Raw genomic sequence first — 134,819 nt, forward strand, 5'->3', positions numbered from 1 at the left:
TAATCCGAAAACGTTTTGTATTGTGACCCTTATTTAGGGTATTTTAATATATACCTTTTACAAGAAACTTGGTATTTTTGTAATTTATGGTATACAGCCAGCTACAGGAAGTTTATTTTCCTCGTGGATTTTAAAATAAAATTAAATTTTGTTTTGCATCAAATGAAAATCCATTTTCGCGCCACGTAACATTCATATCAGATCTTTTGTAGCTGGAATATTTTATGCGCCACTTATTTTTACGGCGTTTAGCGGTTTTTTATTCTTGTGGAGATATACAAGATTATAATGGGTGATATGAATGCCAAAATAGGCAAGGAGCCGCCGTTCTATGAAACAACAGGAAAACACTTAAGTACTGCACAATGAAACAAACGAGAATGGGGAGTTCTTAATAAATTTTGCCACCAGTAAAAACATGGTTATAAGTTCCATATGCTTCCCACATAAAGACATACAAAAAATGACATGGATTTCACCAGATGGAACCACAACCAATCAAATCAATTATGTGCTGATAGACGAAAGGGCAGCCAGTAGTATCTCCGATGTGGGAACACGACGAGGAGCATGCTGTGGATCAGACCATCTTTTACTACAAACCAAATTTAGGTGTAGAAAAAGAACAAACAAACTGGACATGGGAAACTGAAGGCTTAGGAGTGTAAAGAGAAATTCGAACAAGAAGTTGCAAATGAGTTAAGGACGCTAGAACTGCACACCATAGAGGGCAAATGGAGTAATATCAAAACAGCATTACTGACAGCAGCAGCGTTCAACCTGGGAAATAAGAAAAAAAGAGAGAAGAGGAACATGGTTTGATGACGAGAGCAGACAAGCGATAGATGAAAGAAATGAAACACACAAAATTTACATAACAAGAAGAACACAGGAAAGACGAACATCATTTGAAAGCAAGCAAGATATGTAGAAATAAAAAGAGAGCTTATGAAATAGGCAAATAGACAAAATGGAAGAGAATTTAAAAATCAACGAAATTAAAGGGGCTTACTAATACCTAAAAAATATACAAAGTGGATATAAACCTAAAACAAGTCTATGCAAAGATGAAGTGGGCAAATAATGAGTGATCAACACAAAGTCAAAGAAACCTAGAGGCATTATTTTCAGACCCTACTTGGAACACAAGTATATATGGAAGATGAAATGGGTAAGAACCACGTAGATGAGCATGAAGTAGAAGCTCCAAACATAGAGGAAGTTCTCGAAATAAAACCCACAATATAGTTTTTGTAGTACTCCATGTTTGGTGCCTACAAACAACGGCGTAACCAGGATGATCCTAAGGGGGGTTATTACCCCCCAACCCCCCTTGTTACGCCTATGCGTACAAACAATGTTCTTGAACGATTTGTACCATTTGAATAATATATTTCTAACTATACAAGCACCGTGCATTCTTCAATCTGACAACGGTAGGGAATTTGTAAATAAAAGTGAGTCTAGAGATTCCGTGAAAATTGTGCACGGAAGGCTCGGGCACAATCAAAGCCAGAGCTCCGTTCAACATGCCAATCAAAATATTAAGAGTATGGTAAGTTCTTGGATGGAAGACAGATTCAACGAAAAGGTCAGAGGGCTTGCGATATGACCAGTTCATAAAAAACCGCGCCTACAATTCAGGGATAAAACAATCGCCATACAAGAAATAATTTGGAATAGAGCCCAGATTAGGAATTTCGACATTCCTTTCCTTCGTAAGAAATCACAACTGAAATTCAGGATGAAGATAACTTAAAGAAGATATTAAAGCACACTTGCAATATTAATGTAAGAGAAGACAATGATGGTAACGTTGGAGAAGTTAATAACCAAGAAAAAGTTTCTTTCCTTGACTATGATATTCAAAAATATAAAAGAAATGTAACAGAAAATCATGTGAAACAAAATGAAAGCAACTTTTGACAAATCTCATCCACCAGCCAACATTGGAGATAATTTGACTATACCTCTTTCAGACGTTGACAACGGCAAGGTGATCTCAGAAACATCATTGGAGTTATTCTTCCGATAAATGACGAAGGATTTTGCAAAGTTGGCACCAAACTTGGTGTACTCCAGAAACTATATTCTGACTTTTATTTTTTCTTACTTAATAATTTATACATATAACTTTTTGGGGTATTAAGGTCTATAATGTGCCCCAAAATGAGGAAACAGTGGAAGAAATATAGAAGAACTTTAAGGACATGTCAAAAACTGCAAACGAAACGATTGTGATGAAAAAAAGTGAAAACAAAAAATGGATAACCAGAGACACATATTACAACTAATAGAAGAAAGAAAGAAACTTAAAAGAAGAAATGTTACAAAAGGAAGCAACCGAAGAAGGAAAAGCGCTAGAAAGAGAATAACAAGAAAAAATATAGCAGTTAAAACAAGCCAGAAAAGACAAAAGATATTATGTAAGTGATATGTTAAAAATGTCAGAGAAAGCTGCACAAGGTAACGATCTGAGAACATAAATACACCATTATCCGAAATTTGGCAGAGAAAACACTAAAGAGTAATAAACAAATCAAACATAAAAAAGGGAATACAATTAAAGCAGAACATGAAATAATACAAAGATGGAAAGAACACTTCGAGGAAATATACTCCAAACACGAAGCAACACCAGATATAGACGAAGAAAATGTATATACAGGAGTTAAACAGCACAGATGAAATTACGAAAGAAAAAATACAAAACACACCGAAACAACTAACAAATGGCAAAGCTGCTGGAAGTGACAACCTACCTATAGATTTAATAAAGAAGATTTAGATTTAGATATTTAATATAGAATAGAGAAGAATGGTTGATCCATTCATTTTATAAGTTGAATCTACTTTGAAGTTGATTGGTTTTATAGTTTCAGTATTTTTATTTTATGGCATGAGTTAATAAACTTCTGAATTGATATAAACAAACCTTTCTTGACCAATAATAGATGTGGGTGGAGTCAAAGTATTATCAGAATGATACTCTATCCAAGGTCTTTTGATTAAATATTTAGGTACACTGTTATTATGTGGTTTTAGCTAATATTAAAGGTTGTTTATATTATTATTAGAAAACTAGAACACTTATGGGAAAGAATATGGTAAAAAATTTCTCATGTTAATAATGATGATAAAACATATTGTTTAATAAAAACTGGCTATTACTCAATATGACTACTTAACTATCAGTGAGCGTTACAGAAATGCAGTAAAGTCTGTTCTATCCTCGCGCCGATGTTCCATCTAATCACAATATATTGTGAGCTGAAATAAAATTAAAACTTAAACGGATAAAACAACAACGATCCTCTGACAAACTGGATATGGATTTTATTAGAAACAACAGTCAGGGGATTGCAAACAGTTTAGAGAGCAATTTTGAGAATAGCGAACAACAAGAATCCATCGAGGGACATGGGAACCAAATCAAAACGATTATAAGCAACTCACTCCAAACTTCAAAGACACAAAATCAACAGAAGCAACAGTGAATGAACGATGAGATTTTGAATTTGATGGGAAAAAGACGCAAATTTAAGAACCAAAACATCGAAATGTATAAACGAATTACTAGAGAGATGCGGACTAAAATACGAGCTGTAAAAGAAACATTATTTTGAAAACAAATGTTTAGAAATTGAAACTTTAGAGAGAAAACATGATTCATTTAACATGTATAAAAAAACAAAAGAAATCATAGGTCAGAACATGCAAATAACATCGTTGATACAGACGGAAAACAGATTATCTCTGACTTGGATAAAATAGACAGATGGAAAGACTACATTGAGGAATTGTTTAATGATATAAAGCCTGAGCTAGAAATTAACGAAGTATAGTTACAGGACTTGACAAAACTATGGACGAAATTGAACAAGCAATAAGATTAGCAAAGACCAGAAAAGCGACGGGACCACATGAAATACCGAGTGAAATAATAAAGCTCTTCGAGAGTTCAGGTAAAAGATCTCTTCTTTATCTTTTTAATAAAGTTTATCAAACTGGCTATATCTGTACCAACGAATTGGCTGCTGTCAACTTTTGTGACGATACCTAAAAAAGCAAATGCGAAAAGATGTAGTGACTACCGAACCATCATCTTGATGAGTCACGTTTTAAAGATATTTCTACGAATTTTGCATTCTACGATATACCAAAAAATAGAAGAACGACTTAGGCAAGTGATACACAGTTTGGATTCCGCAATAATCTTGGAACCAAAGAAGCACTATTTAATATTCAGGTTATAGTACAGAGCTGCAGAGGTGTCGATATCCATTTTAAATGTGTTTCATTAACTTTAAGAAGGCCTTTAAATAAAAGGCTTGCCATTTTTCAGCCGGTGCGTGGGTATTGATAATAAAGACCTACGCATTATTAAAAATCTTTATTGCCATCAACCTGAAAACATCAGGATTAGCCGGGACACTTCTGAAAAAGTTCAAATACGAAGAGGAGTAAGGCAGGGCTGAATTTTGTCTCTACTAACATTTAACATCTATTCTGAGTTTGTTTTCAATAAAGCAGTGGATAATGTTCAATGTGGTATCAAAATGAATGGCGTCAATATTAATAATTTTGAGATACGCTAATGACACGGTGTTAATTGCAAGCAATTACGAAGAACTTCAATACCTGATTAATAGGATTACCACAACCTGTGATGAATATGAACTGAAGCTAAACACCGCAAAGACCAAGGTGATGGTTGTCAGTAAGACGCCAATACAACAAGAAGTAGTAACAGCTTATGTCCACTTTACATCAACAATAAATGGAACAAGAAATTGACAAAGTTATTCAAGGCCAAATTTAACGTGTACAAAATGTATGGTTTGTAAAAGAAAATGAAGGAATTTGATGAAATAGAACAATTGGATATGTTTTATTTTGTCAAATTTCTTTATTTTCTTTTTATTCACGGCAAAATTGGGTGTTTTGTATAAGTCAAATTTGACCTAGAATATCTTTGTCAATTTCTTGTTCAATTTATTGTTGATGTAAAGTGCACTTTAAGGTGAACAACTGGAGAGAACTAATAAAATCCCCTACCTTGATTGTAATCTAAATGAGAACTGGGGCATAACCAAAGAAATTAGAATACGTATAGAAAAGGCTAAAGCTGCATTCTTTAGGATAAAGAAACTCCTATGTGGAAATAAGATTACTTTGAATCTGAAAATTAGATTAGTGGGATGTTATGTGTTTTCTACTCTTTTTTACGGTGTTGAAGGTTGGACTTTAACAGATACACTTCTCAAGAAACTGGGAGCCTTTGAAATCTGGCTGTGAAGTCCTACGAATAAGTTAGGTGGATATAGTTCGTAACGAAGTTGTTTTGCATCGGATGGAAAAAGTTACAGAAGTCATCAGAACAGTTGAAAATCGTAAACTTGTATATTTTGGCCATGTTATGCGACACCCAGAGAGATATAATATACTCCATTTAATAATACAAAGCAAGGTAGACGCAAGAAGAGGGGCATTTCGCAGAAGAACGTTATGGCTTAAAATCCTGAGAGAATGGTTTAACAGATCCTCTACATTCCTTTTCCGATCTGCCGTCAACAAAACTACTATAGCCAATTTGATAGTCAACGTTCGATAATCGAGACCGGCACATGAAGAAGAAGAAGAAGAAGAAGGTTATCAGTCAGAAATAATGTACCTTCTTATAGTTGCATATTCCATGCAATTATGAGAAACTCATTCTTTAGAAGTAGTGCAGTCACTGAAGGTTTTCACCTCCGATTTCGTTGAACCTCCATTGATTTTCATGAAAATTGGTGAGTAATTAGAGGATACCTCAAGGAACAAAGGTGACATGATGCCAACTTGCGCTTTTACCCTGGGGGTTGATGCCACCCCTTCTCGGTGGTGAAAATTATTTTATTGAAAATAATACCATAAGTTGATAGAGGGACAAATTATAAGCAAAATTTGTTATATAAAGTTATTAAAATAAATCAACACTTTTTGAGTTACTAAAGACCAAAGATTTTATTTTTTCGTAAAATAATGCATGTTTTAAATCGGTTTTTCGCGTATAAATCAAAAACTATAAGCTTTCTCAAAAAAGTTATTATTACTGAAATTGAAGATAATAAAAAATTAAATACATTCCTCACATAAATAACTAAACTAATGTTAGTTCAAAGTGAGTTATTGGCAATTGAATGTGTATTTTTTTCGACGAGTACTCAGAACAAATGAGATTCAGAACAGTAATAGCGTCAAAATTAAGCAAGTTATAATAAAAATAAAAGAACCGATTCGAATTTTTTAGGAAAAGGTGAAAAAAAACATACGCCATTTCCACAAAAATTAAAATTTATAGTAATCCTTACAAGAACTTCTTTATATTAGCATAGTTAATGTTTTAGATAATTTTGACCGGTTTAGAATGCATATTTTTAAAATTATTGTAATTCTCATATTCTTTTGATAATAACTCCAAAAAAATACTTAATATACGTAAAAAATTATAGATAACCAAATTTTAGTTTTTTTCTGTGCCAAATATTTTACCTGTTGTACTATTTCTATAGGGTAAAAAATAACCGAGATAGAAACGTTTAAATCTTAAATTTTGCTGTGGGAGCTATGCAACCGGGGTCATTAAACCTTTTATTTTTAAAAAAGTAAGGGGTTTAAAAGACTAGGTTCAACGTGCTAACATAACACTTAGAATTAATTTTCAAACAGTTTTTAGATGAACCTAATATCGTAAACACGAACGGAGTTAATAAAAAAAACAATAACATTTTTTTGGAAAAATTTTAAAAAGATAAATTTTGAAAACATTTTGGAGCATCAATTTTAACGTTATCAACATGTTCTGGGGCTCATTTGATAGATATTTTTAAGTACTTTGACAAATGTTTAATAAGTTTATGTTATAAAATGCATCAATTTCCAGTTATTTCAGCTTGAATACTTAGAGTTTTTTACTTGCCGAAAAAAATATACATTCAATTACGTATAACTCACTTTTAGTTAACATTAAAAGGTTTTTCTAGTAAGGGGTTTATTTCATTTTTTATTCTCTTTAATTTTGATAATAATAACGTTTTTGTAAAAGCTTACAATTTTTGAGTTAATGATGAAAAATTGGTTAAAAACATGCATTTTTCTCAAGAAAAATTAAAATCTTTGATCTTTAATAACTCAAAAAGTTTTGATTTATTTTAATAACTTTATATAACAAATTTTGCTTGATATTTGTCCCTCTATCGAATTATGGAGTTAATTTAAAAAAATAATTTTCACCCCCGAGAAGGGGTGGCATCCACCCCCAGCGTAAAAGCGCAAGTTGACACCATGTCACCTTTGTTCCTTGAGATATCCTATAACCACTCACCAATCTTCATGCAAATCGATGGAGGTTCAACGAAATCGGAGGTAATAGCTCATATCCACCTTCAGTGACTCCACTAAAAGTCTTCTTAGATTATGCTTTTTAGTCCATTGAAATGTTACATTTAGGGTTGCATTTCTTAGAGGAGTCAATTTTATTTTTTTAATGTGTAGGGGGTTCAGTAAAAGCTTAAGTTCAAGTTTTTGGGGTCGCCACCCTTGTCCCCCGGCCGCCATATTGGAAAAAGGGGTGCAAAAGGCTTTCGCGCTGTATATCCTAAACTAGCAATCCCACAAAAAATGTAATTACACATAAAATGTAGCAAATTAAATTTTCTACAATTTTATATCTATTACTTTTTATCGTCAAGTGACCAACAAAAAAGTTATAAACAAAAATAAGAGAAAATTTTGTAAGAAGTTTCCTTTTGGAGGTTATAACTTTTTTTCCGGTTATTTCACAATAAAATAACATCATACCGATTTTGTAGAGGATTTTCCAATGAACAATTTTCACTATAAAGTTGTTTAATTTTGTTTATTATCTAGGTTTTGATACCAAACTTGACCAGATTGTCGAATTCTCATAGGAATACAATACTTTTCTATCTATACAGGGTGAGTCACCGCTAACGCGACGGAAGATTACAGCGAAATGGTAAAAGATTTTAAAAAAATTTTAATTGAGTAATTTGTAAGTTGATAGAAGCTACATTTTAAAACTATTTTAAAATATACAGGGTATCCCAATAAATGGCGGCGTATCAAAGTTATATTTTTTCTTATGGAACACCCTGTATTTTATTGAATTTTTTAATTGTACGCAAAAGATAAGGTATAGTTTTATAAGGCTTCGCCATACCTATGTACAGAGTGTTTTGAGTTATGTTGACTTTTCTTAAAATGTAAAGTTTTAAAAGAAGGCTTATTCTCCAGTTATTTACGAAATTATAAAAACATTACTTTTACATCTAAATAGTTGGATATTGGTTGAATGTATTCCATGATTAATTATTACACATTTGTCTACAGGGTGTTCAAAATTTACAGTTTCATTAGTGGAGTATTCAATGTGTCATATGGTGCTTATTTTAAATGGAACACCATGTATATTAATAAATAATTATACTAAACAAATTTACCTCTTTCGAATGGTATATGGATGTCCTATACCTATATAGGTGTCAAAGTTCTTGCGTAATTTACAATTATTTAAATTCTTAATCTGTAAATCGATTTTAAAACAAAAGATGTAGTTAATTAATGTTATTGTATGACATTGTCAGTTTATGACAGTACGGTCTGGTAATTATCAAAAATATAAATATATCAGTGTATGATATTCAATTTTTTTTACTTAAAAATGGCTTTGGCACATTCAAATTTAATTGTTCCTAAAAATGAATAATCACGATATCTATGAAAGAGTAGACATGCTACTTTTCATTGGGGAATATTTTAAAATTATCTCTTAGCTTCTAAAGTTTACGCTTAAAGGGATCCTGATAGAAGACACCCAAAAAAGGACGTTTTTGAGAGATTTCTCGATAGATTCCGTGCTACTGGTAATGTTGCATAGGTAGGAAAAGTTAAATTAAAATAAACCATTTATTTTTAATGACGTCAACGAACTTGATGTCCTGCTTTCTGTTACGGAAAACCCAAATACTAGTACGTGAAACATTTCGAATCAATTGGAAATCAGTCAAACGAGTGTAGGTATGTAGAATGTAGAATACTTATATAAAATATTAGCAAGAATATTGAGAAATAGACTAAATCGCTATACTAATGTAGGAAACAGAGGTTGAACGTCACAAAATGAACACAAGTCCGGTTTTATTTTTTTCTAGTATATCAAGAGGTGCTTATTATGAGACTAACATTTTCTTAAAAAATTTCGCCCGGAACCCCCCTTTTCATCCCTTTAAAGGGGGTAATTTGTGGTTTTTGCAAAACGTAGCCATTCCTGTACGTTTTGTAAAAAATTTACTTACTAGCAAAATGAAGAGGACTAGGTATATTTTCTACTATTTATTTCCCGGAACCCCCATTTTTTTTCCGGAACCACCCCAAAAAAGCAGACTTAATAAAGAAAGTGATTTTCTTGGAATCCTTCTCACATCATGCCCTTTATTAAAATGCTTCATATATCATTTTGTGCACGTTCTTACTACTCATGCATGGACACCAAAAGCGATTTCTTGATGCAACCCATGTAGCCAAAAAAAAAGTATATAAAGGGGGGTTGAAATTTTTTTTTGAAGTTATATACTTCTTTAGGCGCGATTGAGAGTAAAAATTTTCATAAATCAGCGCGCATGCGCACACATACAGTATGACGTTTAGTTGCTAATCTTTCAAATTATGTATCAGCGCAAATAAGCCATTAAAATAATATATTAGTGTTTTTTAGTAAATGTATTATTTATTATAATTTTGTGTCTTTGGATTTGCCTTCCTTGTGCGTAAAATAATAAAACATCTATTTTTATATTTCGCTTGTCACCGTGATGTGTAATTATGTATATCTGAAACGTCAGTAACATGCGCCTTGATGGCCTGGTTGGTAGAGCATTGGACCAGAGATCGAGAAATCGCGAGATTGCGGGTTCAAATCCCGGACGATTCATACTTTTTTCTTTTTTTTTTTTTTAATATTTGGCATTGTTAAGTTTTGGTTAATTTTTGGTAATTATTGTTAATTTTTTGTATTGTAACTGTTAAGTATATTTATTTCGTTGAAATTATACAGGGTGTTTCATTGGGAAACGGAAATACTTTAATGGTGAATAGAGGTCACCGAGTCGGTTCTAGATATACTACATTTTTTGCCCTACCGACTTTTATAACCGAGTTACAGGGTGTTTTATCGATTTTGCCCATTTCTTTACTAAGCCATAACCTTAGAACCACCCCGTATATTTTTTTGGTATTTGGTACACATATGTCTCATTTAAAACCCAAAGACCGACATACTAACCATGAGAAAAATCCAGGTCCGGATTAACAAAAAATTATAAAGTAATTGTGACCTTAAAACAACACCCTGTATATTCAAATTTTGAAAATATGTTTGCATATTTGAAAAGAGCACAAAAAAGTAAGTTTAATGGTTCGCTCTAATTTTTCGGCCAGACAATTTTCTGACTTTAATTTTGAAATTATATTGAATTTTTTAAGAATTCTGACATTAAAAAGCAGATATTATTAACTTTTAGTTCTAAATTATTAAATTTAATGAATAAAGACTAAAGACAATTACTAATGACAAGTAAAATCCAGGTCCGGATTAACAAACAAATATAAAGTAATTGTTACCTTGAAACAACACCCTGTATATTGAAATTTTGAAAATTTGTTTGCGTATTTTAAAAGAGCATAAGAAACTGCGTTAAAAGGTGCATGTCAAATTTTTGCGCAGATAATTTAATTACGGCAATTTTGAAATCATATTGATTAATTCTGTCAAGGTCACAAGAAGCTGCCAGAAAAATGAAGAAAAATCCCAATGTAATTAGAAAATCGATTTGAAATCTTTTAAAACGAGCACGGAAATGCATCGAACAAAATGGCGGACATTTTGAGCAACTGTTATAGTTCAAATATTTTTAATTTATGTTAAATTGTTGAATTGTTTAAACGAATTTTTTTGATTAAATATAGCTGTTTTTTTAATTCTTTACTAAATCATTAAAATACCCCAATTCTTGCAATTCTAATTTTTAATGATGTGCATACAGCTACAAATCCAGAGAATCCATGAAGCCAGCGTAGTAAATAAGTAGTAAGTATTTTTAAAATAAGTATTGATTCATTAACATCAAATTATTAAAAGTTATATAATAAGTTAAATAATACATACCTGGTTTTTAATCTCAGAGTTCTTTAAAATTTCAATACACTTTCAAAATTGATGTAATTAAATCAACGGCGAAAAAATTAAAATGAACCTTTAATCACAGTTTTTTATGCTCTTTTAGAATGCGCTGACAAATTTTCAAAATTTCAATATACAGGGTGTTGGTTCAAAGTCACAATTCCTTTATATTTTTTTGTTAATCCGGACTTGACTTTTTCTTGTCATTAGTAATTGGGTCGTTCCAATGTGGTAAATAATTATTGATTATTTTTAAAATAAGTATTTATTCATTAACTTTAATAATTTGTAACTAAAAGTTAATAATACCTGCTTTTTAATGTCAAGAGTTCTTAAAAAATTCAATATAATGTCAAAATTAAAGTCATAAAATTGTCTGGCCGAAAAATTAAAGCGAACCAATAAACTTACTTTTTTGTGCTCTTTTCAAATATGCAAACAGATTTTCAAAATTTGAATTTACAGGGTGTTGTTTTAAGGTCACAATTACTTTATAATTTTTTGTTAATCCGGACCTGGATTTTTCATATGGTTAGTATGTCGGTCGTTTGGGTTTTGAATGAGATATATGTGTACCAAATATAAAAAAATATACAGGGTGGTTCTTAATTTATGGCTTAGGAAAGAAATGGGCAAAATCGATAAAACACCCTGTAACTCGGTTATAAAAGTCGACAGGGCAAAAAATGTAGTATATCTAGAACCGGCTCGGTGACCTGTGTTCACCGTTAAAGTATTTCCGTTTCCCAATGAAACACCCTGTATAGGGTGATTCGCCAAAATAGACGGGAATTTCGAGGTAGAGAAATTTAATTAAAACATGGTTTAGAATTAGTTCATTTTTAATTTTTTTTTATAAAATGAGCTATTCAACTTACCCATGATACCAGCAGACATAATTTTTAAATATTTTCCGAGAAACGGAAATGTTGTGACTTCGGAGTTGACTAAGTGTCCACGGTGTTGACGTAATTCTCTGTTAATTAAAATTTATGATCGTAACAATTAAATAAAAATTGGTATGTAATAAAACTATACAAAACACTTCCATTTTGATAAAAGCTACTACAGAAAAACATGAAAAATAGGCAAAATATCAATTGCGTTGGAGTTGATTTAGACCGGCCTTCGTGTTGACAAAACTTTCCAATATGTAGCCGTGTCTTCTCCGTTAAACTTCAAAAATCTAATCTGCTTTTGAACACAATCTTGGCATTTCGTTTCTATACATTCTTCTGTGTTTTCTCCATTTTCTCCATGTCAACATAATGATTTGTTATCCGCTTCCACACAGTCATGAGCTCCATGTTTTCACATATTGTGCCTACATAGACAGATGTCTCTTTTATCAACATTAGAGAAGACTACCCAATATGGTATATTCTTACAGAAATAAGCAGAGCTGCATAAAATATTACTTTCTTTCATAAAATCTTTATTTAACAATTTTGGGGGCTTTCGCCTTCATTTTTTCCGTCGTATTCCAGTGTATACGAGACATTTTCTATAAAAAGAAGATAATTACCAAACCGACCGAAACATCTTGAGAGCTTACCCAGTAATCCTTTTCCTATATCAGACTAAATTTAAATTGTATTTTTTTAGTTTAAGAATGACCACTCACACACTTTCAACAACTCCGAGGCACGTTCGTCAACTCCGAGGCACGACTGGGTTCGGAGTTGATTGCTTCGGTGTTGATGATTTCATACATTTTTAATTCTACTTTCTACAAATATTAAAAATAATCCTGCTTTATTCATCGTGTGTCAAAAAAACTTTATAGTGAAGAAAAACATAGAAGAAAAACATATTAAAAAATTAGCAAAATTAAGCTTTTACGAAGGCTTCGGTGTTGACTGTATAAAAACATAAGCTTAGCTTAAGACACCTTGAAAATTTTTCTATCGCTTAACGATATTATGTTCGTCCACTTTGTTCCACAATTTGGGTTAGATTGAAGCGTTCCTCTCTTGTCAAGCTGCCTGCCATACAGTATAGTGCAGTTTTAGTATAGTATAGTTGATCCAAAAGATGGCATAACCCAGACATCCAAAGTGAAAGTTATCCTTCAACACCAAATTGTTCTATATGGTCCACACAATGTCCAGAAAAAAGTCACACCATTTTGAGTGTCGGGTTTGGGGGGAGAGGGGGGAGAAATCGGTAAATTCGTAGGTTTTTAAATTTTTCGCCAATATTTCTAAAACTATGCGGTTTAGCATGAACAACCCTCTATACAAAATTGTTCTACATTAAATTTGAAATAAAAAAGGTCCTATGCATAATCTTTCTAAAATGAATGGTTCCAAAGTTACGGTGGTAGTTTAGTATAACTGGGTCCAAAAAAAGGCCTAACCAAAACATCCAAAGTAAAAGTTTTCCTCCAACACTAAAATGTTCTATATGGTCCACATATTGTTCAGTAAAAAGTTACACCATTTTGAGCTTCCGGTTTGGGGGGGAGATGGGAGAGAAGTCGGTAAATTAGTAGTTTTTTTACCTTTTTCGTCAATATTTCTAAAACTATGCTTTATCGTAAACAATGTTATATACAAAAATGTTCTACATAAAATTTAAAACAAAACATGTTCTATACATAATTGTTATAAAATCAACGGTTCCAGAGTTACAGAGGGTGAAACGTCGAAGTTTTCGATACTTTTTATATTTTTTGGGCAATATTTATGCTATAACTATACCAAAAACCCAGACATCCAAAGTGAAAGTTATCCTCCAACACCAAATTATTCTATATGGTCCACATAATGTTCAGAAAAAAGTCACACCATTTTGAGCGTCGGGTTTGGGGGGAGAGGGGAGAGAAATCGGTAAATATAAAAAGAATCGAAAATCTCCACTTTTCACCCTCCGTAACTCTGGAACCGTTGATTTTATAACAATTATGTATAGAACCTTTTTTGTTTTAAATTTCATGTAAAATATTTTTCTATAGAACATTCCTTACGTTAAAGCACAGTTTTAGAAATATTGACGAAAAACTTAAAAAAACTACTAATTTACCGGCTTCTCTCCCATCTCCCTCCCAAACCAGACGCTCAAAATGGTGTAACTTTTTACTGAACAATATGTGGACCATATAGAACAATTTGGTGTTGAAGGAAAACTTTTACTTTGGATGTCTGGGTTAGGCATTTTTTTGGACCAATTATACTATACTACCTCCGTAACTTTGGAACCGTTCATTTTAGAAGGGTTATGCATAGGGCCTTTTTTATTTTAAATTTAATGTAGAACAATTTTGTGTAGAAGGTTGTTCATGCTAAGCCGATTAGTTTTAGAAATATTGACGAAAAACCTAAAAAACTACGAATTTGCAGATTTCTCCCCCTCTCCCCCCCAAACCCGACGCTCAAAATGGTGTGACTTTTTTCTGAACATTATGTGGACCATATAGAACAATTTGGTGTTATAGAATAACTTTCACTTTGGATGTCTGGGTTTGGGTCTAACTATACCATACTATTTTGCCTAAATTTTCATATATTTTCATGAGGCCTCGGTGTTGATGCACAAAGTTGGTTATAGTTTTTAGTAGTAGATTTTTATGGTTTAATTTTAAAAATGAAAGTTATTCATTGGACAGTTTTAAAGTACATTGGGTTTTTAATTAACTATTGATAAAATAATCTGCACTTTTGTAACTTTTCAGTGTGTAATACTATAAAACAAATCAAAAAACAAGGTGGGTTACAGCCTCGGAGTTGATATTTTGACATTAAAATTCCATAAAATGCTTGTGAAAATACTTTTTTTTTTTAATTAATGTTAAGTGGCGTACATTCATCTATTGTATAACTTAACTTTGGCAACAAAATTTGAAACACAGTATGTAATGGACTTAAGAAAAAAGCGAGTTACACAATATGCCGCTTATTTTGGTGAACCACCCATAATAGAAGTATAACTTCTTACGTGCGTACAAAGTACACACACATTCTTTTTTTTTTGCTTCTTGACCCATATGAACATATGCTCTATCAATAGGGTTTTTCATAAATATATATGATTATTGCAACATCCCTGCGGAAACTACCCCCATCCTTGAAAATCAACTGCAGAAACTACCCCTATCCCTTGGAGAGCAGATTTTTACGATTTTCTCATTACCTATTCATTTTTTTGAAACAAAACTTATACAGAATCGTTACGGCATAGTGGCGCCGTGAACCTCAGAAATGCTTTGGTGGGCTCCAGTTTTTGTTTTTTTCTCGTCACCTATTCATTTTATTGATAACGTACTTATGGAAAATAAAAGAACACACTGTCTGCTACACATTATGACCTATGCATATTTTATTTTATTTGTCCCCTAAAGCCACAGTGGTGGCCCAAAATCAATTTTCGATAAATTTCTTTATTAATTCTTCTTTTTTTGGGTGGTTCCGGGGAAAATATGGGGGTGTATTATACAAATTTGTAAATAACACCCAGTGCCGGCGCTAGGGTATAAGGCGCCCGCCTGCAAAACTAGCACGGGCGCCCTTCGTTTTTTTAATTTAATTAGGTTTAGGTATTTCATTTTTTGGCAATGGTACAAAATTTAAATGAGATGTAAATAGGTACAAAATATATTCTCCTTGTTTCGATGTTTACAAAATTATCAATAAGATTAATATCTAATTTATTACCAAACACCATTTACTACAGTGAATGACCGTAAAAATCAATAATTTGTTACCTCCGATTTCGGTGAACCTTCATAAAATTTCATGAAAATTGGTGAGTGGTTAGAGGATACCTAAAGAAACAAAAGTGACATGGTCCCAACTTGCGATTTTACGCTGGGGATGAATGCCACCCCTTCTCTTAGGTTAAAATTGTTTTTATTAAAATTAACGCCAGAAATCGATATAGAGACAAATTCTAATCAAAATTTGGCTAGGTATATAGCTATTAAAATAAATAAATACTATTTAAGCGGTTTTTCATAAATACCTCAAAAACTATAAATCTTCAAGCTAATAAAAGGAATTAATTTCTTACTTGAAAATCCTTTTACTATTGAAGCTATCAACTTCTTCTGAAGCTCATTTCATAGGTATTTCTGAGTACTTTGATAAGTGTTTAGTAAGTATATTTTATAAAATGTATCGTTTTCCGTTATTTAAACTTGAACACTTAAAATTTCAAGTAATTAATTTTTTCGATTTTTCATTACACTCAATTTGGGAATGGGTAATGATACTTACTGTGTAAAAACTTTTGAGTTATTTATGAAAAACCGCTTTAAAACATGCAACTTTTTCACGAAAAATTAAAATCTTAAATAACTCAAAAAATATTGATTTATTTTAATAAATTTATATGACAAATTTTACTTAGAATTTATCCCTCTATCGATTTATGTGGCTATTTCTAATAAAATAAATTTTATCCCCGAGAAGGGGTGGCATCCACCCCCAGGGTAAAAGTGCAAGTTGGCACCAACTCACTTTTCTTGAGGTATCCTCTAACTACTCATCAATTTCAATGAAAATCGATCGAGGTTCAACGAAATCGAAGGTGAAAACCTTCAGTGACTCAACTAATTTTGTATTGAAATTAATGCTAAACTATTAAGTCTAAACCAGATTTTCTTTTCCATTTCTTCTTTTTCGGCTCTTATTTTTCGATTTTGCACCCCGGATAACTTTTTTTGAATCCATTTTTATTTAACTACACACTACTTAAATTAGATAGGCCACAGGGGACAGAAACAGCTTCAGAACCATGTTTATTTTACCACAAATCATTAATAACTGCTGATACAAAGATTATAAACAACTTGAAACAAATTTGAAGAAAATAAACAAAATATTCCCAATACCTAAGCGCAAAGATGTTTGGTTTTTAGAATCATAATATCTTGACCAATAAATTTTATTACGACACCGTAGGAATACAATTCTATGCGTTGTATACGTTTATATATGTTACGTGTGTGAGGTGCAAAAATAACAAACAAGGTTAGCGATATCTGGAACTTCAACCATATTTAAAAAATTAATTTTTTTATTTTAGTATATTATATTATATGATACCAGCAGAAAAAAGCTCATTTTGGCGCCCCCAAACAGTGGCGCCCGCCTGCAGTGCATCCATTGCAGGCCCGCTATCGCCGGCCCTGGCGCCACCCCCGCTAAGCGGTGGGTGATAGACATATGCTGTCGGGAAATATATAGTAGAAAATATAATCCTCTTCATTTTGTGAAATTGCTTGCCAGGGTCACATTTCAGATCAATTTACGGTTGCAAAAGGCTTGAGACAGGGAGATTCTTTATCTACTACATTATTCAACTTATTGTTATAAATTGTTATCAGGAAATGCAGCAAAGCTGGAAAAAACAATCATGAAAAATGAGCATCAGTGCTTGGCGTTTGCTGATGGCCTAACGATCCTAACAAGAACCGCCAAATATTTGAGAACAGTTGTGAAGAAAATTATTGAAAAAGCACGGAAATTCGTATTGGAGCTTAATGAAGGCAAAACCAAATATATGATCATGGGAGCGACAGAAGAAAAATAGAAGAAGAAAACTTTAATGTGAGGTCTGTAGGTGGCTAAAGATATAGTTTTAAAAGGGTGAACCATTTTGAATACCTGGGGGTAGTATTCGATGAAAATGGAAAAGAGAAAAATTGGAGCTCGATGCCAGAATAGTAAAATCGAATAAAAAATTCGGTAGTTTAAGAGTCCTAATGAGCTCAAAATACGTTTCTGAACAAGGCAAACTCCGAATATATAAAACAATAATTAAACCCAGAGTAATATACCTACCCATGCTATGCCTAAGAGGCTGGACATTAAATAAGTAGGGGAGTGCAATTAGAACGAGAAGATACAATGTTTCGGAAAAAATCAAACAAGGTTATATTTTTCTAAAACTTTTTTTGTTAGTTTATAAATATGTTAAAGTAAAAAGTTCTACTCACAAATTTCGCCGCTAATTGTTTATTAATTGTTTAAACAATAACAATTGTTTTGTATAAATAATGTTAAGAATATGGGTGAATTCAACATTTTATTTTGATAAAAAAATGTTTTTATTTTAGTTTTGATTATGCTGAAACCGAATCAGACATTACAATTTGCAAATTCAAAATGGCGGATTCAAAATGGCGGATTTTTTCCTAAAATTCCTTAAAAAGCAGTTGTAAAATCCGAATTTTTTTTATAAAACGTGTTTGTTTACATATATGTGGATATTTTTGAGAGGTTGCTGAACCTGAATCAAATTTTGATAATTTAAATTATAAAATGGCAGATCCAAAATAGCGGATAACTTAAAAAATAGTTGTAAAATCATAATTTCTTTACAAAATGTATTTATTTCTACATATATTTATTTTTGAGAGCTTTGATAAACCTAACTTAAATGTTAACATTATAAACTATAAAATGGCGGATCCAAAATGCGGATTTTCTAAAAAGAACATAAAAAAGAACATTTTTCTAAAACATTTATTGTCTTTATTTTTAACAGTTTGTTGAATCTGAATTAAAGATTAAAAATTTAAATTTCAAAATGGCGGATCCAAACTGGCGGATATTTAAATGAAAAACAAGTAGAATCCAATCAAACAAATATGGAATTTCATTCTTAAAAAAAAGATAAACAAATAATTTTCACAAAAATATTAAAAATTAAAATGTATTAGAAAGAAAGAACCAATTATTCAAAATCTATCTCTTCAATATTCAAAAAATTGTTGCAATGGAATCATAAATAAAAAGTTATTCTTAGTAAAAAGCTCTGCATATTCTAAAACTTTAAATGCAATCATAAAATATCAATTTTGTACAAGATATGTCAATAAATAAAAATTTCAGTTAGGAGTAAAATACCTGTATTTTTCATAATACTGAAAATTGTTATTATGGAAAGTTGTTCAGAATTAAAAACGATGTGTCAATATGTAATTACACTTTTATGCAATTTTTTTACATAATACCCCGTATAGTATTGATAAAATATAATATTTTATATTTGCATATTAAGTGTTAGACCATGCACAGCTATTTATGACGAATAGCTTTCTTCATAAAATTAATAATAAATCAGTTATCATAAATAATAAGTGAAAATTTAATGATGTTTGGTATAATTAATTTGAAACAATATTAAAAAAAAAACAAATTTTCGATTAGAAGGATATAATTACATATTGGAACATAGTTTTTAATTCCAAACAACTTTTCTTTATAAACATTTTCGATATTGTGAAATATAAAGGTACTTTACTCTTGAGTGAAATTCATATTTTTTTACATACCTCGTACAAAATTAACAAAATTTGATATTTAATGGTTGCATCTTATGTTATATACGATGCAGAGTATTTTATAAAGAATAACTTTTTTCGTAAAACTGATATTAAAAAAGTTATCAATAGGTTCCAAGTTACGCAGACATACTGTATAAGAGCTAAAGAAAAATTTTTTTGTTGAACATTTATTATTTTTGAAGCTTATTATTAAATTAATTTTAGGTAAGTTTTACAGAAAAAAGTTTTGATCACTCTGTATATACATTTTTTCAGCTGGTAATTTTCGGTTTTTGTATTACATTTTTTTTATCTTTCTTAGTTTTCTCAAAAAGAAATTGTTTATTTCATTTTTAATCTAAAATAATTCAGTTTTTTTTAAAGATTACATCCTAGGCTTTAAAAAAATATTAAAAAATTTGTATTAGATTTATTCAAACTTGAGTAATACCGTCTTAAAGTGGTGGGAATTCTGTAGAACTACTAAGTTTTCAAAAATTACATTTTTTGAGACAGCGTATTATTTGAATTACATTTTTGAGATTTTTTTTTAATGAAAATCGTTTAGTAAGATGATTGAGAGGTAAGTTGTGCAAATTTGAGAGCTTTGTAAGTAAAATTGTATTAGTTACACATTTTTAAATCATTTTTAAACAAAATTCATGTAAGTCTCACTTTCCGCCCACACCGTACTTATGTCCATACATTTTATTTATTTTTATTACAACCATAAGATAGCTTATTTTATCATCTTTCATGTCCAATTTGTAAAATTTCTTTTGATCCATTAGTTAAAGAATTACATTTAAAAAACTCAACCGTGCCCTTCTTCCAACGCTAGTTTACATTGCGCCAATGTGTGTGAGAAGGGTGACTTTAGCGTTATAAATAAAAAATTACAGAAGCTAGAGATTTAATTTTAGAAAAATCTTTATATAAGGTTTTTTTTGTAAAATTTTCTGAATTTTTCAATGGTCAAGTCAGTTTTTTTCCAAAAATTATATTTTCGGAGTTATTTAAAAAACATCTAACTTCGCTGTTCATTTGTTTAATAAAAAATGAAGCACCCACTTCTCGAGTAGAACTTTTTGATATGTTGTTTATTAAACATTTCTTAACGAAATTACAAAAAGTTTTATCTTGTTTGATTTTTTCCGAAGTGAAAATCTAAATGTACTCCCCTAAAGAAGGAAGATGATATTCTGGAAAGATGGCAATGAAAAATATTGAGACGCGTATTTGAAGGAAGGACGGAAGACAGAAGATGGGAGGAGAAGAACCAAACACGAATTAATTAATGGCTTTGTACAAAGAATCAACCATCACCAGGTTTGTCAAGTCACAAAGGATCAGATAGTTGGAACATGTAGAAAGAATGGCAGTGAACAGAATGCGTAAACTAGTAATGACCAGAAAGCTAGTCGGTCCCAAAAGAAGAGGTATACCCAGAAAGAGGTGGATTTATAAAGTGGAGAAAAACCTTAAACACGTAGAGGTAAGGGATTGGAAAAGAAAATCACAAAATAGAAGGGAACGGGGAACTATTATTCATCAGGTCCTACAGAGTAGTTAAGAATTTTGTATACAGGGTGTAACGAAAATACAGGTCATAAATTTAATCACATATTCTGGGACCAAAAATAGTTTGATTGAACCTAACTTACCTTAGTACAAATGTGCATATAAAAAAAGTTACAACCCTTTGAAGTTATAAAATGAAAATCGATTTTTTCCAATATATCGAAAACTATTAAAGATTTTTTATTGAAAATGGATATATGGCATTTTTATGACAGTAGCATCTTAAGAAAAAATTATAGTGAAATTTGGACACTCTATAAAAATTTTATGGGGGTTTAGTTCCTTTAAACCCCCCCCCCCCAAACTTTTGTCTACGTTCCAAATAAATTGTTATTGTAGTACCATTACTTAAACACATTATTTTTAAAACTTTTTTCGCTCTTAGTACTTTTTCGAAAATTCAGTTTTTATCGAGATATTTTAAATATTTGTCAAATCCACCACATATTTGTATATGGTTAAGTACGATTATGGAGACTTGGTAAAAATATGAAAATTTATGTATGATTTACATTTTTAGGTATATTTTGAACCGCATTAAAAGAGAAGCCATATCTCGATAAAAGTTGCCTTCTTGAAAAAATACAGAGGCAAAAAAGTTTTAAAAACATTTTGTTTAACTAATGGTATCGCAGTAATAGTTTAATTGGAGCGTACACAAACATTTGGGGGGTTTAAAGGAACAAAACCCTCATAAAATTTTTATGTAAACATATTAAAAAAGAAGCCCCAACTCGATAAAAATTGCCATATCGAAAAAATACTAAGAGCCAAAAAAGTTTTAAAAATATTGAATTTAACTAATGGTACCACAATAATAATTTAATTTGAACGTACAGAAAAGTTTGGGGGGGTTTAAGGGAACAAAACCCCCACAAAATTTTTATGGGGAGCACAAATTATACTATAATTTTTCTTTAAGATGCTCCTGCCGTAAGAATGCCACATATCTATTTTCAATAGAAAATCTCTAATAGTTTTCGATATATTCGAAAAAATCTATTTTCATTTTGTAACTTCAAAGGGCTATAACTTTTTTTATGTGCATATTTGTACTAAGGTAAGTTAGGTTCATTCGAACTATTTTTGGTCCCAGAATATGTGATTTAATTTATGACCTGTATTTTTGTTACACCCTGTATAAGATGTACTTAAGTTTGAGTTTTGTTTAAAATAATTTTATTGGTTAATCTTATGACAATGTTTCATAAAAATGCCCTAGGTCTTAACAGTCCGTTGTGGGTATAAATAAAATACATAAAAAAAGAAATTTCCCCTTATTTTTTAAAAAGATTATCTTTATTCGGTATTTTTTTAGCCAACTTGCATGTAACATACCAAAGTACCAGAAGATAAAACTTCTACGTAATTTTGCGGTACGCCATAGCTGCCAGCAGTTTCGTTCGTTACTGAGATATTATCCCTTATCTCTATAACCACATTTCCTCTTCCACGCCCCATGTCACTAGTTATAAATTAAAAATTCTCAATAATCATGAGTATTCCAATTTGAAAGTTCAGTGTTAAAAGTAACTAGCAAAAGAAATAGTAATTTTCATAAGACACGTCACTACAGTGTGCCCACGTGGTTGAAGAAAATTTTGCGAAGTGGTAAGTTTCAACCATTATTTTTTTTAATTCCAAAATTATAAAAAGTAGTTTTTGGTGTTGTTCATTACCTATTTCTATGTTTTTTGGCAAAATGTCTATTTTACCAAATTTCCGTATTTTCATGAATTGGTGAATAATTCAGTTAATTATTAATAGTTTGGAAAAAATTCGGAAAAGTTTTATATTTTTTCTGGTAAAAAATCGTAATTTTTGGAATTATATTTTATTTATGTTTGATACAGTTATTTTGGGTGTTGCCCAAAATGTATTCTGTTAACTAAATTTCCGAACAATATTTTTTTTAATTAAATATTTTATTAAAACTTTTCATATTTTAATAGTCTCCCAACCAGTTTGAATAAAATCAACTATTATAGGGATTTTCTATTTTGAGACTTTCTGTTTTTTATACTTTTTTAATATAATTAGGTACAATGAATATCAGTTAAACTACTGTGTCAACTGTTGAATATAGGCCTACCCAAAAGTTATCTATTCTGAGCTGCTTTAATTCAGGTTGTTATTACCCTTATTTGTTCATCTGTATTGCTTAGATGTGTTCTTTATTTAGCGCATTTAATATTTCTTGGACTTCTTCTTCTTTATGTATCATGTCCTTTCATGACGTTGGTTATTATCACAGCTTTCTTAATTTTATTCACTGCCACAGTAAATAGCATAATTGTATCAATACCATACCAATATCGCAAGTTCTTCAACCATGAAGTCCTTCTTCGTCCTTCGACTGCGTTTGCCTGCTATTTTCCTTGCATAATACTTTGTAGCAACCTTTTGGAACCTCTCATTATATGTCCGAAATACTCCAGCTTTCTCATCTTGATGCATTTTATAATCTCAGTAGTCTTGCTGAGACATTCTAGAATTGTGGAGTTTCGAATCTTCTCCACCCAAGAAACTTATAAAAGTCATCTATAGCACCACATTTCGAAAGCCGCGATTTAGATCAATTATATGCCCAGTCCAAGACTCGACACCATAAAGTAAGACCGAGTACACGGGGCAGCGAAGTACGCGGATCCTCAATGCCAATTTTAAGTCTCTGTTACATAATACCTTGGACATTGGACATCCTTCTAAAAACGGCTCTGGCCTGCTCTATTCTGGACCTAATTATTGGTCGCCATTTCAATATCTTCGTCACTACCTAATTCTCGCCACGTGGTGAGCCTAGATTCATTTTAGTTTGAAAATTGCCACGGTGTCACATATTTGGGTTCTTTGGCCTATTACCTCGTTTTGGTGTTTGATGGTAAGAGTTTCAGCTACCTATGTCGTGATTGGTAACACAAATCTCTTCATTTTCTATATGTGGAGGAATAGGCCACGGTAATAAGACAAAAATATACCCTGTTCGTGACACTTCAGCAGCCAGGGTACTGAAGCGTTTTTTCGACAAGTAATACCTATAGGAACAAATTGTAACTATTTCCTGCGTAGGATCTTGCGGCCATTTTTATTTATAAACAACTAACTGTCAAAAAATGGCATTTTCCCATTTTTTTTCAAATCAATGGAAAACAGTGAAACTTATGATTTTTTAGTACAAATATCTTTGAGATTATGGAAAAAGCTTTAAAATGACATATTACAAAGTTTGATATACTTATTTATTGTTAATATAATTGCGAAAAAAGGTCGGAAATGCAAAAAAACTTATTTTCGCAATAACTTGCAAAAATTAGTGTACAGGTTTGAAATTTTTGTCAAATGAGGGTTTTTTGGTGCTTAATATGTGATCAAAATTTCAAAGCGATTCATTCAATTGTTTAAATTTTATTCGAATTGTTTATCTCAGAGAGCATTTTTTTGCAATAATATAATCAGAAAAAAATTACGTTAGAACCATTCCACAGGTATCAAATGGAAAAGCATGAGCTATATTATCAACTTGGTTTAAAAAAAGCGAATAAAATATGCATTTATTAGTAATAAATAATTATGCAAAAGTATCGTAAATCTTTCCTTATAAACTTTTTCAATAACTTTTTTACCCTGTTTTAAGTGCACAACTACCAAGTAATGTTATTTATATCATAAAAAAATTGTAATAAATATATATATATATATAATTTCTTATATAACAAAATAAAAAGTTTATAAGGAAAGATTTACGATACTTTTGCATAATTATTTATTACTAATAAATGCATTTTTTATTCGATTTTTTTAAACCAAGTTGAAAATATAGCTCATGCTCATTCATTTGACACTTGTGGAATGGTTCTAACGTCGTTTTTTTCTGACTTAGGTTATTGTAAAAGAAGTGCTCTCTGGGAAAAACAATTTGAATTAAATTTAAACAATTGAATGAATCGCTTTGAAATTTTTATCACGTATTAAGCACCAAAGAACCCTTATATGACAAAAATTTCAAAGCTGTACACTAATTTTTACAATAAATATTGCGAAATTAATTTTTTTGCAATTCCGACCTTTTTTCGCAATTATATTAATAATTAATGAGTATATCAAACTTTGTAATACGCCATTTTAAAGCTTTTTCCATAATCTCAAAGATATTTGTACTAAAAAAACCATAAGTTTCACTGTTTTCCACTGATTAGAAAAATAAAGGGAAAAAATGCCATTTTTGACACTTAATTGTTTATAAATAAAAATGGCCGCCAGATCCTACGCAGGAAATAGTTACAATTTGCTCTTATATGTACTACCTGTCAAAAAAACGCTTCAGTACCCTGGCTGCTCGAGTGTCATGGAAAAAACCTTATTACCCTGGACTAGAATATCTTTCCTTTAATTTAGCACGTTTGATTGTGTCTTCATAATTTTTATCCAGGTATTCGATACTGGGCGTACAAGACACAATACACAATATATTTACATTAAGGGCGTCGGCGCAAAATTTCTCGCCAATGTGTTTTAAATGCATTCATTTTTTTCGAATCCTGAGAAAACTAATAAATATTTTGGAAAAATTTAAACGCAGAATGAGAGATTGCAATATTACCAAGGGTCGAAAGTCCCTAAAAACTTAACTATGTTTATTTTAATAAGGGGTGATATAATAATCACACCTGTATAATAATACACGGGCAAAAAAAGAGAAAATTTAGTGTCATGTTTAATTTCAACCATCCCATTCAAAAGAAACGTTTTGGTTATTCTGTGGGACTTTCGGCCCTCGGCAATAATGTAATCTTTCATTCTGCGTTTAAATTTAAAAAATACTTATTAGTTTTCTCAGGATTTGAAAAAAATTAATGCATTTAAAACATATTGGCGCGAAATCTTGTGCCTACGCCCTTAAACACATTTTTAACTATAGTACATTATTATTACATTGTACACTGCCTGGAACTATTTCTTCCTAACTTTTCGACCACGACATACAGTTGAGTCCCTGAATCTTTACTCGTGCGTCATCATTTAAAGCATACGAAATAAGTCGATGATAAGTCGGAAATTGAAATTTACTAAACGCAACAACAAGTGACAGTAAGTGACTTGCTGCTGCGTTTATTAAATTTCAATTTCCGACTTATCATCGACTTATTTCGTATGAAAAAAATACAGGATCCTTTGTAAAAGGTATATTTAAAAGACCCTAATAAGGGTTACATCACAAAACAAAACGTTTTCGGATTAACAAGTAATCCATCATCAGTGTTAAGCCATTAGCATGCTAGCATGCGTGAGCCACCAAAAATTATGGGTAAGAACCCTTTAAAAGCTATAAGATCTTATATTATACTACATATTAAGTTTGAAATGGTTTGATGTTGCAAATATTCCTGGATATTTCCCAGGGCAACACAGGACTCTAATCCACGTGGATGTGATGTGAGAGGGATGAACCTCACATATTGAAAATTAAGTGTCAACTCTTCAGTATGTGAGGTTCATCCCTCTCACATCACATCCACGTGGGTTAGAGTCCTGTGTTGCCCTGGCAATATCCAGGAATATTTGCAACATCCAACCATTTCAAACATAATATGTAGTATAATATAAGATCTTATAGCTTTTAAAGGGTTTTTACCCATAACTTTTTGGTGGCTCACGCATGCATGCTATTGGCTTAACACTGATGATGGATTACTTGTTAATCCGAAAACGTTTTGTTTTGTGATGTAACCCTTATTAGGGTCTTTTAAATATACCTTTTACAAAGGATCCTGTATTTTTTGTGATTTATGGTATACAGCCAGCTACAGGAATTTTATTTTCCTCGTGGATTTTTATTTCGTATGCTTTTAATGATGACGCACGGGTAAAGATTCAGGGACTGAACTGTATATTATTATCAAATGCGATGTAACAAAATTCGTAACATTATTCTCTTTTTTTCCGATGTATGGTATCCTATAAGACTGACTTCATTTCAGTTGATACCCTTGAACTTTAGTTACTACAGATTCGTTTGTAATTTTTCTATATAAATTTGTTCTTTGTAACTTGCTTTTTTACCTTAATTTCTTATAAACCTCTTTACAACGCTTCTAATTAACAATTTATCATTTTTTGTTCTTTTCTTCTCACTATCATATTTCTTTCGTCCTGCGTTCCTCATCTCGCAATGAGAGCAGGTCGAAGGTGGAAGAATTGAGCAAATGAAATGGAACTGGGTAGGACATGTGGCACGACAAAACAACGAAGGGTTGACAGGGAAATATTGTACATTGAAGACCACGCGAACTCAGTCGTAGTAGAGAAAGACCACAAAAACGATAGCTAGACGACATCAAAGTAAAAGTGGGGAGAAACTGGCGTCTTTGTGGTGTCCTGCGTTTTATAAAAAAAAAATGTAGATTTAAGTCGCAATTATCAAATAAAGTCTTCATTATACAGAATTTCAAATACAGAATTTTTGTTGGTAGTTTTCAACCCTACTATATCTTTCCTTCTTTCGTTATTAAAAAAATTTTAGATTATTTTTTCTCGTGCCCTTTTGTCGATTTTCTATTTTTACTGTTCGTTATGGTAAGGTGTTAACTTTGATCTGCTTCTTTAACAAATCGTTCTGTTTTTGACTTTATATTTACTTTAAAAGTTTGTTTTTAATTTTAGCTTTTATTTTGTGCTTTCATTTATTATACTATATGTGTTAACCATTGTTAATTTTTTTTAGGATACTCGAAAAAAAGTGAGAAGCTGAACACTACTGAACAGCCCTAGTTGAACTTTTTGCTGTAGGGCTCGTCAAAGGGTAACTGGCGTATCAATAAACAGCTAGCTGCCTTTTGAAGGGCAATATTGCAAGGGTTAATTTCTTCAATCTGTTGACCGTATGCGCATATAAAAACTACTGTGGAAAAGAAAAATTGTGTTTTTTTTACTGGCTTTAGGATTAGACCATGCGGCCAGAAACAAAGTAAATAGTACATACATAAACATAATATATCTTATCTAAACTATCTAATTAGTAATCTAAGTTAAGGTTATCTAAGTCTGACCGACCTTTTTGTTAAGAATAGATATAATAAACATTTTATTTTCAAAGTGAATTTTTGCTAAATTCATCTTAATACAAATTTTGGGATAAGGACAAGGGTCACACTTTTCTCATTCAAGGGTTTTTCTTTTTTCTTAATAATTATTGATTACCTACATACCCACCCCACAAGGTAAGGCAGGCATGTAGGAAATCAAAAGGAAAGACATTTAAGGTTACAAGCCTAATCTAGGCATTCTATAACTTAATTTTACAGTCATATAGGAAAAACAAAATAAAATCAAAAATACGTTTATCACTCAGTGCCAAAAGATACATAACATTATAGGGACCGTAAACGTTTAAACTTCTTAAACTTTTTGTATGAATGTCCGACTGATGTGTGTACTTCTTACAATTAAAAATATATGATCCAAGTCCGCCGTTTCATTGCAAATATCACAAAGATTGTTATCAATTATTTTTATTTTGTATAAATGGGCCGGATAGCAAGCATGTCCAAATTTCATCCGAGATATGGTTGTTATGGAACTTCTCGGATAATCGTAATTTTTAAACCAGTAATTTTTTCGAATATCGGGTTCTAGCAATGTATATCTTGTGACTTTTGTCAAAATAAAATGTTTGTATTGTTTAGACCATTTTTTATATAAATTATCCTTAGCAATATTTATTCTCTCATCTAATGTTAATAAGGGTGTTACATCTTCTCCCAACTGTATGCTTTCTTTAGCCGCTTTATCAACTTGTTTATTGAATGTGATATCTGAGTGTGCTTTCACCCACACAAAAATAAATTTTCTAGTTTTTTTTGCATTTGAGAGAGCAAAGTTTTTATTTTGGCTATGTAAGGATGGCTATATGCGGAGTTGATTTGTAAATGTGATTGTAAACTATTTAAAACCGAAAGTGAATCAGAAAAAATGATGGAGTATGAAATGTTATTTTCCATTATAAATTCTATAGCTTTCAAAATAGCAAACGCTTCTGCTGTAAAAATGCATGTTTTTCTACTCAATTTAAATCTGCGTTGTACTTGCAGTGGGACAATAAACGCCGCACCTGTGCCATAAGAATCTTTTGATGCATCTGTGTAAATAGCAGCATACATTTGATATTTGTTTAATAGCTGATTGATTATTTCATTATTAAGATATCTTAATTCAGAATATCTAGGTATAATTACCTGAATGTTCAACAATAAAATATCTAAGTTAAATTAACAAAAATTGTGTTAAATCACTGGAAACTGGTATATTTGAATAATACTAATTTTGTAGGAGAAATATGTTTATATGATTATTTTATGAAATATACTTGAATATGTTTATGGTTTATGTTAGGTACATACACAGTATTGTTAAAATGTTTCGTCCAGATTTTAAATATCTATTATTTCATAATACACTAAGCACCATCTTAAAAATTGTATTTCCTAAACCTGTTGTCCACTTTTAGTGATTTTTTTAATATGTTATAGCTTTATTCTTCAAGAATATCGATGTAATAATATTGTTGCTAAACAGATAAGTGTCATTGTATACCGGGTGTAACAATAATAGTGTGTTTTTCTTCAAAGTTTGGAACATCCTGTGGAATATTCTGGCGAATATATAATATTTAAATTAAAACTTAACTGTAGCCTTATGGTTTCTTAATATTATGCTTTTTGATTCATTAGCTTATGTTGGATAATAAAAAAGTTAGGTACTTTAACAACTAGCAACGTTCTTTATCAATACAGGGTGTTTCTAAATAAGTGCGACAAACTTTAAGGAGTAATTCTGCATGAAAAAATAATGACCGTTTGCTTTATAAACATATGTCCGCAAATGCTTCGTTTCCTAGATACGGGATGTTGAATTTTTTCTTACAAACTGACGATTTATTTATTGCTCTAAAACCGGTTGCGATATGCAAACGAAATTTGGTAGGTTTTAAGAGGTAGTTTATTGCGCATTTTTTGGCAAACAATTAAGAATTTTATATTCACCATTGGCATGCATACGGGTAATATGACGGGGTAATATGACCCGTATGCACGCCAGTGGTGAATATAAAATTCTTAATTGTATGCCAAAAATGCGCAATAACTACCTCTTAAAACCAACCAAATTTCATTTGTATATCTCATCCGGTTTTAGAGCAATAAATAAATCGTCAGTTTGTAAGAAAAAATTCAACATCCCGTATCTCGGAAATGAAGCATTTGCGGAGATATTATATTATATCTAAAACTCCTAAATAAGTGGTACAAGATGGTTGAGTAGGGTAGAAGCTATAAACCCATTCAAATTTCTTATAATTAAAATTTGTGAGAATCTTACAATAATATAGCAGATAATGATACCTTTAACATAGAAATTGGACAGCATTGGACTAATTGATCAAGTCCTAAGTTCGTTAAGTAGTAGATTTGATCTGATGTTTGGTTATGATCATGTTTTGGTTTTTTAGTGATATTTTTACATTAAGTGACAATGATATTTGAAAAAAACTGTCTTGCTCTTCAACAAAAGCTAACTAATCCAGTAAAAACTGTACTTCCTAAGTACTAAAAACTCTTAATAATCAATATACCTATATTTGAAAATATCTAACTACATCTCTACCAAATATCACTATTTCATTAAAAATCCTCCTCACTTTAACTGTGTCTGTTGCTGCTGTGGTGAGACATCATTTTCAAAGTTAAAGTTATTAAAAATTATTTGAGTTCTACTTTGGTAGAGGAAAGATTATATTCTTCTTCTTGATGTGCCTATCCGTGACGAATGTTGGCGATCATCATGGCAATCTTCACTTTATCTGCAGCAACGCGAAAAAGCTGCACTGAACCAGGTTCTGAGGTTCTTTAACCAGGATGTTCTTCTTCTTCCTGGACCTCGCTTTCGAAATATTTTTCCTTGCAGGATGGCTTGTAGGAGGGCATATCTGGATTCGTTTCGCATAATGTGTCCAAAGTATTCCAATTTTCGAGATTTGATGGTGGTTAGTACTTCTCGGTTCTTCCCCATTCTTCTAAGAACCTCCTCATTGGTGACCCGATCAGTCCATGGGATTTTAAGAATTCTCCGATATAGCCACATCTCAAATGCTTCCAATTTTCGGCACATATCCTCGTTCAAGGTCCATGATTCAACACCATAAAAAGGACAGAGAAGATTATATGGTTTGACAATATTAGCTATATAGCAAGAGCTCGTCAATAAAATTGACTTTGAAGGTAGTATAAAAGAATTTTCTGCAGTCAAATCTAGAAAAACACTCATTTAATTCAATTTAGATTTAAGGTAATGCTTTCTAGATTTAGGAGCGTAGGAGTAGGCGCAAAATTTCGGACCAATGTTTTTTAAATGTAATAATTTTTTTCGAATACTGAGAAAACTAATATTTTGAAAAAATTTAAACGCGGTGTGATAGATTACATTATTACATATCAAGGGCCCAAAGTCAATTAGAATAAACAAACAGTTTTTTTAACGAAATATTTAAAAATAAAAATCATACGTAATTTTTTTCACCCCTGTAATATATTAAAATAAACATTATAGAAGTCTTCAGGGACTTTTGGCCCTCGGTAATAATGTAATCTTTCATTCTGCCTTTAAATTTTTCAAAGATGTTTAAATATTAGTTTTCTTAGGATTCGAAAAAAAATTAATGCATTTAAAAAGCATTGGCCCGGAATTTTGCTACTACGCTCTTAACCAATATATTAATGTTTTATATGTTTTTGCCATCATCAGCAAATCAGTTTCAAGAAAAAAAATTAGTTCTTGCAATTTTTGTGGTTTTATTACATATAAGTAAAAAAATAAAGAAATATTGATTTATTTTAGAAGGGAATATAGTAGATTTAAGGGAGCTAAAATTATATATCGCACGCGGGCGCCGCTCAGCCTCGCGGGGGCCCTGCCGACCGCAGTATGTTTCTCTACACAATCACAGCAATCAACTGTGAAATAACTAGCTTTAGTGAATTCAGAGAAATTTTTTCATATATTTACATACATATATTTACATACAAAAATCAAAAATATTCGCGGTGTGCAAGTACTTGGAAGGGATTCGTGAAACGATCGTGCGCGAATAGCGGAGAAATATTGCAACTTTCTTAAATCATTCATATTGTCAATTGAAATTGTCAAACTGACGTACATTTCATATCTACTGGCACTGAAAAAGAAAAATTATATGTTGATCCACAATATTGATATGATATGCAATTATTATATAAAGGTAAATTTAATTAATTGTATTTTGCTTGCAGTACTGCATTTTAATAACTTATTTTATTTACTACATACAATTGTTTACGTTTTAATAACATAACCTGAAACTTATTTTTTCTTCTTATTATTTTTTTGAGCTATGGCCTTGACAATTATCCAGTAACCAGGCTAATATAATTGGCCAATATAATTAAAAGTGCGAATAAGTTACAGAGCGTAGAAATAGGTGTCGCTTTGCCGAACTTGCACTGTCCCAATACATTAAATCCATATTATTTAGACCAAAACTAACACGGGAACAAATTATTTAAAAATTGTTTAAAACAAATTTCACACTTATTACCTATTGGCTGTGAGTTTCGACGGTAGCGCTATCTCGCGGTTTGAAACTTATACTTTTCTGATAAAATTTATGTATGTGAAAACGAGAAAAATAGATACTTATCTAGAAAGACACAAATTATGAACTGAAATATTATTGTAACCTGATTACTAAATGAATACACACAATTAATAGTAAAATTAATTATGTTTTTTTATTTTATTCATTATAATTTTAATATTAATATATAAGTTCGTGCGACTGGATGACTACTTACGCAAGAGACCATTGAGAAAAAGAATAAGTTTAAATGAATTAACATGTTTAATGTTACCTCTGTTTATTTTTGTGTGCTTACTGATTTGCTTATTAAAATTATTTGTAATTTGTATGAATTGTAATTTGTTTGAATTGTAATTTGTTTGAATTCTATCAAAATGGATATTAAACATTATACTGGATTCAAGTCTTATTTACCATGATATCCAATTTCAATCAGCAACACCAAAAAAGGAAAGGATTTAGTTGATGCGGGACATGTACGCAATGTTTCCGAATATAATAAATGCATCCAGTACTGTTATATTCAGTATTTTTACATGAATCAATACAACAACTGCAATATCTTGTTTTCTTTTTTGAAAAATCCATATTATCCGCCATTTCAGTTTATGAAGTTTATCAAATGCACAAAACAAAACTGCCAACTGCCACTAACACAGCGTTGCCACATTTTATTTAGAAAATCTACTGTAAAGTCGACTTTACATTACATGATTTATCATGTGATTTGTCATATGATTTGGTCATGGAGTGAAATTTACATGTTTACACTGTGTGATCTGTCATATGATTTTGCATTGTTTATACGGCTCGTTTTGTCATAAGCATTGTCATGCGGCTCGTCATGGGAAAAATCATATGACAAATCACATGATAAATCATGTAGTGTAAAGTCGACTTAAGTTTAGCTTACTAAAATCTACTTATCAAAAACTAAAATATACTATAAAACTTTATTAATATATTTGTATACAATTTAGGACTTTTTATAATAAAAATAACAGGTGACTAACTAGAAATTTTTTTTATTTAGCTAATGCCTCGACAGCTAATGGGCATTGGCATCGTGATGGTACAGTGGATTTTACCAATTAGGTAGCTAGTGATATGTGTAGTGTGTGTGTTGAGTAAGTGTCTTGTTACTTTGCAAAGTCGATGTCATTGTCTTTGCAGAGACGCTAATTGTATCCGAACGTCTGCGGTCCCTCCGGTAGGTACCGATCCCACAAGGATAGAAACTATTTTCATTTATTAATTTATAATTAACGAAAAATTCTCTACCCTGGTGAGATTCGAACTCACGACCATTCGGTCCTTTCGATCCAAAGGTAGGCGCTCTTACCACTAAGCCACAGAGTGAGTTTAACTAGAAATGAATATGACTGTTTGTAAACAAAAACCAAACTTTTTTATATTTTAACTGGGGAACAAAATGACCAACTAATATTATTAATTTTTATCAGTTTTATATTTAATATTTGTATATAATATTTTGTCATCCACTGATTTTAACATCTGCATGTCTGGATCATATTCTTCAAACAATTATTTCGCATTTTACATTAGAAACACGCAAACACAACATTTGTTGTTTTGCAAAGTTACATATATTATAGATATTTTAGTTTTCCATCGTTAGCTTCTAACAGGCACACCGAATGCCAGAACGCTTCAATAATACCTGAAATAGGTACTGATTGCACTGCTACTTGAAATCTGCAAGTTGGTTACACCAAAATCTAGTTTCATTTCTGTTTAATATTCGCATCATCTACGTCCTGGGGCTAGATTCCGTGCACTGTAGATATCTACACTTCGCTTTCTATCGATGTCAATTGTCGTGAAAATATTTGAATTTTTAGCTGTAATTGAATTATTTTCTAGTTTTGCTAGTTGATGCTGAAGTGACACTTAGTAAAACAAGATAATATTTGAATTAAAACTAAAAATTCAAATATATTGACATTGATAGAAAGCGGTCGGCGGTGTTAGCGATTTGTACACAGAATCCCACCCCTGAATCTTATTTTCGGTAATGACATTGGGAAATTATAACAAAATGTCTAAAAATTAATTTAGAAATGGGGTAAATACTATTAAAAAGCAAATTTTATTTTTGTCATAAGAAAATGTTGAAATATACCACAAATATACTAAAAAATATTGCCTACTAGAATTTTTTAAAAAATATCAAAAATCTACCAAAAAAGTAGAAATCTACTAAATGTGGCAACGCTGCACTAACAGCGCTGACGAACACCGTCAAATCCCCTCTCCTCTACCCATGGCGCGCCATTTAAATTTATCAGATAAATGCACAAAACTGCCACTAACAGCGCTGGCGAAAGCTGTCAAATCCCCTCTACCCATCGGCTCATGGCCAATACTGCATAGGGATTACGTACACTCGATACGCATCGTATCCGCCATGTTTTCCCGTAAGGCGCTATGGGAAAACATGGCGGATACGATGCGTATCGAGTGTACGTAATCCGGGCCCTGTTTTCTCAAGTGAATCGCCCAGTTGCAAAACTTTGAGTTAAGACCGCCATTTTGTAGCGTTTTTTCTCCTGCATCCAAAAACATATACCTATGTCGTGTTACAAAAGTCGTTATAAATCTGTTTAAAACTTATCAGAAAATCAATAAATGCTGCAAAACAAGTTACGTCCATTTTCATAATCCAGCAAAATTCGTTTTGTCCAACATAATAAAACTGTTTCAAAACTCGTCATGTCTCATAATAAACTGGATTACCATTATTAAAATGTTGCAAAATTCGTTATGTCCATTCTGAAGTATGTATGATTTTACTTATACAATTTTTCGTTGTACGTTGTTTTTATTAAATTCTGAGACATTATAAGGTCTAAAAGTTAAGTATGATTATTTCCGAAACATTTTCGACAACGATTATAATTTAGGCTTCGGCTCTCCTGCCACAGATGTCATGTTCATGCCTGTCCCCAATACCCAAAACTCTTGACCAAGCCTCGTGTAGTACTTACGCCAATTGTACATTTACAACTTCACTGTCTGTGAGGGTTCCTCATCAAAAGATCCTTAGACGAAGAAAAAAATCGCATATGTTTGGTTAGAAAACGAGTATAAAAAAGGCTCTAACCAAATCTCTTCTGCACTATATATACCACCCTTTGCTAAACACAGATCTGACGGGAGTGCACAATATCAAAGTGGCCGCTGATAGGTGCGCCGGTCAAAACAAGAATAATATCGTTATTGATATGTTCAGCAAGTTTCTTGCACAAGATGATCCTCCATCTGTGAAAAAAATTATCTTGCTCTTCTCAGTAGTCGACCATTCCTTCGTCCCCCCCGATTGGTTTTTTGGGGCGAATGGAGGCTAAAATTAAAAAACATACTGCCCTTTTGTCTGCCAAAGCCTACGTTTGTCTGTAGCTGTGTAAGCTGACATTTTAAGGTCGTGTGCCACAGTTATCCGCTTGGGACACGAGTGTGCTCTTAGACTGGAAAAAAGCAGTGTCAGCCACACTAAAAGAACCCAAAGAGTGGCATTTCAGGTTACGCCCTACTAAACGTATCCTCACAGTCAAAACAAAACTAGGAAATTCTAAGGTAAGAGGTGAAACTAACTACAATGTTGATTTAGGAGTAGAGAAAAGTATTATTAAGCCTGGAAAACAGTTGTTAATTTTGAATCCAAAACGTGTGAAGAAAGGTGTACCTATAAAAAATTGAAATTAAAGGACTTGAAGACACTTCTGACAAAACGGGCGATACGAATCTGGTCACATCAGTCAGGTAATGAGGATTTTGATGTACGAAACTGGTCACACTGGCCAAAAAAGAGCGCTACGAATCTGGTCACATCAGTCAGGTAATAAAAATTGTAAGGAAACTGGAAACATTTTTTTTAGAAATGTATTTCTATCGTAGTAGGTACAAGTATAATATTAAAATACAAAAAATATATCTTATTTTATTGTAGCACAATATATGTGAGAAACACTTTTTACAAAATGCATGGTTGTAATTTGATTGTCCTTAAGATCTTGTAAAAGATTCTCCAAAAAGCGCTTTCTTCGTAAAGTATGCGAATTCCTCGATTTTATAGGAGTACTTATACTGTTACATTTGATATAAACCTCATTTTGAAATTTAGTCAAAACTGTCATGAAATCAAAAATTGATGGCGAACAGTAATGAAATGAATTGTTAAAGTGTGAATGGAAAGATTCACAGGCGTTTGTTGTTTGATTTAATTCGGCACTAGCATCCGCCCAAATGTTTGGGGGAAATTTAGATTCTTCGGAAATATAATGATCAGTTAGATAGTCCGCAAACTGTATAACTCGCGTATCATTTGGCATCACCCAAATCTAAGTAAGTTTTCAATCGAGCCCATTGTGTAAATAAACACTTTTGAACATTTTCGATTAGCACATCTCCACACTATTTCATTAATCATTTCAGTTTTAATTGTTCGATGTATAGAAAATTTATAATGTTCATATAAAATTTGGCTCTGCCATCGCTGACTCGACATAACTTCAACATTAGAAAACATATTCGCTAACAAAATTTTTTCACTTGTTTGCACTTCAACCTCTATATTGGAACTGATGGATCGCCCGAAAATATTAAATAAAGTTATTAAATATGTACGAAAGTCATTAAATTTAGATTAAAAGGTACTTAGTGCCTACCTAATTAGGGTCGTACGTAGTACCTGCGCTTGTTGTGACCACTTTCTTACATATTTATTTGTTACCTGCACTTACCGGAGGGTAAAAGTATTAAAATGTGACCAGATTCATTACGCCAGACAAAACATTTTACCAAGGAATGAGAACATAACCAGGGGCCTGATTCTAATTCATTTCGACAGTCGCAATTTCATTTCGACACCGCCATGACAGCAACTAAGGATATTAACCTTATCATGTTGAGACTGCTCAGAATTTGGGTTGGCGCTTCGGTTTCTTGGATTTTGTTGATAGTCTGGGAAAATTATCGAAAAAATACCATTTTTGGGAAAAATTATTTACCAGCTATTTTATTGCTAAAATCGAATCTTAAGATTGCATATATTAGTAATAAGGGGTATGACAAGTCCGCAGAAAGTGTGTTATTTTATTTATAAACAAATTAGCACTCCTAAATCTTCTTTTTTTTTTCAATTAGTGGTCTGTAACTCCTATAATTTTTCCTTTGAGCCAAAAACACTCAAATAAAAATTCACCGTAATTTAGTTCTGCACAAAGTTATTTTTTTTTCCGATTTCCTTCAACAAAAATTTTACTCAGAAAATCCGAGTTTTTCCAAAAAATCTGCCATTTTCAATTAAAATTTTAGGGAAGTAAATAATTATTTATCAATAATTAAATAATTGAAGACATGAAAGATTTATTATAGTAGATTATACAGAGGGGCTAAATTATGGAATAAATTCATTTCTTTAAAACGGACGATTTTGGAGCAAAATCCCGAAAGAGGTCGATTTTTATTTTTCAATTACAATTTTTGGCATATATTTCATACTAGTGACGTCATCCATCTGAGCGTGATGACGTAATCGATAATTTTGTTAATGGGAATAGGGGTCGTGTGGTAGGTCATTTGAAAGGGCGTTTAATTCTCTATTCAGTAATATAAACATTAATATCATTAGGTATTTATACAGGGTTGCCAAAAAAAATTTTGAATTAAATTAATTGGCGCAAAAAGAAGAATGTATGTATTTTATTTAACTCAAAATACATTGTACTGCTGTCAGAAAATAGAAAAAAAGGTTTATTTCACCAATAAACATTTCTTTTCGCTTAAATTAAATCATAAACAGCCTCCCTCCTACCTATTGGCAGTTTGAACTTTTAATTTAAGCTAAAAGCAATGTTTATTTGCAAAATAAACATTTTTTTCTATTTTCTGACAGCAATAGAATGTATTTTGAGTTAAATAAATTACATGCATTCTTCTTCTTGCGTCAATTAATTTAATTCAAAATTTTTTTTGGCCTCCCTGTATAAATATTGATATTAATGTTTATAATACTGAATAGAGAATTGAACGCCTTTGTAAATGAGCTACAACACGAACCCATATTCCTATTTAAAAAATAATTACGTCATCACGCTCGGATGGATGACGTCACTAGTTTGAAATATATGCCAAGAAATTTAATTTAAAAATAAAAATCGACCTGTTTCGGGATTTTTCTCTAAAATCGTCCATTTTAGAGAAAATGAATTTATTCCATAATTTAGCCCCTCTCTGTATATCAGGAGACCGGCGACAATCTAACCAATAGCTTAGCAATAATTAAAATGTTAATTAAAAAATTTCGGTCGAAATAATAACCAGAAAGATTATGATACACCAGAATAACTATGATTTTCATATAAAAAAAGCACTATACCTATTCAACGTACCTTACAGGATTGAAATTGGACCATTTGAGCGGTCTCAGGAATGTTATAAAGAAACAATTTTTTGGCTTATAAACAAATAGAACCCCTCAGAAAATATTAGATTAAATTAAATTAAGTTAACGCTGTTGAAAAGAGCACGGCTTCTGTGTCCTTTTCGAAGAAAAACAAATTGAATTGCGAGGAGTGATTCCAGGTATAACCGGTCAAATTTGACCGGCATTTGCGACAGAGTTATAAACAACAGGATTTTAATCTTTGAACCATTAGATACCTTTTAATTCCGGTCCTCTTTGTACATACAAATTTTCATATCTTCAAGACACTCATAACAAAAAAGATTTATGTCACTGTCACCAAATTATTTAATTATTGATAAATAATTACTTCCCTCAAATTTTAGTTGAAAATTAAAGATTTTGTTTGGAAAACCCGAATTTTCCGAAGAAAATTTCCGTCGAAGGAAATTGGAATAAATTATCAATGTGCAGAATTAAATTACTGTCAATTTTTATGTGAGTGTATTGGTTTAAAGTTAAAATTTTCGGAGTTATAGAGCAATAATAAAAAAAAAGATTTCGGATCGCTAATTTGTTTATAAACAAAATAGCACACTTTCTGTGGACTTTGCACAGCTATATTACTAATATAGGAAATCTTAAGATTTGATTTCAGCATGTCCAGCAATAAAATAGCTGGTAATTAATTTTCCTTGTTTTTTACTAATTTTCCCAGATTATTACCTCACATCTTTCATTGAGTTGATGATTCATGTTGTGGACATTCTCAATTATTATATTTCTAATTTAATACTATTCTATCTAATTCCTCAAAACAAGCAAATTTCAATTAAACCCAGCTATATTATAATACCTTTTGATTTAGTTTTCCTTGCAAGAAATAAACAAAACACATCTAAACTAAACCTAACCTCGCTTTTGGCCATTCATTCATCTCCGTGTCAAATAATTTCGACAGTCGCCATATTGAAAGCGACTTGTTTTTGGTCGAAATTTGATTTAGAATCAGGGCCCAGGATCTCACTTTCTTTAAAAAACTTTTTGATCAACAGAAAGCTCTTTCTGATCCTCAAGACAACGAATCAGATATTGCTGAGATCGATGATGCTGGAGAAGAGTTAGCTATATGAACATGCATATTAATTAATAGATTTAAAATGAAATAATTTACATATTTTATTTGTATATAATATTTCTGAAACATTTTTGCTAATACATAATATGGGTACGTATTTTCGGCTGCAATGCTATTCAAATGGGGATTCATTTTTTTCGAATCCTGAGAAAACTAATAAGTATTTTTGAAAAATTTAAACGCAGAATGAAAGATTACGTTATTAGCGAGGGCCGAAAGTCCCTGAGAACTTCTATAATGTTTATTTTAATAAGTTACAGGAGTGAAACACTAAGAGAAAATTTAGTGTGATTTTTAATTTCAAATATCTCATTCAAAATAAACTTTCTATTTATTCTAAAGGATTTTCAGCCCTCGGTAATAATTTGATCTTCCATTCTGCGTTTAAATTTTCCAAAAATATTTATTGGTTTTTTCAGGATTCGAATAAAATAAACACAATGTCCGTGATAATTACTTTCCAAATATATCTTTGTCTTACAACGCACTCAGTCGAATAGAATATTGTCAGCATATTGTCAGTCGGACAGTGACAATTTTAAATATTTGACATGGCATGGGAATATTTTGAGTTGTTGATTAAATAAATATAGTGTATTTGATAAATAATTGATTTAAGATGTGAACTTAATAAAAAGTTATTTATTGTGTATTATTTGTGGAAGATCCAAAAGCAGAGAATATATCAGGATAATATATTCTCTGATTCAAGTATTTTGTTGTGAAAGATGTTCAAAATTGTAAGCGTTCCATAGTAACAATATATTATTAAAAAATCACTTTATGTAACACTTTTCCTCTTTTCTCGATTGAGTATTAGTTTTTGTTGTACATATAAATTATTATAATCACTGAATACATAGTTAGTGAAAAACATATCACATTTATTAACTGAATTAATAATTTGCAATTATACAAATAACAGTTATCCAAGAACATTCAAAAGCCATCTCTTTAAGTTAATGATGACATTTTCAAGTAGAATGACATTCTAGTAATGTTTACATATCCATACCAGCGTGAATTATTGTACTACACGTAATTTGACGTGTAAAGACAGAAAAAGTATGGATAGCCGTATAATATTTGCGAATTATGTACCGATGGCCTTAAACATAAGTTCTTAAAATGATCTCTAATTTTGTATGAACGAATAATCTCTTTATTTTTATATTTCTCTCCAATATAGTACAGCAAAACTCATTGTATCCAATATACTGTAGCAAAACTCGTTATGTCCAAAATAAACCCCCCTAAATATTATCATATATTTATTAGGAAACTGAACATACATTATAATGTACAACCCTTTAGTAAAAATGTGAAAGGAGCTTTCTATACAGGGTGAGGCAAATAAAGGACCTATTAGAAATATCTCGAGAACTAAAGGCAACAGAATCATGAACATTGGAATAAAGGGGTTTTGACGGATGATCTATTAAATGAAAATATTTTCATCTCTTTGCAACTTCCGGTTATACCGGAAGTTGCTTATAACTTCGTTTTTTTTAATAGGACACCCTGTATATTTTTACATTTTTGGATTCTCTTCGATGTCTTCTTTCTTAAAATATGAGGTTTTGTAATATTATACAGGGTATTTTAAAAGATAATTACGTTTTTTTATTAATTTCGTAGCAAAATTAACACCCTGTAGAATTGTAGTAGTTTGACATCTAAAACTCTACTTACGTTCAAATGATTTTTAATATACTCTACTATTGTTAAGAATGATTAGTATAGCTAAATTTTTAATTTTAGTAGACAGGGTTGGTCGAAACTCGGAATGAGTATTTTCTGAGTTTTCTTAAATGGAACACCCTGTATTTTAGTATTTAGTATTATTGGTCATTTTAAGGACCAGTCTGGATTATATGTATTTATTTCTGAAAAATTATTTGGGATTGAGTATTTTCACGGCCAACCTAATAAAATTTTACGTATTTTTTGTTGTAATTAATGTTTAGCTTGAATCACCAATAACTCACAAATTAAAGCAGTTAGGTATAGGGAATGCTTAAGAAATAAAAAAGTACTATAAAATATCATTTCACTACAATACAAAAATACAGGGTGTTCCATTTAAGAAAACTCAGATAATACTCATTCCGAGTTTCGACCAACCCTGTATACTAAAATTAAAAATTTAGCTATACTAATGATTCTTAACAATAGTAGAGTATATTAAAAATCATTTGAACGTAAGTAGAGTTTTAGATGTCAAACTACTACAATTCTACAGGGTGTGAATGTTGCTACGAAATTAATAAAAAAACGTAATTATCTTTTTAAATACCCTGTATAATATTACAAAACCTTATATTTTAATAAAGAAGACATCGAAGAGAATCCAAAAATGTTAAAATATACAGGGTGTCCCTTAAAAAAAACGAAGTTATAAGCAACTTCCGGTATAACCGGAAGTTGCAAAGAGATGAAAATATTTTCATTTAATAGATCATCCTTCAAAACCCCTTTATTCCAATTTTCATGATTCTGTTGCCTTTAGTTCTCGAGATATTTCTAATAGGCCAGTTATCTGCCTCACCCTATATACAGGGGGTAACAAAAATACAGGTCATAAATTAAATCACATATTCTGGGACCAAAAATAGTTCGAATGAACCTAACTTACCTTAGTACAAATATGCACACAAAAAAAGTTATAGCCCTTTGAAGTTACAAAATGAAAATCGATTTTTTCGAATATATCGAAAACTATTAGAGATTTTTTATTGAAAATGGATGTGTGGCATTCTTATGGCAGGAGCATCTTAAAGAAAAATTATAGTGAAATTTGTGCTCCCCATAAAAATTTTATGGGGGTTTTGTTCCCTTAAACCCCCCAAACTTTTCTGTACGTTCCAATTAAATTATTATTGTGGTACCATTGGTTAAATTCAATATTTTTAAAACTTTTTTGACTCTTAGTATTTTTTCGATAAGGCAGTTTTTATCGAGTTGCGGCTTCTTTTTTAATATGTTTACATAAAAATTTTATGGGGGTTTTGTTCCTTTAAACCCCCCAAATGTTTGTGTACGCTCCAATTAAACTATTACTGCGATACCATTAGTTAAACAAAATGTTTTTAAAACTTTTTTGCCTCTTTGTATTTTTTCGAGAAGTCAACTTTTATCGAGATATGACTTATTTTTTAATACGGTTCAAAATATACCTAAAAATGTAAATCATACATAAATTTTTATATTATTACCAAGTCTCCATAATCGCACTTAACCATATACAAATATGTGGTGGATTTGACAAATATTCAAAATATCTCGATAAAACTGACTTTTCGAAAAAGTACTAAAAGCCAAAAAAGTTTTAAAAATATATTGTTTAAGTAATGGTACTACAATAATAATTTAATTGGAACGTACACAAAAGTCTGGGGGGGCTTAAAGGAACTAAACCCCCATAAAATTTTTATAGGCTGTCCAAATTTCAATATAATTTTTTCTTAAGATGCTACTGTCATAAGAATGCCATATGTGCATTTTCAATAAAAAATCTTTAATAGTTTTCGATATATTGGAAAAAATCGATTTTCATTTTGTAACTTCAAAGGGTTGTAACTTTTTTTATATACACATTTGTACTAAGGTAAGTTAGGTTCAATTAAACTATTTTTGGTCCCAGAATATGTGATTAAATTTATGACCTGTATTTTCGTTACACCCTGTACATTAGGTACTTTTTATTCTACAGTTTTTTGATGTTCCTGAAAATTTTGAAAAACGGACATAACGAGTTTTGCAACTGGGCGACTCAAGTATGAAATTTCATAATATTACGTTGTTTTAAATTATCTGTCAGAGAACCCTGCTTAAAACAAATTTCACACTGGTGAGGTTTTTCTCCCGTGTGCACTCTAAAATGTTTTTTTTTTCAAATTACTTGCCTGCGAAAATACCTTAAAACACATTTCACACTTGTGAGGTTTTTCTCCAGTGTGTGTTCTCAAATGTTTTTCTAAGCACTTGCGTGACAAAATAGCTTAAAGCAAATTTCGCACTGGTAAGGTTTTTCTCTAGTGTGCACTGTAGCGATCACGCTACTAATTAAATTACTTTAATTAAAATTGGATTAAAATATACCCCTCTACAAAATCCTTGGGTGACGCCCGCGAAGATCCAACTACGATTTTTCGGTGCACAGGCGCGCCAATAGAAAGAAAATCGATGATTGTCGATTTCTAGCAGGGTTGTTAACTCTACGGATTTTTCCGTAGATCTACGGATTTTCGAAATTATTTCGGATTTTCGGATATCGACCACATTTCTACGGATTTTTCAGCTGCAGCCATCAAGAAGCTAAAATGAGGATTTTTTACTCTTAAGGTGTCATTCTTCTTCTTTTTTGGTCTATCAAGTAACATTCTTCTTCTTTTTTGGTCTGTCAAGTGCCATTCTTCTTCTTTTTTGGTCTATCAAGTGTCACCATTCTTCTTTTTGGTCTGTCAAGTGTCATTCTTCTTCTTTTTTTGGTCTGTCAAGCATCATTCTTCTTCTTTTTTGTCTGTCAAGTGTCATTCTTCTTCTTTTTTTGGTCTGCCAAGTGTCATTTTCTGTCAGATTTCTGCACTACGGATTTCTACGGATTTTTGAAGCGCCATCTACGGAAATATTCAGTTGCGTTGTTAACAACCCTGATTTCTAGTTTAGTTGGTCACGAACTCAGAAAGAGGCAACACATCGTCATTACTTAGGTGACGGAGTTTGGGCAAAATTGGGAAAATATATAACTAAAAGACCTCGAACATCAGCCAATAACCCATACTAATAATAATCAAGCAGTAGTTATATCTGGAGACTTATTTACAAGAAAGGAAAAAGGTTATAATACCGCCGATGTGTTGCTTTGCTCAAGTGAGTATATTGATATATTTCTCTTTATTTCTTCATTATAAAATCAAATTCACCATCCTAGATATCTCGTTCGTTATCTGTAGATATTAATTTCAGTTAAGAAATAATTTAAATGTCACATTATAATTTCTATTACGGTAAGGATATTCATTTCCATTTGCAAAGGAACAGTCAAGGCCATATGTTTTAGTGCTAAAGTTAAATTCCAATTTCTCATTAGACTTTTTGCTCTAGGTTTTTTTTTGAGGTAATAATATAAAAAAGTTTTAACGAATATCAGACATGTCATGCGCATGTCCCTGCCATGTCTGATTTGATGATTTGAATTAGTTTCAGTTTGACATGACATATGTATACCTAACCTGAGTTTTTTTGTTTTGGTTTCCAGTGCAGTGACCCTGTGCTGTCTACACATAGTGTTATAAATAATGTAATTAAATTGATAAAATTTATTTTAGATTCCGTCCCTTAGCTACTTGTCACACAGACACTTAGCCTAGTCAATTTATATAGATTGTATCATCATTTAATGTGCCATCATATAAATATGTGCCAGTTACTGTAAGCAGCTAGGGTATGGGTTACCCCTAGAGTTACTTTTGATTGGATTGGATAGTACCTATTTCACAACATCCAGGATTGGATTTATCACCACAGCAGCCCACTAGTTTTTGCCGTGCCAAGAGGAAATTCATTCCTATCTGGACCTTTTTAAATAGGACTTGTGGTTAAGATAAGTTGTTTAATCTTATTATTTACATATTTTGGGTACTCTATAGTTGCTTGCACTGTAAACTTCTTGTATGCATACAATTGAGGTAAACTAGGTACATATTTCTTGATAGATAGGGTTTTAGGTCGTTGGTTTTTTTTTTGATTTAATATAAGTAGTTTCCAATAAATAAAATTAGGTCTTGTTCAATAATCATTATAAATAATAATTGTAGCTTAAAAATTTGATAGGAAAGGGGTCGTTAAAGATTTGTCGCGGATTTCAAATAGGGAATATGTCTTGTAGGTTTTTACATTGTATATAAAGAGTAACTGACCAACTCATTTATACAACTCATTTATATCACTCATTTATATAACTCATTTATATAACTCATTATATATTTACTTATTAGTGTTTTTGCTAGGTGAGATCTTTATTATTTTTGGTAACCGTAGCGTTCTTGTTGTGGATCTCACTCTAGCGTAGTTCAATTTAGGAAATAATTACTAACTTTTTAGTTGTAAGGACTTAGTGCTATTCTGACGGACTTTTGCTTTGGATTTTGATTTTAATACCTTTGCTTGGCCAGTGATAGTGGATAATTGCTTGTTAAGTGGCCTTTGCGGTCCTATTTGATCTTCTCCCCATCCACTATCACTGTTATCACGTTGCGTTATATGTAAATTGTTAGTATTTAACATTTATTATTAATATATTTGTATGTATTAAGGTTGGTGTTTTATTTCAGTCTGTATTACCAGTATATAACATAGCAAGACAAGATCAGTATTTAGTATTTTGTATTTCAGGTGGTTGTAACCAGTGTCATAGAGTTCCCATTGTTCGTTACTTCAAAATCTCGAACCTGTCCAACTTCTTGGTTCTGAGAGCCGAGTTGTTCGTTCGAGTTGGCGCCCTTTTTTCTTCTTCTTTCTTTGTTGTAACTCGATATTATTTTATCTCTAGCATTCTTATCTATTTTCCTTCCATTTTTGTATTAACAGTCTCATTTCCTTCCTAGTTACTATCATTTCATTACCAAATTTTCTTCTCATATCTCTAAAGCCAATATTCGGTGTATGGAAGCTAGTCCGAATACTCATACTTGAGATTTAGTGTCTCTCTGCCCTTTTGATTTTTTTTTCCTTCTGAGCTAAGCCCCTCTTCTTTTGTCTTAAATCTCTTATCATTTATTTTACCCATCTTTATTCAGTTCTTCTCTTCAAAAATCTCTATACCCAGAGTATAGAGGTTTCAGCACACAAGTGTTTTTTCAAATCAATTGCCTTAGAACAGTATTTCCCAACATTTTTTGTACCATGCCCCACCTTAGCCTTTCTAAAATTCTCATGGCTCCCTATGTAACATACATAATTTTTAATATTATAAAATTGAATTGTGCACTTACGAAAATTAATTATTAATGAAACACAGTAACTTTTCAAAACGTATAATGAAAAACTCAAATTCAAATAATAATACAGATTTTTCTACATATTAATTTATTATTTTAATTTATTAAGATTCTTGTGCTTGATTCTTGGTGCACAAAGATTTTATACCTATTGGGTTCCAATTTAGTTAGCTTTAGTCTTAAGTCTTCACGTCATAGGCGTAACCAGGGGGGGGTTTTGGGGGTTGTAACCCCCCCCATTGGGATGTACTTTGAGCTCTATACGCTTAACACCATATCCCTCAGAGACCTTTCAGTAGTTGTAACCCCCCCCCTTTCAGGTAGTTGTAACCCCCCCCTTAGGATCATCCTGGTTACGCCTATGCTTCACGTTGTGTTATATCCAGCGGATTTCTTTTACCAGTAAATAATTTACAGCACTAAATGTACATTAGCTACATATGAAACGGTAGTAATAGTTTTGTTGCACATTTGGTTGAATCTGGGTACTTGATTTCTGCGTTTCCTCACAAAGCCATGACATCGCTCCTTTTATATTTAGTCCATTAAAATGTTACATGTAGGTTGCATTTCTTAGAGGAGTCAATTTTATTTTTTTAATGTGTAGAGGGGTTCAGTAGAAGCTTAAGTTCAAGTTTTTGGGGTCGCCACCCTTGTCCCCGGCCACCATATTAGAAAAAGGGGTGCAAAGGGCTTTCGCGCTGTATCTCCTAAACTAGCAATCCTACAGAAAATTTCATTATACATAAAATGTAGCAAGTTAAATTTTCTACAATTTTATGTGTATTACTTTTTATCGTCAAGTGACCAACAAAAAAGTTATACACAAAAATATGAGAAAATTTTGTAAGAAGTTTCGGTTTGGAGGTTATAACTTTTTTTCCGTTCATTTCACAATAAAATAACATCATAGCGATTTTGTAGAGGATTTTTCAATGAATAATTTTCACTATAAAGTTGTTTAATTTTATTTATTATCTAGGTTTTACAGCACTCCAATCTTGACCAGATTCTCGAATTCTCATAGTAATACAATAAAAAAAATACTTTTCTATCTATATATTAGTCGAGCGGCAGCAATCGTTATGCCCACCGCGAAAATCAAATTTAAGGTGAATGACCAATTTTGGTCTATTTTTATGTTTTCGAGGTCGCTGAATCTGAATATGAAGTTTATTTTTATCTAGATTTGGTGGAACATGTTCAAAAATTAAATTTTATACAAAAATGCCGAAAATCAGTTTTGATAATTTTTCAAATTTACCTCGCTGTATCCTTGGTCGCTGTAAGTAGTTCCTTTTGAAAATTTTACTGTGTCATCTTTGAAGTATGTAAATAATAATGAAATTTGTTCAAAATGTTTACACACATTAAAAAAGGAGTTGTTAGTTTTTATACGTTTTTTCATCATATTTCGTTAGTTTCATGTTTACTTAAAAAAGTTGAGTGACAAATTTTTTAGTTTATAATTTTAACCAACACAGCAATAAAATATAATTCATGACGAAGTTTTTGGGAGAATTTTAAGTCAAAATATACAATAGAAAAAAGTTATGTTACTTCATAGACAAGCGGCACACCCAAAAAAAACGCTTGTATCTCGAGATCCTGACCATGGTGTGGTGAATGGCTAATTTTTATCATACTTTATGATTTTGATATCAAAAATTCGTTTTTTGCTCTTAGGAATTTTGCATTTTGCGGTTGTATCATTCTTCTTTTGAACCGGCAAACAATTTCTTGGGACTTTTCTATCCTTAGGGTTATAAGTTTTATAGTGGGGAGAAAGGTCAAAAACAGATTAATAATAGCATAGGAATGTGAAAATCATAATAAATTGCATGAATAAAAAATATGTATAAATAGAAAAGTAAGCCTAAAACTTTTTTTATTGTATCCCTATGAGCATTCGAGAATCTGGTCAAGTTTGTAGCGCTGTAAAACCTATATAAATAAATATAATTAAACAACTTTATAGTGGAAATTGTTCACTGAAAAACGCTCTACAAAATTGCTATAACGTTATTTTATTTTAAAATGAACTGAAAAAAGTTATAACCTCCAAAAGGAAACTTGTTAAAATTTTTTTAAATATTTTTGTTTATATCTTTTTTGTTGGTAACTTGACGATAAAAAGTAATAGAAATAAAATTGTAGAAAATTTAATTTGCTAAATTTAATGATTTATTACATTTTCCGTAGGGTTAGTAGTTTACGGGATATAGCGCGAAACCCCTTTGCACCCCATTTCCAAGATGGCGGCCGGGGGACAAGGGTGGCGACCCCAAAAACTTGAACTTGAAGCTTCTACTGATCCCCCCTATACATTAAAGAAATAAAATTGACTCCTCTAACAAATGCAAGGTATGGTTTAAAAAATGTAACATTTTAATGGAGTGATTAGATAAAGTTTTAACTAACTCATCAATAATACTCTAACATTGGCTACATCATACTCGTTAGAAAATCAATTTGTTCTAAATCAGCAAACATTTCTTTTAAATCAGCCGACAGAATATTCACATAATAAGTAAAGCAGTATTATAGTAGTAGGTAGTTTTACGATCTTTTACAGAACAACATTTCTTCAGCAAAATGCCCTGTATCAATATATCTTACGTAAGTTAGCAATACTACATCACTCTCCCTCAAAGTTGTTTCATCCATTTGCACTGAGAAATTTATTGTTTTCAGCTTTTCAGCATTACTCATTTTCTCTATTCTTTTGCTGACAGTATTGCTACTTTTGGCATAGTTATTACATCTTTGTCAATAACTCTTTTAAGAAATGCTGATATTGACGGTTTTATTAAATTCTCTTCTATAGTATGATTTTTTTCCAGTATTTGTAATGAATAAAGAAATTTGATAACTAGCCTTAAGAACAAAAATCTAGCATTGCATTTAAATGTCCCGGGGTAAAAGGGTTTACCCCGGGACATTTGATCCTAGCTAAACTCATGTTTAGGGTCAAATTCGAACTGCCCTCAAATTGTCCCCAGTGGGACGTAGGCCCCACGTTGAGAAACACTACATTAGAACATAACTTAAAACAAAGGACATCGCACACATCTTATGGAAAATATAATGTCACTCAAATTCAATAAAATTTATACCAATAGATTCGTTTTAAATTAATGATCAAATGTTATCATTGCGCCAACTCTCTATTTTCAGAAATAAGAGCAGAAATTGATATAAATAAATCTGAAATCAAATGGGTAGGTACATAAGTTAGAGAGAGAAAAAATATTTTAAAATACCCAGATTTTCGGTACTCCATAAATCAGCGGATTAGTTTCACTAATCCGCTTAGGCCCAGCGGGATTTAAGCTGTTATGAATAGCACTCAGAGCAATAATGATTGTAAACTAACATTTTATGGACTCCAAAAATGTGATTTCGATAAACTTTAATTGCAATTTGCGCCGTAATTAATCATAATTAAGAGTTGGCGCAATGATAAGAATTGATCGTTATATTAAAACGAATCTAATCGTATAAATTTTATTGAATTTGAGTGACATTATATTTTCCATAAGATGTGTGCGATGTCCTTTCCCACTTGTAAGGCTTTTTCCCAGTTTGAAATCTCATATGCCTTTTCAAAGTACATTTTTGATTAAATTGATTCAAACAAATTTCACACTTATACGATTTTTCTCAAGTGTGAACTTTCATAATATGTCGTTTTAAATTATCTGCCCGAGAAAACTGCTTAAAATAAATTTCACACTGGTTTTTCTCTAGTGTGTTCTCAAATGCTGTTTTACATGACCTGGTTACTAAATTGCTTAAAACATATTTCACACTTGTGAGGTTTTTCTTCAATATGGACTCTCAAATGTTTTTTCAAATCATTTGCTCCAATAAATTGCTTAAAACAAATTTCACACTTGGTAAGGTTTTTCCTCACTGTGGAATTTCATATGATTTTTCCAATTGCTTGAAAACTAAACCGTTTAAAACAAATTTCACACTGGTAAGGTTTTTCTCCAGTGTACATTCTCAAATCTGTTTTTAAACTACCTGCTTGACTAAATTGCTTAAAACAAATTTCACACTTGTGGGGTGTTTCGCCAGTATGCAGTCTTAAATGTATTTTTAAACTTGCCATTGCTTTAAATTGTTTAAAACAAATTTCACCCTTGTAAGGTTTATCCTTCAATACATCAATAAGAAGGAAAATTAGAGAAGCGAAAGAAAAAGAAGCAATGGAGAAATGCCAAGAAATTGAGACTCCACACACTCCACAGTCAAAAAGCGATAGTCACAATGTACATAGGAAAGTTAAAGAACTCACAGGTGGACTAAGGAGGAGACAGAAAGGAAATCTAACTGATTCTGACGGAAACATAATATTAGACAAACGAGTAAAATTAGAACGTGGAAAGAATATCTAGAAAAACTATTTGAAGACCAAAGAGATACACCTTTGAGTTAGAAGAAGAGGTAAATGATGGACCAAGAATATTACAGCAGGAAGTGCCATTACATTCTGCCACAGCTAAAGGATGGCAAAGCAGCAGGTCCCGATAATATACAAGCAGAACTACTTAAACTGAAGTGTGAGTTTATTGCACTTTCAAAAAAACCAGGAACCAAAAAATGCGAAGAATACCGTACGGTAAGCTTGATGAGTCATCTTCTAAAATTGTTCCTAAAGGTAATCCATACGAGAATTTACAAGCTACGTGAAAGTCAAATTTCGCCCAACCAGTTCGGGTTCATAAATGCTGTTGGTACGAGAGAGGCTTTGTTTTCAATACAATTCTTATTCCAGAGATGCAGAGACGTCAATTGCGACGTATACGCATGCCTCGTTGATTACAAGAATGCGTTTGATCGAGTACAACACGCCAAGATAATGCAAATATTAAAAGAAGCAGGAATTAATAACCAAGATCTGAAAATAATTAGAAACTTTTACTGAAATCAGACTGCAAACCTCAGAGTTGACGGTGAACACACCGAATATGTGAAAATCATGCGTGGAGTGAGGCAAGGCTGCATTTTGTCCCCCCTAGTTTTCAATCATTACTCTGAAAGAATATTTATCGAAGCTTTGCACGAAACTGAAAAAGGTATTCTACTGAACGGGTAGGTACCGGCTAAATAAGATCAGGTATGCAGATGACATAGTATTTGCGAACAACCTAGAAGACCTACAAGTCCTCTTGAACAAAATCACGTATTACAGTCAACAATATGGACTCAATATAAATGTAAAGAAGACAAAGCTTTTATGATCGTCAGCAAGAAAAAGATAACAGAAAGTCAACTCTACATCAACCAAACCCCTGTAGATAGAGTGAGGCACTACAACTACCTCGGCACCCATAATAAATGAAGAATGGAACAACAACCAAGAGATAAGAGCGCGTATCGGAAAAGCTAGATCAGTCTTTAACCGTATGGGAGCCTTTTACAAGAGCTACAACCTCTTCGTTCTCTTGGTATAAAAGTAAGAATGCTGAGATGCTACGTCTTCTCTATCCTTTTTTATGATGTTGAATCATGGACCTTGAACGAAGATATGTGCCGAAAACTGGAAGCATTTGAGATGTGACTATATAGGAAAATTCTTAAAACCCCATGGACTGATCGGGTCACAAATGAGAAGGTCCTTAGAAGAATGAGGAAGAACCGAGAAGTACTAACCACCATCAAGTTTCGAAAGTTGGAATACTTTTGACACATTATTCGAAATGAATCCAGATATGCCCTCCTACAAGCTATTCTGTAAAGGAAAAATATTTGGAAAGCGAGGTCTATCAGGAAGAAGAAAACATCCTGGTTAAAGAACCTCAGAACCTGGTTCAACACAACATCTGTGCAGCTTTCCCGCGTTGCTACAGATAAGGTGAAGATTGCCATGATGATCGTCAACATTTGTCACGGATAGGCATATCAAGAAGAAGGTTTATCCTCAGTGCGAACATTCATGTGTTTTCAAACTAGTTGTTTGGTTAAACCGAATAAAACAAATTTCACACTGGTAGGGTTTTTCTCAAGTGTGCACTCTCAAATGCTTTTTCAAACTTGCCGTTTCACTAGATTGCTTAACCATTTTAGCTCCGGTGACGCATACGCGCGACGAAAGATGACTATTGACCAGTGCCGCATTTACCACTAGGCCGCGGCCTAGGGCCGCAAGCAAAAGGGGGCCGCAGCATTTAAAAAAAAATTTTTAGGAGGACGCATTTAGTCTGAGAGACAACTTTCATTCCTATGAAAAAAGAGGAAAAGAGTTGTCTAAGAATGAAACCTATATTCTTGAAATAAAAAGACGCCCTAAAAGAAAAGCTCTCCCTGCCGAAGACAAAAAAAGGATGAACCCACTGAACCCCACTATAATGGCAAAGAAGACTTAAAGATTAATACATTCAATGTTGTAATTGACAGGCTTTATTCAGAATTAAATGAAAGGTCCGAAGTTTATTTCAGTCTTAATAGGTGATAAAGTAGCGATCAACAGGTAGCCAAAACTCGTTCCAAGATTGCGGCTGTAATTTTGAATATTTTTTCGAGATATTTGGCACACGTATTCGCAATATAATAAAGAATGGCGGTACAGAGCCCAATTTGAAAAATATATTAATATGTGGAAATTACTATGTAATTAAATATAATATTAAAAAAACGAGCCTGTACCGCCATTAAGAAGAACAAAAAAATACAATTTTTTATCCGATGCCTAGATTTTGTGTCATTTTGGAACTACTAATGAAATAAAAAATTTTAGTAGTTCCAAAATGACACAAAATCTAGGCATCGGATAAAAAAGTTTATTTGAAGAAAGTGTATTTTTTTGTTCTTCTAAAGCCTGGGTTTCCTCGAAAGCGGCACCGACAAACAGCGATCGTAGCACTGCGATGAATTACGTCAGATTACGGTGAAAAATTCAAGGTTCTTCACTGGGGCAATGGAATGTGCAAGCTCAGCAAGCGGTGGCTTCCAACGCATCCTTGGAAACCAACGCTATTATTTTGCATGGTACAGTTTTTTATGATGTCATTCATCGCAGTGTAACGATCGGAGGTTGTCGGCACCGCTTTCGAGGAAACCAGCGCTTTAATGGCGGTACAGGCTGGTTTTTTTAATATTGTATTTAATTACATAGTAATTTCCACATATTGATATATTTTTCAAATTGGGCTCTGTATCGCTATTCTTTATTACGAATACGTGTGCCAAATATCTCGAAAAAATATTCAAAATTACAGCCGCAATCTTGGAACGCGTTTTCGCTACCTGTTGATCGCTACTGTTTCCTCTTAATGAAGAATTTGGATTTTTAAATAACTTATCGTCAATTTCCATTGAAAAAATCAGGGGAAAAGTTTATATTTCGGCTAAAAAGTATCGAATCGACATAGATGGTGACTTTGGAGAAGAGTGCGTACAGTTCAAAGGTTTTGTTGAAGGTATATTTGATGAAGAAAGACAACCTCCTGATAACAAGATTACCAAGTCTCCGAGGAATACACTTTTGGAGTATCTGACACTCATTCATGATAAACAGTTAACAACTTTATTTCTGAATATGGACACGGTTTTGCTCATTCTACTATGCATGACATCTAATGCACCTGGAGAAAGATCATTCAGCATGTTGAAAAGAATCAAAACTACTTGCGGAACTCGATTCTAGATTGTCTAGTTTGGCTAGTTTTGTTTCAAATGCTGAGCTTTTTCAAGCCTTAGGCTTTAACGATTTGATTAAGGATTTTGCAGCCAAAAAGCTAGAAATGTGAGTGTTTAGAGTTTAGATATGAGATTTATTATGAGCATGGAGTGGAGTGAGTGTTAATATTAATTACTAATCCAACTTTATCCAAGTTAAGAACATGACATTGACCTTTTTCAGTATAAAAGGATAATGTAAAAATTGAACGATCTAGAAGTTTATTTGTTGTATTCTTAATATTTTCATTTTTCAGAACCGTAGCCTATTACTAGTACAGTTCACATTATTTTGCTTGTTCTCTTACTTATACCGTCTGTTCAACTCTGCTTTTTTTAGTCTTTTGTTGTCATCTGTACTTTTCCCTCCGAATGAAGCAAATGATATTTAATTTTAACAATTAACTGCAATACTAATTTAAAATACTTATAATAATTTTAGCAATATTAATAATTTTACAAACAACTGCTGTGTGCTAACATTTTAAATTATATAATATTTTCTATCTTCTTAAGGTGCCTTCTCCATTACTGAAGATTAGCTATAACTACAGCAAATTGCTCTCTATCTTGAGCGGTTCTTAGTTTCGAATGTGTGTCCATGCCTATCCAGTCTCTTACGTTCTTCAGCCAGGAGCATTTTTTTCTTCCTGGACTTCTTCTTCCTTCCACTTTCCTTTCCATTATGAGTCGTAAAAAGTTATATTTTTCTCATTTGTAAATATGTCCTAGATAACTCGTTTTTCCGTTTTTTTACCATATTTAGGAGTTCTCTATCAGTCCCCATTCTTCTCAGCACCTCGACTTCGTTGTTGGTCACATGCCCTGTCCAAGAGATCTTCAGCATCCTTCGAAAAACCCACATCTCAAATTGTTGTTAGATCTGTTTTGGGGTTTTAGTTAGCCAAATTTTCAAACCAAGATTATTTAATTAGTGAATACATTTCAACCTATTTATGTAGGTACCGTATTCAAATAAAATATTAGTGGCATTCTTATTCATTTTTGTTATGCCTTGTACCTACGTTGTACCAGTTTTAAAAAGTAAAATTAAAATAAACGTTATGTATTAATATGAAATGTGTTTTATGCTTTAATTTCATAATCGTGAAGTTCTAGGGGGCCGCTCGGGGTAATTTGGCCTAGGGTCGCAAGTACCCTAAATCCGGCACTGCCTTTGACACGTAAGCGCGTGATGACTATTGACCAGTGCCTTTGACACGTAAGCGCGTCCACCGCACCTAAGTCTTCTTCTTGTAGTGCCTATCCGTTTCGGATGTTGGCTACCATCATAACAATCCGTACTTTGCACACTGCTGCTCTAAAAAGATTTGTGGTTGTTGAAATGCAGAAAATCCTTTGCCTTCCTGGTCCTCGCTTTCCTTCTACTTTTCCTTGCAAGATTAGTTGCAGCAGTCCATATTTTTCACTGTTCCTCATGATGTGACCGAGGTATTCCATTTTGGCTGTTTTTATTGTGATTAACAGCTCTTCTTCTTTTGGTTTTCTCAGCAGAACATCCCGATTAGTAATGTGGTCGGTATAAGATATCTTCAGAATTCGACGATAAAGCCACATTTCAAAAGCTTCAATTTTATTGCAGGTGGCGTCTGTGAGAGCCTACGACTCAACACTCAACTCCGTACAACAGTATTGGAAAGATTTAACATCGTAGTAACATGATTTTTATGGGTATCGACAAATCATGGGACCGAAGTATTTAAAGGAAATTATTCCTGCCGACACAGGAGATGAGGCTGGAAATATTACAGCGGAGCTGAAAGGGTTAAGAAAAATTTCAAACTTGTAAGGCTTTTTCCCAGTGTGAAATCTCATATGCCTTTTCAAAGTACACTTTGGGCTAAATTGATTCAAACAAATTTCACACTTATACGGTTTTTCTCAAATGGCCCAAGGAAAAACAAGCCATACTGGCTTTTCACAATGTGTGCACTCTCAAATTCTTTTTCAAACTTGCAGTTTCAGTAAATTGCTTAAAACAAATTTCGCACTCGTAAGGCGTTTCTCCAGTGTATATTCTCAAATGCCTTTTCAAAAAATGTCCTGCTTCACTAAACTGCTTAGAACAAATTTCACACTTATACGGTTTTTCTCAAATGTGAATTTTCATATGTTATCTGCCCGAGAAAACTGCTGAAAACAAAGGTCAAATGGCCAAAGGAAAACAAGCCATACTGGTTTTTCACAATGTGTACACTCTCAAATTTTTTTTCAAACTTGCAGTTTCAGTAGATTGCTTAAAACAAATTTCGCACTCGTAAGGCGTTTCTCCAGTGTGTATTCTCAAATGCCTTTTCAAAAAATGTCCTGCTTCACTAAACTGCTTAGAACAAATTTCACACTTATACGGTTTTTCTCAAATGTGAATTTTCATATGTTATCTGCCCGAGAAAACTGCTGAAAACAAAGGTCAAACGGCCAAAGAAAAAACAAGCCATACTGGTTTTTCACAATGTGTACACTCTCAAAATTCTTTTTCAAACTTTGCAGTTTCAGTAAATTGCTTAAAACAAATTTCGCACTCGTAAGGCGTTTCTCCAGTGTGTATTCTCAAATGCCTTTTCAAAAAATGTCCTGCTTCACTTAACTCCTTAGAACAAACTTGTAAGGCGTTTCTCCAGTGTGCACTCTCAAATGCTTTCTCAAAGTGGCCGTTTCACTAGATCAGCGGTTCCCAACCTTTTTTAGCTTGAGGCACACTAATTTAAAAACTCTTTCAGCCGTGGCACACTTGGGTAAATAATCTCTTTAATGAGTATAATCCTAATGTATTGCTATGTGATTTTTTACTAGGGTACTTTCTTTAAAAATACTATTATTGGAATTTGATTATAAAAACTAATTAGGAAAATTAAGAAAACAAAATTTTAATGCACTTACAAACATATATTTTGTGTTAAAAGCGACACGTTGATAATCAAAAATAATGGAGTAAAAAGCAGAATGTCCGTCTAAATAAAAATATTGACACCACATCTAATGCGATATTTGTGCTTGGTGACCTTTCATTATTAAATTCTTTCTAGGACGTATGGTAGACAAGCATACCCTCAAGTCGTCCAAAGATTTTAAGACATAAGAAGTTGAAAACGGTATTATTGCATTCATAGCTTTCTTTGTAATCAGTGGATATTCATTGAAGAGGGGAATCCAAAATGATGCAACATCCACATTAACTTTGATTTTCTTCAGTTTTGACTGAGCCTCCGCTTCTTCAAATAGTTTACTGTACTTAAATTTAAGTCCACGGTTGTTTTTATATCTATCAGTTCACCCTCTTCATCAGTAATGAACAAGGCCGCGTCATAAGCCGACTCGATATATAGATTTCGCACCCAGGCCATTGATGACGTATCGAATGGTACTGACGAATAATTCCCTTTACACAATCACTATTGGCAATCCGTTTACGTTTCGCAAGTATATACTCCGAAATGTTTTCATCATCAGTCAGATGTTCATTTCGTTCACTTGAACTGGTACTCGCACTAGCACTAGGTAATTCACTCCTAATTATAAATCGACCCATTTTAAAAGAGAGCAGTAGCCTAACTCTGACCAGTGCCGCGCCAGCACGTGTTAGCGCCTGTGTGCAAAACATTTAACGACGCCCAAAAATACGCATTTTTTTTAAATCGTCTAGTTAAATTAAATAATGTGAAAATGAACAATTATATTTATTGTAATGAAACAAAAGTAACTAAAAATTCTCATATTTATATGCAACAGGAAAATACACCAAGTTAAAATAATTACACTATAATTAAAATAATTGTACACTCTAATTTTCAATCTCTACTCTGAAAGAATATTTATCGAATCTTTAAACGAAACTCAAAAAGGAATTCTACTAAACGGGTTTTCTTCTTTTGGCTATCATCTAAACGGGTACCTGCTAAATAACATCAGGTATGCAGATGATACCATAATCTTTGCGGACAACCTAGAAGATCTACAAGTCCTTATGAACAAAATCACATATTACAGTCGATAATATGGACTCAATATAAACGCAATGAAGACAAAGCTTATGACCATTAGCAAGAAAAAGATAACAGAAGGGCAACTCTAAATCAACCAATCCCCTGTAGAAAGAGTGACGCACACAACTACCTCGACACCATCATAAATGAAGAATGAACTATCAACCAAGAAATAACAGCGCGCATTGGAAAAGCTAAATTCACCTTCAACCGTAGGTATGGGGGCTTTCTTCAAGAGTCACAACCTCTCTCTTGGTATAAAAGTAAGAATGCTGAGATGCTACGCCTTCTCTGTCCTTTTTTATGGTGTTGAATCGTGGACTTTGCGACGAAGATATATGCAGAAAATTGGAAGCTTTGAGATGTGGCTATACCGTAGAATTCTTAAAATCACGTGGACTGACCGGGTCACAAATGAGAAGGTCCTCAGAAAAATGAAGAAGAACCGAGAGGTGCTGACCACCATCAAATATCGAAGTTAGAATACTTTATACACAGTATGTGAAATCACTCCAGATATGCCCTACTACAGGCCATCGTACAAAGAAAAATATTTGGAAAGCGAGATCCAGGAAGAACATCCTGGTTAAAGAACCGCAGAACCTGGTTCAACACAACATCTGTGCAGCTTTTCCGCTCTGAACAGCGCGGATATAGCTAAGATAAAGATTGCCATGATGATCGACAACATTCATCACGGATAGGCACATCAAGAAGCATTGGCGTGCTGTACCTTTTCAAGCGGCCTCCCATCCCCATTTTTCCTTCTATTATAAGGAACACCTATTTGACCGGTCTCACGAGGCCGCAGCCTCTCGGTGATGGCACCGTTTCATTTATATGGCCAGCACGCCACTGTCAAGAAGAACAAACAGCTAATTACTTTAAAAATATATATTTTAAAATTTTACAAACATCATTATTTAATTCTTTTAACAACGGCTGAAGCTGTATAATTCATATAATTCTTTAAACAAATCGTCTCCCTCTATAATATATATCTGTGATCATTAAACCTCAGTTTTTGTTTCCAAATTTCTACACAAAAGTTTTAATTGTGAGTTTTCTGTACTGTCGTTAAAATTATATAAAAATTTGAAAGAATTAACATGATTTTCCAATATGAAAATCTTTCATTTACTGACATTAATGCTTGCTCGAGAACACAACGAGAGAAATAAACTTTGTATGACATTTTAATCGAACTGTCAGCTTTTTTTCCGAAGACGTAACTGTGTGGCTGGTTGATAACTGGGCTTCACATTCAGTTTCTCTGCAGTTTCATTTGCTGTAGTAATTACATCATTAAATTTGATATCTGTCCGAAACTCTAGCAATAATTATTGTTTTATCTCTTGTAAAGCATTTAGGGCCAGCTGCATATTCATTATTTTTGATTGAAAAATTTTGCTAACAAAGTTAACTTTTATCAGAACTTTATACCATAGAAACGTAGGCTGCACAACTGACCATATGAATGTAAAGGTTGATATTTTATCTCCTAAACATCTAGCTTGATAATTTCAATCACGATCTTATCCTAATGCGTTATATCACATAAAGCACAATCAATTTCTGACAAATTTTTGTATGTCTTTAAAAAATCAATTTTGCTGAACCAGCGTGAATTAGATAAATGCATAAAACCAGACTTGCAAAGTGTTGTTTTATGATATCCCAACGTTTGGTAGAAGCTGAAAAAAAATGGGTATGTGTTATTTTGATCCGTCTAAAATTTTTGTGAAAACTCTAGTGGCGCCCCTTAATTGCTGGCGCTTGTGTGCGCGGCACACATTGCACACGTGGACGGCGCGGCCCTGACTCTGACTAGAAGTACTACATGTCGGGAAGAAAAGAAGACAGTTCTGTGATTCTTTTCATAAATTTAGTGAAAGCTCGGCAGAGCATCTAGAACTATTCCCTTCCTGCTTGCAGTACTGTATGAATGGAAATGACATCAGAAATAAAAGATACCGGTCTTTGAACTTCTTTGAACTAATAATTCGTGTTGATACAGCTCTCTGGAAACAACAGCTGAGCTATGGTGCGCGTTGATAAGATTATAAGGATGTACCCAGAATTTTCTTCTCATTTTACGCATAAGCCACTACAACGTATTCCTCAATTGAGCTCATAATATTAACTGTAATGAATTGTGCTTCCATTATCATTGCATGGTCACGGCGATTTATCGTCCGTTCTGTTTGAACCTACCTAGCTAGCAATATATTGTGGCGATAAAATGTCGCTTATCGGGTATCGCCCGAGTATGAACGCCGCCTTAGGCTTTTATTCCAGAGTGAAATCTCATGCAATTTCAAAGTACATTTTTGGCTAAATTAATTAAGACAAATTTCACACTGGTTTTTCTCCAGTGTGTGTCCTCAAATGTATTTTTAAACTACCTGCTTGACTAAATTGCTTAAAACAAATCTGACACTTATGAGGTTTTTCTCCAGTATGCACCCTCAAATGTTTTTTCAAATCATTTGCTCCAATAAATTGCTTAAAACAAACTTCACACTGGTAAGGTTTTTCTCCACTGTGCACCCTCAAATGTGTTTTTAAACTAGCTGCTTGATTAAATCGCTTAAAACAAATTTCACACTTGTAAGGTGTTTCTCCAGTGTGAACTCTCAAATGTGGTTTCAAATTACATACTTTACTAAACTGCTTAAAACAAATTTCACACTGGTAAGGTTTTTCACCAGTGTGTACTCTCAAATGTTTTTTCAAATGACCTGCTTCACGAAATTGCTTAAAACAAATTTCACACTTGTAAGGTTTTTCTCCAGTGTGCACTCTCAAATGTTTTTTCAAGCTACCTGCTTGACTAAATTGTTTAAAACAAAGCTCACACTGGTAAGGTTTTTCTCCAGTGTGCACTCTCAAATGTTTTTTCAAACAACCTGCTTGACTAAATTGTTTAAAACAAATTTCACACTTGTAAGGTTTTTCTCCAGTGTGCACTCTCAAATGTTTTTTCAAACAACCTGCTTGACTAAATTGTTTAAAACAAATTTCACACTTGTAAGGTTTCTCTCCAGTGTGCACTCTCAAATGTTTTTTCAAAGAATTTGCATGAGAAAATAGCTTAAAACAAATTTCACAATGGTAAGGTTTTTCAGTGTGTACTCTCAAATGTTTTTTCAAATGACCTGCTTCAATAAATTGATTAAAACAAATTTCACACTCGTGAGGTTTTCCTCCAGTGTGAATTTTCATGTGACTATTTAATGATCTTCTATGGGTAAAGTGGGTAACACAAATTTCACATTTTAATGTATTTTCTTCAACTGGTTGACTAACATGTTGTTCTTTGGTACATGTGAGTACGGGTATTGTTTTCATAGTCTCCAATGTGTTCTCCTCTTGGGAAAAGCCTAAAATAAAAATTAACATATATATATTTTTGCCAAAAAATATAGGTAGCTGAAATATGTTAAATTTCACACAATATACACTGCGCGTAAGACAAAAAGGGCGGCCCACAAAATAGGTCATTTTTGATGTCTCGAATTTCCTAAACCTGTTGTCCGATTTAAGTGAATTTTTTAATATGTTATAGGCTTATTCTTTAACAATATCGATGTAATAATATTGTTGCTAAACAGGTAAATTGTCGTTGTATACCGGGTGGACCAATCAAACAGCAATAGCATTTATAAAATACTGAACGTAAATCTGGAGGCTCAGATTTTCTTAACATTCTGTTTTTTTATTCATTCGCTTATGTTGGATAATAAAAAAGTTAGATACTTTAACAACTAGCCATGTTCTTCATCAGTACAGGGTATTTCTAAATAAGTGCGACAAACTTTAAGCGGTAATTCTGCATGAAAGAATAATGACAGTTTCCTTTATAAACATATGTCCGCAAATGCTTCGTTTCCTAGATAGGGGATGTTGAATTTTTTCTTACAAACTGACGATTACAAACTGCATACGGGTAATATGACCGGTATGCGCGCCAATGGAGAAAATAAAATTATTAATTGCATGTTAGAAAATGCGTAATAACCATCCCTTAACACCTACCACATTTCATTTGCATATATCTGAACCGACTTTAGAGCAATAAATAAATCGTCAGTTTGTAAGAAAAAATTCAACATCCCGTATCTCGGAAACGAAGCATTTGCGGACATATGTTTATAAAGCAAAGGGTCATTATTTTTCATGCAGAATTACCCCTTAAAGTTTGTCTCACTTATTTAGAAACATCCTGTACTGATAAAGAACATGGCTAGTTGTTAAGGTACCTAACTTTTTTATTATCCAACATAAGCGAATGAATAAAAAAACAGACTTTTATGAAAACCTGAGGATATACTTGGGTGTTAATTTCAGTATTATATAAATGCTAGAATATTCCACAGGGTGTTGTGAACTTTGAGAAAAATACACATTTTGATTGACCCACCCGGTATACAACGAAAATTTACCTGTTTAGCAACAATATTATTACAGCGATATTGTTAAAGAACAAGGCTATAACATATTAAAAAATTCACTTTATTCCGACAACAGGGTTAGGAAATTCGAGACATCAAAAATGACCAATTTTGTGGGCCGCCCTTTTTGTCTGACGCACAGTGTAAAAAGTATTTAGTTTTTTACGAGCAAGCCTAATTTTTAAGTCATTTTTACTAAACTTTCGGTCATAATTGTTTAAACGGAAATGACTTCAAAACCGGAACTAAAGATTCAAGCTCGACTTTGCAATACGCTTCTATTGATATGTCACATATGTACTAATTTTGCTACTATTATATGGCACTTCCGGTTAAAACTTTTTAACCGGAAATGATATAAAAACCAAAAGTATACATTTTTTTTCTTATCTTTCTAAGACAGGGCGAGCACATTGAAGTAGCCTGGCAGTGGTGTGGCACCGGAATGGTGTGAACAATGGCATGGTGGAAAAGTGGTGTACAAACAACGCACTGAAATGACAAACATATGGTGCCATCAGTCATCAGTAGTGAAAATGTCATCATCGGAGGATAAGGAATACCTGATGCTACTATAGTATGCGGTCTACTTCGAGGGTGCGATGTACCTAAGGATTTGCATAAAATAACAAAACGCAAGAAAACTCTTACAGAAAAAATATTTATTCACAAGTAACAAGCATTTGGAGCAAAATAAAAAATGTAAAATGAAACAGGACTCTAATAATTAACATAATAAATGCCCTAAATATTTACAAAAAAATATATATATTTAACCTACCTATTTATAAAGCGATATAGCCTAACTATTTTAAGTATTATGTTTATAAAGAGGACAAAGATTATGTTATTTGTTAGTGTTATCTGCATAATAGTAAAGACACTAAATTTGCATAAAGTTTATTGTATACTCCTAAACAGTAGTGGTATAAATGGTATGGGAGCCCAAGCGGAGATTTTTGCAGTTACTCGAGCGTGTCAGCTTATTACATGGAGAGAAACCTTGTACCCTGAAAATGTACCTCTACCATATATTGGCTCTTAATGCAGGGGAGTTCGTAAGGGGGGCCGAAAAAAAATCTATCCTTAGAAAAACTTGAAATTGTCAGATTAAGGTAAAGTAAAGTGAAGATACTAAAAGAGAAAGCAAAGTTAAGGGGAAAGACATATTCATAGAGGCAGACCTTACAAAGAATGAACAAAAAATCCAGAAACATATGAGAGATGTTACTAGAGAAGAAAAGAAAAAAGGAAATGTGGTGAAAGTGGGTTATCAGAAGATGGATGTGAATGGGAGACAACTAAAATGGGATCACATGCAACAGAAGCTAGTAGAAATGAAGGAGAAAGATAGCAATGCAAAAAACTAACAGCAGGACACGAAACTGGAACCAAGATGACGACTAAGCAAAGCAAACGGACAAATGAGAAGGAAAATGAACAGAAAGTTAACATGCATAAAATAGACTTGAACGAAATGCAACGAAAAGAAAACAATGATAAAGAAAATCAAGAAACAGAAGTGGAAGAAGCAGAAGAAGAAGACGACGAAACGGACTCTCGGGTGCAGAGAGCTGATAACTCACTCACCTTAAATCTTAAAATCAAAGAAACTGAAACGAAGCAAACCAAGACCACAAAAACCTTCCATCCCAAAAACCGCTGTAGAATTGGAGCCTGAAATGTCAGGACAAATGCTCGAAGCGTCCAGACTGGCTCAAGTAGAAAAATAAATGACAGAGTTAACTTTACATATATTGGGCTTATCTGAAATACGATGGCCTGGACAAGGAGAGAAGACAACATCAAATGGCAGTGTACTACTATTCTCAGGAAATGACATAACCAATGATAGAAGAAATGGAGTCGGAATACTTGTAAGCAAGGAGGCCAAAAGAGGCCTAATTAAATGGTATCCAGTGTCAGATAGAATAATAGTGGCCCAGTTCAACTCGTTTATAAGGAAGGTAACCATCGTGCAATGCTATGCACCTACAGAAGTAAGTGAAGAAGAGGGTAAAGAAAAGTTTTATCAAGAATTAAATGAAGTTATGAGGAAGATAAACAAAGGAGATATTATCATAGTTATGGGGGATCTGAATGCGAAAGTAGGTCAGGATAATAATGGGGCAGAAGCAAGTATGGGAGTACACGGGCTGGGGGAAAGAAATAAAAATGGAGAAAAACTCATAGAATTTAGTTTAGAAAACAATATGGTAATTGGAGGAACGATATTTCCACATAAAAAGTGTCACAAGATAACCTGGGTATCACCTGATAAGAAAACAGAAAATCAAATAGACCACCTTCTGATTAGTAACAAATGGAGAAGCAGTCTACTGGATGTAAGGAATAAGCGATCAGCAGATGTAGGGAGTGACCACCACCTACTATTGGGGGAAATAAAAGTAAAAATAAGGGCGAAAAACAGCAATAAACAACTCAACAGACGCAAGAAATACAACATACAACAATTGAATGATAGCGAAACTCATAATGAATGGAGTAATAGAATAAAACTGAATGCAGAAACTATAAACCATATGCAGATAAGTGTAGAAGAGAAATGGGAATCGATTAAACTTGCCGTACATCAAAATGCTCAGGAAATCTTAGGATATCAAGAAGAAGAACGGAAAGAGTGGATAAGTGAAAATACCTGGCAACTTATTAGAAAAAGAAAGGACCTCAAAGCCACATTAAATAGAGCACAAAGAAGTGACGACAAAATTAAAATAGCCCAAGAATATGAAGCTGCAAATAAACAGGTAAAAAAGAGTGCTAGAGGAGACAAGAGAAAATGGGCTGAGGGAATGGCTCGAGCAGCAGAAGAAGCAGCAGCAACAAATAACCAAAGAGAATTATATAGAAACACCAAGCGTTTGGCAAACAGGAACACAAACAATAACAAACCACTAAAAGACAAAAGAGGGCAAGTTCTCACAACGACAGAAGAACAGACCCATAGATGGCAAGAGTATTACCAAGAACTCATAGCAGAGCAAGAAAACGAACCGTTTGCGCAAGAAGACCATGCAGCAGGACCAATTGAAAACTGTTTAAAAATAAATGCAGATAGCCCAACGAAGAAAGAATTAGGTGAAGCAATCCGTCACCCGAGGAATAACAAAGCAGCAGGAATTGACGGTATCCCATCCGAATTGTGGAAAGCTGACATTGAGGGAACAGTGGAGTTACTGACACCATTGCTGATAGAGATATGGAATGAAGAACACGTACCTACAGAGTGGAATAATGGAATCATAATAAATCTCCCAAAAAAAGGTGACGCGCAGCTATGCGAAAACTGGAGAGGAGTAACACTATTGTGTTCTATAAATAAAATACTAGCCTATATTGTACATCAAAGAATTAACGTCGAAATCGATAAAAATCTTCGCAATGAACAAGCGGGTTTTAGAAGGGGAAGATCCTGTATTGACCAGATTGCTACATCACGTATCATCATAGAAGAAATTAAAGAAAAGAATGCAGCACTGATAATGACGTTTGTAGACTTTGCCAAAGCGTTTGATAGTATAAAACACAAAGCTCTTTGGAACATTTTAAGCCACGCGAAAATTCCACCTAAGATCATTAGAATAATACAAATGATGTATAACCGAACAACATTCCAGGTATTACATAAGGGTCAAATGACGGACAAAATAGAAATAGAGAAGGGGGTAAAGCAAGGCTGTATACTCTCACCTCTACTCTTCAATATATGTCTCAACTACATTTTACAAAAAACCATAGACAGAAAAAACGGAATCCCCTGGAACTAAGAAACTGGCTGATATGGAATATGTAGATGATATATGCCTGGTATCCCATACAATAGATGATATGCAGAACATGCTAAGTAAACTGGAGAAAGAGGCGGCAGAAATTGGTCTCCGAATAAATGTCAATAAGACAGTTGAGATGAGAATAGGCCAACTCCGACAGGAAAAATTATATATATATATCAGTAAAGAAGAAGTAAAACAGGTACAAGAATTTTGCTACCTAGGAAGTATACTTGGCGTACATGGTGGAATCGAGGCGGACATTAAACATCGACTTAGAAAAGCACAACAAGTATTTGGAACACTCTCAAACATATGAAGGTCAACACAAATTAGTCAAAACACCAAAATAAGACTGTTTATAATAATGTTAAAACAGTATTACTGTATGGATGCGAGACCTGGGCAATAACAGACGGAACTGTCAAAAAAACTCCAAGTATTTGTAAACAGGTGCCTCCGAAAAATTTTAGTATTGGCCCAAGGAGGAAAGTATATTGGCCCAACATCATAACAAATCAAGAACTCTGGAAGAAAACCAAACAAGAGCAAATTGAAATTGCAATTAAAAGGAAAAGATGGAATTGGCTGGGACACACCCTGAGGAAGGACAACTCAGATATAACAAAGAAAGCTCTAAAATGGACAGTAGTAGGACGAAGAAAGCAAGGACGACCCGCAACGACCTGGAGAAGAACAATTGAAGCTGACTACAAAGGTATGAGAAAGAGCTGGGGAGAGGTAGCAGCTATGGCCAGAGACAGAGTCCAATGGAGAAGCTTCGTGGATGCCCTATGCTCCTTTACGGAGTAACAGGAAATAAGTAAGTAAGGTAAGGTAAGTTAAGTACATGCAAAACAGTATATATATATATATTTCAAAAATCTGACGATTTGAGCGGGAGCGGGATTTGAGTAAAAAATGGGTGAGTCCCAAAGTTTCACAAGAAAAAAGCGAATATTTTGCGAAAAACTAAAAAATACTTACTCAATTTTTTTCAAAAATCTATCGAATGATACCAAACACGACTTCCCACGGAGAGGGGTGGGGGTAAATTTAATATTTTTAATACGAATCCCGCGATATTTCGTGAAATGAACATCAGATCGAAAAACTGAAAAATACACTTATTCAACATTTTTGAAAAATCTATCGAATGGCACCAAACACGACCCCCCACGGAGGTGGGGTGGGGGGATACTTTAAAATCTTAAATGGGAGCCCCCATTTTTTATTGCAGATTTGGATTCCTTACGTAAAAATAAGTAACTTTTGTTCGAGACATTTTTTCGAATTATGGATAGATGGCGCTATAATCTAAAAAAAAACCATTGTTGGAAATGAAAAATTAAATTAAAAATGGAAAGTCCGACTAAAATGGAAAACTTTGCTTAACTTTTTTTGGTTTTAGGACCTACTCTTTATAACCCAATAGGTCCCCAAACGAGTGACTGCACATTTAGCATACTTTGCTCCCCTTTTTTATTAGTACAATGTTAGTACTTAGCAATAAACATTTCGCCTAAAAAGATGACTTTCATTATTGTGTGCAAACTCTTCTGAGAAAAAATTATGGTGATTGGCCCCACATTTATACAGTATCTACCGACAAAAACAATCTCAACAAAGTGAATAAACCGCATACGTCAGGATGGGAAAATTGGCTTATTTCCAACTAAAATAGCAGATTGATATGACAAATTAAATTATTACTATTATTAAGTATTAATTTGTAAAATTAAAATAATAACTCTTATGATTTATGCATCGTATTCACTTTGTAAAGATGTTTTGTCGGCGTTGTATAGCTTATAGTTATACAGCTATAAACTGCTTCTCTTGGTAGACCGCAAGCTGTAGTAGAAACGCGACGGTAAACTGCATACTATAGTAGCACTGATTACCACTTATTTCTTCAGTTTGCCAACCTCATTGTTAAAAACGCGAAGAAGGGAAAACATCATTATTAGGTGCACTCTCTCTGGCAGAAAAATAGAAAATTTGGAATTTTTAACGTTTTTAAAACTGCGACCTACCCTTCAAAAAAATTGATCGTCTTGCATGATTTTATATATTTCCTATGTACTACAACATAAACTGAACGTGGTCACCACTCGCTTACCACTTAAAAATTAAACTGGCTGTCGATTAGTGGCAAGGGACTGGTGCTACGTCACTTCCAAAATACCACCCCTCCCTTTCGATACGTGCGACTACATACAGTAAGGACGTTTGAATTGGAATAAATTCATTATCTCGAGAATAGGCGAATTTGAAAGAAATCCTGAGACAGGTCGATTTTTATTTTTAAATTATGAGTTTTTGGCATATATATCATACTAGTGACGTCATCCATCTGGGCGTGATGGCGTAATCGATGATTTTTTAAGTAAGAGTTATGTGGCAGCTCATTTGAAAGGTTATTTAATTATCTATTTAGTAATATAAACATTAACCTATAATTATTTATACAGGCCGAACAAAATTTTTTTTAATAAATTAATATACACAAAAAGAAGAATGTAAGCCATTTATTTAATTCAAAATTCATTTTACTGCTGTGAGAAAAACAGGTAATAATATTTATTTCACAAATAAACATTGCTTTTCGCCTAAATTCAATGTTCAAACTGCTAATGGACAGGTGGGTGGCAGTTATAACATTGAATTTAAGCGAAAAATAATGTTTATTTGTCAACTAAACATTTTTTTCTGTTTTCTGACAGCACTCAAATGTATTTCGAAATAAATGAATTACATTCATTCTTCTTTTTGTCTCAATTAATTGAATTCAAAAAAAATCTTTTTTGGACACCTTGTATAAATAATTATGTTAACGTATTTAAAAAATAATCGATTACGTCATCACGCCCAGATGGATGACGTCACTAGTATGATATGTATGCCAAATAATCATAATTTAAAAATAAAAATCGACCTGTCTCAGAATTGATCTCCAATTTCGCCCCTTCTCGAAATAATGAATTTATTCCAACTAAAACGTCCTCACTGTATTTATACACGTTTAGCAATTCCACCTGCCACTCGGTCATCACATAACTGCTAATATGTATGTCAACTGAGTCATTCCATTTCAAATCACTCAATTTTGGAGCAAAAAAAAATTTGGACCTCCGATTTGTCTGAAAATTGGTATATAGCTTCTGCGGGACGTAAAAATAAGATATTTAAGGTCAAAAAATCTTCTTCTTTTTTTCTCAAAATGTTATTTTATGCGATTTTACAGTGATTTGGTGTTTATTTATACAAATTTGCATTTTCTATCGTAAAGTATCAATGGAAAACATAATATTCTAATAGAAGGGACTCAAAAATGTCATTATATGGCATTACAACAAGTTACTTTGACTCAAAATAAGCTTTTGATCAAATTTTATAGTGTAGAAAACGTTAAAATACCGTTTTTTACATTTTCTTCCATTCCCAAAATACACCATAATCGATTTGGCTGAAAATTTGCCCACAGATAGACAAAACATAGGACTTTAAGTGGTAAGAAGGATTTGAATTATATTACAATACCAAAAAAGTTACATGCAATATTATAGTCAAAAATATAGGCGTCTACTGTAAGTACAATTAACTCGAAAATATCGACCTCACGACAAAAATTGTTAAAAAGAAATTGTACTAATTGTAAATACGATTTATTTGGAACAATTTCAGTTCCTACCATTTTTGTCGAAAAGTTAAAAAGGGCGGAGATATTGAGCAAAGCAAGTTCTCCTTTAAAATCAAGATGGCGGCTAACTTAACGGAGGAATTCATTCGTGATTTTCAATTTAGGCTACTACTAACAACCCTAAAGATCAGAAAAATAAAATTTTGGGCAGCTCGGCATTCAAGGTCAAATGCTATCCCGACTGGAATAATATATACTTTTGAGTCTGATATTACTGCATGTAACTTTTTTGATATTGTAATATACTTAATTCAAATCCTTCTAACCACTTAGTCCTATCTTTTGGCTATCTGTGGGCAAATTTTCAGCCAAATCGATGATGATGTATTTTGGGAATGGAGGAAAATGTAAAAAACGGTATTTTAACGTTTTTTACACTATAAAATTTGATCAAAAACTTGTTTTGATTCAAAATAACTTGTTATAATGCCATATAATGACATTTTTTAGTCCTTTCTATTAAAATATTATGTTTTTCATTGATACTTTACGACAGAAAATGCAAATTTATTTAAATAAACACCAAATCACTGTAAAAACGCATAAAATAACATTTTGAGAAAAAAGAAGATTTTTTGACCTTAAATATCTTATTTTTACGTCCCTTAGAAGCTATATACCAATTTTCAGACAAATCGGAGATGCAAAATTTTTGAAGATATTCTTCTTTAGCGGCGAATCGATTGAGGGTAAAATTTGATCGATCCGCGCGCATACGCACACCGACAGTATGGTATTAGTTGTTATACGGGCTCTGATTGGGTGCTGAAATTTTGAAATGATCTGTCAATAATTGTTCAATATGGAGGTTATCGGTAAACAAAAATATTGTATAATATTAGTTTTTATTGATGTGTGGACAGAAATAAAATCAAATTTATAATTATAGTGACTTTTTAAATAGTTTTGAAAAGCCGCAGGTACGTAATTCTAAATGTTTCAGTTGGAAATACCTAATAGTTTCAATACCTATATATTTGGAAAATGTAAACAAAATAATGTAGATACCTATTAGTAGGCAATGCTTTAATTTACATAATCTGATTACGAACAAACTTTCTACAAATCTTCATCTCATATATCGTTTTCTTACTCTATATTTTGTTGTATTTTATTTAGACAAAAATCAAACTAATAATTTTATTAAATTCATATATATTTATGGTGTAAACGTTTAGTTTGTGTATATTCCCACATGACGTATACGAGAGTTTGGTGCAGTTTGAAATGGCGTCAACTTTCGTACGGCGCGGTAGACGTGAAGTGGGTTCAAGCCCCAAGCAAGTTATTATTTTTTTATTTTTTTTTATAGATTTTATGATTGTAAGTATACTATTATATAATTTTTGAAGATATTCTTCTTTTTTGAAAGTGGTAGATAAGAAAGTTAGTTTGATTTTTAAATAAAATAAGTACAAATAACCTTTTAAGTATATTTACTTCGTTTAAATTACCTATTATATAATAGAAGAATATCTTCTTACGTGCGTACAAAGTACACATACATTCTTTTTTTGCCTGAGTGATTTGACATGGAATGTACCATATAGTTTATACTATTGCAGTGACTTTAAAACGGTACTTCCGGTTGCAACTCTAAAACCGTAAGTCCGAGTTCAAATTTCTCATCTCTAATACCATGCTTGGTTATAAGCATTCATTCGACACCTCACTTGTCACTCTATTTGTGTTAATAACGGATGAGTTATAAACCGGAAGTATATATTTTTGTTCTCGTAAAAATGGCAAACGCGCAATAAGATAAAGCCAAATCCCCGATTCGACAATAGGGAGTTTTTGTTGCTACGTAACGTAACGCATCTCCGTATACGTAAAGCAACTAACGTGTCGTAGAGGATGAATGTTACAATAGATAGTTTTTGTAACTGCCTTAACGTAACGTAAAGCAAATCGTAAAGTCATTTTTAAATTCCGTTTACATTAAAAAAATAAAACAATGTTCACACAATATACAATTAATATACAAATGTAAAAAAGATAAATGAATGATGAAATTGTATGGTTTTAATTGCTTCTATTTAAATATAAAACTATTATTTTTCCTTAGGTTAAAATTTTTTATTTTTGTTTATACCTACTTTTTAGTTGCAAATAATTGTACCTACATCAGGATTCCAGTATAATGTAAATATTTTGGTAATATTTATTTGAAAATTTTACTGAAACTAGGTCATTTGTTTATCTAGTTATTAATTGTGGTGATCACTGTATTTCTTAAATTAATACAAGATTTGTTTGTTTTGCTTTATTAATAGACAACTTAAAAACAATAAATTGTAAATCTATTATGAAGTTCTAATTTCCAATTACAAACACATAATAATTTTACTCAAATAGACTAATATAGACTATAAACCAATAACCAATATAACCTTAAAATGTTTATAAACGGGTCGTACGCTGATGAAATGTTCATTTGGTAGGTAATCGGGGAAGATCCTCGTGTGCATTCGGTGACTTTCGTCTCGATAGGGATGCGCTCTCACGTACGTATCAGAGCGTTACTTTAGGTAATACGTATCGAGATACGGGAGTTCAACCATTAATGCGCAAGCGTACATGTCAAAAAGATGCGTTACGTTTACGTATTTGTGTGCACAAAAATTCCCTAATAATGATGAAAATACAGCTCGACGTCTATTTGAGAATACGAATATATCAGCTTTTATAACCGGAATCGACGAAGGACTGATCCTGATCCATTGTTTTCATATTATTTTACCAACAATTTCGAGTGGTGAAGAAATTGATATAGAATAATTTCGGAAGTATATACTACAAAAACAACCAGGTACTTTATTCAACTATGTGTAAAACAAATTATACAGAATAAAGTTAAACGGAAAAAAATGGATAACGTCTGACATAATAAAAGCAACATACACAAAAAATAAATTATGTAAAGAGAACTCCCGACATACAATATCTGCTAGCTGTCAAGATTTTCTTCATTTAATTTTTTTTTATTTATTTATTTATTGCTAATTTACAATCTACTTCAATACAGTAATAAGTAAATATGATGTATGTTCTTGGCTTGTGACAGGTGTCGTCCACTGACGACTCTCTGGAATTTACCTAGCAGCTAGGTCTTCTGGTCAAAGTCTTTTCAGACGTCTGTCAACCAGTGGGGGGTTGAATAATTCGTCTATGAGATGGTTTGGATGGTCTGCGCTGCGATTCATGTATCTTCTGGAGTGGTCAGCAATCACATCGTTAATGAAGGGGATATTGAGGTCTGCATGAAGGGTTTGGTTTGACACATACCATGGGGCTTTAGCTAACATACGAATAGTTTTTGACTGGAATGTTTGTAGTATTTTGGTGTTGGATGGTTTACTACAGCCCCACAGCTTGATTCCATATGTCCACACTGGTTTGCGTATTGCTTTATAGATGGTCAGTTTGTTTTCTAATGAAGTTTCTAATGAGTTGCGATCTTCTGTTGATAACCCAGCTCATATTTTTAACTTTTAGCTAGAGGTGTCGTCGTTTGGCTGCAATATGTGATTTCCAAGTAAGTTTTTCGTTTAGATGAAGGCCCAGGTACTTTACTTCTGTTTTTATTGGTATAGGTGAATTATTTAGGTGTAGTTGTGGACATCTAATTCTTAGATTTGTGAAATTTACTTGACAAGACTTGTTTGTGTTGACGTTTATTTTCCAGCATTTAAGCCAGTCTTCTAGTTCATTGAGATGATTTTGCAATTTGTTAAATGCTAATATTTCGTTGATGTCTGATGCTAGTATACCAGTGTCATCCGCAAATGTTGCCATTAGTGTATTTACGCTAATAGAAATATCAGCAGTGAAGATTTGGTAAAGGAATCGGCCAAGTACACTGCCTTGAGGTACTCCGGATTTTATTTGGTGCTAATTGGATACAGTACCTTCGTATTTAACTTGGAAGTATCTGTCGGACAAGTATGATTTAAGGAGGAGGTAGATTTGGTCAGTTAGCTGAGTTTTTATTTTAAAGATAAGACCCTCGTGCCACACTATCAAATGCTTGCTGTATATCGAGGAATGCTGACAGACATATTTGTTTCCCTTCTAGGCTCTCTTTTATTTTGTTGACTAATCTATGGCACTGTTGTATGGTTGAGTGATTTGAGCGAAAACCAAACTGATGATCTGGGATAAGGTTTTCTATAGGTATTATTGTTTCTATTCTGTTAAGGATTAACCTTTCGATGACTTTGATAAAGTCGGAAGGAGACTTATTGGTCTGTACGAACTGGCTTCAGTTAGAAGTTTACCAGGTTTAGGTATCGTTATAATTTGTGCATACCTCCATTGCACTGGAAAATAGCATTACGACACTTTTTCTTGGAAGTTTTTTAAGATTTCGCCAGTTATAAGGTCAAATCCTGGAGCTTTATAAGGGTTAAGCAGGTTGATTTCGTTACGGACTTCGTTTGGTGAGAAGTATTTTAGTGGTAATCATAGCTGACAGGGTGCATTAAGGAAGTCTCTAATTTTCTCGTCGTTAATATCGTTGGCCTGTGGGGAGGAGAAGACGGTTGATAGATGTTCTGCAAATCTGTTGGATTTTTCTATTTCTGATCGAGCCCAGGTTCCATCATTTTTCCTAATTGGTGATTTCATTACTGCCGGCTTTTTGCATTTCTTTGTGGCTTTCCAAAGAGAGTTGTCATCAACAGAAAGGTTTGTGACATATCTTTCAAAGGATTCGTTTTTGGCTGTTTCCATAGCGGAATGAAATCTGTGTGTGAGCCTGTTTAGATTTGTTTTATCTATCGCGTTTCTTGTTCTTTGCCATTTGCGACGGGCTCTTCTTCTCTCTTCTACTAGTGTTCTAATGTGGAGGGGTATACTATATCTTTCATCAATGGTTTCTTCTTTTACAGGAGCAGCTTTCCAAGCGGCCTGTTGTATTTGTTCCGTTAAATATTTTACAGCTTCTTCAATATCGTTTTTATGTTCGAGTCGAATGTCAAGAGATATTTTTCATTGATTTCTTCTTTGAATTGAACCCAATTCGTGTTACTGGAACATAGCCTTCGTGCAAGAGTTTTCCAAATTATATCGGTACTTAAGGTAATCAAGATGGGATTGTGGTCTGAATGTAGATCAAAACTGGGGGTGATGTCGCTGTGTATTTCAGGTATTTCCTTAGTTATAGCAAAGTCTAATAGATCAGGAATTTTGTTGTTATCAGTGGGCCAGTATGTGAGGGTACCAGTTGTTAGGTATTTCAGGTTATTATCTTGTATGCTCTTTAATAGATTTCTGCCTTTTGGAGATATCAGTCTTGCTCCTCAGGTTGTATGTTTTGCATTCCAGTCCCCTGCCACTAGGAAATGTGAGCCAAGTTGTTCAAAAAACTCTCTGTATTCCTCCAGATTGATGGTGTGGCGTGGTTGGCTGTAGATAGAAGCTATTGTTAATGGAAAGGTGAGCGCATGTACTTTTATGATAGTACCCTGAATTTTGTTGGTGCTATATGGAGCAAGTTCGTAGTGTTTCATAGCTCTACGAATTATTACAACTGAACCAGAATGGGCTGTTCCATCTGGATGGTTTACGTAATAGACAGAGTAGTGTGGGATTTTTATAAAAGACCTCTCAGTTGTGTGACTCTCGGATATAAGTAGGATGTCTATTTTGTTTAATTTTAGAAATAGTATAATTTCTTGCACATGGTTTGTTAGACCATTTGCGTTCTGTTGTAAGCATGCTTAGTATCATGCTGTTTTGGTTTATCAATTATTGTGCGAACATATTTTTAAATTCGTAGAGGAATTCTGTAAGTTTATTTGAAAGGTCTGAATTATTGTTGTTGTCTTGTGAAGAAGTATTAGTTGCTGCAACTTGCGCATATGTTACATGTGATTGGTGTATGTGGTGAGCATTAGTGTTATTATTATTTAGGCTTGCAACTCTAGGTATAGGAATGCTGTTTGTTATATTTTTGTTTTTTGAATTTACTAGGTCTTTATATATAGCACATATATATAGTTTGCTGGATGATTGCCATTACATAAGGCACATGTTGCAGGTGTGTCGCATGCTTTTTTGCAAGTTTTTGTGTCATGTGATCCACCGCATTTAACACAGGCGAATGGCCGCAGGCAGTAACTTTTTGAGTGCCCGTATTTTTGACACCTTGTGCATTGTACTATTGAATTTTTTATTCTAGGTGGTTCTACTGTTATTATGCAGTTTCGTAGGACTTGCAGGTTAAATATGTTTTTGTTGTTTTCATTTGGCTCTATATCGACAAAGAATAAGGGCTATGGTTCTTTGGTAACTCTATGTCTAACATTAATTATGTTGCGAACTTTAAAACGCTTATTATTTAAAAGACGAAGCAAGTTTTCAATCCTAATAGTAAATTAATAATATTCAAAAATATTAAAAATCACTAAAAGATTTTTAAATTGAAAACTTATTGGTACATTTTCATGGTAACACCTCCAAGACTTCTATAATTTGCAAGTCATATGGATGCTGCAGTGAAGACGAAAGGGAAGGAATTCTACACTTTGCAATTCACATCCCCCGTCTGCAGCCGGCAAACTTCCAACTGAAAAATGCACGTGGTTACTCTACGGAGTAATACGAAAATAAAATAAAAATGTGTACCATTTTTATTCGGTTGCAATGCCAAGGCAAACCAATCTTACTTTTTAATTAGAATACGGAGTGCAGTCCAGTTCCTTTAACCGTGATTTTCTGCTCTTATTGGAGCTTCATCAGAAGGAACGTAGGCACTGTTCTCCATACTCCAACCAAATTGCATCGAGAGGTTTTCCCAAACATCGCAACCAAAGTGATGATAATAGGTGGCAAGCGCCATCTGGCAATTGAAAGACGAAGCAAGTTTTCAATCCTAATAGTAAATTAATAATATTGAAAAATATTAAAAATCACTAAAAGATTTTTAAATTGAAAACTTATTGGTACATTTTCATGGTAACACCTCCAAGACTTCTATAATTTGCAAGCCATATGGATGCTGCAGTGAAGACGAAAGGGAAGGAATTCTACACTTTGCAATTCACATCCCCGTCTGCAGCCGGCAAAGTTCCAACTGAAAAATGCACCTGGTTACTCTACGGAGTAATACGAAAATAAAATAAAAATGTGTACCATTTTTATTCGGTTGCAATGCGAAGGCAAACCAATCTTACTTTTTAATTAGAATACGGAGTGCAGTCCAGTTCCTTTAACCGTGATTTTCTGCTCTTATTGGAGCTTCATCAGAAGGAACGTAGGCACTGTTCTCCATACTCCAACCAAATTGCATCGAGAGGTTTTCCCAAACATCGCAACCAAAGTGATGATAATAGGTGGCAAGCGCCATCTGGCAATTGAAAGACGAAGCAAGTTTTCAATCCTAATAGTAAATTAATAATATTGAAAAATATTAAAAATCACTAAAAGATTTTTAAACTGAAAACTTATTGGTACATTTTCATGGTAACACCTCCAAGACTTCTATAATTTGCAAGTCATATGGATGCTGCAGTGAAGACGAAAGGGAAGGAATTCTACACTTTGCAATTCACATCCCCCGTCTGCAGCCGGCAAAGTTCCAACTGAAAAATGCACCTGGTTACTCTACGGAGTAATACGAAAATAATGTACCATTTTTATTCGGTTGCAATGCGAAGGCAAACCAATCTTACTTTTTAATTAGAATACGGAGTGCAGTCCAGTTCCTTTAACCGCGATTTTCTGCTCTTATTGGAGCTTCATCAGAAGGAACGTAGGCACTGTTCTCCATACTCCAACCAAATTGCATCGAGAGGTTTTCCCAAACATCGCAACCAAAGTGAGTTAATTTACTATTAGAATTGAAAACTTGCTTCGTCTTTCAATTGCCAGATGGCGCTTGCCACCTATTATCATCACTTTGGTTGCGATGTTTGGGAAAACCTCTCGATGCAATTTGGTTGGAGTATGGAGAACAGTGCCTACGTTCCTTCTGATGAAGCTCCAATAAGAGCAGAAAATCGCGGTTAAAGGAACTGGACTGCACTCCGTATTCTAATTAAAAAGTAAGATTGGTTTGCCTTCGCATTGCAACCGAATAAAAATGGTACACATTTTTATTTTATTTTCGTATTACTCCGTAGAGTAACCAGGTGCATTTTTCAGTTGGAACTTTGCCGGCTGCAGACGGGGGATGTGAATTGCAAAGTGTAGAATTCCTTCCCTTTCGTCTTCACTGCAGCATCCATATGACTTGCAAATTATAGAAGTCTTGGAGGTGTTACCATGAAAATGTACCAATAAGTTTTCAATTTAAAAATCTTTTAGTGATTTTTATTATTTTTCAATATTATTAATTTACTATTAGGATTGAAAACTTGCTTCGTCTTTCAATTGCCAGATGGCGCTTGCCACCTATTATCATCACTTTGGTTGCGATGTTTGGGAAAACCTCTCGATGCAATTCGGTTGGAGTATGGAGAACAGTGCCTACGTTCCTTCTGATGAAGCTCCAATAAGAGCAGAAAATCGCGGTTAAAGGAACTGGACTGCACTCCGTATTCTAATTAAAAAGTAAGATTGGCTTGCCTTCGCATTGCAACCGAATAAAAATGGTACACATTTTTATTTTATTTTCGTATTACTCCGTAGAGTAACCAGGTGCATTTTTCAGTTGGAACTTTGCCGGCTGCAGACGGGGGATGTGAATTGCAAAGTGTAGAATTCCTTCCCTTTCGTCTTCACTGCAGCATCCATATGACTTGCAAATTATAGAAGTCTTGGAGGTGTTACCATGAAAATGTACCGATAAGTTTTCAATTTAAAAATCTTTTAGTGATTTTTAATATTTTTCAATATTATTAATTTACTATTAGGATTGAAAACTTGCTTCGTCTTTCAATTGCCAGATGGCGCTTGCCACCTATTATCATCACTTTGGTTGCGATGTTTGGGAAAACCTCTCGATGCAATTTGGTTGGAGTATGGAGAACAGTGCCTACGTTCCTTCTGATGAAGCTCCAATAAGAGCAGAAAATCGCGGTTAAAGGAACTGGACTGCACTCCGTATTCTAATTAAAAAGTAAAATTGGTTTGCCTTCGCATTGCAACCGAATAAAAATGGTACACATTTTTATTTTATTTTCGTATTACTCCGTAGAGTAACCAGGTGCATTTTTCAGTTGGAACTTTGCCGGCTGCAGACGGGGGATGTGAATTGCAAAGTGTAGAATTCCTTCCCTTTCGTCTTCACTGCAGCATCCATATGACTTGCAAATTATAGAAGTCTTGGAGGTGTTACCATGAAAATGTACCGATAAGTTTTCAATTTAAAAATCTTTTAGTGATTTTTAATATTTTTCAATATTATTAATTTACTATTAGGATTGAAAACTTGCTTCGTCTTTCAATTGCCAGATGGCGCTTGCCACCTATTATCATCACTTTGGTTGCGATGTTTGGGAAAACCTCTCGATGCAATTTGGTTGGAGTATGGAGAACAGTGCCTACGTTCCTTCTGATGAAGCTCCAATAAGAGCAGAAAATTGCTGTTAAAGGAACTGGACTGCACTCCGTATTCTAATTAAAAAGTAAGATTGGTTTGCCTTCGCATTGCAACCGAATAAAAATGGTACACATTTTTATTTTATTTTCGTATTACTCCGTAGAGTAACCAGGTGCATTTTTCAGTTGGAACTTTGCCGGCTGCAGACGGGGGATGTGAATTGCAAAGTGTAGAATTTCTTCCCTTTCGTCTTCACTGCAGCATCCATATGACTTGCAAATTATAGAAGTCTTGGAGGTGTTACCATGAAAATGTACCAATAAGTTTTCAATTTAAAAATCTTTTAGTGATTTTTAATATTTTTCAATATTATTAATTTACTATTATGTGAATTGCAAAGTGTAGAATTCCTTCCCTTTCGTCTTCACTGCAGCATCCATATGACTTGCAAATTATAGAAGTCTTGGAGGTGTTACCATGAAACTGTACCAATAAGTTTTCAATTTAAAAATCTTTTAGTGATTTTTAATATTTTTCAATATTATTAATTTACTATTAGGATTGAAAACTTGCTTCGTCTTTCAATTGCCAGATGGCGCTTGCCACCTATTATCATCACTTTGGTTGCGATGTTTGGGAAAACCTCTCGATGCAATTTGGTTGGAGTATGGAGAACAGTGCCTACGTTCCTTCTGATGAAGCTCCAATAAGAGCAGAAAATCGCGGTTAAAGGAACTGGACTGCACTCCGTATTCTAATTAAAAAGTAAGATTGGTTTACCTTCGCATTGCAACCGAATAAAAATGGTACACATTTTTATTTTATTTTCGTATTACTCCGTAGAGTAACCAGGTGCATTTTTCAGTTGGAACTTTGCCGGCTGCAGACGGGGGGATGTGAATTGCAAAGTGTAGAATTCCTTCCCTTTCGTCTTCACTGCAGCATCCATATGACTTGCAAATTATAGAAGTCTTGGAGGTGTTATCATGAAAATGTACCAATAAGTTTTCAATTTAAAAATCTTTTAGTGATTTTTAATATTTTTCAATATTATTAATTTACTATTAGGATTGAAAACTTGCTTCGTCTTTCAATTGCCAGATGGCGCTTGCCACTTATTATCATCACTTTGGTTGCGATGTTTGGGAAAACCTCTCGATGCAATTTGGTTGAAGTATGGAGAACAGTGCCTACGTTCCTTCTGATGAAGCTCCAATAAGAGCAGAAAATCGCGGTTAAAGGAACTGGACTGCACTCCGTATAGTTGGAACTTTGCCGGCTGCAGACGGGGGATGTGAATTGCAAAGTGTAGAATTCCTTCCCTTTCGTCTTCACTGCAGCATCCATATGACTTGCAAATTATAGAAGTCTTGGAGGTGTTACCATGAAAATGTACCAATAAGTTTTCAATTTAAAAATCTTTTAGTGATTTTTAATATTTTTCAATATTATTAATTTACTATTAGGATTGAAAACTTGCTTCGTCTTTCAATTGCCAGATGGCGCTTGCCACCTATTATCATCACTTTGGTTGCGATGTTTGGGAAAACCTCTCGATGCAATTTGGTTGGAGTATGGAGAACAGTGCCTACGTTCCTTCTGATGAAGCTCCAATAAGAGCAGAAAATCGCGGTTAAAGGAACTGGACTGCACTCCGTATTCTAATTAAAAAGTAAGATTGGTTTGCCTTCGCATTGCAACCGAATAAAAATGGTACACATTTTTATTTTATTTTCGTATTACTCCTTAGAGTAACCAGGTGCATTTTTCAGTTGGAACTTTGCCGGCTGCAGACGGGGGATGTGAATTGCAAAGTGTAGAATTTCTTCCCTTTCGTCTTCACTGCAGCATCCATATGACTTGCAAATTATAGAAGTCTTGGAGGTGTTACCATGAAAATGTACCAATAAGTTTTCAATTTAAAAATCTTTTAGTGATTTTTAATATTTTTCAATATTATTAATTTACTATTAGGATTGAAAACTTGCTTCGTCTTTCAATTGCCAGATGGCGCTTGCCACCTATTATCATCACTTTGATTGCGATGTTTGGGAAAACCTCTCGATGCAATTTGGTTGGAGTATGGAGAACAGTGCCTACGTTCCTTCTGATGAAGCTCCAATAAGAGCAGAAAATCGCGGTTAAAGGAACTGGACTGCACTCCGTATTCTAATTAAAAAGTAAGATTGGTTTGCCTTCGCATTGCAACCGAATAAAAATGGTACACATTTTTATTTTATTTTCCTATTACTCCGTAGAGTAACCAGGTGCATTTTTCAGTTGGAACTTTGCCGGCTGCAGACGGGGGATGTGAATTGCAAAGTGTAGAATTCCTTCCCTTTCGTCTTCACTGCAGCATCCATATGACTTGCAAATTATAGAAGTCTTGGAGGTGTTACCATGAAAATGTACCGATAAGTTTTCAATTTAAAAATCTTTTAGTGATTTTTAATATTTTTCAATATTATTAATTTACTATTAGGATTGAAAACTTGCTTCGTCTTTCAATTGCCAGATGGCGCTTGCCACCTATTATCATCACTTTGGTTGCGATGTTTGGGAAAACCTCTCGATGCAATTTGGTTGGAGTATGGAGAACAGTGCCTACGTTCCTTCTGATGAAGCTCCAATAAGAGCAGAAAATTGCTGTTAAAGGAACTGGACTGCACTCCGTATTCTAATTAAAAAGTAAGATTGGTTTGCCTTCGCATTGCAACCGAATAAAAATGGTACACATTTTTATTTTATTTTCGTATTACTCCGTAGAGTAACCAGGTGCATTTTTCAGTTGGAACTTTGCCGGCTGCAGACGGGGGATGTGAATTGCAAAGTGTAGAATTTCTTCCCTTTCGTCTTCACTGCAGCATCCATATGACTTGCAAATTATAGAAGTCTTGGAGGTGTTACCATGAAAATGTACCAATAAGTTTTCAATTTAAAAATCTTTTAGTGATTTTTAATATTTTTCAATATTATTAATTTACTATTATGTGAATTGCAAAGTGTAGAATTCCTTCCCTTTCGTCTTCACTGCAGCATCCATATGACTTGCAAATTATAGAAGTCTTGGAGGTGTTACCATGAAACTGTACCAATAAGTTTTCAATTTAAAAATCTTTTAGTGATTTTTAATATTTTTCAATATTATTAATTTACTATTAGGATTGAAAACTTGCTTCGTCTTTCAATTGCCAGATGGCGCTTGCCACCTATTATCATCACTTTGGTTGCGATGTTTGGGAAAACCTCTCGATGCAATTTGGTTGGAGTATGGAGAACAGTGCCTACGTTCCTTCTGATGAAGCTCCAATAAGAGCAGAAAATCGCGGTTAAAGGAACTGGACTGCACTCCGTATTCTAATTAAAAAGTAAGATTGGTTTACCTTCGCATTGCAACCGAATAAAAATGGTACACATTTTTATTTTATTTTCGTATTACTCCGTAGAGTAACCAGGTGCATTTTTCAGTTGGAACTTTGCCGGCTGCAGACGGGGGGATGTGAATTGCAAAGTGTAGAATTCCTTCCCTTTCGTCTTCACTGCAGCATCCATATGACTTGCAAATTATAGAAGTCTTGGAGGTGTTATCATGAAAATGTACCAATAAGTTTTCAATTTAAAAATCTTTTAGTGATTTTTAATATTTTTCAATATTATTAATTTACTATTAGGATTGAAAACTTGCTTCGTCTTTCAATTGCCAGATGGCGCTTGCCACCTATTATCATCACTTTGGTTGCGATGTTTGGGAAAACCTCTCGATGCAATTTGGTTGAAGTATGGAGAACAGTGCCTACGTTCCTTCTGATGAAGCTCCAATAAGAGCAGAAAATCGCGGTTAAAGGAACTGGACTGCACTCCGTATAGTTGGAACTTTGCCGGCTGCAGACGGGGGATGTGAATTGCAAAGTGTAGAATTCCTTCCCTTTCGTCTTCACTGCAGCATCCATATGACTTGCAAATTATAGAAGTCTTGGAGGTGTTACCATGAAAATGTACCAATAAGTTTTCAATTTAAAAATCTTTTAGTGATTTTTAATATTTTTCAATATTATTAATTTACTATTAGGATTGAAAACTTGCTTCGTCTTTCAATTGCCAGATGGCGCTTGCCACCTATTATCATCACTTTGATTGCGATGTTTGGGAAAACCTCTCGATGCAATTTGGTTGGAGTATGGAGAACAGTGCCTACGTTCCTTCTGATGAAGCTCCAATAAGAGCAGAAAATCGCGGTTAAAGGAACTGGACTGCACTCCGTATTCTAATTAAAAAGTAAGATTGGTTTGCCTTCGCATTGCAACCGAATAAAAATGGTACACATTTTTATTTTATTTTCCTATTACTCCGTAGAGTAACCAGGTGCATTTTTCAGTTGGAACTTTGCCGGCTGCAGACGGGGGATGTGAATTGCAAAGTGTAGAATTCCTTCCCTTTCGTCTTCACTGCAGCATCCATATGACTTGCAAATTATAGAAGTCTTGGAGGTGTTACCATGAAAATGTACCGATAAGTTTTCAATTTAAAAATCTTTTAGTGATTTTTAATATTTTTCAATATTATTAATTTACTATTAGGATTGAAAACTTGCTTCGTCTTTCAATTGCCAGATGGCGCTTGCCACCTATTATCATCACTTTGGTTGCGATGTTTGGGAAAACCTCTCGATGCAATTTGGTTGGAGTATGGAGAACAGTGCCTACGTTCCTTCTGATGAAGCTCCAATAAGAGCAGAAAATTGCTGTTAAAGGAACTGGACTGCACTCCGTATTCTAATTAAAAAGTAAGATTGGTTTGCCTTCGCATTGCAACCGAATAAAAATGGTACACATTTTTATTTTATTTTCGTATTACTCCGTAGAGTAACCAGGTGCATTTTTCAGTTGGAACTTTGCCGGCTGCAGACGGGGGATGTGAATTGCAAAGTGTAGAATTTCTTCCCTTTCGTCTTCACTGCAGCATCCATATGACTTGCAAATTATAGAAGTCTTGGAGGTGTTACCATGAAAATGTACCAATAAGTTTTCAATTTAAAAATCTTTTAGTGATTTTTAATATTTTTCAATATTATTAATTTACTATTATGTGAATTGCAAAGTGTAGAATTCCTTCCCTTTCGTCTTCACTGCAGCATCCATATGACTTGCAAATTATAGAAGTCTTGGAGGTGTTACCATGAAACTGTACCAATAAGTTTTCAATTTAAAAATCTTTTAGTGATTTTTAATATTTTTCAATATTATTAATTTACTATTAGGATTGAAAACTTGCTTCGTCTTTCAATTGCCAGATGGCGCTTGCCACCTATTATCATCACTTTGGTTGCGATGTTTGGGAAAACCTCTCGATGCAATTTGGTTGGAGTATGGAGAACAGTGCCTACGTTCCTTCTGATGAAGCTCCAATAAGAGCAGAAAATCGCGGTTAAAGGAACTGGACTGCACTCCGTATTCTAATTAAAAAGTAAGATTGGTTTACCTTCGCATTGCAACCGAATAAAAATGGTACACATTTTTATTTTATTTTCGTATTACTCCGTAGAGTAACCAGGTGCATTTTTCAGTTGGAACTTTGCCGGCTGCAGACGGGGGGATGTGAATTGCAAAGTGTAGAATTCCTTCCCTTTCGTCTTCACTGCAGCATCCATATGACTTGCAAATTATAGAAGTCTTGGAGGTGTTATCATGAAAATGTACCAATAAGTTTTCAATTTAAAAATCTTTTAGTGATTTTTAATATTTTTCAATATTATTAATTTACTATTAGGATTGAAAACTTGCTTCGTCTTTCAATTGCCAGATGGCGCTTGCCACCTATTATCATCACTTTGGTTGCGATGTTTGGGAAAACCTCTCGATGCAATTTGGTTGAAGTATGGAGAACAGTGCCTACGTTCCTTCTGATGAAGCTCCAATAAGAGCAGAAAATCGCGGTTAAAGGAACTGGACTGCACTCCGTATAGTTGGAACTTTGCCGGCTGCAGACGGGGGATGTGAATTGCAAAGTGTAGAATTCCTTCCCTTTCGTCTTCACTGCAGCATCCATATGACTTGCAAATTATAGAAGTCTTGGAGGTGTTACCATGAAAATGTACCAATAAGTTTTCAATTTAAAAATCTTTTAGTGATTTTTAATATTTTTCAATATTATTAATTTACTATTAGGATTGAAAACTTGCTTCGTCTTTCAATTGCCAGATGGCGCTTGCCACCTATTATCATCACTTTGGTTGCGATGTTTGGGAAAACCTCTCGATGCAATTTGGTTGGAGTATGGAGAACAGTGCCTACGTTCCTTCTGATGAAGCTCCAATAAGAGCAGAAAATCGCGGTTAAAGGAACTGGACTGCACTCCGTATTCTAATTAAAAAGTAAGATTGGTTTGCCTTCGCATTGCAACCGAATAAAAATGGTACACATTTTTATTTTATTTTCGTATTACTCCTTAGAGTAACCAGGTGCATTTTTCAGTTGGAACTTTGCCGGCTGCAGACGGGGGATGTGAATTGCAAAGTGTAGAATTTCTTCCCTTTCGTCTTCACTGCAGCATCCATATGACTTGCAAATTATAGAAGTCTTGGAGGTGTTACCATGAAAATGTACCAATAAGTTTTCAATTTAAAAATCTTTTAGTGATTTTTAATATTTTTCAATATTATTAATTTACTATTAGGATTGAAAACTTGCTTCGTCTTTCAATTGCCAGATGGCGCTTGCCACCTATTATCATCACTTTGATTGCGATGTTTGGGAAAACCTCTCGATGCAATTTGGTTGGAGTATGGAGAACAGTGCCTACGTTCCTTCTGATGAAGCTCCAATAAGAGCAGAAAATCGCGGTTAAAGGAACTGGACTGCACTCCGTATTCTAATTAAAAAGTAAGATTGGTTTGCCTTCGCATTGCAACCGAATAAAAATGGTACACATTTTTATTTTATTTTCGTATTACTCCGTAGAGTAACCAGGTGCATTTTTCAGTTGGAACTTTGCCGGCTGCAGACGGGGGATGTGAATTGCAAAGTGTAGAATTTCTTCCCTTTCGTCTTCACTGCAGCATCCATATGACTTGCAAATTATAGAAGTCTTGGAGGTGTTACCATGAAAATGTACCAATAAGTTTTCAATTTAAAAATCTTTTAGTGATTTTTAATATTTTTCAATATTATTAATTTACTATTATGTGAATTGCAAAGTGTAGAATTCCTTCCCTTTCGTCTTCACTGCAGCATCCATATGACTTGCAAATTATAGAAGTCTTGGAGGTGTTACCATGAAAATGTACCAATAAGTTTTCAATTTAAAAATCTTTTAGTGATTTTTAATATTTTTCAATATTATTAATTTACTATTAGGATTGAAAACTTGCTTCGTCTTTCAATTGCCAGATGGCGCTTGCCACCTATTATCATCACTTTGGTTGCGATGTTTGGGAAAACCTCTCGATGCAATTTGGTTGGAGTATGGAGAACAGTGCCTACGTTCCTTCTGATGAAGCTCCAATAAGAGCAGAAAATCGCGGTTAAAGGAACTGGACTGCACTCCGTATTCTAATTAAAAAGTAAGATTGGTTTGCCTTCGCATTGCAACCGAATAAAAATGGTACACATTTTTATTTTATTTTCGTATTACTCCTTAGAGTAACCAGGTGCATTTTTCAGTTGGAACTTTGCCGGCTGCAGACGGGGGATGTGAATTGCAAAGTGTAGAATTTCTTCCCTTTCGTCTTCACTGCAGCATCCATATGACTTGCAAATTATAGAAGTCTTGGAGGTGTTACCATGAAAATGTACCAATAAGTTTTCAATTTAAAAATCTTTTAGTGATTTTTAATATTTTTCAATATTATTAATTTACTATTAGGATTGAAAACTTGCTTCGTCTTTCAATTGCCAGATGGCGCTTGCCACCTATTATCATCACTTTGATTGCGATGTTTGGGAAAACCTCTCGATGCAATTTGGTTGGAGTATGGAGAACAGTGCCTACGTTCCTTCTGATGAAGCTCCAATAAGAGCAGAAAATCGCGGTTAAAGGAACTGGACTGCACTCCGTATTCTAATTAAAAAGTAAGATTGGTTTGCCTTCGCATTGCAACCGAATAAAAATGGTACACATTTTTATTTTATTTTCGTATTACTCCGTAGAGTAACCAGGTGCATTTTTCAGTTGGAACTTTGCCGGCTGCAGACGGGGGATGTGAATTGCAAAGTGTAGAATTTCTTCCCTTTCGTCTTCACTGCAGCATCCATATGACTTGCAAATTATAGAAGTCTTGGAGGTGTTACCATGAAAATGTACCAATAAGTTTTCAATTTAAAAATCTTTTAGTGATTTTTAATATTTTTCAATATTATTAATTTACTATTATGTGAATTGCAAAGTGTAGAATTCCTTCCCTTTCGTCTTCACTGCAGCATCCATATGACTTGCAAATTATAGAAGTCTTGGAGGTGTTACCATGAAACTGTACCAATAAGTTTTCAATTTAAAAATCTTTTAGTGATTTTTAATATTTTTCAATATTATTAATTTACTATTAGGATTGAAAACTTGCTTCGTCTTTCAATTGCCAGATGGCGCTTGCCACCTATTATCATCACTTTGGTTGCGATGTTTGGGAAAACCTCTCGATGCAATTTGGTTGGAGTATGGAGAACAGTGCCTACGTTCCTTCTGATGAAGCTCCAATAAGAGCAGAAAATCGCGGTTAAAGGAACTGGACTGCACTCCGTATTCTAATTAAAAAGTAAGATTGGTTTACCTTCGCATTGCAACCGAATAAAAATGGTACACATTTTTATTTTATTTTCGTATTACTCCGTAGAGTAACCAGGTGCATTTTTCAGTTGGAACTTTGCCGGCTGCAGACGGGGGATGTGAATTGCAAAGTGTAGAATTTCTTCCCTTTCGTCTTCACTGCAGCATCCATATGACTTGCAAATTATAGAAGTCTTGGAGGTGTTACCATGAAAATGTACCAATAAGTTTTCAATTTAAAAATCTTTTAGTGATTTTTAATATTTTTCAATATTATTAATTTACTATTATGTGAATTGCAAAGTGTAGAATTCCTTCCCTTTCGTCTTCACTGCAGCATCCATATGACTTGCAAATTATAGAAGTCTTGGAGGTGTTATCATGAAAATGTACCAATAAGTTTTCAATTTAAAAATCTTTTAGTGATTTTTAATATTTTTCAATATTATTAATTTACTATTAGGATTGAAAACTTGCTTCGTCTTTCAATTGCCAGATGGCGCTTGCCACCTATTATCATCACTTTGGTTGCGATGTTTGGGAAAACCTCTCGATGCAATTTGGTTGAAGTATGGAGAACAGTGCCTACGTTCCTTCTGATGAAGCTCCAATAAGAGCAGAAAATCGCGGTTAAAGGAACTGGACTGCACTCCGTATAGTTGGAACTTTGCCGGCTGCAGACGGGGGATGTGAATTGCAAAGTGTAGAATTCCTTCCCTTTCGTCTTCACTGCAGCATCCATATGACTTGCAAATTATAGAAGTCTTGGAGGTGTTACCATGAAAATGTACCAATAAGTTTTCAATTTAAAAATCTTTTAGTGATTTTTAATATTTTTCAATATTATTAATTTACTATTAGGATTGAAAACTTGCTTCGTCTTTCAATTGCCAGATGGCGCTTGCCACCTATTATCATCACTTTGGTTGCGATGTTTGGGAAAACCTCTCGATGCAATTTGGTTGGAGTATGGAGAACAGTGCCTACGTTCCTTCTGATGAAGCTCCAATAAGAGCAGAAAATCGCGGTTAAAGGAACTGGACTGCACTCCGTATTCTAATTAAAAAGTAAGATTGGTTTGCCTTCGCATTGCAACCGAATAAAAATGGTACACATTTTTATTTTATTTTCGTATTACTCCTTAGAGTAACCAGGTGCATTTTTCAGTTGGAACTTTGCCGGCTGCAGACGGGGGATGTGAATTGCAAAGTGTAGAATTTCTTCCCTTTCGTCTTCACTGCAGCATCCATATGACTTGCAAATTATAGAAGTCTTGGAGGTGTTACCATGAAAATGTACCAATAAGTTTTCAATTTAAAAATCTTTTAGTGATTTTTAATATTTTTCAATATTATTAATTTACTATTAGGATTGAAAACTTGCTTCGTCTTTCAATTGCCAGATGGCGCTTGCCACCTATTATCATCACTTTGATTGCGATGTTTGGGAAAACCTCTCGATGCAATTTGGTTGGAGTATGGAGAACAGTGCCTACGTTCCTTCTGATGAAGCTCCAATAAGAGCAGAAAATCGCGGTTAAAGGAACTGGACTGCACTCCGTATTCTAATTAAAAAGTAAGATTGGTTTGCCTTCGCATTGCAACCGAATAAAAATGGTACACATTTTTATTTTATTTTCCTATTACTCCGTAGAGTAACCAGGTGCATTTTTCAGTTGGAACTTTGCCGGCTGCAGACGGGGGATGTGAATTGCAAAGTGTAGAATTCCTTCCCTTTCGTCTTCACTGCAGCATCCATATGACTTGCAAATTATAGAAGTCTTGGAGGTGTTACCATGAAAATGTACCAATAAGTTTTCAATTTAAAAATCTTTTAGTGATTTTTAATATTTTTCAATATTATTAATTTACTATTAGGATTGAAAACTTGCTTCGTCTTTCAATTGCCAGATGGCGCTTGCCACCTATTATCATCACTTTGGTTGCGATGTTTGGGAAAACCTCTCGATGCAATTTGGTTGGAGTATGGAGAACAGTGCCTACGTTCCTTCTGATGAAGCTCCAATAAGAGCAGAAAATCGCGGCTAAAGGAAATGGACTGCACTCCGTATTTTAATTAAAAAGTAAGATTGGTTTGCCTTCGCATTGCAACCGAATAAAAATGGTACACATTTTTATTTTAGCTTATTATTTAATTCATGCGAGATATCTCCTGGGGGTATTGAATGGTGTAATCCTCTTATAACAACTCTATAGGCCCTCTCTTGTTTCGGTTGGTAAGTGTGATGTACAATGTTTTCTTTTCTGAGATGCTGTATAAGTGTCCTGTAGGTGTCTGAGTTTGTAGGATTAATTTTTAAATCTTGAATGGGTTAATTTTTACTGTATTATTTGAAATGGTTTTGGTGTAATAGGTTTCTGCCGCAGTTGCAGTTGAAAGGTTTGCTATCATAACACTATAGTCAGTAACTCCATAAATAGAGATTGGTGGCGGTGAGGGATCTTTTTTGGTGATATTTGTGTTTTGTGTATTTGATAAATTGTGTGTTTGTTCATCTAGATTTTCTTTTGAGAGGGAATCAAATCTGTTTTGTGTTTGGATTTGGTTGGCAATTTCTGAAGTTGTTTGTCTTTTCATCCTTTTTCTCTTATTGGCAACTTCTTGCCAAGGATGTTTATTTTCGTTTTCCGTTTCGTTAAGTTCTATGTCGCTATCGCTATCCGTGTAGTTATTGGTGTTTTGTGATGATGAGAGTGAGCATTGAGGGTTTGTGAATAATGTTTTGTATTGTGACTGAATAGGGTGTTGAGTGTTTTGAATATTTTGTGCAGTTGATTGACTAGGAGATTGTACTTGGTTTGGTATAGCTATTTGGGTTGGAATAGGTATTTGGTTTGGGCATGACATTTGATTTGTTATCTGGTTAGATAGTGTTTGATTAAAATACAAAAATGGTACTTGCGGTTTTACTGCTGTTTGGTTTGACTGGTTCTGGTTATTTATTGTTGGGACATCCTGTATAGTATTCATTTGTTGATGAATTGGTTGGCCATTATCATCAAATCCTAATAGGTTCCCCGAAGGGAACATATTTCTTTTTGTTTGTTCCACTTTAACAATTTTTTGATGCTGATAAGATAATTACTAGTTAATTAGGTAGTTTTACGATAAGGAAGTTCTCTAGCGCTTTGAATGACGGTACATGTTCACGCTTCGAGAATCAGATTGCTACTACTAATTTAAATTTGAAGCAAGTAGCTGAGACACCAAGTAGCAAGATAAAGTAAAGTGACAGTGACAAAATATCATAAATGAACTTTCTTAAAATTAATGCCATAAATAATTAAGAATTTATTAACGTAGAATAATTAGCTTAAATTGTTGTTTCGTTGTATTTTCAGGTAGTATAATTTTAAGTTTGTAAATATTGTAAAATTAATAAACTTTGTATTTTCAGAGCAACATCAATTTAGTTTTAAAAAAGTCAAAAGTCCCAATTCCCAGTCTATAGTGGTGTAAAAAGTAATATATTACAAAACAACAATTTTGCTTACACTCAAAAATGGAAAAATTAAGGTTTGACTTTAAAATGGTAGGAGCACAAGATGGAAAAACAAATATAATGTGCATAACTTCAATTGGAACACCAGATGGAAAAACCTTTTTATTGCCAGATGAATTTCAGCTAGCAAATTTGCATAAAGAAGTGTGCAAAACGCAGGTATGTACAAAAATAAAAACTCTATAAAGAAAAGAAATCAATCTAGAAAAGTGTGGATAACCTTAACAGAAGAATTATCAAAAACATACCTAGATGAAGATGAAGAGTTATATTTTGAGAATCAATATTTAGAAGAACTGACAGAGAGTGATAGTGAACCCAAATCAGATGTTCAAGTTGACACAATACAAAAACTATTGGAAAAACTGATGGAAAATAAAGAACAAAAATCTGAAATTCAGAATTTAAGCAAGATAGCAAAAGATTTTATGATTGAAAAATTTGATGGAAAGAATATAAACGCAAACCAATGGTTCTCTGAATTTGAAAAAGATTGAAATTTTAAAATATTTTTCTTGAAAAAGCAAGTATGGACTGGCACAGCTGTATGATATTAAAATTTACAGCAGAATCAGATTGGGAAGACTGGAAAATGAATTTTTGTAAAACTTTTGGAAGTAAAGGGTGGTCTCAAATCCGATATGCTCACACATTTAAATACCAAACTGGTTCCTTATTAGAATATGCAACAAAAAAGGAAAAGCTACTACCGCAGGTGAGTAAATCCATTGACACAAGCACATTAATAGCTATTGGCCTACCAAATAATGTTGCAGATAAAATTGATAGAGGAACATTACAAGGTACCCAAGATTTGTACAATGAGATAGGTAAACTTGAACACCTTGCAACTAGAAGTCTAATAAAAAAGAAAACATATGCATAAAATAAATTTAAACAGAGGAAAAAATATACGAAAATGCAAATAAAGGAAAGCGGTTCCATTCTGAGGAGAATTGCTGGATAAAGCTAGTCAAGTGAGGACAATAAATAACAATGCAATGTTAGAAGTGGAATTGAGCAACGAGAATCCAAAAAACTTACAATAATACCATTAATTGTGTTTAACGTAAAAATAAACAACATACTGAATGTTAATGCACTGTATGATCCAGAGTCCAATAATGTGTCGTTGATAAAAAATTCAAAAATATTGAAAATAAAACAGAAGGACCGGGATAATAAACATTCAGTTAATCTAAACACAATTAATGGTAGTTCAAAAAAAAAGGTATGGTTACATTAAAATTAAAAATTTTAGACATTGAAAAAGAAATGAATGTTTTTGTTATAGAAAATGAAGAATTTAAGTATGATTTTTTAGCTGGTTTAGAGACTAGAGATTATACATAACAATGATAGAAATATAGCATCACCAGAAAAAGTTAAATATTTCAAAATTCCTGATGTACTAGGTGACGTAAACAAAAAAGAATATAAAATTAATTTCAATAAAAATTTAAATATTGATCAATTTGAAATAATAAAACATCATCTGGATTCAGATAAACAAGCCAAAATTGAAGAAATAATAGATAAATATACAATACAACGGTATTTGCCAAGAATAAATATGATATTGATACAGTTAAAAATTATTTTTTTTTATTAATGGCTTTGACATAGCCAATTAGCCAGACTATTTGTTTTTTTTTATTGTATTACAATAACAATTTTAAGTTAATATCTAAGCCTACTTATTATCTAAATTTACAGGGTGTTATAATATATTAATGGATACATTTTTCAATTTTGTGTGATAATTTTACAATTTTTAATTTTATTATCTAAGCCCATTTAAAATTTAAATTTACAGGACGTTACATATTTGTAAAGACATTTTAACGTCTGCTTATTTTTTGGAAAAAGAATTTCGTTTAAATTGACAGGTAAAGGACAATTTAGATCAATTAACTTTTCATACATCACTTTAATATTTTGTCTGTACTGTCCACACTCCAATATGAGGTGCTGTAGATCTCCCATTCCACCACAGGCGCAATATGGGTTATCACTGATACCTATGCTGTGTTTGTATGCTGGGGTTAGTGCGTGATTTGACCTCATTCTGTTTATTGTTTTTATAAATAGCCTATTTGATTCTTGTTTAAACCATCTCTCATTGGGAATTAGTGGTTGGCAATTTCTAAAATTTATTCCCGTTGTACTTTGGTTATATACACGTTGCCAATTTTGTTTGCAATTGTTTTTACTGATATTATCTATATCGGTTACTGGTAGAAGTATGTTGTTTATGTTTCGTTTGGTTAAAGCTGCAGATTTAGCTAATTTGTCGACTTCTTCATTTCCAAATATTCCAGAATGTCCTCTAACCCAACAAATAATAATTGAACTGCCCGAGGAAGTAATATCATAATATAGACTCTTAATTTCTATCTCAATGTGGTTTAGACTTTTTGTCGATTTTGTAGAAGTGAGTTTGTCCACAATACTTCTACAATCGGTGAAAATGATATAACTGTCCATACCAACAGAGGCTATATATTTTAGCGCAAGTAATAAAGCTGATAATTCGGCAGTATATATTGAAGTTTCATTAGGCAATCGGCATGATTCTTTGTATTCAGAATTCCAGTGATATATTGCACTTCCGGTTCAGTTAAAAATTATGAAGCCCACATTGATCTAATGGTAGAAAAATACTGTTATAAACGCACCTACAGATGCACAATGGCACAATGGAGGACAGAAAAGAGATTGAAAATCAAGTAGCAAAATTATTGGAAAAGAGTTTAATTGAAGAATCATATAGTCCTTTTGCTGCTCCCGTCACATTCGCATATAAAAAAGAAGAGGGAAAAAATCAAGACTGTGTATAGACTTTAGAGAACTTAACAAAATAGTCACACCTCAATCATAGCCTTTTCCATTGATAGAAGATTTAATAATAAAAACAGTAAACTGTAATTACTTTACATTAGATATTAACTCAGCATTATGGTCAATTCCAATGAAAATTGAAGAAAAACATAAAACAGCATTTGTAACACAAGAGGGACACTTCCAATGGACCTGTCTACCATTTGGATTGAAGACATCACCAGCCATTTTCCAAAGAATACTGAGTAACATAATAAGAAAACATAAAATGTCAGATTTTGCAATAAACTTTATCGATGATATTATAATATTCTCAAAGACATTCACAGATCACATTTCACATATATCTACATTATTGGAAACAATTATGAAAGAAGGGTTTAAACTAAAATTCTCAAAATGCTTATTTGCGAAAAATAGTACAAAATACTTGGGTCATATAATCGAAAATAATTCAGTGAGACCATTAAAACATTACCTGACCTCTGTAAAATATTTTCCAGTTCCGGAAAAAAGGAAAAATATAAGTCAATTTTTGGGAAAAAATAAATTTTCATCCAAAAATTTATACCACACAGAGCAGTTATACTTGAACCGCTATATAAACTATTAAGGAAAGATGTTAAGTTTATCTGGGCAAAAGAATGTCAAGAAGCCTTCGATAAGATAAAAACTTGGTTATGTTCACAACCAATTCTAAAGATATTTGACCCAAATGTCCCAATTAAAATCTACACAGGTGCATGCACGATTGGTGTGGGAGCTGTGCTAAAACAGGACGATGAAAATGGTAATAGTAGACCAGTAGCGCATTTTTCAAAAAAATTAACAGAAGCACAAAAGAAGAAAAAAGCAATATATCTAGAATGCTTAGCCATAAAAGAAGCTGTAAAATATTGGCAACATTGGCTAATGGGCAAAGAATTTAAGGTATATTCTGACCATAAACCCTTAGAAAATATGAATTTTAAAGCTAGAACTGATGAAGAATTAGGTGATTTGGCTTATTACTTATCACAGTACAACTTTAGGGTTAAATATAATCCAGGGGCAACAAACCAAGAAGCGGACTGTCTGAGTAGAAATCCAGTATTAGAACCAGAGGAAAATTTGGACGATTTTCGAAGTTTGTAAACCACTATTATAGTGATTTACAAATGAGTGAATCAATAAGAAAAATTAAATGTAGTAATGAAACAAAGACTTACTCACAATCATTTAATTATACTTTGACGACCGGTTTCGATCTCTACATTATTCAGATCATCTTCAGGTCGGCGTTACAAGTAGTTAAATGCTACAATTAAAGAAAACCAGAGTTAGAACATTGTCTGGTTGCACAAATGTTAATAGAAAGCTAACTTCGAAAACATTTTTTGAAATAGAGGTTTGCAACTGTTGACATTTCAGAAAAGCGATACATACAAATGCACACTTATGAGCAACAGATACTCACAAGCATGCATAAGTAAATGGATGCATGCAGTTTATGAATATTTGTTGAAAAAGTTAAAAAATAATAATAAAAAATAATTTTTTTTTTTAAATTGAATAACTAATTAAAACATTATTCAAATAAATATGCTTCCAAAATTCAAAAAATAATAATAATAGATAGTAATATTGCTCTGATCTACTTACATGCCGTTACAAGCGATGCGCTGCCACTTAGCTGTTAACATGGTAATACGTCCAACTTATGCTAATATTATTGCTAATGCAAGTTGCTTATGCAACTTGCTAACTTATTAGCATAAGTTGGACGTATTAACATGTTAACAACTAAGTGGCAGCGCATCCCTTGTAACGGCATGTAAGTAGATCAGAGCAATATTACTATCTATTATTATTATTTTTTGAATTTTGGAAGCATATTTATTTGATTGTTTTAATTAATTATTCAATTTTTAAAAAAAAATTTTATTTTTTATTATTATTTTTTAACTTTTTCAACAAATATTCATAAACTGCATGCATCCATTTACTTATGCATGCTTGTGAGTATCTGTTGCTCATAAGTGTGCATTTGTATGTATCGCTTTTCTGAAATGTCAACAGTTGCAAACCTCTATTTCAAAAAATGTTTTCGAAGTTAGCTTTCTATTAATATTTGTGCAACCAGACAATGTTCTAACTCTGGTTTTCTTTAATTGTAGCATTTAACTACTTGTAACGCCGACCTGAAGATGATTTGAATAATGTAGAGATCGAAACCGGTCGTCAAAGTATAATTAAATGATTGTGAGTAAGTCTTTGTTTCATTACTACATTTAATATGGACTCACATATGCAACCCATTCAATATAAGAAAAATTAACTTAATAGATATTGCAGAGATAAAACAAGATCAAAGAGATTTACACAATAGAAAAGAGACAAAATTTTAATATCAGAAAAAATTAGTATCTAATAAAAAGGACACATGCTACCTACTGCCCTTTTAGGACAAACACAGATGGTAAACAAGATAACTCAATTTTATACAGCAACAAACTTGTTAAAAAACATAAGAAAAAAATGCAATAACTGTGAAACTTGTTTGAAAAACAAATCAAGAAAGAAGAAAACAAAAATATGGATGGATGTCACATTTAGGTCCAGCAAAACGACCATTTGAAATAGTTTCTATAGACACAGTTGGAGGATTTGGTGGATGTCAGTCAACAAAGAAGTACCTCCATATATTAACTGACCATTTTACAAGGTACATTTATATTTTAATACTTCAGAATCAAAGTGCGATGGACTTTATACAATTGACAAAAATGGTAATAGACAATTACCAAGTCGACATAGTGTTGGAAGATCAATACCATGGACTAAACTCGAAAGAATACAAACAATTTCTTAAGAATAATAATACAAAACTAGTATTCACTGCTGTTGATGCAGCATTTTCTAATGGGCTGAATGAAAGAGTAAACCAAACGCTCGTGAAATAAGATGTAAAATTAATGAAACAAAAAACAAAGTTGCATGGGTAACAGTTGCACAAAAATGTGTAGCAGCCTACAATAAAACAGAGCATACGATAACAAGGTTTTCTCCAAAATATCTATACTAGAAGATGAAAACACAAACATACTACCTGACGAAATAAAACCAACAGTCACCAAGACACATTAAGTTAAGATAGAAAATTAGCATTGAAATATATGTAAATTAAAATCACATGAATACAACAAAAGAAGATTTGATGCACATCGAAAAGACCTACAACTAAATGATGGAGACAAGTATACGTGGGAAATGGTAATAAATTAAACAGAGCAAAGCTAAACGAATTGCGAACTGGACCGTACACAATTACGAAGAAATGGTCGAATTCTATCTACGAATTGGACACTGGAAACAGTAAAGAAGAGTCAAACCTATTCCACATTACAAAACTAACACCGTTGTTTGAAGAATCCAAAAATGAACACACAAATACCTGTCTAGTTCTCACCTGAAGGGGGGGAGATGTAAAGAGAAATCCCGACATACAATATCTGCTAGCTGTCGAGATTTTCTTTAATTTAAATTTGAAGCAAGTAGCTGAGACACCAAGTAGCAAGATAAAGTAAAGTGACAGTGACAAAATCTCATAAATGAACTTTCTTAAAATTAATGCCATAAATAATTAAGAATTTATTAACGTAGAATAATTAGCTTAAATGGTTGTTTCTTTGTATTTTCAGAGCAACATCAATTAGTTTTAAAAAAGTCAAAAGTCCCAATGCCCAGTCTATAGTGGTGTAAAAAGTAACATATTACATATTGAAATTTAATATGTTACATTTAAATTAAATTATAGATGTAAAGAGAAATCCAGACATACATAGACAAGGCGAAAACGGCGGGTTCGAAGGGAAAAATATTCCCATGAGATTTTTTTGCATAATCACATTCGTGAAACATCCCAGAATAAGGTTCAAGAAGTCACCCACGTGAAAAGTGGGCCAATTTTTTTTTAACAATTTTTTTTTAATCAAATTGCAAGAATCAATATTTTGATCTCTTATAATTTTTCTCTAAAGTTGATCGTTTTCGACTTACAAGCAATTTAAAATTGAAAAAAAAACGAAAAATGGCGACTTTCAAGGCTTAATAACTCGGTTAAAAGTTATTATTATGAAAGTCAATATATGTCTAAATCAAAGTTTAAAGATCCTGAAGAAATTTTTGTCATTATTTTATTACTAAGCTGTTATTTTAAGTAATAATAATAAGCGCCATGCACGTGTGCGGCGTCTGTAAATGCTGAGTGCGAGAGAGAAGCCATTCCAGCAGTCCAATTGTGACTCTTACTCGCACTCACATTTACAATTGCGCCAATACGATATATCGCTCATTGTTATTAATTAAAAATAACAGCTTAGTAGTAAATTAATGACACAGATTTGTTCAGGATCATGTAGCGGAGACTTCAAAATTTGATTTAGTCACTTTCTGACTTTAATAATAATAATTTTTAAGCGAGTTATTAAGTCTTAAAAATGGCCATTTTCGCGTTTTTCAAATTTTAAATTGCTTATAACTCGAAAAAAATCAACTTTAGAGAAAAATTATAAGATACCTTTTTTGTCGAGAATGGTCCAAAAAACCTAAAAAAAAATTAGTCCAGGCAAAAAATATTGATTTTTGCAAATTGAATAAAAACAAATTGTTAAAAAAAAAATTGGCCCACTTTTCACGTGGGCGACTTCTTGAACCTTATTCTGGGATGTCTCACGAATGTGATTATGCAAAAATATCTCATGGGAATATTTTTCCCAACGAACCCGCCGTTTCCGCCTTGTCTAACAAGTAACAAGTATTTGAAGCAAGTAGCTGAGACACCAAGTAGCAAGATTAAGTGAAGTGACAGTGACAAAATGTCATAAATAAACTTTCTTAAAATTACTTAATGTCATAAATAATCAAGAATTTATTAACGTAGAATAATTAGCTTAAATTGTTGTTTCTTTGTATTTTCAGGTAGTATAATTTTAAGTTTGTAAATATTTTAAAATTAATAAACTTCGTATTTTCAGAGCAACATCAATTTAGTTTTAAAAAAAGAATGTGTGTGTACTTTGTACGCACGTAAGAAGTTATACTTCTATTATATGATTTAAACGAAATTAATATACTTTTTATTTATATTTTGTTTAAATATTAAACTAATTTATACTTACTACTTCTCAAACATTTTTATTAGAACAGTGCCAAAAATTAAAATAATAAAAGAATAAAACACACACAAACACATTAAACAAGCCACAAATGATGTCTGAACATTAATTGTCGAAAATTTTTTTAACTAAATACGTATTTTCTGAATATACAATTATATAATAAATATACTTACAATCATAAAATGTATTAAAAAAAAACAAAAAAGAAAGTTTCTATTGGGACTCGAACCAGCGCTGATAAGCGCGGTTGGTATTGGAATTCATTCGCCTTCAACGCTTAGCCACGGGCACTATGTGTCATTATTTACGAAGATCGACTAACTAAACGGATTAAACTTGTGATATTTTGATATTTTGAAAATTGATCAAATTATTTTAATTTTGAATTGAAATGATTTAGAATTGAAAAAAATACAACAAAACATAGAGTAAGAAAACATTATATTAGGTGAATATTGATAGAAATTTTGATGGTAATCAAATTATATAAATAAAAGTATTACATACTATGTATTTTGGCAGATCAAATAGGTAGGTTTATACCCATGATACATTAACAATTATTACGTACCTGTTGCTTTTAAAAACTATTTAAAATTCACTACAATATTATAAACTTTTTTGTTTCTGTCCTTACAACAATAAAACTAATATATTATACATTTGTTTACCTTTACCTCCAAACCACAGCTGTCCTACAGCTGCCATATCGGATAATTTTTGACATGTCATTTGAACATCCAATCAGAACAAAGTTATAATGCGCATGCGCCGGGCTGATAGGTTTTAACATATAAAAATTCACTCTCTATCGCCGGTAAAGAAGTATAACTTCAAAAAGTCAAAAGTCGCAAGTCCCAGTCTATAGTGGTGTAAAAATTAACATATTACAAAACAACAATTTAATAATGAAAAAAAAATAATTGAAAAACCACATGATGAAATTCTTAAACAAGAATACAAAAATTACAAAAATTATCTGACAAAGTTAATAAAAAAATACTAAGGCTGAATATTTTAAAAACGAAATTACTAATACACCCGATAGTAAAAATATGTGGAAGGTTATTCGTGAACTGACCCAAACAAGTTAATTCTGTTGGCGTTAAACAGTTAGTAGATGGTGATCGGATTATAAACTCTGATTTGGATATGACTAATACCTTTAATAATTATTTTTTAACTATTGGCGAAAAAATGGCTAACAATATAAAAAAAACCGGCATCTAATTATCCGAGTAGAATATCAGTTGCTCAAAGTGTTTTCTTTGATCCAATAAGTGAAGGTGAAGTTATATAACGATTATTCAATCTCTTAAGTTGAATAAAGAACCTGGACTTGACTTATTAAAGGCAGATATATTAAAAGAAGTGGCAGGAGAACCTGTAGCTCCTTTAACATATTTATTAAATAAAATTATTGAAACTGGAAAATGTCCAACAGAATTTAAAGACGCAATTATCAAACCTGTATATAAATCAGGAAATAAGGATTTAAGTCAAAATTACCGCCCAATTTCACTAATCTCTAGCCTTGCAAAAATTATGGAAAGAGCTATTAAAACTCGAATTTTAAAATTTTCAGACTAACCTAAAAATCATCTCTAATAATCAATATGGCTTTGTTGAAGGCAGATTGCTTCACTATTGGGTCGCATTTATGATTTAGTCGATAGAGAAAAGCCCATAGTATGTGTATTTTTAGACTTGGCTAAAGCTGCTTCTTCTTCTTTTGCCCTTTAATTCGTCCAATTTTGAACATAGGCTTCCCCCAGTTTCCTCCATTCGCTTCTGTTTAGTGCTTTCTGTTTCCAGTTCGTTCCTCCTACCTTTTTAATGTCGTCTCCCCATCTCATCTGGGGTCTGTCCATGGTCTCCATTGTTGTATCGTGCTATTCCACCTATTGTCCGTTTGTCTAGCGTTATGACCTGCGAAGCTCCATTTTAGCCTGGCTATATGTTGGCCTGCGTCTTTGACCTTTGTTCTATTTCTGACCCAGTTGTTTTGCTTTTTGTCTGTCAATTTTACTCCTAACATTGCTCTCTCCATGGCTCTTTGTGTCTTCATTATTTTATCCATGTTTGCCTTGGCCAAGGTCCATGTTTGGCATGCGTATGTGAGAATTGGGAGTATGCACTGGTCAAACACTCTTGTTTTTAAGTATTGTTGTATTTTTTTATTCTTTAGGACCCATTTTAATTTTCCAAATCCTGCCCAGGCCAATCTGACCCTTCTTTTTACCTCCGCTGTTTCGTTTTCCTTATTTATTTTTATCATCTGTCCCAAATATATATAATCATTAACCGCTTCTATTGTGGTGTCATTTAGTATTGCGTTTCTATTGTCTTGTGTGTTTGTCATTGTTTTTGTTTTGGCAAAATTCATTTTTAGACCTATTTGTTCGGATTCATTTGCTAGTTCGGTTAGCATGGTTTGTAGTTCTTCAAAACTTGATGCTATGACTACTACATCGTCTGCATATCTTAGGTGGTTTAGTTTCTTTCCATTTATGTTTATTCCCATGTTTGTCCATTCCATTGTTTTGAAAACATCTTCCAGTGCTAATGTAAATAGTTTAGGAGAAATAACATCTCCCTGTCGCACTCCTCTGTTAATTGGTATGGGTTTTGTGGTTTCTTCCAATTGTACTGTCATTGTTGCTTTCTTATATATATTATGTATTAGCATTCTGTATCTGGAATCTATTCTACAGTTGTTTATATAGCTTTTTCTATTGCCCACATTTCCACGCTGTCAAATGCTTTTTCGTAGTCAACGAACGCTAAGTGCAGATCTATATGGTGGCTAAAGCGTACGACACAGTAAACCATAAGTAATTCTTAGAAACTTTAGCTGATGTAGGTTTCAAAGGCAACGTTTTAAGATTTTTTGAAAATTACCTAGACAACAAGGTACAAAGGGTAAAAATAAATAAAAATATTAGTGAGGAAAAAGTGGCAAAGTACGGTGTTCCACAAGGAACGATTCTTGGCCCATTGTTGTTTATAATTTATGTTAATAATTTACTGTCTATGAATCTAAAACGTAAAATTATCAGTTATGCAGATGACACAGCTATACTGTATACTGCAGATAATTGGAAGAACCTAAAATTATTGGCTGAAGATGATTTAAAAAATGGCTTTGATTGGTTTACATACAAACAATTAACTGTTAACTTCACAAAAAATTTCTTTTTGCCTTTTGGATCTTACAAAACAGGTCTGACGTATGGATCAACATATTCAGTCTGCTCATTCTGTAAAGTATTTGCGAATTACAATTGATACTTATTTAAAATGGAACCTACATATTGCGAATGTGACAAAAAACCTTCGAAGTTTACTCTACAAATTTAAATACTTAAGAAATATTTTAGAACAGCCCATTTTAAAAACTATGTATTTTGCCTTAGTAGAACCCAGATTATGTTACGGGATTCTTTGGTGGTGCGGGGCGTAGATCAATCGTTTGGAACAACTAAATGTCGTCCAAAGAAAAATTTTAAAATCAATTTATCTATCGCAAACCCATGCTTTACTCCACTGAGTTACTATACAAGGAAACTAATATTTTTGATATTAGGCACCTTTGTTTTAAAGCTGTTACTGTATACCAATATAAAAATAAACATACACTACAGTTTCCCTTACATAAACACTCCACCAGAAACAGGAATAAAGCTATACCCCCGACAAGTGAAAAAACAATTGGTCAGCCTAGTTTCACTTACCTATGACCTACACCAGTGGCCAAAATTTTGAAAACTTATGAAAATTGCATTATTAAACAAGGAAAATGCATTTTCCGAAATGCATTTCGAAGTGTTGAAAAATGATAAATTTGTAATTCGGAAATAATTGGCATAAATTAGTTCAATATTACTACTCAGAGGTTTTTGGGTTCGTTGAACACGAATATGATGACGACGATGGTCTCTGAGGCAACAGATGCCCCGGAGACCATCGGAGACATCAGTGCCTCGGAGACACCATAATATTGAATTCAATTATGTCAATTATTTCCGAATTACAAATTTATCATTTTTCAACACTTCGAAATGCCTTTCGGAAATTGCATTTTCCTTGTTCCATAATACAATTTTCATTTCGTCATCAACTACAGAGATGATTTTGTAGAGTAGAGTAGAGTAGAGTAAAGTAAATTTTTATTTGCATAAACTTTTAACATAATTGAGCAAATAACGTCACATTACTAATAATCACATATTAAAAAATATTACTAATAACTGATCTAGAAGGTTCTGTGTTTTGGGATAAAAGTATCTGGGAACTCTTCTCGTGACTGGCTGGTTCTAAAGTAAACAAATACTGTCTTATCAGTATTAAGCACCAGCCTATTTCCACTGAACCACTGTTCAGCCTTGTCCAGAGTTTGTTCTGCCACTGTGAGGAGTGTTTCTAATGTTTCTTCCCAAAATAGCATGTTTGAGTCATCAGCAAAGTTTACAAGGTTTGAGGAACCACTAATCACCGCATTTGGCAGGTCATTTATATAGACCAAAAAGAGAAAAGGTCCTAAGACGCTCCCCTGTGGTATACCTAATTTTAAGTTTATCGGTTCAGAGTAAACCTTACATCCCTGTTTCTCCAAGCATACTTTTTGTGATCTATCTGTAAGGAATGATTTTATCCATTTCAACGCTGGTCCCTGTATTCCATAACAATATAATTTTTGCAATAGGAGAGCATGATCTAGGCTATCAAAAGCCTTAGATAGGTCTAAAAAAGCACCTAGTGTTTTCATTTTTGACTCTAGTTTCTCTAAAACTTTTGATATAAAATCATAGGTAGCTGTCTCAACTGACCTCCCTGCAAGAAAACCATGCTGCGAACTACTAAATAACTTGTTTGTAGTAAAAAAGTTTTGTAGTCTGGAATATATTGCTTTTTCGAATATTTTTGAGAATGATGGAAGAAGGCTTATTGGTCTATATTATATGGCTTATTTGGCAAATGGATTTAGTGTCCGCAGTCATATAAATCCAAACAAACAACAAATATGGCTTATTTCTTTTTCTGAAACAGGAGTTAAAAACATGCAATGATTATTTTGTTCGATATTAATTTGAAAATTTTTTACAGACTTTATTTTCTTTACAGCTTCAGCTGCAGCATTTGCCATAAATTGATTTATTTCATTAGAAAGCACCTGAGGATCACCCTCTAAACAAAAATTACCTTGATTTTTTGAATTGCCCTTAATCTCTTTTACAAACTACCAAGCCATTTTAGTTTTATTTTCACTATTTTCAATTCGTTCTTTATAACAATTTTTTCGATATTGAGTGAGTAAAGCATTATACTTACGTTTTTCTGCCCTGTAAATATCTTTATATTCATCATTATTACTAGATAGTGTAAACAAAACATCAAGCCTAGATTTACAGTTTTTTATATCATCATTTTGCAAGCACTGTTGAGATTTTTTTTTATTTGTTGTATTTATCTCTTTAAGTGGAAAAGAGTTTACAAAATTTTTTTGAACTATATTCATGAAAGTATCCCACTGATCATCTACTTCTAATGATAACAGATTCGATAACAGATACCCAGTCAACATTACTCAACATAAGTTTAAAAGAATCTTTATTCTTCTTGTTAAATATTCATTTTTTTGTTATATTTGAGACAATTTTATTTAATTCAAATTTTACCTTTTGACAGGATGATCAGATGTATGAGGATTGAATACAACAGAATCAAATATGTCTAGATTTGTAAAAATATTGTCTATACAGGATTTTTTGTTACCTTGTATGCGTGTATAGTCTTTGATGGAGGGTTTAATATCAAAGGAGCTCAAAAACGTTTTTAATGTACCTGGCCAACCTACACCATCAAGCAGCATAAGTATCCAAATTAAAAACTCCAGCCAGAACAATGATGGAGTCCTTGTCAACTAGGTCACAGAGTATTTGGTCCAGTTTGTCTATTAAAATTTGTGGGTTGTCGGTTCGGTATATGGACAGCACTACAATCTTTTTCCCATCAATTCGCACCTCTGCAGCGGAACACTCAAACACTGATCTTTCTGATAAGCTTGAAATGTCTTCCCGGGCTTTTGCAATAAACGGTTCTTTGATATATACCGCACTACCACCATGTTCCTGTGAACTGCCTCTACAATATGAAGATATCAGTTTGAAATTTTCCACATTGTAGTCCCTCAGTTGATCTTCTGTTTCCAGTGCTCAGTTAGACACAGAGCAAAACATTCATCGTGGTCTGCTACAATAAGATTGATCGCATCAATGCTTGTTGTGATTGACTGCGTATTTAAGTGTATTATTGATATCTTTTGCTGTGTCTTCTGACACCGGGGTGCCTCTGAACGTTCTGAAAATGGTTGAATATTATACCATTAGGCCATAATTCTTCCTTCATCAACTAAGGTATTTTTAGTTCTGGTGAAGTTATTTTAAATGAACTTTTGTATTTATCTGTCCTGGTTTTAATTTTCTCGCAGACAACGTTTTCATCCAGTTCTCTTTCTTTTAGGTAGTTGATAATTTCCAGAGTTTCCGTTTTTGGATCGAAAACAGACAGGAAGATCGCCATATGTTTTGGGGCCACACGCAGGATACTTCCAGCAATTTCATTGGTTCCCTGAAGCGGTTCTGATCGTTGTTTGTTAAAACCTCTCTTTGTGTGTGTCTCCCATTTATCCTTTTGATTTCCAATCAGCTGACAATTGACATTTCCAACGGGTGTCACTGGTTCAATTGAACTACTTGACTTTGACAGATTGATATTTTTGGCTTAGTTGACAGCTCAGTTAAATTCATAGAAGTGTGTATATACAGTGTATATAACATTTCTGAAGACAACGGTACCTGTTTCAAGCTTTCAGTCTTATTCTGTTAAAAGTTATGAATTTTTTAAAGTAAAAGGTGCAGATTTGTGCATTGCAAAGTTTAATCGCAAAAGTTGAGTAACGAAATTTGAAGTTTAGATTTTTGATCACGTTTATGTTAAAATATGTATAGAGTAAAAGAAGTTTTCTGGAAAGTTCTGGATCAAAATGTTTTATAGAAAAAAATAGTGCAACTTTTAATATTGACATTAGAAATCCCCAAAATAACGCTTATTTTTCGAGATACTGGCCATGTATGGCCAGTTCACTGGGTGGTGAATGGCTAATTTTGATATTACATTATGTTTTTGGTGGTGATGAAAACGAAAATGAAATTTATTTTAAATTTTAGGTGAGGGAATATTGTCAAAATCGCAATTTTACCCTAAAAATAAAAAAAAATGAAATCACATTTTTTTGCGTTTAACTCACTACAACTCTCGTCCATTTTAATGTTTTTCTAATGTTTGTACAGTATATGTTGCTCACTTTTCTAAAGACAATGGCATCTGTTTAAAGCTTTTAGTCTTATTCTAGTAAAAGTTATGAATTTTTTAAAGGAGAAGGTGCAGATTCACGAACTGCAAAGTTTAATTGCAAAAGTTGAGTGACGGAATTCATCTTATTAATTATGTTTACGTTAAAACATAGAGCACAAAGAAGTTTTCTGGCAAGTTTTAGATTCAAATGTTTTATAGAAAAAATATGGTGCAACTTTTAATATAGACGTTATACATCCCCAAAATAAAGCTTATTTTTCGAGACACTGACCATGGGCGGTAAATGGCTAATTTTGGTCTTACTTTATGTTTTGGATGGTGCTGAAAATGAAAATTAGTTTTATTTTAAATTTTATGTGAGGGAACATTGTAAAAATCGTAATTTTAGCCTAATATTTCGTAAATTTTTCGTTATTTTATCTGTATAGTGTCACAACTCAAAAATTTTTTTGTTTTAATATACTTAATACGCTATTTTATAGAGCTTCAAAAACCATTGTAACTGACTAAAATAGTTATTATTCTAATTTTAATAGTTTTTGAATCAAACCCGAAAATGTTGTAGGACAAACTTTAAATGTCGTTTCCTCAAAACTTTGATTTTTGACCTATGACACTCTTTGAGCGGAGGTGCGATATATTGTTATAATAGTATTTTTCATTTTGTCTGTTGTTTTTTAATAAAAGATTTTCAAAAATATTTTTCAGTCATTCCTAAAGACATTAAAAATATTTGTATGAATTTTATAGCAATAACTGTTTTTTTTAATTGTCGGTCTCTGACACAGTAGCGATTCTCAATGCTCTGCTTTTTATAGCGACTAAGGGAGGGTTAAAAAAGTTAGTGTTTGTTAAGTCTCGGAATAATTTAAATAAAAATTCTTTCAATTTCATATTATACCTAATAGCATATTTTGTTGGCAATGCTATCAAAAAATTGTATTAGACCAGGATTTCATGGTGGAAAATAATCATGTTGTTAAATAATAGAAAATCATAAAAATGAAAGTTGAGTACCCAATATAGTGCCTTCATGAAATACTAGCTGAAGCAGAATGCATCGATATACATTTTAGGTTCTTAGAACACCAACCTATACAAAATATACTTTATCGATGGCTTAGTGTGAAAACCTCGTATCTCATTAAATTACAATTTTACAGGAGAGGCAAAAAACTGATTTTCTGCATAATATAATCTAAAAACAAAAACTACTGTTACGTATTTTAATTTGAGCACATTGAGACAAATATCTGAACTTGGCCCAGAGCTGAAAGTGTTAAATGTTGCTATTAAATTGAAAATAAAAATATTTACTATGAAAAACACGTAAATATCCTTGCAGTACATAGAGCATTTGCCCAAGTAACTATGATAACCTCGTATATTTTGATATACGTGTTTTTCATCTAAAATGAGGTTGTGTTTATGATTATTTACGAGGTTTTCATTTTTCATAGCTTATTGTGTCATGGCTGCTAGTGAGAATATCTGTTAAATTGTGCTCTGTGTTTTACGAAGATTTTCACGGATAATTTCCGATGTTTTTGGGTAGAAAAAAGTATTGAATTGTTCAGCTTTTTTTCGTCTATCCAACTGTATTTTTACAGCGACAAAATTTTTCTTCCTATGGTGATAGATTGCGTTTAACGCTTTTCATTTTATGTTCTCTTTTCCTTTTTTTGTCCCTTCAATTTAAAATATTCATTTAAAGCTCATTAAGATAAGATATTTCAGCAATTTAATAATCATTAGTGGCGTATTTGAAATTTGGGATTATTGCTGCCTAATTTTATTTTGTTTTATTTGATTTATTTGATGTTTTTATAGAGATGTTTGGAAGTGACTACTAGTGCAACAGGCAGGCTTTTATGATTTGAAAATTTTTATAAATAATGAACCGATATTGTTAGAAGGTAGTTGATCGCAGTACACACTAAAAGTATCATTTCCTTTGTTATACCCTGCTCTATCCTTCCGTGGTCCTCTTGTGTGTCTTTTAAGTCGTCCTGAATGACCCCTGGACGTGAAGCGAGTACTCCTTTGTCTATCCCTTATGTTTTTATGTTTGTATAGTGTATTATTTAATTCTATGGTAATTGTAAAGTTTTTACAAATTATATTGACGAGTCAAAAATGTCTACCAAATATAAATTTAAATGTTGCACCACAAAAGAATTTAATAATATTATATGTGTGGTTTGTCTGAATATATTTCATCCAAGCTGCCTGGAAAGAAATTTAAAGCACTTCATAAAAATTGACAGTAACACAATATACTGCTCTACTAAATGCCAGCAGGTTAAAGATGATGAAGAGTTTAGGCAAACGACTTTTGGGGAGGAAATTAAAAAGTTTCAAAATTTGTTGACTGAGAAAGACTCTTATATTATGCGCTTAAAGAAGAGTTCTGAGAGTTTTGAAGAAACAATTCTGGATGCTGAATATAAATATATTGATAAACTTGACAATCAAAATAAACTTATTGATAGGTTAAAAAATGAAGTTAAAAATGTCAAAATGACAAATCAAGAATCTTTGCAGAAAATCGTTGAAAGGGATTTGACCATAACAAAATTGAATAGTTCTATTGAAGAACTGAACGAGATGAGCAAGAAAATGATAACCACAATACAAGTGTTAGAATCTGAAAATGAAATGCTTCAATTAAGCAGAAAGGAAAGTCAACTTAATCTTAAACATGAATTCGAGGAGACAATTTCTAATCTAACCAACAAAATTGTAATTTTGGAAAATGAAATTAAGAAAATGGAAGAATTAAATAAATTGTCAGAGGAATTTGGAAGAAACCTGGGTGAAGAACTTCGTCAAGAGAATTTTTATGGCCCCACAAGAGCTGCACAAAAAGAACCACGGAAAATCCAGACCTTGAGAGAAGTACGAAATCCAAAAAAGAAAATAGAAAATATAAAATCATCAACTTTTTTAGAACAGCAACTCAAGCCAAGAAAAATAAAACGAAATATTCTACTTCTTACTGATGAGACCACACGAGGTTTGAGCGGTGAACTTAGGCGTCGTTTTCCAGAAGAAGAAGTGAATATCCAAACAATTATTAAGCCTGGTGCTTCACTTTCTGGGGTCATTGAAAATATTGACTGTTTAACAAAGAACTTTAGTTCTGATGACTATGTAATTATTTCAGCAGGTTATAATGATTTTGTTTCATATAGAAATCCTAGTATAAAACATGTTAATATGAAACTAAGACAATGTACTAACACGAACATAATGTTTCTCTCTGTTCCTACGGGAAATGATCCTAATGCCAAATATATTTCAAAATTTAATAACAAATTAAGTGACTTCTTAAGTGTTTTTAATTCATATTATGAGCACTCAATCTCATTCCTAAATGTAAATAATTCATATGGGCATAGACTGAGCAACTATAGAATTTCATACCTGTTGGAGAATCAAATAAAACATTTTAAAAATAATAAAAATTTGATATTTATTCAGTTAAAAAATACAACACCACCCAATGAACAAAATTCAGAAAGCATAATTGTTTTAGATGATCTTGGTGAAACTTGTTGCACTTTTACAAGACCAGAAAAAGATTTGGATTTTCAGTTAACGCCAATAATACAACTTCAGACTTACAAACTGACAAGTCAGAATCTTCTTTTAATTTAACTTTTCTCTTATTTAATACTCAGTCAGCTAGAAATAAAATTGATGATTTATTTTTAATGTTAGAATATAATGACTTTCCCAGTGTTCTGTTATTGACTGAACACTGGCTAGAAGAAAATGAATACTTGTATATTCCCGAGTATTCCATGATTTCACATTTTTGTAGAACAAACTTTATACATGGGGGTACTGCTATTTTAGTACACAACTCTCTATTGCAAGAACTGGCTTTTGATCAGATAAATTATGAGGATCTTATTGAAGAAAAACAATTTGAATTTTCAGTTGCACAAATAACAAATTTTGATATCTATATTATTTGCATCTACAGATCTCCAACAACCAGTGTCCAGATTTTTTTGGAAAGGCTGGAGAACTTGTTGTTGAGGATTCCAAAGTTTAGTCAAATAATCCTGACGGGTGATTTTAATATTGACTTTCTGAACTATGATTGCAATGAAGTAAAGAAAATAAAAAACTTACTCACTTGTTTTAATTTAAAAATGCATGTTAAGGAAGCAACACGTGTCACTAAATTGTCTCAAACTCTAATAGATTATTTCTGTTCTAACTTTGAGAAGGATTATGTTCAATGTATTGTATTTGACCCCAATCTGTCAGACCATAAGGCAGTTGTTGCTTCTATCAAAATTAAGAAATTTAGTAAAGGTAAAGATAGTGTAAATAAATTTAAAATTGGTCGCCTGTATAGTAAATCTAACTTTGGTAAATTTAGATTAAAGTGCGAGAGTCTTGACTGGTATTCTCTCCTATCACAATCGTCTGAGCCATTTAAATCATATCATAATACAATATGTGAATTTTTTGAAAGGTCTTTTCCTAAACAAAAGATTAAAATTAAAAATAGAAAACCTTGGATTACAAATGGCATTAAAAATTCCTGCAAAACCATGAGATCGCTCCATTATATCAAAAAATATTACCAAGATGAATGGTTTGTTACCTATTATAATCAATATAAAAAGATATACAGAAATGTTATTAAAACTGCAAAAGAAAACTGCTACAAGCATAGAATAGAAAACTCCTCAAATGTAACTAGGGAAACTTGGTCTATAATAAATGAATTAAGGGGTAAACACAGATCAGGTAATAGTCATCACACTCCACTTCCAAATGACTGTAATGAATTTTACTGTAGCATAGCCGAAACTTTAACAGCACAGTTGAGACATGGTACAGATCCTTTGTCATATCTGAAGAAAACAGAAGTTATGTGTCCCTTCATAATTTATGATACTAATGTTGAGGAATTGAAAGAGACATTTAAATCAATCAGAAACAAAAACTCTTCGGGTTATGATGACATCTCTATAAGAGTTTTCAATAATCTACCAAACTCTGCTTTGGATGTTTTATCTATTTTAATTAATGATAGTTTTAATGCTGGCACATTTCCCGATTTCCTGAAGATAAATGTTGTAATTCCATTGCACAAGGGTGGAGATCACATAAACCCTTCCAATTACAGGCCAATTTCTCTGATACCTACGTTGGCAAAAATAATAGAGAAAATTGTTAAAGCAAGATTAATAAAATTTTTAGAGGTTAACCAACTACTAAGTCCGAAACAGTTTGGTTTCCGTGATAACACTGGCACGACCGACGCGATTTTCAGTTTTTTAGAGATAGCTTACAATAATATTAATTTAGGCGAGATGGTTGCGGCAGTGTTCTGTGATTTAACGAAGGCTTTTGACTGTGTCAATCATGGTTTGCTGCTGCAGAAGCTTAAACACTACGGAATTAAAGATAAGTCACTGAGTTGGATGGAGTCATATTTGTCGGGTAGGAGTCAGTTTGTTAGGACAGACTGTGACTCTGACTTGATGAATGTAACTTGGGGAGTGCCCCAAGGCTCGGTATTGGGACCAGTTCTGTTTTTGGTATATATAAACAATTTAGCCTACCTTGATGTATCTGCTCATTTCACCCTTTATGCAGATGATACCACTCTTATATGGCATGCTAAAGATTTGAATGTCTTACGCCAATCTGTAGGTAGGGGACTCTTAATGATTGAAAATTGGTGCACAGCGAACTTTTTGACATTAAACACTTCTAAAACCAAGCTTCTGTGTTTTAAACATGTTATGCCTGAATTACATCTGGAACTTGAACCTCAGCTGTCCGTCAGGTTTCTTGGCCTGAATATTGATCCTGACCTTAAATTTAAATCGCATATTGAAGCCTTGAATTCAAAACTTGCATCTGGATGCTATGCAATACGGTCGACTAGAAGGGAGCTTGGTTTTGCCCAAGCAAGAACTGTGTACTTTGCACTAGTAGAGTCATATCTTAGATTCGCAATTCAGTTTTGGGGAGCGTGTAGTCAGGAGCTTTTCAGTAGTGTGTTTTTACTTCAAAAAAAGGCAGTGCGCCTGTTGTGCCAGGTAAATTCTAGAGAAACGTGTAAACCTTTATTTATTAAACACAGTATCCTTACACTTGTATCTCTTTTCATTTTGGAAACGGCAAGCATTATTTTTAAGAATAAACATCTATATGAAAATAATAATCGATCTGGACGATTTGCTAGCAATTTAGCTTTGATTACACCTAGAAGCACACTAGTCAAAGACTCATTTATTTTTAACGGCATCAAAATTTTTAATAAACTACCTAGTGAAATAAAAAATTTGGAAACTATTAGAAAGTTTAGAAATTCATTAGATAGACTGCTCGCTAAGAGGGCCTATTATGATCTGACAGAATTTTTTGAGGACCATTGGAGCTGATGTATTTGTGATCTCGTGTATATTTTTTTTATATATATATTTTTTTTTCTTTTTTTTTTTTTTGTCAATTTGTTTGTCATTATTGTTTGTGATTTAGTTTTACAGCTTGTAGTTTGTTTGTTTTTTATTTTTGACAATACTACATATTTTGTAGTTGTTATATAATGTAAATGTGTTATGTGTTATATTTTATATTTAGTCATATTTTAATTTAATTTATTTATTTAAAACTCTTAAACAGTGTTTGTCAACAAGATTTTTTCTTAGACAATAAACATATATTCTCTCTCTCTCTCTCTCTCTCTCTCTCTCTCTCTCTCTCTCTCTCTCTCTCTCTATTGCACACCTCCAAATACTAGGTTGATAGAGTACAAATCTTTTGACTTAAGGTTCATAAAATGTTTCTATATACCGGACACTACCTTTTGTTGTTCACAAAAAAACATTTCTGCAATTCGAATTTTTTTAATAAACACTCCAAATTAAGTACCAAATTCCTGGTTATAAATATAAAGTCTATTCGGTAGACTTACACCGGTCATGGATTAAGAAAGAAATGAACGAATTTACTGGTCCGCTGTAGTTTGACTATCTACACATGGGCGCAGTAATTTTTTATTTGAGGAGGTTCTTATATAAATCAAATAATTTTAAATTTTAGGTGTTTGTATAGCCTCAGAAGCCTAAACGAGATAATTTCATGATTCTTTATAACAGTTCATTATCCGTAGCCAAAAATCAATATACCTATTATTAATTGTTGCATGAATATCAATATAATAAAAATAAAACAAATTATAACTTATAAAAGGTAGAAGGCTAAACGTTGCTGTATTGTTGATGTTTTAATTTAATCTCTAAAATGGTTTTCTATAAAGTCACAATCAATTTAAGTGATATATTGACGTTGGATGTTTTTAAATTAAAGTCAATTGACGCGTGTAAAAAGCAATTATATGACATTGTAAACTAATTTTAGCTTGTTTTATTTTTTTTCAGATCGCATGTTTTCTATGTTAGTCATGTATATTTTATAGTTTATATGTATAATGGGGTATTTTTCCCGTCAATAAAAATTATTAAAAACAATATTATAATATTACGTATGTACCTACAATATCTACAAATAGTTTCGATTTCAAACAAATCACACCTACTAAAATGATCACGCCTTGAAAAGGATCCGGTAATCCTACAGCAGGGCATTATGTAAACATCAAATATTTAAGTAAAATGCTAAATATTATTAAGTCAATATACGTACCAATTTTTTTTACTAAAATGATTTAGTCGTTATTGTTCACATTATCATCGCCATCGCTGTCATCATCATCGCTGTCGTCACCGTTAATTGTTATTATGATTGGGCTTATTTCGTTAATTTTATTTTCACGAATTCACCAATCTTCAATTAATCTTTCGCACTTGTATATACAGTTCCGCCATACTTCTGGAGTTGCAATTGAAAGTGCTTCTCGCCAAGTTTCCCAAACCGCTTCGTCTGTATACCCACTAGGCCCAATATGGTTGTCGTAATATTGTTTTGCTATTCCCCATATATATTCGATGGGATTAAACTGGCAGTGGTATGGTGGAAGACGTAAAACTTGATGCCCGTAACTTTCAATAACCTGATCCACCACAAAGATTTTTGGTTTTGCATGTTCTTTTGCCAAACATAACAACTCAGACTTTAATATATGCTGTGGAATATATATGCGTTCATTTGTTAGCCATTCTTTAATCTTATCTACATTCCACGAATTTGTTGGACTTTTGTTTAGTATTTCTGAATGATAAGGCGCATTGTCTAAAATAATTACGCTGGGCTCACTTAATCCGGGAAGAAGTTTTTCACGCAACCATTTCACAAACATTTCCGTGTTCATATTGTCATGATAGTCACTGTTTTTTTATGTAGACGAAAATATTAAATCAGCACCTTCTATAAAGCCTGTCTTCCCTCCCGCGTGCAGAATTATATGTCGCTTCCCTTCTCCACTAGTATGCTTGATCGATTTTATGTTGTCATCTTGCCATATTCTCTTGGTAGCACCCTTAGAAAATATCCATGTTTCGTCTAAATATACAAAAGTTGACCCTTCTTCTTTAAATTTGTTATATTTTCTCAGAAACTCAATTCTCTTGTGTACAACAGAACTTCTTTCACAAAGCGCTTTTCTGTTATCCTCTTTTTTAAATTTGAATCCTATGCTATGTAGGACTTGCCATAAACTTGTTCTGCCGATGTCACCAAATTTCCTCTCTTTTAACTTAAGTAAAATTGTATCTAAAGTCACATGTTCCTTATTTGCACGCATTTGATATATGATATTACGAATTTGAAATTTTCGTCCTTCGAACATATCGTTCGTTTTTAATAACAGGCGAGTATGGTGGTGATCGTTTCCCGGCACTTCACTATTCTCGTTTTTAATTGTAGATCTTAATTTTGATTCGCTAATTCCTAAAGCATCGCACACGCGTTGTTGTACAGACGTTACCGATTTTAAAGGACCACCATTGTTTTTTTCCGCAATAAAGTACTTATGTAGGTTACAAATTAGAGTATCTACATCTAAAACACGTCTTGGCATTTTCGGTTAAACAGCACGAACAGATTCTCACAAAATTAACAATATAAGGCGTTACCAATTCGACAGAATAAATTCAACTGGAAGATAACAAATGTCCTTATAGTTTCTTATAGCATTCCTGATTTGTTTGTCGACCCATTTAGTTAAATTACCTATTAAAATTGCATTAGTTTGTCATACTTTCTCTAATTTGGTTTTGCACCTATTTGGGTAGTTAAGTACTTTCACTTGAATAAGTAAAATGCCAAGACAGTTACCGTAATTAAAATAGGTCAAAAAGTGAGCTTTATTTTGTTACTATACAGTATGGTGCAAATGAAAGGAATAAATTCGTTATTTCGTAAACCGGCGACTTTAAGGAAAAATCCTGAAACAGGTCGATTTTTATTTTTAAATTATGATATTTTGCCATAAATGTCATACTAGTAACGTCATCCATATGGGCGTGATGAAGTAATCGATGATTTTTTTAAATGAGAATAGGGGTCGTGTGCTAGCTCATTTGGAAGATCATTCAATTCTCTATTTATTAATATAAACATTTACATAATTGTTTATACAGGGCGCCCAAAAAATTTTTTTAATTTAAATTATTTGACAAAAAAAGAAGAATCTATATAATTTATTTAATTTAAAATACATTTTATTGCTGTTAGAAATCAGTAAAAAAATGTTTATATCACAAATAAACATTGTTTTTCGCTTAAATTAAATGTTCAAACTTCCTAAGAAACAGGTGGCTGGCGGGAGCTGGCTTGAACATTGAATTTAATCGAAAAGCAATGTTTATTTTTGAAATAAACATTTTTTCTGTTTCTGGGCAACAGTAAAATGTATTTTGAATTAAATAAACTACATACATTCTTCTTTTTTGTCAAATAATTTCATTAAAAATTTTTTTGCACGCCCTGTACAAATAATTGTGTAAATGTTTATATGACTAAATAGTGAATTTAATGACCTTTCAAATGAGCTAGCACTCGACCCCTATTCTCATTTAAAAAAATCATCGATTACGTCATCACCCCCAGATGGATGACGACACTAGTATGATATATATGCCAAAATATCATAATATGTTGAATGGGTTTATTGACAGATTTTAAAACACATTGTAGGTATACCCCCAAAATATATTTTATTACTATTCCTTTCTGTTTCAATAGTTTATTAATGTTTCTTCACTGCTTATATCAATAATACATAGTCTCAATTTACAATCAATTACTTTCAACTGAATTTTAATCCCTTCCTTTCTTTTCTTTTCTACTCTAATTCTCACCCTTTAATTTATATCTCAATTTCATGTACCTACATTGTTGTCTATCAATTCACATTTATTACTGTTATTACTATATAGTCCTGTCGCCAGGGGGGGTACAACGGCCTTCTTAATTCAGATGGACTTACCCAAGTTTTTTTTATGTATTTTGGCCCGTAGAACACGAATTTTTTGGGTAACAGTTGATCCGGATGTCGATAAGATTGTTATAAACAAAGAAGTTGAGGAATTACATAACAGCGATTTCTCGCAAAACAAAACATTTTTTTCTATTTTTTGGGTCATTCTAACCAAAAAATGTTCCTACAAGTTTTTTCGTAAGATGCATAGTTTTCGAGATAAACGCGGTTGAACTTTCAAAAAATCGAAAAATTGCAATTTTTGAACCCGAATAACCTTTGAATAAAAAATAAAATAGCAATTCTGCTTACCGCCTTTAAAAGTTTGAGTCATATTTTATCTGTTTTGAATATTTGCATTGCTAAAAATTTATTTTTTGATTGTTAAAAAAAGCTATAAACACATAGTGTTTCCCGTGCCTAATACATGCGTTTTAATGCATGCTACGTAGAAATAGCCCCGCTTGCACTCTTACCTCCTCTACCTACTCATTCGATTTTAAATGAGAAATCATTGAAAACATCACTCAAGCACTAGGTGTTTATAGCTTTGTTTTAACAATAAAATAATAAATTTTTAGCAATACAAATAATTAAAACCGATATAATTTGACTTGAACTTTCAAATGCGGTAAGCAGAATTGCTATTTTATTTTTTAATCAAAAGTTATTCGGGTTCAAAAATTGCAATTTTTCGATTTTTTGAAAGTTCAACCGCGTTTATCTCGAAAACTATGCATCCTACGAAAAAATTTGTAGGAACATTTTTTGGTTAGAATGGCCCAAAAAATACAAAAAAATGTTTTCTTTTGCAAGAAATCGCTCTTATGTGATTCCTCAACTTCTTGGTTTATAACAATCTTATCGACATCCGGATCAACTGTTACCCAAAAAATTCGTGTTCTACAGGTCAAAATACATAAAAAAAACTTGGGTAAGTCCATCTGAATACAGGAGGCCGTTGTACCCCCCCTGGCGACAGGACTAATATGACTGCTAATATACCCTTTTAGCTACAATTTTTAAGCTTTCCGATGTTTCATCCTTTTTACGACCACTACTCCTCTCATTAAAACATCAAGGAGTATTGACTTTAGCAATTTAGGTTACAGCTGCACGTCCACATCTAACATATATATTAGATATCGACCCGTTTTGATCCAAACGTTGTTAGTCTTACACTAACACATACACTAATAAATAGAAGTCTTTAATAAATATAAATAAAAACAAAAATCTTTTAATAAATAGAAATAAAAATCTTTAAAACCATCACATTTTAAAAAAATTGTATATATGGCATTCACTTTAGTCTACTTCACAAACAAAATAACAGGTACAGATTTGTTGGTTGTCTTTCACCAACTATCTCTTCACCCTCAAAAATTCCCAAATTCCATAAACTTGTTTACCTTTGCAACATTCTCCGTCTATTCCACCATATCCCGTTAGCATAACTTAAGCAGATATATCATGTTAATGAATACTGAGGTAGTACCTCCTTGTAACTGAATCATTTAGTTACTTGTAACCGTTGACCTGAAGATGCTCTGCATACTTTAGAGAGCGAAACCGGTCGTCGGAAGTTACAATACATGATTGAGAGTACGTCTGTCTTTTACTTCATTCAAAATATCATAATTTAAAAACAAAAATCGACCTGTTTCGGGATTTTCCCTAATGTCATCGGTTTACGAAATAAAGAATTTATTCCTTTCATTTGCACCATACTGTATATACGAGTAGTTGCAAAATTTACTGAATGCATTAACATTATTTAGTGGTGGCCGCATATCGAAATAACTACTCTGTGATAGACCACATAACGAATTAGTTACTCTGCGGTAGACCGCATATTGGATGGTAGACCGCATATCGAATCGGCACTAATCTATATATTTTTTCGTATTTAAAATATTACTTGCGGGTAAATCCTAATTGTTCTTTTAGTCAAGGAAGTCTCTTCGCATCTGCTCGGGAAAATGTTCTAGTCAGGTGTTTTGCATAATCTTACTCCTAAGTTAGTATTAAGTTTTTGCTAAGAAAGGTATTTCTAACAAGGGTGCATTGTATTTTATTATTTATCTTATTATTTTTCCTTAAATTATCCTGTTTATTAAATTTTAATCAAAAAATTACTAAAAATTCAATAATTAAATAGATATTGGCCCTCTACGCACCCGAGGTCTACGCTTATGTTACTGGTATACCTAAAATATTACAATCGACCTGCCGATTCGTTTGTTTCTTTATTAATCCGTGACCGGTGTATCCCTACCGAATAGAGAGTATGTGGTATTCACACTAAATCAAGAGAGCAATTGATATATGTGGTTTCTTTTTTCGGCTGTAGAAAATATTCTGATGTATTTGGATTTTCTCTAACAGTTGTAAATCGTGAGATACAAGGTTTTCAAACTAAAACCACAAAAATATCATTTTCGAAAAAAAAATGAGATACCAGGTTTTCACACTAAGCCATCATTATATTTTACTTTGTGGTTTACTTACCATCTGTATTTGTTTGTCCCTCTTTAAATGACGAAAGTTTATATTCCTCTTGTTTTATTTCGGTCTTTATGGGAATTTTCTGTAAAGCTACATATTCAAATCTATCATCATGTGTACTTTCTCTTAGGGGTTCTTCCTTAATTTCGATTTTACAAATATCCAAAGGGCCATCATCAACAGCATTACAATACATTTCTGCTGAACATGTCTCATCAGCAACTTCTTGTTTAACTTCCATTTCCATTTGTTTAAAGTTTGGTTTTGTTTATTACAAAAATATTAACACAAAAAGTACATAAAAAGAAAAACAAACAAAACGAAAGATAAGGAAAATGAAAATTCGCTCATCTGTCGATCTGTCACTGTCATCTGTCTAAGACCAATTTTGACAGATTCAGAGTAGGAAACCTACAACACAAAAATTCCTTCCTCACACCATAGGGCATTCAAATCTACTGTCAAGATTAAATCAATCTGACAGCCGGGAGGCAAACACAAATGTTATGTATCCGTTTTTTAGCGCTTATTCACAATGGACGTAACCATGATACTATAAATAACAAGATAATATTATATTGCACATCCTGTAGTCGTGACGTAAGTGGAGACCTTCAAGCTCGTAATGGTTCGTAATCATTCGTACCATGATATGCCATGATTCGTACATGATTCGTACTATCCGATTAGTTCGCGGTTGGCTATCCTAGTGTAAAAGTACGAAATTCATATACTTTTTTTTGGGAATTTCCAAAATAAAAAGTACCGTACCAATTGTTTTAAAAATTTGCATGAACATTGATTATAAAAAGAAGTTTTTTTAAAATTAGTTAAAACATTTTCAGTTTCAAAAACCGCCAAACTGACATTTTTTATCCGATCAAAGAACCCCTAATTGATGGTATAGGAAATAACTTATATTTCACTAATAACTTTGAAATTATTTGTTTCAGGATCTCTATTAGTTCCAATCACTGTAGCAGTGGAGCTATGTTTTTTTTTCATGGTACCAGTAGATGGCGCCTAAATCGTTTAATTTTCAAAATTTTTGTACCTCTTTATATAATAAATGCTCATGCCAATTTTCAAAACAATTGGTAGAGTAATTTTTATTTTAGAGATTCCCAAAAAAGTATATGAATTTCGTACTTTGACACTAGGATAGCCCCTTAAGCTAAGTGTATATTTTTTATCTTTCACAGTAATTTTGACAGGAGTCTCGACACTAAATTTTTTTCGAATATGTATGTACATAGAAGTTTAATGTTATTTTGCTAATTGAATAATTTCATCACATAGCAAAATAGCGCAAAATACGTCCTAGTTCGCGCACGATGACGTAACTGGAGACCGTAAGTTGAATTTGAATTCTTGTTAATGTTAAATGGGATTTGTATGCATTCTGTAATGAAATTATTAAATTAACAAAATAACATTAAACTTCGTGGTATTCGAAAAAAAATTAGTGTCGAGATTCCTGTCAAAATAACGGTCAAAGATAAAATATAAAACACACTTAGCTTACAACCGCGAACAATTTAAACTAATCGGACATTACGAATGATTACGAACCATTACGAACTTGCCGGTCTCCACTTTCGTCACGACTTCCGGATGTGCAATATATTATCTTGTTATTTATAGTATCATGACAGAATGCATACAAATCCCATTTAACTTTAACAAGAATTCAAATTCAAATTTGGGTCTCCAGTTACGTCATCATGCGCGAACTTAGACGTATTTGCGCTACGGGAAGATACGGTCTCGTTATTTATAGCACACCGTATTAAGATGAAAATGAACCTTTACCATTTCGTAAACCGTAATTTGTAGATAATTTTGCTCGCTATCGCTCATTCTGTAAAACTTTCACATGCGTGCCTTAAACGTGTACTTTTAACACTTATAAGTATCATAAATAACTATTATACAATGTATTAATTTAAGAGCAACATGGTTTTCTTTCAGGTAGATCCACTTCGACAAACCTTTTATTTTCACACAATATATATCTGATGCTCTGGAAAGGAGAGTACAGGTAGATGCTATTTATACAGATTTCTCCAAAGCATTTGACACTGTGACTCATAAATTGTTGTGTAACAAGCTTAAAGCTATTAGATTTACAGGCAATCTGTATAACTGGCTGTGTAGTTACCTAACTAGCAGAATACAATTTGTTAAGATTAAACACTTTCAATCTAGTGAAATTTCCGTAACATCTGGTGTTCCACAAGGAAGCCACGTAGGGCCTTTCCTTGTTAATATATTTATTAATGACATTAAATCTCAAATTAACTCTAAATTTCTGCTATGTGCTGACGATTTAAAAGTCTATAATATAATCTATAATTATTGAGTCCGTCTCAAGGCCGCGTCTCACCATCAAATCATTTGATCAAACAGTTTGAGCAAACTCCGGAAGTACGTCAAAGTGACGTCACAATTGCAATTTTTTTGAAATTCTAAAAATCTGTGCTCTCACTATCAGTCTAGTTTGATCAAATATTTTGTAGTGAGTTGTCTAACTTATTTGTACTTTATTTAAAATTAAAATTTTTCATTATTATCCACAATGAACACTCAGGACGTGACGTCACTAACTGTCACTTTCAGTTTGCTCAAACCAGTTTGATCAAATTATTTGATGGTGGGACGCGGCCTTTAGATTGTAAAAAACTTCAAATTGATATTAATAAAATTATGGTATGGTGCAATTGGAATCAAATGAGCATTAATGAGTGCTGGAAAATGTCACTATTAGTTTCCGTAGAAGAATTAACAACCAGAGCACAAGGACGTCCTTCACGGACTTTAAGGACGTCCCTTGGACGTCCGTTTTCGTCCGAGGAACGTCCTTTATACGTCCTATTTTGGTCCAAATGTCGCGCTACCGAACGTCCATTGGACATCCATCTAAGGTCCGAGGGGACGTAAATTGGACCTTAATCAGACGTAAATTGGACCTTAATCGGACGTCCTAGGGGACGTAAATTGGACCTTAACAGGACGTCGTAGTTTGGTCCAAAGCCACATTGCCAAACGTCCAATGAACGTCCACTTAACGTCCGAGGGACGTACATTGGACCTTAATCGGATGTAAATTGGACATTAATCGGACGTACATTGAACCTTAATCGGACGTAAATTGAACCTTAATCGGACGTAAATTGGACCTTAATCGGACGTCCTAGGGGACGTAAATTGGACCTTAACAGGACGTCTTAGTTTGGTCCAAATGCCACGTTGCCAAACGTCCAATGGACGTCCACCTAACATTAAATGGACGTCCATCTAACGTCCAATAGACGTCCATCTAACGTCCAATAGACGTCCACATTAGATGTTTAAGTTTTAAATTACACAAACCATTAAGAGACAATTCTTACTCAGAAATTAGAAATACATTAAGCCCCGTATTCATAGTCGGTACTCAAGCCATACTTGAGGCCGTGCTCAGCCAAGTCGACCTTACGGCAGCGTCGTACTCAAGTTTTCGTTCTGTTTCATAAACGATACTTCGGGTTTTCTCGGCTAAGGTTGTGCTCAGACGCGGCTAAACACAGTATTGGCTGTGAGTTTCGACGGTAGCGCTATCTCGCGGTTTGAAACTTATACTTTTCTGATAAAATTTATGTATGTGAAATATACAAAACGAGAAAAATAGATACTTATCTAGAAAGACACAAATTATGAACTGAAATATTATTGTAACCTGATTACTAAACGAATACACAGAATTAATAGTAAAATTAATTACGTTTTTTTATTTTATTCATTATAATTTTAATATTTAATATATAAGTTCTTGCGACTGGATCAGTGCTTACGCAAGAGACCATTGAGAAAAAGAATAAGTTTATATGAATTATTTAACATTTTAAAAGTTACCTCTGTTTATTTTTGTGTGCTTACTGCTTTGCTTATTAAAATTTGTAATTTGTATGAATTGTAATTTGTTTGAATTCTATCAAAATGGATATTAAACATTATACTGGATTCAAGTCTTATTTCCCAGCATGATATCCAATTTCAATCAGCAAAACCAAAAAAGGAAAGGATTTAGTTGATGCAGGACATGTACGCAATGTTTCCGAATATAATAACTGCATCCAGTACTGTTATATTCAATATTTTTACATGAATCAATACAACAGCTGCAATATCTTGTTTTCTTTTTTGAAAAATCTATATTATCCGCCATTTCAGTTTATGAAGTTTATCAAATGCACAAAACAAAACTGCCAACTGCCACTAACACAGCGTTGCCACATTTTATTTAGAAAATCTACTGTAAGTAAGTTTAGCTTACTAAAATCTACTTATCAAAAATTAAAATATACTATAAAACTTGTATTAATATATTTGTATATAATTTAGGACTTTTTATAATAAAAATAACAGCTGACTAACTAGAAATTTTTTTTATTTAGCTAATGCCTCGACAACTAATGGGCATTGGCATGGTGATGGTACAGTGGATTTTACCAATCAGGTAGCTAGTGTTATGTGTAGTGTGTGTGTGTGTTGAGAAGTGTCTTGTTACTTTGCAAAGTCGAAGTCATTGTCTTTGCAGAGACGCTATTTGTATCCGAACGTCTGCGGTCCCTCCGGTGGGTACCGATCCCACAAGGATAGAAACTATTTTCATTTATTAATTTATAATAAACGAAAAATTCTCTACCCTGGTGAGATTCGAACTCACGACCATTCGGACCTTTCGATCCAAAGGTAGGCGCTCTTACCACTGAGCCACAGAGGGAGTTTAACTAGAAATTAATATGACTGTTTGTAAACAAAAACCAAACTTTTTTATATCTTAACTGGGGAACAAAATGACCAACTATAATTAATTTTTATCAGTTTCACATTTAATATTTGTATATAATATTTTGTCATCCACTGATTTTAACATCTGCATGTCTGGATCACATTCTTCAAACAATTATTTCGCATTTTACATTAGAAACACGCAAACACAACATTTGTTGTTTTGCAAAGTTACATTTATTATAATTAGGCCCGGTCTTTTCACCTCCGAATAAATATGTATTAGGAAGTTTATCCAACAGATTACATGTAAATCTGTCAAATAAACCTCCGAATAACTTTTATTCGGAGGTGAAAAGACCGGGCCTTAGATATTTTAGTTTTCCATCGTTAGCTTCTAACAGGCTCACCGAATGCCAGAACTCTTCAATAACACCTGAAATAGGTACTGATTGCACTGCTACTTGAAATCTCCAAGTTTGTTACACCAGAATCCAGTTTCATTTCTGTTTAATATTCATCATCTACGTCCTGAATCTTATTTTCGGTAATGACATTGGGAAATTGTAACAAAATGTCTAAAAATTAATTTAGAAATGGGGTAAATACTATTAAAAAGCAAATTTTATTTTAGTCATAAGAAAATGTTGAAATATACCAAAAATCTACTAAAAAATATTGCCTACTAGAATTTTTTAAAAAATATCAAAAATCTACCAAAAAAGTAGAAATCTACTAAATGTGGCAACGCTGCACTAACAGCGCTGGAGAAAACCGTCAAATCCCCTCTCCTCTCCCCATGGCGCGCCATTTAAATTTATCAGATAAATGCACAAAACTGCCACTAACAGCGCTGGCGAAAGCTGTCAAATCCCCTCTACCCATCGGCTCATGGCCAATAGGTAATAGGTATTTAGTCCATTCCGAAGTTGTAGTTTTGTTTTTGACATTTCCCTTCTGACATAACCTATATGTGTATCATAAAATAATATAATATATTATATACAGGCATATTATGCCTTTTTTGCCTTTACACTTACTTGTGAATTGATTTTTTGTTTTATTTATTTACTGAATATAGAGAGACTTTTAAACTGTCCAAGGTTGTTCTAGCTTTGTTGTTTTAAAATTTGTGATGTTTGTTATAATGATAATAGGAGTCTTATTTAAATTGGTGCATTAAAAGGGATTTATTATATTATTAGCAGTAATTCCAAATGCGAATATTAGAGCAGGGCATTTAGCACAAAATAAATCGATTTTTAAATACAGCACCTAGAGATTTGCAACTTTTTGTATTGTGTTTAGGATGGTGTCAGAAAAAAGGTATACTATAGAAAAATGGGTGGAAATGACCCCCGGTGCTCAAAAATCCTCCACACTCCAGAAGACAACATGTCTTTGCAGTGATCTTGGGCACCAGGTAGTGCATCCAGAAGGTGACGTGACCATAGACATGTTTAAGTCTCTAGACACGAAAAGTTTAAAGTCTCTAGGTGCTGTATTTAAAAGTCGATTTATTCCTATGTTTTTAGTGCTAATGGTCTATATGTTTCAACACTATATCATGCCCAAAACACGCCATAATAATGTGTTTTGAAATGTCATAGAAACCTCATTTGTGACATTATTTACTTTTAATATTATATGACTACTGCATATGCATCCAATTTTCTGTAATTCTTGACGTTTTCGTAATCGAATTTTATCTGCACATTCTTTTGGCACCATCCCTAATTCCTCTAATTTAATCTAATAGCCTTTTAATAGTCTAATGAGATATGATGTAAGGTCCATCTGCACCGATCTGTTTAATGGATTAAAATTATTTGATGTAATTTAGTATGTTTACAAATTATAAAAAAAAGGGTGCCCGATATAATTTTGTTTTGACTATAATTAATGAATAATTAAAAAATTACTTTTTTTATATATTAAACAGTTATTTATGTATCAAGGGCATTAAATAGATGTTTATACCCTAAGGGCGACAAGCTTATAAATTACATAATTATGCATGTGGTGAATATAAAATTTTATGTCATAGCGGTTCATTGCGTCAGTTAAAGTTTTAATTTTATAATATAATAAATTAGAAGAAATACTGTATCGCAGCAGGTATTTAGTACTGTTGGTAGAAAAGTGATGTTGGTTAGCAATTTGGTATTAACATAAACAAAGTTTTTCTATGTGAAATTGTCAAAAAAGTCAGAATGCAAGAGAAATTCGATATTTCTGAAAAAAAGCCAATAAAGCGACTGAGAATCTATTACCAAATAAACGTATCTATGACAAGGAATACGCTAAATTTCAACCATGGATGACAGAAAATAATACTGAATGCGTAAATGAGACTGTACTACTGGCATACACTGTACAGGACGACCAAGAAAAACATGGAACAATAGGATAAGCAAGATTCTCAAAGAAAGAGGGAAGACATAGAGTGAGCCGAAGGAACTAGCTAGAGACAGAAAAGAGTGGTGTACATTTGTAGAAAAAAATTTAAGAGAGCTTGTACACCTCGACACCTTCGGGTATAAGAGGTTTTCGATTATGTATGCATGTTAATTATAGTCAGAACAAAATTATATCGGGCACCCCTTGTTTTTTATAATTGTTACCATACTAAATTACATATCCAATAATTTTAATCCATTATTAAACAGATCGGTGCAGATCGACATTATATTGGATCCTCTACTATAAATAAAAGATCCAAAGTACCAACAATACTGTCAGTAGTCTTAAAATATATTTATTAAAACATACCAACTGTAGAAAAATAATATAACTTATCAAATCTGTTTATTTAAAAAATACAGCTACTATTTATAATTATTATAAATATGATTTATACGTAATCATTTGATTTTAATTTCACACTATCACTTTGGACGGTTATAGTCTTTCTGGCATTATTCGAATTTCACTTTTATCCAATTGCGGTTGCAACTCCAATAGAGTCATGTAACAGTTTTGTAACTTGATTTGTGGACGTCCGTGAGAGCGGTTGCAACTCCACTGGAGATTCCTGTGGCAGTTCTGTACTGGAAACTGTGTCAGAGAAATCCTAAAAAAATATTTTTGTTAGATTCCAAAGCCACAAGAATAATGGAAACATATAGCAAAGGAATTTGAAGCAAGATTGAACTTTCCCCATTGCTTCGGTGCCGTTGACGGCAAATATGTGCAGAGTATTCTACCAAATGGGCAAGGTTCCTATTTTTATAACTATAAAGGATTTCATAGTATGGTTTTGATGGCAGTTGTAAATGCTAATTATGAGTTCATAATATACGAATTTGGCGTGAATGGGAGAATTTGTGATGGAGGTGTTATAGAGCAAACAATATTTTACAACAAATTAAAAGAAAATACATTACAAATTCCAGTCTTTGATCGCCTCAGTGGTTCAGATAAAATGCTTAGTGACGTGTTTATTGGTGTTGAAGCTTTTGCCTTAGCTCCACATTTCTTAAAACCGTTTAATCAAAGAGAATTAACAAATGAACGCAAAATATTCAATTACCGCCTGTCAAGGACAAGGCGAGTTGTAGAAAATGCCTTTGGTATTTTAGCTAACAGATTTTGAATTTTCCATACCACTATTAATTTAAATCTAAAAACTGTATATATCATTGTCATGACATATTGTGTACTCCATAACTTTTTGAGAATTAAATATGCTTCAACCTATACTCCCATTGGAAGCTTAGACGTTGACAATAGGAATGGTTTAAGAACAGAAGATTCTAATCTCATTGATATGCAGAGATAACATTATATAAGTATTTCCAGAGACGCCAAGCAAACTAAGGATAAACTTTTTTTATGGTATTTCAATAATGAAGGTAGTGTACCATGACAAAATAGCCATGGTGTAATTCATAATATAGTTTAATTATAGAATTTAATTCAAGTTCTAAATATTGTGAACGTAGATATAGTTTAATAAAGAAATTTTTTTAAATTAATCATGGTTTTTAATTGATAGAAACTTACAAAATACCTTTTCAGGTAGATATGATTATTCCACAAACGCAAATATGCAACAAATATGTGTGTCAAGTGTCAACAATAGAAATAGCAGGAAATTTCTTAGACAGTTAGAAATTCGATTAGCATCTTTTATTTCGACAAAAATTTGGCATCCATGCCCAAAATTCTGCTTAAATTTTTGTAGAGAGTAGAAAGACTTCCGGAGTGGAAATTGAAACACCAATCAGTAGTAAATTAAGAAATGCAATTTTCTTTACACCTACAACAGTGGCTCAATCCCATATGAACATAATACTACATTAAATATGCCACAAGAACTTAGCAGAAATACATAAGTTGATTAATTATTATATTCTATTATTATAAGTATATAAATTTTTTTTGGCAGTAGTACCCCAATATTGGAAAATTAAATACTAAAATGGTAAAAGAAATTTATATGATTTAAAAGAATTCTCTATTTTAGAATGAACTAAAAATATAAAAATAAAATATTGCCTCTTTTAATTTTTCAATCATTAAAGTGTATGCTTCATTCTCTACTTTTCACCTTCCATAATGCATGCCAGCTCAAAAATTTGTACAACTCTTCAATTAAGAATAGGTTTGCAATGCTTCTAATATCACTCATTTCGACTGTCCACCTTGAAAACTTTTGCCGGACTGAACTTCTGACCACACTTCAAGTAAAACTGCACAGGTAAAATCTTCAGCATGTTGACGAGAGTACAGGCGGCGCTTGGAGGCTTACATGTGATACCGTCTTGCTGCTCTTACCTGCGCAAATGAGTCTCTGCAGACATGGTCTCAGGCAAAACGTAGTGTGTAGCCAGTGTATTATACTACAGACCTCAAGGCTCTGAGGATAGTCAGCATAATTTAGATTGCTCAGATTTCTGCATTATTATTATGAATGATATATGTACAACGTTATGCTGTCATGACATTTGCAAAAAAAATTGTTTGTATTGATGGTACCTATGGAACTAATATTGGTGAAGGCGTTGCTGTGACATACATGATTTCAAATAGAATGAATACTACAATTTCTACCTAATAATATCACTACAGATATGTTTATGAGAGATATAATGGAAACTTTTTATAACGGATGGACAGCAGTGATAATGTGACAGCTGTGTCTAATCGATTATTTTGTTCCTGGCACATTGATTGTGCCTGGAAAACTAATCTAACAAAAATTTCTGTAGTTGAAAAAAGAATGGAAGTATGTATACAAGTGCTTGAAATTTATACAAAGTACTTTAGAAGTTAACAACTTTTAAAAAGATTTGTTGAATTTTCCAACTGGAGAATGATTCTGGTACTGTTAAATTTTATGAGTACCTGAGTAAAAATTATAGTTTGAATACTAAGTCGGGGTTCTACTGTTATAGAAAGGAATTACTAACAAATACAAATATGTACTTGGAGAGTATGCACAGTATTATAAAAAGGTGAAACAACTAGATAAAAGCATGCATAATTTGACACACTACACTCGAGATAAACAAGTGGAAAGACTAATTCAGATAACAAAAGGTTTGTAAATATGTTTTGATTTAATTTTGTCAACATTTTTGTGGCTTTCAGGAAAAAGGACTGATTGATTGACTGCCATTAATTGTAGCCACAAATTATAAATTTGATATTGAAAGTGTGGAAGGAAATGATGAATTTAAAAAATGGATAATTAAAAATAAAACAAACTCAAAAATATGTACTGTTACAGAGAAACTGTTTAATGTATGTTATCTTGTCAGCTACATACTATGTAAAATATGCTACCATTCCTACTCATGTACTTGCCTTGATTATTTTATTAAATTAAATTCAATCAAATCTTTAATTCAATCAAATATTTGCCAGCACATTCACTACCTTTGTATTACATGAGTCACACTAAATAATTAAGTTCCAAGCAGTGATATTTGGGAAGAACTGGAGTCTTCAGCACCTACGCACACATCAAAAACCGAGGGATAGATAGAAATTACATGAGATACTATCTGCTCAGCACTGTAAGTAATTGCATTAGGTCAAAAATGCAACAGTGAAGATATTTTAATGACAGCCGTTAATCAAATTAAAGCTGTGAAAGCCAACAAATTTCACGTTGATCCAAATATGAGACTTGAGAAAATTCAGAAAGGGTGAAACAGGTGTCATTTTCTACCAAGAAAAAGACAGTGTCTACGTCTGGTAAACTATTAAGGAAGCCCAATATCGCAGAGTCCTCCAATTTGAATGAAGTATCCTCTAAATGGTATGTATTTGCATAATGCCTGTACCTATGTGTTGTGAGTACACAATTAAGTAATCAGCAAACTGCATGTCCATTTCTTGTTTAAGTTCACCATTATCTATAAATAGTTTTTCGCAGATTTTAAAACAACAAAACTAGAACAACTTGCAACAGAACAACTCCTCTATATTCAATGAAACAAGAATCAATTCAATTTCAATATACAACTACAACTCCTTGTATACAACACAATAAAACACAAAACATAGGTTAGGTTAAGAGGATCGGAACGTATTTTCGGCTGCAATGCTATTCAAATGGGGATTCATTTTTTTCAAATCCTGAGAAAACTAATAAGTATTTTGGAAAAATTTAAACGCAGAATGAAAGATTACGTTATTAGCGAGGGCCGAAAGTCCCTGAGAACTTCTACAATGTTTATTTTAATAAGTTACAGGGGTGAAAAAACTAAGAGAAAATTTAGTGTGATTTTTAAATTCAAATATCTCATTCAAAATAAACTTTTTATTTATTCTAAGGGACTTTCGGCCCTCGGTAATAATTTAGTCTTTCATTCTGCGTTTAAATTTTTCAAAAATATTTATTGGTTTTTTCAGGATTTGAAAAAAATGAACACAATGCCGTGGTAATATTTTCCAAATCTGTCTTTGTCTTACAACGCACTCAACCGAATATAATATTGTCAGCATATATTGTCAGTCAGACACTGACAATCAGTGACAATTTTAAATATTTGACATTGCATCGGGAATATTTTGAGAAATTGATTAAATATTATTGATATATAGTGTATTTGATAAATAATTGATTTAAGACGTGAACTTAATAAAAAGTTATTTATTGTGTATTATTTGTGAAAGATCCAAGCAGAGAATACATCAGATATATCCTGTGATCCAAGTATTTTGTTGTTAGAGATGTTCAAAATTGTAAGCGTTCCAAAATAACAACATATTATTAAAAAATCACTTTAACACTTTTCCTCTTTTCTCGATTGATTATTAGTTTTTGTTGTACAAATAAATTATTACAATCACTGAAAACATAGTTAGTGAAAAAATTATCACATTTATTAACTGAATTAATAATTTGCAATTATAAAAATAACAGTTATCCAAGAACATTCAAAAGCCATCTCTTTAAATTAATTATGACATTTTCAAGTAGAATGACATTCTAGTAATGTTTACATATCCACACCAGCGTGAATTTTACTACACGTAATTTGCCGTGTAAAGACAGAAAAAGTAGGGATACACGTAAAATATTTGCGAATTATGTACCCATAGCCTTAAATAAAACGGAAATGTCAAAACAAACTACAACTTCGGAATGGACTAAATACCTATAGTCCACTTTACATCAACAATAAATTGGACAAGAAATTGACCAAGTTATTCAAGGCCAAATTTGACGTGTAAAAGCACACTTTGACATCTAAGTTTGTTCGTTATAAACTTCACGTGAAGAAATTGACGAAAAAGAAAATTGTTCTATTTTTTCATTTATTTGGCGTGAATTCAGTGTCACCAACCTGTGTCTATTTGGCGGGAAGTGGAAGTAGAGCTTTTTGTTTATTATTATTTGTTGAGGTCGAGTCTTTCATGCTCATGACAACCTAAAAATTTTGATTGGAAAATGCATATAAGATAAGGGGGTGGGAAAATGGAAATTAGTGGCTTTTTTGCAGTTCTGTCTGTTAGTTTTGCTCTGGCTGGGTCTCTTTTGTTTAAACAATTATGTAAGTATTATAAAAACGTTTTCAATTTTCTGTATTCTTTAGGAAACGAATTATTTATGCATATTATTACCTGTAAATAGTAGTACCTATTTCCTATTTCTTTTGATTTTTAATTGTAAAGAATAGAAAAATTACCATTCATTTTAATTTTTTAGAATCAGCTGAAAGTGGTCTACAAAAAAACCAGGAAGGAAACGTATTATAGCCTTGTTGTGGCTATGAAAGGCAAAAGAAAGATACCTATAAAAAGTGTATTGACTAGTTGGAAGAAACTCCACATTGTCGATGCATAATAAGATATTACTTTATAAACAAATATCAAGACCTAGGAATGGAACCTGGATAATATAGTCATCAAGAAGATAGCAGGAGGTCATGAGCAACAACAACTTCATAAGTATGAGAATATTGAGGAAATCCAGCTCCTCGATATCTACTACTGGACAAACTAGAAGATTGAAGAGGACAAAGCCTTTTGAACTAGTTTGAGTGATAGGTGATAGTGAAAAGCAGAGCGTAGTGCTTGTGTGCCTGTGTATGTTAGAATAGTGCACGATCTTGTTAGATTAGATAAGAGACGCTATAGGGTAAGCTCTTCATTTTAAGGAACAGTAGTAATTTAGGTTAAATTAAAATTGCTCATTGGTCAGTTATGACCAGATTGTAATTCTCTGATGTTTGGCAAAAAGGGCTGAAGTCAGAATTGCACATCAATAATGTTTTGATGATTTCTGGACCATAAAAAAAGTGTTGCAGACTTAAACTGTATGTACCAATAAAAAGAGCCGATTTTTCTGGTCCAGAAATCATCAAAACATTATCGATGTGCAATTCTGACTTAAGCCCTTTTTCCCAAACATCAGAGAATTGCAATGTACAATTCAATACAAATGAATCATCATCGTAGTGATGATTATGGAAAAATATATATATATATATATATATATATATATATATATATATATATATATATATATATAGAAATATATATATTTTGTGCAATAAAA

General features: G+C 32.7%; 1 protein-coding gene and 3 long non-coding RNA genes across 6 annotated transcripts; 1 reads left to right on the forward strand and 3 right to left on the reverse strand.

Annotated features, from left to right (window-relative positions):
* The first annotated feature begins 44,982 nt into the window (after positions 1–44,982).
* On the forward strand, positions 44,983–46,638 carry LOC126888842 (uncharacterized). The gene is made up of 2 exons (XR_007699672.1): positions 44,983–45,194; positions 45,653–46,638. It is a non-coding gene; the product is annotated as an uncharacterized LOC126888842 (long non-coding RNA).
* Positions 46,639–57,895: 11,257 nt separating this feature from the next.
* On the reverse strand, positions 57,896–121,410 carry LOC126888843 (zinc finger protein 501-like). The gene is made up of 2 exons (XM_050657269.1): positions 121,034–121,410; positions 57,896–62,396 (listed from the first exon to the last, which is right to left on the reverse strand). Exons 1-2 carry the CDS (start codon positions 121,275–121,277, stop codon positions 61,369–61,371), a joined length of 1,272 nt encoding a protein of 423 aa, XP_050513226.1. The 5' UTR covers positions 121,278–121,410; the 3' UTR covers positions 57,896–61,368.
* Positions 82,045–89,334, reverse strand: LOC126888844 (uncharacterized). 3 transcript variants are annotated; one of them, XR_007699675.1, is made up of 3 exons: positions 85,927–86,645; positions 83,832–84,738; positions 82,045–82,135 (listed from the first exon to the last, which is right to left on the reverse strand). It is a non-coding gene; the product is annotated as an uncharacterized LOC126888844 (long non-coding RNA). The 3 variants fall into 3 exon arrangements; XR_007699674.1 differs by lacking the exons at positions 82,045–82,135; positions 85,927–86,645 and adding exons at positions 82,314–82,643; positions 89,210–89,334; XR_007699673.1 differs by lacking the exon at positions 82,045–82,135 and adding an exon at positions 82,314–82,643.
* Positions 121,411–128,594: 7,184 nt separating the features above from the next.
* On the reverse strand, positions 128,595–133,718 carry LOC126888853 (uncharacterized). The gene is made up of 2 exons (XR_007699676.1): positions 132,097–133,718; positions 128,595–128,876 (listed from the first exon to the last, which is right to left on the reverse strand). It is a non-coding gene; the product is annotated as an uncharacterized LOC126888853 (long non-coding RNA).
* Positions 133,719–134,819: the final 1,101 nt, after the last annotated feature.

Source organism: Diabrotica virgifera, chromosome 7 (assembly GCF_917563875.1).
Source record: "Diabrotica virgifera virgifera chromosome 7, PGI_DIABVI_V3a".
NCBI classification, from domain to species: Eukaryota; Metazoa; Arthropoda; class Insecta; order Coleoptera; family Chrysomelidae; genus Diabrotica; species Diabrotica virgifera.

Bases quoted from the DNA above. Each gene is read 5' to 3' on its own strand.
- LOC126888843 (XM_050657269.1), bottom strand. From the start codon at position 121,277: ATGGAAATGGAAGTTAAACAAGAAGTTGCTGATGAGACATGTTCAGCA. The intron at 62,397-121,033 runs GTAAGTAAACCA...TTTTTATTTTAG, and splicing joins GGGACAAACAAATACAGATG to GCTTTTCCCAAGAGGAGAAC.